At 47.1% G+C, this 124,696-nt stretch overlaps 1 protein-coding gene across 2 annotated transcripts; it reads right to left on the reverse strand.

Moving 5' to 3' along the window:
* Nucleotides 1-15,608: 15,608 nt before the first annotated feature.
* Nucleotides 15,609-120,573, reverse strand: LOC130869791 (lisH domain-containing protein ARMC9). Of its 2 annotated transcripts, XM_057762227.1 has the most exons (21): nt 120,510-120,573; nt 116,954-117,041; nt 113,559-113,687; nt 111,131-111,301; nt 109,017-109,172; nt 101,493-101,585; nt 99,633-99,657; nt 95,583-95,740; nt 91,017-91,115; nt 80,385-80,419; nt 78,996-79,107; nt 76,781-76,873; nt 73,989-74,079; nt 72,267-72,390; nt 69,408-69,547; nt 67,751-67,827; nt 64,943-65,017; nt 59,575-59,665; nt 54,550-54,605; nt 23,922-24,026; nt 15,609-15,802 (listed from the first exon to the last, which is right to left on the reverse strand). In XM_057762227.1, the coding sequence occupies exons 2-21, from the start codon at nt 117,002-117,004 to the stop codon at nt 15,683-15,685; spliced, it is 2,001 nt and encodes a 666-aa protein (XP_057618210.1). In that variant the 5' UTR covers nt 117,005-117,041; nt 120,510-120,573; the 3' UTR covers nt 15,609-15,682. The 2 variants fall into 2 exon arrangements, with proteins under 2 accessions (XP_057618210.1, XP_057618211.1); XM_057762228.1 differs by lacking the exons at nt 15,609-15,802; nt 54,550-54,605 and having other exon boundaries at nt 23,959-24,026.
* Nucleotides 120,574-124,696: the final 4,123 nt, after the last annotated feature.

A 124,696-nucleotide genomic window follows, 5' to 3' on the forward strand; every position in this document is an offset into this window, starting at 1 on the left:
GCCGTCTCTGAAGATGGTGGGATTCAGATGGCCATTGGACAGCACCCTTAGCGCCTTGAGTGTGGGAGAGGGCTGTGGCTGCCCGGAGCCTGTGGTCAGGGGTGTGACCTGTCTTTGTGGTCAGGTAGGAGGGAAGGGTGCCTGGCTGAGATCCACAAGGGGACTGAGCTGAGGTCAGCCCAGCAAACAAGAGGTTGGGAGCCGGCAAACAGTATTCCCTGCATGGTCAGGGTGAGGGGTGGGGGTGGGGCAGTGTGTCCACTTCCCTCTTTCCACCTTATTCTTCCTCATGTGGAACCCCTACACTTCGAAAGAGCTCAATTCTGTGACTGACACCAAGATGAAGGCACCTAAGGGTTCAGCTCTGAGGGGCACCTGGGTCCAGCTGGGTGTAGTGGGGGTGTTCCTAGGAGAGCTTTCTGGAGGTGCTCTGCCACTGTGAGAATGGCTATTTTTAGGGAAAGTGGTGAGCTTCGGAAATGAGCTCAGCACTTACAGGAAGAAAGAGGCCCCAGCGCAGGAAGGGCAGACTTGGCAGCACTCAAGAGCGGGAGAGGCCCCTGTGGTGGGGGGCAAGCAGGCCAAGTGAGGAGGCTGTGGCTGACTTTGATCCTTACCCTCACTGTAGGAATCCCAGGGCCAAGGACCCCGAGTGGGTAGACAAGCTCCCCTCCAAGAAAGGCGAGGAGGGCCACGGCAGACTGGTTAGTGAGGTGGAGCTATGCACACCACAGGGAAGGGACTTCTGTTGACTCTGGATGCCACTGAGGTGTGTGTGTGTGTGTGTGTGTGTGTGAGAGAGAGAGTGCGTGCGTGTGTGCGTGCGCACGCACGTGTGTGTAGGTGCATGTGAGTGTGTGTGTGAGTGCGTGCGCATGTGTGCGTGTCGTGCGTGTGTGCATGTATGTGTGTGAGTGCGTGCGTGTGTGCGTGCGTGTGTGTGTGTGTGTGTGTGTGTGTGTGTAGGGGTTTCTGCAGGTACTACTGGGGGTGTGCTCACTGAAGATGCAGATGGCAGCACCTCCCAGTCTATTAAGTCTAAGAAGGCTGGTCACGGAAGGCCCGTGAGGCCACTGCCTCGTTCCTCCCATGTAGAGTCCAAGAGTGCTCGCCCCTTTTAGCACCCTCGAGTTCCATTTCAGTGCTAGAGACTGGATCCTCCCTCTTGAGGTTGCTCTGCCTGCAGGGCGGGGCTGACCAGAGGGTTGGAGGGCCCAGAGAGGACAAGGAGGCCCCTCCCTGAGGGAGGTTTCTGCAAGTCTGCTGAGACCCTCAGACAGGTGCTTTTAGACATGAAAGACAGCAATCCACTGAGGACCCATCTGTACTCATCTGGGGTATAGAAAGGAAGAAACATCTGTCTTGTTCCAGGGACCTCCGCCCGAGCACTTCCTGCCACTCTCCATCTGTCTCCCTCCATGCCACCTTCTGTGAAAGCAAAGAGCCTGCTGCCCGCATCACTCCTCCTAAGCACTCCCAGCGGGTTTCCTTCCCTCCTTCCCTCATTCCCCCCTCCATCTTTCCATTCCTCCTTCCCTCCCTCCCTCCCTCCCTCCCTCCTTCCCTCCCCTCCCCTCCCCTTTTTTTGTGATAAAGTCTTCCCATGCAGCCCAGGCTGGCTTCAAACTCCCGATTGCCCTGCTTTAGCTTCCGAAGTGCTAGGATCAAGGGTGTCCACCATTAGGTTTGGCTTCTTGGCAGTTCTTCAAACCATGCCCTTAGAGGCTGGTGGATCTGAGTTTGAGTGGGTCTGAGTGATATCTAGGCCAGCCAAGGCTACACAGTGAAGCCCTGTCTCAAAAGCAAACCAAGGGGCTGGAGATACGGCTCAGCAGTTAAGAGCACTGGCTGCTCTTCCAGAGGTCTTGGGTTCGTTCCCAGCACCCACATGGTGGCACAGAATCACCTGTTGTGAGACCTGATGCCCTTTCTGTCATGCAGGTAAACATGCAGAACACTTATATATAAAATATAAATAAATTTAAAAACCCAAAACCAACAGAGTAAACATAGGACCTCATGTTGACAACAGCGGCTCTCAGGCAGCGTGTCCCTACCATCTCTCGGCTCTGACACACTCATGGGCCACAGGTACTCCCACTAGGCATATTCACCATGTTTCGGGGCCCAGAGAAGCCTCTTTCACTTTTCTTGGGACACAGGAGTCCTCTAAAACACTATATATCAGCCAGGCAGAGGTGGCACATATTTTTAATCCCAGCACTTGGGAGGCAGAAGCAGGTGGATCTCTTGGGTTCAAGGCCAGCCTGGTTGAGTAGCAGGATAGCCAGGGCTACATAGGGATGCCCTGCCTCAGAAAGGATTCTGTCTATCTAGCCTGTGGGGCTGATCCCGGGCGCCTGATGTCTAAGTGGGATACGAGGACTCACAACATCCAACAGCCTACCTGGTGGTATGTCCGCTGTCTGGGTCCTGGACCATGTCCTTTGGCCAGCTGTGGGAATCAACCGAGGCTCCTCTTGATGTACAGCTGGTAACCAAACTCTTGGCTTGGGATCCATAACTGCTGGAGAGAAGACAGGGCCCAGTACACACCTGCCCTGGAGTCCCCTAGGAGAGGACAGGGCCCAGTACACACCTGCCCTAGAGTCCCCTAGGAGAGGACAGGGCCCAGTACACACCTGCCCTGGAAACCCCTAGGAGAGGACAGGGCCCAATACACACCTGCCCTGGAGCCCCCAGGAGAGGATAGGGCCCAATACACACCTGCCCTGGAGCCCCTAGGAGAGGACAGGGCCCAGTACACACCTGCCCTGGAGCCCCTAGGAGAGGACAGGGCCCAGTACACACCTGCCCTGGAGCCCCCAGGAGAGGATAGGGCCCAATACACACCTGCCCTGGAGCCCCCAGGAGAGGATAGGGCCCAGTACACACCTGCCCTGGAGCCCCCAGGAAAGGATAGGGCCCAGTACACACCTGCCCTGGAGCCCCCAGGAAAGGATAGGGCCCAGTACATACCTGTCCTGGAGCCCCCTAGGATGTTCTTTCCTGGGCTGGGCTACACAACCATGGAAGACCCGACCCCAGGCCGACATGTGCTGGCTCCCAGGCCCTGATCTTCACAGACCTGGGCTAATTAGCCCCGCAGTTTGGGATCTCATGGGCAAGGGGCACAGTATGGGAGGTGCTGTCCCTTCCTGTGCAGCCTCCAGTCTCCTCTCTGCCTCTGGGGAAGCCAGCCAATAGTCATGGGACTGTCTCCCTGGCCTGTGCACACCTCCACACAAAGCTGAGAGGCATGGTTTTTGTTTGTTTTGTTTTTTGAGACAGGGTTTCTCTGTGTAACAACCCTAACTGTCCTGGAAATAGATCTTGTAGACCAGGCTGGCCTCTAACAGAGATCTGCCTGCCTCTGCTTCCCGAGTGCTGGGATTAAAAGGAGTGCGCCACCACTGTCCAGCAGCATGTTTGTTTATTACAAACAAATATAACCAAGTCTCCTGTCCTTGGAATCGCTAAATCTGGCAGCTTTGTATTTAAGATAGAAATGGAGCTGGCACTCAGTTGTCTGAGGTTGGACCCTCAGCGTGCTCACAGGAGGGCAAGCAAGTGGTCACTGGCAGGGTCAGGCTGCCAGGACACCTGGACATTATGCTGAGCTTCTGTGGAGGCTTGGAGACAGGCCCATGTTGTCTCCATTTCAGTCCTATGCCCATCTTCTGCCCAGTCACTGTTAGGGTGGTACTATGAAAGGGTCCGGGCTCTTGCCACTCCCTTGATCCAAGCTTCTTTCTCATTTCCACCTCTGTCCCCTTTGAGGTGTGACTATTCAATCTTTCTTTTCTCTCTCTCTCTCTCTTTCTCCCTCTCCTTCTCTCTCTCTCTCTCTCTCTCTCTCTCTCTCTCTCTCTCTCTCTCTCTCTCTCTCTCTTTCTCCCTCTCCTTCTCTCTCTCTCTCCTTTTGAAACAGAGTTTCTCTGTGTAGCCCTGGCTGTCTTAGAACTCACTCTGTAGACCAGGCTGGTCTCAAACTCACAGATCCACCTGCCTTTGCCTCCCAGTGCTGGGATTAAAGGTGTGCGCCACCACCTAGTCAGTCTTTTTCATTTTCTCTTCTTAGTTCTACACTAAGTATAAAGGAACCTATCCTGCATTTCCTTTCAAATCCAGACCGAAAAGTATTGACCCAAACAAGAAATCCATTTCCAATATGGAACCTAAAGGGTAGTTTTGTTGCCAGTCTGTCTGGGCCTAGAACTTTTGGCTTCTGACTCTCTTCTCTGAGGGGCCAGGGCAGGGCTTGTCTGGAGTTGCTGAGCAGTGTGCTGGAACTAGGACCAGGGGACAAAGGCTCAGCCTACTGTATAAATCTGAGCAGACGCACACCCAGGCACTGGCTCTACACGGGGAAAACCTCACAGCTTTCCAGGGTTACCACCAGGGCAGGAAAGACCTCTAGGCCCTGGATTTCCTGAGGTTGGGGTCCAGGGACAGCACAGTAACAGCAGGAGAGAGGAACAATGGTGAGCTCCCTGGAGCCCCTGCTGAGGCTTTTGTTCCATCCTTCCTGTGATGGTTAATCTTTGTTGTTGTCGTTTATTCTTTTATGGGTGTATGTGTGCGCCTGAGTGTATGCGTGTGCACCATGTGAACGCAGGAGCCTTCAGAGGTCAGAAAGAGGCATCCAGACCCCTGGGACTGGAGTTTACAGGGGGTTATGAACCGTCATGTGGATGCTGGGAATCCAAGCCATCTAAGCCAGTCCAGTTTTTTTTTTTTTGGTTTTTTTTTTTTTTGAGACTGGTTCTCCCAGGCCTGGAACTCACTATGTAGACCTGGCTAACAGTGACCTGCCTCTGCCTCTCTAGGGCTGATATTAAAGATGTGTCCACTGCATCAAGCTGATGGTTAGTTTCTTCTTTTATTTATTTTCATAAGATTTATTTATTTTTACTTTATGTGTATGAGTGTTTGCCTACATTTATGCATGTTTACCACACATGCACCTGGTCCCCAAGGCCAGAGGAAGGTGTTGGACACCTTAGGACTGGAGCTACAGACAACTGTGAGCCAAACCCAGGTCCTCTGCAAGAGAAGCAAGTGCTCTTAACCACTGAGGGATCTTTCCAGCCCCCTTATATTTTAGTTGCCAAAAGTCTCTTATTGAATGGATAGTTATAGAGGCTATAAAATTTAAAATGCTTTCCCCATTTTTGACAACCAATGGCTCTCAGAATATAGTTCTATAGGCACATGAGTTTTGTGTTTTTGTAATCTCATAAAGCCATGATGCCTGGCATTTTGGTTCACATTTCAAGGGCCCGCTCACAAGCAGAAGGTCCCATGTGGAGTCACCCATGGCTAACTGTAGGTCTGCTCATGAAGTTCACAGACTGACCTCCCACAAGCTGCAAAGCAGAGTGTATGGGCTTGAGATCCAACCTGTTCCTGTCTCGGTGCACAAAGTGGATGCTGTTACCCGGACCTAAAATGAAGGTTCTGCCTTGCGGGGCGGGGTCTCTTTGGAGATCAAAAAGTGGGCCAGCTACTGCCCACCACAGGCTCTGACGGCTTCCCAAAAGCATGTTGAATTTTATGTGGGAGCTCTGTCCTGAGGAGGAAATTTCTTCACCTCTTTTCATTCCCAATCTTTGATAAATTTCTCTCTCAGGATCAATACAGAGACAAAGTCTCTCTGTGTAGCCCTGGCTGTCCTGGAACTGGCTCCACAGACCAGGCTGGTCTCGAACTCAAGAGATATGCCTGCCTCTGCCTCCCGAGTGCTGGATCACCACTGCCTAGCTCTGGTGGTGAGTTTTATTACCAACCTGACAAGAGTCTAGAATCCCATGGGAAGGGAGTCCCAATGTGGGCGGTGTCTAGATCAGGTGGGCCTGTGGGCGGGGACCCTTGATTAATAGGAAGACTGTGGGTGGAACCATTCCCTGGGCAGGCTATCCTGGATGGTATAAGGATGCAGAAAAAAGTGAACACTGGCATCCATGCATACTGACTGCCCTCTGCTCTTGTACGTGGGTGTGATATGACTGGTTGCTTCCAGCTCCTGTTGCCTTGACTTCCCCACAACGATGGTTTGTAATCAGAAACTGTGAGCCAAATAGGCCCTTTTCCCTTAAGTTGCTTTTGCCCAGGTATTTTATTGTGGCAGCCAAGGCTGCCCACTTCTCTTGTCCTTCTCCCAGCACAGGGTACACTATAGATTCTGGGGCCCCACCTAAGAAAAATGGGCCCATGGACGGAGCCAGGATCTGGAGGAAAGGGCACTACCAGCACACACAAGCAGCTACCGGGGAGACACACTGGACAGGGGTACCCTGTCCACAGTGAGTCTATTTCAGACAGTGTTGGGCACCTGAACCCCGCATCTGCTCATTCTGTGTCATTTTTTTTTTTTCAAAGGTGAGATCTCAGGACGCAGCCCCAGCTGGACCTGAAACCCACTTTCTCTGTAGGCCAGTCTGGCCTTGAACTTGCTGCAACCCTCCTACCTCTGCTTCTGAGTACTGGGAATACAGGGCCTAACTGGTGTGCGGTTGAAACACAAGTTATGTGCTGGTGACTGGGGAAGAACTTTCCTCAGGCCGACTGACTAGTATCCAACGGGAAGAAATAAAACAGTGGACAAGATGGGGCAGGGAGAGTTCAAACCATCATTCCCTCAGGCCAGGGCTGATGAGAGCTAGATTCTCCTTAGACCCCCATAAGAAGGGGCGGCAGTCAGTGGATTAATTGACGTTAGTGTATCCAGGGGCCGGGTGGCTGTGGATGGGCCAGGATGAAAAAGAACGGTAGAGGAGAGGTGAAGTCTACACCAGGCATAGAACAAACGCAAACCAAATGCCTCACTATCAGAGGCCTGGCTAGCAGATGGTGACGGAGACAGGCTGAGGCTCAGAGTAATGAGACGGACGCGGAAGTGGGAGGCAGCAGAGAGCCGGGGACCCAGACTGGCTAAGTAATCAGGTGTGTTATGGAGCTGACACTTGGAAGACCGTCCCAGCACTTGGAGCGGGCTAGCAGGGTGTGCTCATCCGGGAGAAATGGTTGCCCCAGGGTCTGGGGTGAGCTGCTGCCATACTAGGCGGAGGCCCTGGGAACTTCTCCCGACTACCAAGGCGGAGTGCTCCATGGAACTCATGGAAGAAACTGGAATCTGTTAGGGCTGAAACGAATTCACATTTACTTGCGTTCTTTCTCCAGCTGTCTCTGTCCCCCTCTCTCTCCTCCCTGTCCCTCTCCTGCTGCCTCACCTTCCTGGAAGGATCTGTGTAGTCCTCCTGCCTTCGCCTGTGGAGTGTCCTGGGATGACACGGGTGCCACTACACCCTCAGTCAATATCAATATTGATTGTGGCAGCTGCCACCGGTGCCACCTCGTCATTTCTACGCACAAGCTCAAGTACCCTGAGCCCTAACAGCACCATAACTCTATCTGAAAGACAGGAAGGGGTGCTGGTGGTGTGGCTCAGTGGTAAGGCACCTTCCTGGCATGATCCTCCACATCAGCAGGACCAGCAGACGCCCTGGATGGCCCAGCCCCTCCCTCACGGTGACGTCACACAATGAGATTTACGACTAACTGCAAACGCAGGCCAAATAAACCAGATAACCACTGGCCAGTGACTTGGCAAAACCCCTGAAGCTGCCCTTAACCAAAAAGGACCCTTGAGTGTCCCTCTCACTGCGAGCCATAGGGACCTCCCTTGGGCTCAGTCACTAGCGGGTTCCTCAGTGTCTGGGCACGGGAACCTTGGACAGATCAGGTCCTCCTGAGATCGCATTTGCTATTCTGTGGCTTTCCCTACTGGAATGGAGGTTAGAGTTTCATCTGGCAATCACAATCCTTGCAATTTCCTTCTGAAAATTAAAAAAAGAAATACTCTGTATACTTCTGATCCAAATGCTTTTTTCTCCCCTCTGGCATCTAAAATACACTTTCAAGCCTCACCAGTTTCTGTTTAACTCCACTGACTGGGTCCTTTAAACTACATCCTGGCCCCAGGGCTGTTTGTGTGTCTAGCTGTACATTCTGATGCCATGGAGCCTGCAGACACATGGCTATACCCTCAGCATGAGACTGGGGGCTGCTGGAACCTGGTCATGCTGTATTGGGATGGTTTATGCTGTATTGGGATGGTTTAGATAGGTTTGGGAATGTTCCCTGAGGTTCATTTGGCTAGGGCATGGCGATTAGGTCATGGCTGTCTCACCTCCTAGGGGAGGGTGCTGAGGCAATCATGCTGGGAATCTCATTGGTCCCCTCAAAAATGATTGCCATGAAAACAAAAGAGCCAGCCTGGCCCCCTTGGATGCTGGCTTCTTGTCTGGAAGACCCATATGCTCTGGGTCTTTTTTTTCTTTTGGATTTTTCGAGACAGGGTTTCTCTGTAGCTTTTGGTTCCTGTCCTAGAACTAGCTCTTATAGACCAGGCTGGACTCGAACTCACAGAGATCCGTCTGTCTCTGCCTCCCGAGTGCTGGGATTAAAGGCGTGCGCCACCACCGCCCGGCCTGTTTTTTGTTTTTTTTTTTTTTTTTTTTTTTTTTGGATTTTTCGGCTCTGGGTCTTTTGTATGCACGCCCATCACAGTGCCTTGACCATGCTGTGACAACCAAGGAGGCCCTCGTGAGAGAGGCTGAAGCAATGGGGACACCGGGTCTTAAATCTCCAGTTTCCTAAACTGTGAAATAAGTTAGCTTATCTTAAAGTACCCAGCCCCAGGGGCTGCAGAAAGAGTCAGTTGGTAAAGCATTTGTTCTGAAAACATGAAGACTGAGTTCAGTGCCCAGCACCCACAGACACACCAGGGCACGGTAGTGTGCACATGTGATCCCAGTACCGGAGATCAAAAAACAAGGTAGAGAGAGACAGAGAAAGACACCCAATGTTGACCCCTGGCGCACATAAAACGAAACACCCAGTCGTAGGCATTTTGTTATAGCCATGGAAAGCGGACTAAGCCAGATAGCAAACTGAGCTGGCTACGCCGAAATCTCCCATTAAACCAATTTCCAGGAGCTGCTAGATGTGAGCGGTAGACACACCGCTTCAGCGGGATCTGGGAGACAAGCCCAGCACCCCTCTGTAAGTGTGGACTTCTGTGATCCAGAACCGTGGCTGAGGCCAGATGGCTTCCTAGGAGCGGACATGCACCAGCTGTTACTTCACTTGGATTCCTGAACCCAGGAGCTCAGGCCCAGCTCTGCACCCACAGGGTTCTTACATGAAGAAGGTGTGCCACGCCCAGCAGCTCCAGGTTTGCGCTCTTTGCGGATGTCTGGCTGAGTGGCTGGTAGGGTCTGCAGGCAGCTATGTCGGGTTTGTTGGGCATTCTGGGGAGAAACGAGATGGTCGCCCAGCCTGCAGAAAAACATGAAACAAAACAATAAATACTGATAGCAGGGAGGTAGCCGAGGCAGGGTCTCTCACTGGTCCGGAGCCCACTGATTCAGCCAGACTGGCTGGCGTGGTGGCATCAAAAAGAGATGCAGAAGGTGGCTGTGCCTGGGATTCTTTTGGGAAACGGACATTTTAAAACATACTTTTGTTAGTTTTGCCTTTTGAAGTTAAACAATTGTTACATTTATTTAGTGTGTGCCTGTCCTGTGTGCCCATCCCACGGCACACGCACGGAGGTCAGAAGGTTGCTTGGAGCAGTTGATTCTCTGCATCATCTGAGAACCTGCTGACGGAACTCAGATCATCAGGCTTGGTGGTGAGCGAGAACCTTTACTCGCTGGACCAGCTTACCCGCCAGCTTTTTTTTTTTTTTTCTTTTCTTTTAAAGATAGGTTCTCAAGTAGCCCAGGCTGGCCTTGAACTCATCACTTGGCTGAGAACTGCCTTGAACTTCTGACCTTCCTACCTCCCTCCCCTAAGTGCTGGGGTGAGAAGCAGAGCCACCGCCTGGATAAACCACCTTGTTTGCTTGTTTTGTTTTGTTTTTGAAACAAGGCTTCTCTGTGTAGCTCTGGCTGTTCTGGAGCTCACTCTGTAGACCATGGTGGCCTCAAACTCACTGAGATCCTCCTGCCTCTGCCTCCTGAGTGCTGGGATTAAAACCTGTGCCACCACTGCCTGGCTCTGCAGGACCTGTAAGGTGGCAGCTGGACTTCATGCCTGCTAATCCCCTGTGACTTCACAGCACTGCAAGGGTTAGCACGTGTCGAACACACCAGTCCATCTCAAGAGCTGCGGGTTGCTCAAGGCCCCTCGTGTTTCCACCAAACAAGGCATAGAGCACTTCTCCTAGGATAAGGCTAACTGTGACATCCTGTCACGTCAGCCCTGAAGAGAGGCAGGCAAGCTCACAGCTGAGACAAGCGATGCCTGTTGCTGTACTGGCCCCATGTTGAGGAGAGGATGGCAATTTCTGGTCCAGCCGACCCTGAGAGACAGGCAAGCACTGTGGGGGTTCTGTGCGTCAGCCTGGACAGACAGGTCTCTAGCTGTGTGTGTGACACTGGTCCAGCCGACCCTGAGAGACAGGCAAGTACTCTGGGGGCTCTGTGCGTCAGCCTGGACAGACACTCTAGCTGTGTGTGTGTGTGACAGAGCACTCACTCAGCAAGCAGACACGGGCCATGAACTCAGCAGGGGATTAGTGAGTCACAGCTCGATGACAACTGCGCCTGCCTAGGGTCACATAAGGGAAAATGACTGCCGATCAGTATCAGCTCCTCCGGTTCAACAGAGACAAGGAGACGTGGAACCATGCTGGAGGGACTTCTCAACATGGTGCTGGGCCTGCAGTGAGTTAGAAGTGGGCCACTCAGCTTCTAGCTCGGAGTTGGAGTTTTCTTGGGAGGCAGGGAAGGAAAGAAGGGGGCAAGGTAAAGAGGAACAAGAAAGATGTTTAGATTTGAATGCTGAGGGAGACGAGAAGCCAAATAAAAAACAAAAAAAAATGACATTCTGTGTTAGAAGGATTCCTCTATAGTGATCTTTATTTATGTTTTAATAAATAAAGCTTGCCTGAAGATCAGAGGGTAAAACTAAGCCACTAGAGGCCAGGCAGTGGTGTCACGCATCTTCAATCCCAGGATTTGTGGGGACAAAGTCAGATGGGTCTCTGTGGGTTCCAGGTCACCTTGGGCTACACAAGATCAGTGCAGAAACAGATCCAGGTGGTGGTGGCTCACACCTTTAATCCCAGTACTAGGGAGTCATGCCTTTAATCCCAGCACTAAAGGGAATATAAGACAGGAGGAGACAGGGACTCTGGGTTCAGTCTGCAGCCGCCCAGCCTTGGTAAAGATAAGACTTCTCTAGTGGCTTGGCTGTTTTGCTTTTCTGATCTTCAGCCTGAACCCCAATATCTGTCTCTGGGTTTGTATTCTTCGTGCTACAGGCCCTCTGTGGTCCTGGTGGGTATGGGATAGCAGGAGAGAAGGGTGGGAGGTCAGGAGGGAAAGGTGAAGGCCCAGAGGGCAGAGGGCAGAGGCAAGAGTGAAGGGTGAGTTCTGGCTGGGCTGTTGCAGGGGTCCATGTCAGTCCCTGAGGTACCGGCTAAGGCTGTTATGCTGCCCCTGCAGACACTGGCTGGGGTGCTCTGAGGCACATCTATCTGTAAGTCCAAGTTGGGCTGGGGTGCTATCAGTGAGCAGGAGGGGGTGAAGACCCCAGACTGGGGCTCTAGACCCTATCCAGAACCCAGCACACAGGAGGAAGCTGGGTTATGGCAGAAGGCCAGCCTACTGTGTCGGGGACAGGGGTGGGACAGTCACTGGGAGGGAGCTGGGTTAGTAACTGTGCAGAGGGCCCTGAGGGTGCCAAGAGTTGGGAACTGTAAAGTCACCTGTGATCCTTGACGTCACTGAACATTCAGGAGGAAGTCCAGACTGGCGCAAGTAACCAGAGAGCACCTAAGTGTAAGCGAGACTAAAGGAAGGAGAAGCTGGGGAGGGACAGAAAGGGGCAGTAAGTGTCGAGATGGAACAGAGGGTCTCTAGAATCCAGGAAGGTTCAGTGGGCCCACGTGGAGAGGAGCCATCTCTGCGAGGCACAGCCAAGACAAGGCTGGGAGAGGGTGGAGTCGTGTGCCTGTGTTTACCTCAGTCTTTCCGTTCTTGATAAAACTTGATAGTGCTTATCAAGAAGAAAATTAGGTAATACAAAGGATGTGTAGAACAGCCCCTATCACAATATCCACAGTGACCACTTCACGGTTAAATCGGTGTTTAAAAAACTGGCTGGAAACGCGGCTCAGTTGGTACGCAGCCTGCCTGGCAGACAGGAGGCCCTAGGAGCCATCCCCAGCACTGCGTTAACTGCCGGCACAGGCCTCTGACCTGGCACTTGGGAGGGGGAGGCAAGAGAACAGACACATGACGGTCGTCCTCAGTTAAACACAAGCTACCTGAGACCCTGTCTCACTGTGGTGGAAGTCTTTAAGTCCAGTCCTAGGGAAGCAGAGACAGGTGGATCTCTGCGAATTCGAGGCCAGCGTAGTCTACACAGTAAGTTCCAAGCCAGTCAGAGCCGTAGAGTGAACCTGTTTAAAAAAACGGGGCAGGCACCACAACACCTGTTTTGTCTGTTTTTTTTTTTTTTCTCCAGGGGAGGAAAAACAAAAGGCAAATATATATTTCAAAGAACCTGGACCAAGGGGTCAGTCTGGCTCTTTACAGCTGGCCCGTCATCCCACTTTACAGTTTGCTTTTGTATTCAACACCATATTATCACATTGTGAGGAGCTACACGTCATCAACTACTCTTAATGCTCCTACGTATTTCCAATACTGCTCATGACCATAGCTTGGTAGCCAGCCTTCTCTACTGGGCATGTCGATATTTCATCATAATCACTACGGTAACAAGTACCCTGTGCGGGTCTGGAAATTACAGGGTAGAGCCAGTGACCCAGAAAGCCCCAGCCTCTTGAATCTGTGAAACACACATTAACTAAGTGTCCCCAGGAGGCCTAAGATTCTGGATTTATCTGGAAGCAATGCGAGGTTACCAAGGGGTCGTGGCTGTGAGCAGAGTCAGATTCCTTGAGTGTGAATTCAAGAAGCAGAGGCAGGAAGTCTAACGACCTCCCTTATGGCCCTCAGGGGGCTGCAGGTTTTCTGAACACTGTCACAGCCTAGGTCACACCGAGCAGATCTCTCCATGTCTTTTCTTGTTACAGGATTTGTTCTGAGTGTTTCTGAGGGTAGGCGTCACAGCTCACTTATTTTTGGGTCCCTAGGACTGAGTTTACACCCCATCAGTCATAGAAATGAAAACAACCTTGAACTTGGAGGTGGTGGGGTGGCACACACCTGTATTCCCAACACTCAAGGGTTTGAGGCAGTGGATAGTGAGTTTGAGGCCGGCCTGGGCTATAAGTGAGACCCTGACTCACTTCATTCTGTCAGAGGGACTTGGGGGTAGCCACTGCTTCGTGGAGGGGGGGACGGCAGATCCAGGGGTGCTGGAAAAGCATGCCCAAGGACAGGTCACCTGGCCCAAGAAGAACAGTGCCCCCTGGTCAGTGTTAAATTTGTTAGATCCACGGTCACCTCTGGCTGAAATGTCCTTACAGCATGGTTGCCTTGCTGGGAAGCAAGGGTTTTCGTTATTTTTTAAAAGTTGAAGATTGTTTTCTTTCCCATGCCCAACAGGCATTTCATCAGTTCCTCTTGCTCTTCTGTCCCAAGGGACCATGCTGACCAGTAACTCATCTCTCGCTATATTCCAGACCAAGACAGAAACCCCTCAACTGTGAGTGACGCACCGGAGGACAAGGAAGGCATGGCGACACAGTTCACACTACTGTAAGCTTGGAGGTGTGGTCAAGTGGTTGTTCCTACCTAGTCATCACAGCGTGTGCACATCGTATGGGTACAGTGTGACATTTCATACACAGACGATACACCATCACACCAGGGCAACCAGCACATCTAAGAGGGTGTTCTTATTATTAGGAGGTTTATGCTGAGGGTCTGGAACCTTCTTTTAAACAGTTCAGTAAGAAAAAAAAAAGACAAAACAAAAATGAAGAAACAAAAAGCTGTATTAGCCAGGTACGGTGGTACGGACTGTGAGGCTGTCCCTCGGCCACACAGCAAGTTCAAGGCCAGCCTGGACCACGTGATACAAAAGGAAGGCCAGGCTTGGTGGAGCACACCTTCGATCCCAGCCCTAGAGAGGCAGAAGCAGATGAATCTCTGGATAGCCTGCTTTACGTAATAAGTTCTGGGTCAGTCAGTGATTCTTAGTGAGACCTTGTCTCAACAAACAAAATATAAAACAAGGGTCTGGAAGGCCGTTTGTAGTGACACAAGCCTTTAACCCCAGCACCCTGTGAGTCTGAGGCCAACCAGGGCATCTGGAGCTACACAGTGAGACCCTGTCTTGAATAAACAAACAAGGGTCGGGCAAGATGGCTCAGTAGTTAGTGCTCACTGCTCTATCAGAGGATCGGATTAGCGCCCATGTCGGGTGGTCGCAATCCCTCGAAACCCCAAAAACCAGAGGATCCACTGCTCTTTTCTAGTCTCCGCGAGCACCCCCACCTACACATAAGGAGTGAATCTCTTAAAAACAGGACAAGGGTGTTTGTAAAGGCTGTGCCGGACACACAGAAAGCAAGAGAGCGAGAGAAGAGGCGACGTGAACGCCCGAATCCCTTTAGTGGGGTGTTCTCTCAGCTCTACTGCAGGCGGTGTGCGAGAGAGAAAAGGACACAATACACTGACCTGTGTATCAAAAATTAAAAACTGAGAAACAGAAGCACAAGGGAGCTAGCCAAGCGGACCTCAGAGCGCTGACCTATGGCATGGGAAGTGTCACCCAGCAAATTCCAGACGTGCAATAAAGCTGGGCAAGAGCAGGTGTGGACACTGGGTTCAGGAGCTGTGGCGCGGAGCTCACACGGACAGGTATCTCCACCCTCTTGGATGCTCAGTGCCTTCTGGTTTATCATAAGGTTGTCACACAGAACAACTGGAAATGTCAAACTGCCCAGCGACAGGGGCTAAGGAAAACACGGTGTGGCTATTAGGAGAAGGCCACTACTGGCCGCGTGGGGAACTGGAGGCTCCCAGCCAGCGCTCGAGGACTGTTCCTGCACACCTGGTTATAGTTTTCCCGGTCCAGGAAAAGACAGGGCAGGCAGGGACTGGCAGCTCAGCCCCAAGCCTTTCAGGAGGCCCAGAGGCCCAGGTGACCTGACTGAAGTTTTATTTTTCTGTCAAGAGGCAGAGACCAGGCTACAGAGAATGCAGTGCCTGGCAGCTAGAACACACATGGCTGCTTTCCCTATCTGTTTTTCCTGTGCTGGGGGGTAGAACCCAGGGTTCACGCATGCCACAGGCCACACAGCTGCTCTCGTCTAAAGCAGAGCTGCGACACTCCAGTCCCAGCACTGGGCCTGGTGCTGAATGAACACCAGAGGAATGAATGCCAGGGCAGGAGTTCAAACCGGCGGAACCCGCCATGGCTCAGTAGCTTCCTTCTGAAATGACCTTGGCCAGCAGTGATCTTTGGAGGTGGCCCTAGGGTTTTATAAAGTCACATACTTCTCCTGGAAGAAGCCTAAGTGTGTACGGGGATATAGGACCTCACTTGATTTTTCTCCAAAACTCCTCAAGAGATAAACAAGGAGAAAGGCTTTCCAGAAAGAACACTTTATTGCGTACTTTAATATATATTACACAGCAGTTAACCAAAGCAGAGCGTAAGAAAATAGACTCCCGTTTCCTGTATCCTGAACTTACACTGGGCACCCCGTCCTGTGGCCGCCAGGAGTGACGGGCCGTTGCAGGGGCTCATCCCCACTCCACTGCACGCTGGCCAGGCCTTTCCGCCGTGCCTTCCCAGTGTTGGTCATGATCTGGTGGAAGTAAGAAACAGGTTTGAAACAGTGTGTCCCAGCTACCCAGAAGCTGAGCAGACGAAAGGGGAGAGGTCTCCAGGGACATGAACTTCCAGGCCCAAGGGCACCTGTATTCCTAGCACTTAGGAGGCAGAAGATCAGAATTCAGTTACGTAGCAAGTTTGAGGCTAGCCTGGGCTACATGAAATTCTGTCTTAAAAATAAATGGGGATGGGGTGGGGGAGATGGTGTAAGATCAGAGTTCAGATCCCAGCACCTACATAAAGGCTGGGCAGACACAGTGTCTAGCTTGAAGTCCTAGCTGAGAAATACAGACCAGGGATGCCGGGGTAAACAGGCTAAGGAGAGTAGCCAGATCCCAGAGCTCTGGGTTTGGTGAGAGATCCTGCCTCAGTTTCCTCTCTCAATAGGTGGAGAGTAAAAAAGGAAGACATGTGATATGTAGTGTCAACTTGGGACCTCCACATACACACACACTATATGAGCACACATGCATGCACACACACCATGTGCCAAAAAAGAAAAAGGAAAACCTAGAAACAATAATGAAAACCAAATAAGAGCCAAGCGGTGGTGGCGCACGCCTTTAATCCCAGCACTCGGGAGGCAGAGGCAGGCGGATCTCTGTGAGTTCGAGACCAGCCTGGTCTACAAGAGCTAGTTCTAGGACAGGCTCCAAAACCACAGAGAAACCCTGTCTCGAAAAACGAAAAGAAAAAAAAAAAAAAGGAAACCAAATAAACAAAAGGGGCTACATGAGAGGATCTGCGCTACAGGCTCTGTGGGCGCACACACGTTATGAGGGAAGAGGAGCCTTTCTAGCTATGCATACAATCACATGTAGCAGCATAAAACTTAAAAAGGCACAGGAAGAAAAAAACAGGCAAGAACAGTAGTTACTGTAGGCTTTGAAGAGAACTGAATTTTTAAAGGTGAGAAGGGGAGGAAAACCAGGCAGATTCGATTTAAGGAAAAAAAATCAACATTTTAACCAGGTGTAGTGGTATAAACCTGTATAAAGCCAGCACCCGGGAGGGAGGCAGAGACAGTGTATCTCTGTAGGCTAAGGGACAGCCTGATCTACATCCTCTCTGCTATGTTAGCTAGAATTTGGGCCATCCCAAGGAGCTGAGAAACATATCCAGTTTAAGGTTAGCCTGGACTACTTAGTGAGACTGAAACAAAACCAGGAGTTAAGCTACTAGATAAGGGGCCAGTGCCACAAAGACTTCTTCCAGCTGAGTCTGAGGCTCCTGCTGGCTCGCTGTTTCGTGGGAGCCCACCCCTCCCAGGACCTCCCATGGGGTCAGATAATAAATCACTTATTTGTTTTTTGGATGCTTGAAAACAGGACCAGGCAATGCATCTAGGTCATCCCTCCTGTGTGCTGGGCCCACACAAGGACACCCAGGGACTTCTCAGTGGCCCTGCCTGCGCTGCATCTGTGGATGAGGACGCACTCTTCAAGCTGGATTCTAAGGAAATGCCTGAGAAGCTTCAGAAATTGGCAAAGGGTGTGGCTGTACCTCTAGACCAAGAACAGCTCCATCTTGATTACAGATGGAGGCTCTGCCTGAAGGAAGGTTCTCCCAGGGCAAAATGTGTTTTTTACCATGATAAAAAGCAATGTAGCATATGACTTACACAGTCTACCCAGTGGTAAAGGTTGGCCAGGCCAGGTGTGCTGGGAGGCCAAGGCTAGGGCATCTCAAGTGCCAGGCTAGACTGGGGTGTATAGTAAGAGCCTGCCTCAAAAAATTAACAACAACAAAACAAAACAAAAAAACTGAACAAGCTGGGCAGTGATGGTGCACATCTTTAATCCTAGCACTCAGGAGGCAGAGACAGGTGGATCTTTGTGAGTTCAAGGCCAGCCTGGTCTACAAAGAGAGTTATAGGATGGCCAGAGCTGTTACACAGAGAAACCCTATCTCAAACACACACACACACACACACACACACACACACACACACACACACACACGACAAACAAAAAAAGAGAAATTACAGAATCTGTCTGTCTGTCTGTGGTGGTTTGAAAGAAAATGCCCCCATAGGCTCACAGGAGAGGCACTATTAGGAGGTGTGGCCTTGATGGAGGAGGTCTGTCACAGGGGTGGGCTTTGAGGTCTCAGATGCTCAAGCCTGGCCAATGTGTGTCAGTCTCTCTTCTGCTTCCTGTGGATTAAGACACTGAACTCTAAACTCCCCTCCAGCACTGTGTCTGATTGCATGCCGCCATACTTTCTGCCATGCTGATAATGGGCTAAACCTCTGAAAAGCAAGTCACCTCTAACAAAATGTTTTCCTTTATAAGACTTGCAATGGTCATGGTGTCTCTTCACAGCACTAGAAACCCTAAGACTGACTATCTCTATCAATCCATCTATCATCTCTCTCTACATCTATCTGTCTGTCTATCTATCTATCTATCTATCTATCTATCTATCTATCTATCTATCATGTATGCATGTATGTACATATCTATCTATCTATCTATCTATCTATCTATCTATCTATCTATCTATCATGTATGTACGTATGTATGTACGTATGTATGTACGTATCTATCTATCTATCTATCTATCTATCTATCTATCTATCTATCTATCTATCTATCTCAGCACACATAAAAACAACCTAGAACAGCAGACTCTTAGCTGACTACTATCCACTCCCTCACTTATTACTGATGACACAGTACCATGTCTAGTTAAAAAGAATTCATCTTCTCAGACTCTCTTGCAGCTTGGGGTCCCCTTCTTGACTTTACAGTTTATGACAGTAGCTGTCAGCTATCTCATGAACAAGAGACAACCAACATGTAATTGACAACACTGAGACAGAGGCACAGAGCCGATGAGACCCAACCTTCCTAGTGATGTGTGCATATGGTCTTTTTTTTTAGATCAGCAAGAGTAGAAACATTTGACAACAATCAGTTACTGCTGCTACCTGTCTATTTGTCTATTTTGGACCCCTTGTCTCCTCCCCTTATGTCATTTGATGCTGGAATGACCAAGTAATTTTTCAGTTTGCGAAAGACACACTGGGCTGAGCAGAGGTTGCATTTAATTAATTTGAGCTTAGTAGGAAAATTTTATGATTCACGGTCACACAAGGCCAAACACTTAGCTCTTCTAGTGTAGGGATTTACTATGTTTCCAGAGTACTCTCAAGCTTCAGTGTGCAAAGAAACATGGAATGTCTGTCTCTCGGGTGAAGGGTGGTGGCAGACAGGTTACTACGATCTAAAGACACTGGAAACAGCAGACACAAGCAAGGTCTCTGACTTCCCTGCTATTCTCCATAGAAATAAGAGATAACTTTATGTGAGAGCTGACTCTCCCGTGTCAGGAGAAGACACATTCCTGGTCGGGATGTCAAGGGCTAAGAGAATTCTGTCTAAACACACCGTGTAAAAATATTTCTCACGCCTTTAATTCCAGCACTTGGGAGGCAGAGGCAGGAGGATCTCTGTGAGTTCGAGACCAGCCTGGTCTACAAGAGCTAGTTCCAGGACAGGCTCCAAACCACAGAGAAACCCTGTCTTGAAAAACTAAAAAAAAAAAAAAAAATTCTTGTCAGCTTTTATCTCTCAGTAGAAAACATTACAAACACACCCTAATGCATATTTTAAAAATTACATTTTGTGAATATAAAATAACAACTCTGCTGTAAAGGGAATAATTTATTCTGTGCCAAATATTAATATCCATGGCTCAGGAGCACAAATCCAAGCCAGCCTGAAAGGGGGAACATGAGCTTTCACACCAACAGAGATTAAAGCCATGATTCAAGGGAGAGAGAGGAAGGGAGGGAGGGAGAGGGAGAGGGAGAGGGAGAGGGAGAGAGAGAGAGAGAGAGAGAGAGAGAGAGAGAGAGAGAGAGAGAGAGAGAGAGCGCCTACCAACAGGTAGGGAGGAAGGCGTGGCAGGAAGGGCTTTTCTATTGGCTTCAGACACTGTCTTTATCATGGATGAGATCTTTCCTATGGGAATCAGATACCATCTCTACCGCATTCTTGGTTTTAGGGTCCCTTCCTGGAGACTAGAGAGCTGTGCTAAGCCACACACTCCAAGTTCCACTGCATAGTCAAGAGGATGTCAGCTGAGATACAGAGGTTGGTGGTAAGTAGCTGTTCAGAGAAAGTAAAGGTCACTAGAGGGGGGCTTTGAGGTTTCAAAAACCCACCCTAGGCCTGCCCCCCTCCTCCCTCCGTCTCCTGTATTCAGGTCAGGATGTAGCTCTCAGCTACTGCCCCAGCACCATGCCTGCCTGTCACAGGAATCATGGACTAACCTGATACCATAAGCAAGCTTTCTTTTGTAAGTATCTTTGGCCACAGTGTCTCTTTATAGCAACAGAACAATAACTAAGACACAAGGTATGTTTGTACAGAATTCTTTTGCTTAACCAGAATGGGCAAACACCATGCTGGATGTGACCATTGCCATTCTCTTGTAAGCTTGAAGACTAACTCACTCTCCTACCCAGCATTTGGCATGGACTGGTTCTTTGGTGTAGAGGCTGTGAGCTCTGACACACAGCTCTCTGGAGCTAGAGGCAGCATCACGGCTCAGCAGAGCAGGTACCTGGAGACACCTCCCTTCCAGGTCTGGGCATCTTGGCAAGGTGTCCCAGTTGTACCTTGTCTTTCCCCTGCCCTAAGTACCTGTGCTGGTTTTAAAAATCATTAGTAGTTCTGGACGTGCCGGAGACTTCGGACAGGTCTCAGGGAATTCTGTGCTCTGCAGCTTCTGTGTGGATGTCTATCAGGAGCAGTTCTAGCTGCTCGGTGTCTTCTTTTGTAAATTCCATGAAGGCCTTGACCTTCATTGCCATTCTGCTAGGTCAGGGAAATGGTCTTCAAGACTAAGACTATAAATCTAGTTTTCTGGGGTAGTGTTCAAAACCAAACATCTTCAGACTTAGCCTGAGACCTCTGCTGGGTCCTGCTGAAAGCCCCAAGCCATGACTTCCAGACACAAACCCTCCAGAGAAATGCCTGTGACCCTTGGTCAGTGAGATGTCCCCACAGCTTCATGGTTCCCAGCTGGCTGACGCAGACTGGCCAGAACAGGCCTTGAAGCTGGGTTCTGCTTCTAGTCTAGCCCTCTGCTTCCTGAGCAACAGCAGGAACAAGCCATGTCACAAGTTCCTGCTGCCGTGGACCAAGCCGCAGCGGCTACCAGACGTTCCCCCTCATGCCAAGATGGACCGTATCCCCTGAACTGTGAGCCAAAACAAACCTCCACTCCCTTGAGCTGCTCTGTCAGCTGCTTGGTCACCGTAAAAGTCACTTTTAGTTTCCCTCATTTGGTACCTGCAGTTATGAGATGTGACATCCTTTTATGCACCATGAGTGCAAAGGGCAAGACAAGGCCTCGCTTTTAAGACTCCTCGCCCAGAATGCACAGGCTGCAGGCTAGCAGCTTCAGGTAACGGGTCTGGGTGAAGAAGAGCAGCTTAGGATGATTTTATGAATGATGGAAGCATGAGGAATGTGCATGCACCCTTGGTGACTGTGGCTCTGCCCCAAACTGAGCTGTGAATATATTTAAATAAAGATGTTTCCATGATGAACTCCTGAGCTGGCCTGGGGTTAGGGGCTCAAAAGGCCTCGAAAAAATACATGCCTGCTCTGACCCTAGTACCTGTGAACATGACTTTATTTGCAAAAAGAATCTTTGCAGATACAATTAAGGATCTCTGAAATCATGAAGGCCATTGAAGATGGAGGCAGAGACCAGATTGATGTGGCCACAAGCCGAGGATCACCTGGGGCCACCTTGTGCTGGAAGAATCAAGCAAGGTTTCTCCTTCAGAGCTTCGGGGGTAGGCCAGCCCTGCCAACACCTACAGTTTGGACGTCTGCCCTCCAAAACCATGACAAAAAACATTTCCGCTTTAAGGCAGTCAGTTGTGGTCCTTTGTTCCCACAGCCATGGGAAAAGGATGCCCCTTGGTCTTCACCTCCATAGAAGCAGTTCTTTCTGTCCTCACTCTGACTGCTCACTGCTCCACACATGGTAATGGACACCAGTGAGATAAGAGAGTGTTTAGAACTTTCCTGTGGGATCCAAAACCATTCCCTCCATAGTTAAAGGGACAGCCATGCATTGAGAAGGCTCTGAGTGTGGACTGTGACTGCTAATTGAAAGCTGCCTTCCGCACTCCACCAGTACGTTCAACCAAACTGGCAGTCCTGGATGTTCTGCTCAGGTTTTGTTTAAAACTGTCAGTATATCTTCATAAGATCTCACGCACAGCAGTATACTATGTAGAGGGGCCAACAAAATTAACTGAGGTTGTTTCAGCTTATGTCTGACAAAATTACAATTCATCCCTTTGCTGGCATTTGGGCACTGTGGAGTTGGAGGCACAGACATAGGTGTTATGCCCTGTCCTGCAGAGGAGTCCCACACACTGGCCTCTTCTGGTCACCGGCTTCTGAAGTATAGGGTCTTCTGAAGTAGAGACTCTGAAGAATCATGTCTTTTCTCGGAGAAGCCAGCATGCTCCCCAAGGGAAACAAAAGTCTAGTGACAGTTCAGGACTGCTGCCAGCAACTTGGGGCCCCAGGCTGGTCCCCTCCTGACCTCTGTGAGCATCACTGTATTGATCAAACAGGACCCGAGCGAGTCTCCACAGCCAGCGGGGCTCCTCTGGTCCATGATACATTCTGAGAACAGAGGGTACTGTCCAGCAGACCTTTTCCTAACTGGGTGGCAGTAGCTTCCTCCAGTTTTCTTCAACCACTTCTTTCTCTTCTTTCATTCTTGCCCCCCAGTTCATTTTTCACAAAATAGCCAAGAGTGTGAGTCTAAGCTGATATGATTGATTGATTGATTGGTTGATTTATATTTTAGTAAAATATTTTTGAGATAGCATCTCACATATCCTAAGCAGGCCTCAAACTCACATGCAATTGAAGATGACTTTGAATTTCTTGCCTCTACCTCCTTTGTGCTGGGATTACAAGTATGCGGTGTTTAGAATGGAACCCAAGGCTTCATGCATGCTAGGGAGGCACTCTACCAAATGAGAACACCCCCAGACTCTGTTGAGACATAAATCAACTGAGTCCTGCCTCTGCTCTCACTCCTGTCTTAGTGGTGTGGGAAGTCCTTCTGTCTATGTGTTGCTTTATTGGTTAATGAATAAAGCTGTTTTGGCCAGTGGCTTAGCAGAATAGAAATAGGTGGAAAAACTAAACTGAATGCTGGGAGAAAGAAGACTGAGTCAAAGAGAAGCCATGTAGCCACCGCTGGAGACAGACGCCTCCCCTGGAGCCCACTGGACCTTGCCAGTAGGTCACAAGCCTCATGGTAAAATATAAAATAATAGAAATGGGTCAATTTAAGGATGTAAGAGCTAGCCAAGAAGAAGCTAGAGCAAATTGGCCAAGCAGTGATTTAATTAATACAGTTTCTGTGTGGTTATTTTGAGTCTGGGTGGCCGGGAACAAATGAGTGGCCTTTGACTACATCTTAGTTAGGGTTTCTATCGCTATGAAGAGACACCATAACCATGGCAACTCTTATAATGGAAAACATTTAACTGTGGTGGCTCACTTTCAGTTTTAATTCAGTTCATTATCATCATGGTGGGAAGAATGGCAGTGTGCAGGCAGACATGGTGCTGGAGAAGGAGCTGAGAGTCCTATATCTTGCAGGCAACAGGAAGTTGGCTGAGACACTGGGGGGTAGCCTGAGCATAGGAAACATTCCTCCAATATGTCCATACCCCCTCCAACAAAGCCACACCTCCTAATACTGCCACTCCCTATGGGCGCATGGGGGCCAATTACATTCAAACTACCAGACCATGGAAATGAAAAGACTTAGCTGGGATGGCCATCACTGTGGGTGACACTGCAGACATGGTGAAGACTTCCGGCAGGCCCTTTCATTCCTACTTCTCCCCATCTCCATACACCAGCAGGTCTATCTCTGACAGATCTCCAAGAAACTTCAGGCCCACTGAGAGCAACCGGCTAACATGGACCTTTTCATAACCCAGGCCCCACTGAACCCTGTGCTACTAAAGGCATTAAATTATGCCTGTCCTTCTGCCCCTCCTGTTCCAGAAAACCTCTGGCATGTGCACTTACGCCCAGGTACTCTGTGGTTAGAAGCTTCTCGCCTGAGAGTTCTCCAAGCTGGGGCTGGATCAGTTCATCTTTGTCTAGGTCAGCTTCCATGATGTCATGATCCTCCTGTTTCAAAGGAGACAGGGGTGAGAGTTCTGGACAGTCACCCAGCCACAGCACCCCCAGAGTGTGCAGATAGCTGCTGGGAAATGGGGACACAGAAGCTATCTGTCCCTTGCTCACCATCCCTCCATAAAGAATAGGGGCAAAGCTGACAACCCCTGAGGAAGTTGGGCTCCCAGGAAATACTTCCGTGGCTGTGGACATGAAGAGGTCTAAAGGGCCCCTTGGCAGGCCTCACAGCAAGGATAGGTCTATCTCTGAGAGGTCAATGGATCAAATGAAAGGGCAAACATAGATTGGATCACAGACAACTGGGAAACATTTCCACGCATACGTGCCTTACGGGTGGTACACAACACCCGCTTGCTCTCTAGTGTCCGCAGGGCATATGAAGACTATGCACTTTGGTCTCAGTCACTAAAATAAGACAGTGGGCCTGAAGAGACTGCCCAATGGTCAAGTGCTTGCTGTGTAAGCACGAGGAGCTGTGTTCAAACCTTAGCACATACGTACCAAGCTGGGTATAGTTCTGCATATGCTATAACCCAGTGTTGTAGGAAGGAAGAGAGCAGAGACAGAGTTGCTAGGGCTTGCTGGCTACTTAGAGCCGAGACAAAGAAAGGAGAGCTCCAGGTTTAGGGACAGACTCTGCCTCAAAGGAATGAAGGTAAGAGTGAAAAAGACATCCATTGCCCTCCTCTGGCCTCTGTACATGCACATGGGCATATGTGCTCACACATGTATGCTCCAGCAGACACACACATACAGAGCGAGATAACAGAACTCACATAACTGTTTGGAAAATGTTGCAGTAGAATGTACACACACCACGGTGGTTCTGAAGTCTACCACTCTCACGAGTCAACCAGTGGCAAAGGAGATTTCCCTGCCAAGTGCAAGAGAAGCTGTCACTGGAGTGCAGGAAGATGAGACGTCAATAGGACTGGCCAAACAATGCATGGCTGATTCAGGCTTCGATTCAGCGAAGGAACTCCTAACTCCAGGGAGTAGTCAATGCAGCATCCAGTTGACAACGAGAATTTCAATGATTAGACACACAGCAGACAGACAACAATGCAACTCAGCAAATAGAGAAGGTGGCTTTGCTTCTGGGAAAAGGTGGTGGACATACCTCCCTTTGTCCTGTTATCAAGAAAACCCTGGATGCTACATATACAACAAACACACAAGACCCTGGAAGGTGCAGACTAGCTAGGAGTGACATCTGTCAGACTTGGTGCCCAAGAAGCCAGCAACCAGAATGCCAATGGGGAAGACATGTTCCTCTGAAGCTACATTAAAGGAGAACACTAAGAGTTTAGACATGCTTTAGAAAATAACGACCTTAATAAAACATTGTGACCAATGTCCAACCTTGCCAGCAAAGGCCTCTGACTCCTGGGCTTCTGCTCTCCAAGACTGATGAAGCCTCTACATCTCCAGCTGGTGAGCCAGAGAAAGCCAAGCAGAGGGGCATTTCATCTGTGCTGGGCAGTGCAGAATCCCCCACTGCCCAGTAAGTAGATCCAGATGGAACAAAGGCTGCCACTCCCATGTGATAGCAAATTGGTGTCTCCCTGCTGGCATAGTGTTGAGGCCAGTGGCAAATAATAATGAGGCAATCCTATCCTTTCTTGTCAAGGGTATTAGTGGAAGCCTAGGAGGGAATCTGGACCATCTACCTATGGCTGCAGAAATAATGGGGGTCATCCATCTGGAACTCAGTGAGGTCCAAAGGTTGGCCACCCTTGCTGCAAGGCTCAAGGTTTGGTGTTGAGTCTGTCCTCAAGTGGTACTGAAATCATTTGCTTTATATCTGGTCCCTGTAAATCAAACAGGGTGAGGATGGAGGGGCAGGGCCTTGCGACAAAGCTACCTCAGAGATACATAAGTCCCACAGAGGCGTTTCTGTCAGCCTTTTCCCATCCTGGGCCACTGATCATGGAGTTGTCTTCCATTCAGGCAGGTTCTTATTTGTTTGCTTCAGCCAAACCATCAGGTAGGAGAAAGCAGATGGTGTAGCTCACCCCAGGCAGACCGAGATTCTGGCAAGTTCTGGTCAATAGCACCTGTGAGCCTTGGACTTCCTAGTCAAGTTTGCTTGGTTGTTTGTGTCTCATGATGACTTTAAAATAAATGCCCAGCAGGAAGGTAGGTGGTTCCTTCATGAGTTCAAGGCCAGCCTGGGCTAATAGTGAGCCCCCCCCCCCCCGTCACACAACAACACACAAACAGACAAAAAAATTCAGTCATTATTTAACTCTTTGTCAGGTGCGGGGCACATATCTTACGTGCCAGCAAATGAGAGGGCTGAGGAAGCACAACAGGCTAAGACAGTCTAAAAGGAGGCTAGCAGAGGGGGAGGACCCCAATTGTCAGAGCCACTATGCAGCCAGAGTAATCCAGACTGTGTGCTTCTGGCAGAGCGACAGGCAGATTTAACAAAAACTGAAGAGGACTCAGAAACAGACCTATACAAATGTTCCTAGCTGGCTTCTTCCCTCTCTCTCTCTCTCCCTCTCTCTCCCTCTCTCCCTCTCTCTCCCTCTCTCTCCCTCTCTCTCTCTCTCCCTCCCTCCCTCCCTCCCCCCCTTTCTTTCTTTCTTTTTTTCTTTCTTTGGAGTCTGGAATCTTCCCATGTTGCCCAGCAGTCTTGAACTCTTGGGTTCAAGTGATCCTACTGAGACTACAAGTCTACGTCATTGTACCTGACTAGCGTCCAACCAATTTTGACAAAAGAACACTGTAAGACTTGGTAAATAGTAACCACACTGTCTGGGGACAAGGAAAGAAAATGTCCTTATGTATTCAGTACAAACGCAAATTTCCCCATGAGTACCTTTGACCTCTGATTGGCTGAATCCTCTGGTGCAGAATCTGTGGACACCAAGGGCTGACTGATGACATCACTAGGCTGTGTATGAACAGGGGAGGTGACACAGTCATCTCTGATGAGAATTACAGCTACCTGACAAAGATCCAGCAAACTGAGCCACATGATGGCTGCCAAGACACCCATGGTTTTCATCTCCACTTCTTACAAACTTGGGGGACTTTTACTATTTGTACAATTTGGGAATACTGGATTGATGGAAAAGTTCTCATCAATCATTTGTGCCTTTCCCCAGGAATGCTGCTTCTAAGCTTCCCCAGGAAAGTCCTGAACATACTACCCCTCCCGATTTTAGGGAGATAGCCTTATCTACCTTAAGGTCTTCCTTATGCCTTGGAGGTTGTGACACACATAAAGAAGAAGCCAGAGGTCTCTTTATGAGGCTATGAAATAGTCTTGAAACATCTGTCCCTGTACTTTCTTAGGAACAAGATAATCAAAACAAAGCAAACTTAAAAAGGTCAACAAGATTCAGTGGGCTGGAAGAATTGGCCATAGGCCAGATTTCAAGCCTCTTCCCACTGTGCACTCAGACAATTACGTGGCATAGACAGCAACAAAGTTAGGTTAGCTGAAGTTACCTCTGCCCTATGCAGAGACTTTAACTGTTGGGTAAGGAATAATGTAGGGAGATGATAAATAAATGAGATGTCAGGACACAGAGCCACCATGGTGTCCTATGACACAGGAACAACAGAATGCCAGGATTAGACATAAACCAATTCTATAAAGATAAAATGTAAACATTGTATTACGCCAGAATTTAAATAATAACTGCTTGAGGATTTTTCTTGGGCACTCTGACCATTAAGAGCTAACTACACTGCTGGGGACACGGCCATCTGCCCAGGCCGCCTTGGAGACTTGGTTTTGGTCCTAATGTCCTTGTAGTCACAAGAGTTACCAGCCTAAGAACAGGCCGTCATATGCCTCTAGATTCATAAAAACTGGGTTATGGGATTAATGAATAAAATGATAACTGTTTATTAATGATGTCAAAATTTGGGGGGAAATGATAATTCTGTTCTGTCATAGTTTATTAATGATGAATAAAAGATGAGCAAGAGGAAGTGAAACACAGGTCCAAAGCCAAAAATGCTATGATCTATGTTTTAGAACAACATGGAATCTATCCCTGCTTACTAAATTCTGTATAAATAAAGAAGCGCTCTGGCTACCAGTCAGTCAGACTGCAAGGTTCTCCTGACCATGATGCCTGGCTCACTCCATTCCTCGCCGATTCCTTCCATCCCTTCTGGACCTGTCAACCTAGGGCTGGCTCCTGGCGGGGAAGTATGTGGACACCAAGGGCTGACTGAAGGTATCACTAGGCTGTGCAGGGGAATTCTGTGGTACCTTCCATGTCAGATTGTCCTCTGTAGGTTAAGTCACAAAGAGCAGTATGAAGTGGCCTTGGACCTGCAGTGACTGGGGCATCAGCTGCAGACGGAGGGAGCTGGTTGGTGCTGAGAACGAGCAAGGCATGGTGGTGACCAAGTGTGGCACAGTCTTCGAGGGGAGCCCCAAGCTACCTCAAAACAAAGTCTCCAAGTCAGCCTGGGCAGATTGCCACATCCCAGGCAGTGTACGGTTAACTTCCAATGGTCAGAGTGCCCAAGAAATGGCCTCAGGCCACCTGGCACCTGCGTCCCTGGTGACAATGCTCCCTAAGATAGGCCACCCGACCTGCCACTGATTCCTTGGACACCCAACAGCATAATGGCTGGATTTAGTTCCCTTCGGTTTCCCAACAGGAAGAGGAAGCACTGTTCTGAAAATGTGGGTACCCTGTGCTTCCTTGAAGTCATTTTTTGGTTGTTGTTGGTGTTATGGTTTAAATACGAAATGTCCCCCATAGGCTCATGCACTGGGGGCTCGAACCTTACACTGAAGATGCTATTTGGAGAGGTTCTGGGAACTTTAGAAAGTGAGGCCTAGCCGGGCGGTGGTGGTGCACGCCTTTAATCCCAGCACTCGGGAGGCAGAGGCAGGCGGATCTCTGTGAGTTCGAGGCCAGCCTGGTCTACAAGAGCTAATTCCAGGACAGGAACCAAAAGCCACGGAGAAACCCTGTCTCGAAAAAAAAAAAAAAAAGTGAGGCCTAGTTGGAGGGAGGCGGTCATTGGAATGTGCTCTGGGGGTGATGCCATGCTCTGGCCTTCCTCGCTGTTTTCTGAAGCCACGAGGAAAGCAGCCGCTGCCACGCATTCCCATTTTGATAATACTCTGTGGCACCTCAGCCCAGAGCAATGGAAAACTCTGAAACCACGAGCCAAAGCAAATCCCCACCTTCTTTCAAATGGTCTCTCTCTGTTACTGACTGACTGGTCTTTGTGGATCAGATTACAGGTAAATAATCAGCTCCTAAAGCAGCTAAGGGTCATATGTGGGCCTGGGGCTGGGCTGGAGCCTGAGGACCCCGCAGTGAGGTCGCCTGACTTGAACTGTCTGTGCTACACAGCAGGTGCTGTCTGCCTGGTACTGCTAGAGATGTCAGCCAGGGAGGAGCTAACTGAAGAGCAGGAGATTTTGCTTTCCCAGGCAGTCTCTAAGGGCAGGTCAGAGGCATGGCCGAGGCAGGTGGACACAACCCCATCAGCTTCCATCTGACCGTACTGAGTGGATGCTCACTTATTCGAGACCCTCACCTCAGACGTCCTTAGCACTTTATTCCTGAGTGGGGCGCCCTCTGATCTACCCCTCTGATTGGGAAACTCAGGTCTGGAGAGCAAAGAGCACAGAGTGACAGTCTAGCCTTGAGTGTGGCCTGCAGCTTGGGCAGGCCCTTTCTGTCTAGGTTTTTCTAACTCAGGCCATAGTGCTCTGTGGGGAAAGCCTGTTTCTGAGGATGCACAGTGGGAACTGCCCAGGTCCCTTTACGCACCAGGTCCCTGGTGTCTGGCTGTAACTGCTCCACAGGGCACAGCGAGGAAAGGGAGGGAGGGAGGGCCAAGTCTATAGTCTGGACTCCACAGGTTCATTCTTCTCTTTTTCTTGCTTTTGTCTAACAACAGGTTGAGGATCCATTTGTCTAGCCCAGAAAGCAGGCTCTCGTCACTGCTGTGAGCTTTGTCCGGGCCCAGTCTTTACAGTGAGGGCAGCTACATGCACCAGAGGAGTCGTCATCCTGAAATTTCCCTTGGAGTTCCCCAAAGGTAATGCTATCTACAAACTCCGAGCCTGGGGTCACCTCTGGGAGGGGGGAATTTATGGTGCTTGGCTCGGAGTTGAGTTTACAAAAATAGCAACACCTTAGGGATCAAATAGCACGTGTATATTATGTGATTATTTCAGGAAAGTGACTGCTCCTTGGGAACCAAGGCAGCGGGCTCTGCGGTCTGCTGAGTGGCAGGCATGCGGGCCAGGTAGTATTTCACCTCCTCTCCAGGGAGCACGCCGTGGAGGCCTCAGCTGGAAATGGGCATGTGAATCACAGTTTCATGAGGTATTGGTGACACACTACTTCCCTGCCAAGAGGGAAAATGAAACACTCAGGAACAACAAAAGTCCACATTCCGTGTCAAAGACAAAGAAACCCAATGGCTGACCTCAGCCAATACCTGCAGAAGTATTGCTTTACCCGGGACAAGAAGAACATATGTAAGACCCATTCATCTGCAAATCGACCTATATGTACCCACACTTGCCAGCGGCACCCCTTAACTGCAATGACCTCAAAGTGAGCTAGTAAGAGAGGCACTTAAATATTCGGCCAATTTTGGTTTTTAAAACTAACAAGTTAAAAGCTTTTTTAAAAATTGGAAGTATTTTAAAAACTTTATGTGTGTGCATTCATGCACATGCATGTGCATGTGAGTGTGGGTGCCTGTGCAGCCTCCTTGAGCTGGAATCTCATGTGGGTGTGAATCACCCTGCCTCGTGTGAGCGCTGGGCACCCAGTTTGGTCCTCTGTTAAGAGCGATACGCATTCTCACTGAGCCATCTCTCCAGTTTCCCCTTCCCCCTTTAAGGACAGGGTTCAACTAGCATAGTTGGCCTTGATCCTTCCGCTTCCATATCTTAGGTACTGGGATTATAGGCATGGACCACCATACCTGGGGTACATGGTGCTGGGGTTTGAACTCATGGCTTTGTGCTCACTACATAAACATTCTACTAACTGAAACACTTCCTCAACCATGTTCACTGCTGCTCTATTCATAATAGCCAGAGATGGGAAACGATCTAGATGCCTGACAATGGGTGGATAAATAAAGAAAATGTGGTACAGTTATATAATGGAACATGACTCAGCCAAAGAAAAATGAAATTTGAAGGTAAATGGATGGAACTAGAAAGAAAATCATCCTGAGTGAGGTAACTCTCACACCCAGAAGGATAAATTATGATCCATGCCTTGCTCAGACATCATCAGAGAAGTTTCCTCATGTAGCAGTTGGGAACAAATACACAGACCTACAGCCAGAAAACATAGAGAAAGACCTTGAACACTGAGCACAAAAAGAGATGTATGTCTCCATCCAAAGTTCTCGCTCAGGACTCAGGGAGCCCGGCCAGAAGAGGAAGTGGAAAGTACAAGAGCCAGCGGGGAGGGAGGACCCCAAAGAAACAAGGCCTTGTGGACACGCAGGGCAGGTGCATACACGAACTCACTGAGACTGAGGCAGGGCACGGGGTCTGCCCAGGTCCGCACCAGATGGAGTCCTAGAACTGAATGAGAAGTGGACAGATGGCCCAATCCCTAACCCAGAAGCTATTTCTAATGGAGAGCCACTTGTAAATGAAAATTTAGTATTCTCCAAGGGAACCTCACCGGAGAAACTCTTAAGGGTAGGCCCCATGTCCAGTGATGGTCAACACAGAATGAACTCAGTGGCTTCTTTTTCCTTTAATGTTATGTCAGGGCTTTTTTTTAAAGCCTTATAGGCCCTTTGCACATACAGTATGGCTTCCGGTTCATGTTGTTATGGTATCCCTGTGTGTGTAAACGTGTGTCTGCATCTACATGCATTTCTTGTGCTCTTTCTTTGGCTTTTTCTTGTTTAGTTGTTTTGTCCTATTTTGCTCTTTTTGTTTTGTTTTAATTTATTATTATTCCTTAGATGTCTATTTGTTTTTCAAGGAAAGGAAGAAAGGCTGTGGATCTGGATGGGCAGGAACGGGGAGAGTAGAGGGAGGGGAAACCATAATCAGGATATATTGTATGAAAAAAATTTATTTTCCATTAACAAACAAAACCCATAGCTGACTGCGGTTCCAGCCACGCTCTAAAGTTAGTGCTGGTGGAGAAGTCAGAGGCTGCGGGCTGCAGAGGAACCCATCACGTGCTGGGAAAGACAGGAGAAACATAGGGAAGCCTCTACAAGACACAGTGCCTGTGACAGCAAGCGACATGGGCTCCATTTTTTGAGTGACAAACGGCTGAAACTAGCTGGAGCATGCAGTATGGTGGTGAGAGCCGGGCATTCAGCAAGGATGGCGGCTCAGGTGTGTGAGCACGGGCGGGGCACTGCCTCTCACAGGTGCAGTTCAAAAGGGAAGAGCAGTGGCCCCACGTGAGTGCTGGCCACTTTAGTGCCCAGTGGACACAAAGCATACCCCCCCCCCCAGGGCTAGGTTTACTCTTGAGGTAAGAGGAAGGGCACAGGAAACCATGCGCCCCATGCTACAACATGGGTATGAAGTTTTCACAGTTGGAGAACAAAGCAAAGCCGTAATCAAGGCGCTTTCCAAACCCACTGGTGGGAATATTAGCAGGTGGGTTACAGCAACTCGGGGACGCCCCTGCCATGGGTCTCAGATGCCATCTGCTGACATTCTTAGCTTGGGGGTGGTGGGAGCTGTGGGAGCCCTGGGAGCTGGAGCGCCAGCAGGATTCACCTGTTAGTCATGGCGTTCCGTCAGACACAAAGACGGGCAACGAAGGAGGCTGAAGACAGCAGCAGATCATTTTGCTTTGGATCTGCAACATTCCAATCCCTCACAACCACAAAGTTCTAGTCAGTTAATCAGCTTGTGAAACCTTTAACACAGCTGTGGCTGCGTTCTGGAACTTGAGTTCACAGCCAGATGCACCCCTGAGCTGGTTACCTGGTGGGTTTCTGAGTGGCTCATGAATGCCCACGGAAGAGTGTTTAAAAAATCCACGTTGGGAAGGAAGGGACCAGTGAACAAGGAAATGCTTGGAGAATAAATGCCTCTTTAGGGTGGGTCTTAAATACCATTGTTGGAGGAATTTTACTAAAATTACTGCCTTTATGTTCTGAGGCAGAATGTACCAGGTTACTGGAGTGCAGTGGTAACAATTACTCCAAGAATTAAGAATGCCTTAGGAAAAAAAAAAGGCCCCTGAGCTGAGATGAATTGATGCTCTGAAACGAGGCTTCCCCATGGAGTCCGTGATCTTATGACACGACAAGATTCTTAACTGGGGCTTTAGATACATAATACTCCAGACAAACCAGATTCTAAGCAGCTGGCCTGAAAACAGAACTAGGGTTGACCACTAAATGCATTTGAAAACTCAGATTCCTCCAGATAGAGTGCAGGCAGGAGAATGGACTCGAGTGGTTTCCCTAAGACAAGTGAGAGTCTCCAGCATGAATTGAAAGAATTACAGACTTTGACGAGCGTCTGAACTTGAGACAGCTTCTCAGCAGGCTGAGCTATAAGCCTCGCTCTTTGTAAACACACAGGAAAGCCCTCCCCACATGGGACAGCCTGCGAGGGTGGACCAAGGTGACCAGGCTCGGTATTGTGTGCAGAGGGCCCTTCTCCATCTGTAGGAGCTTTCCTCCCGAGCCTGTGCCAAGGCCTGGGCTGTGAGCGGGCTCTGAATCCTAAAGGACTCTCCCTGTGGTGCCCAGCTGCTGTAACATCAATTTCTTCATCTACGAAATGCTTCCAGCCTCATGATGGCCAGTGTGACAAACGGACCAGCTCAATAAGCAGATATGGTTTCTACAATGACAAGGGGAAACCAGGAGACTAGCATCCACTTTCTGACATCAAGACTACTGCTTCAGCTACTCAGTTTGCTCAATAATCTCCTGAATTCTAACCAAAAAAGGGCAAGAAATAGAAGGTGGTGTTAATAATGCCATGGGAGAACAATGTATTTAATATAGAGAGTCCGAGGTGACGTGGAGGCTTGACAGGACCGGAAGTGACTACAGCATAAGCTTCCATGAGGTCAGAAAACAAGGAACTTGCTTTGGAGCAGCTCTGCAGAAACACCCATGCTGTAGACGAGAGGCAAGGGGCAGCATAACTCTTGCTCCTCATATAGGGAGACAATTCCCTGGGGTCACTGGGCAGGTGTGCACTGTGGAAATCCCACGTTCACCAGAGAGTCCTGCCAGTCTTATTGAAGTACCCATGACCCATGTTTTCCTGTGAGGAAGCAAGGACTTTGGGGAACGGGCAGCATGACTCCTGGCTGACTATTAAATTCTCCCTTGGTGTGGGATCAGAGACCGGTGAGACGGTACTTCGCCAGCACCTGCTGTCTGGACCACTCCTCAGACATCCTGAGAAACTACAAGACGACTGCGGTGAACTACCCAGGCCTGAAAGCAGAGCACAGCCAGGGCTGTTCCAGACAGTTGTGCTAGATCAGGGGTTCTCAACCTGCTTAGCGCCACCACCTTTAATAGAGTTCCTCATGCTGTGGTGACCTCAACTATAAAATTATTTTCGTTGCTACTTAACAACTGTAATTTGCGATTGTTATGAGTCACGATGCAAATACCTGGTACGTGGCCCCTGTGAGAGGGCTGTGGACCCCTAAGGGGTCGCAACCCACATGCTGAGAACCATGGCATGAGCCTTTCTGCTATCACAGACCTCAGGGCTTCCAGACCCCCCTGCAGCGATTCCCACCTAGTCCCTGCGGCCTAGCACAAGGACCTCGGGCTCACTTGGTTAACTAGAACACACACCTGTGCCACCTCTGCTGGCGTTGCAACCTTAGGCTCAATACGAAGGAAAACCTCAGACACAGCGGAGCCCACCGGCAGCTGAGGGTCGGCAGGCTGAGCTGTGACGGCAGCCAGGCAGAGCACTGGAAGCTCCTCCTTGCCTGACCACAATTCCTTTCCTTCCTTACCCCATATGAGTCCTGAGATAACGCAGGCCATAAGCCTTGGCAGCAAGTACCTTCACCCACCAAGCCATCTTGCCAGTCCATTAAAAACTTATTTATTTTAAAGACAATTTCCAGCTGAGCAGAGCAGAAGAAGCCCCAGCAGCTGACTGGAACAGGCTGGCATAGAGGGACTGAAGGAACAAATGCCCCAGAGATCAAGTTGGGGGTCCCCACTCCCCAACCTGGAGGAGGGGAAGGTGGGAAAACTGTCACCTTAGAATCGAAATGCTTCTCACGTGGGAAGCATGTCCTTTTATATCAGCACAAATGTCATAAAGAAAGAACTATGATATACTGTGAGTTCTAAAATAATATTCAGATGAACTTCAAAATTTTCACAGAAAAAAAAAATAAAGAAAAGAAAAAACTCTTCCTGGCTGACCAGTACATAAATCAGTCTTACCTTGAGACAGCCAGGCTCCAAACACAACTCCTTCCTTATTTAACCCCCTTCTGACTCTCCCTCCTCCCTCTCCCCCTCGGGTGAACGTTGAGTGTAGCATGCATGTGTCTGCATGTTTGTGCATGCATGTGTGTGTCTTTTTTGATCACGTTGCACTTCCTGAACCTGAGCTCACCGACTCTGCGAAGCTACGCAGCCGGTTTGTCCCTGGTGCCACCTTCACCTCGCAGCACTGTGGTTACAGGCAGGCGGTCACACCTGCCTGGCTTTAGTGTGGGTTCTTGGGATCTGAATTCTGATCCTCAGGCTTGTGGAGCAAGCACTTTCTCTGCTGAGCCATAATCCCTGTCCTTGTCCTGTCTTTCACCCATGAAGGAGGCAAAAACATCTCATCTGGCTGCTTCCTTTACCTGGCTCCATCCCCGTCTCCCATGACCCTGGTTCTCTCCGACTAAGAATGAGTAGACCACAGTTAGCATCCACACATGGACCCCAGGCTGGTGCTTTACATGGGGTGTGGCGTTCTTTGAAGATCAAGGGTCCTCAGAGGCTAATTTATTGAATGCTTGGTCCCTAGCTAGTGGCATTATTTGGGGAGAGGGGCTTCTGGAAATGGTGAGGGTGGGAGCGAGTTGAAAGAAGCACACGGGGTGTGTTTCTAAAGGCAATGTCTGGGTCCTAGTCTCTTCACAGCTTTCTGTCTGCCATGAGGTGACAGGCTCACATTCCCACCACGCTAACCACGAGCAAAAATGAATCCTCTAAGCTCTGGCAGGAGGCGTTTTGTGACAGTGACACAGTAACCAGGCACCGTTTCTCGGTGCTTGCACAGACGCTGGAAGAAAAGGGACGTCACAGACAGGAAGACTGAGCCGAGTGAGGTGAGCCCACTTGTTCAAGGTCCTCACGGGGACAAATGGTGGCAGAACTCGGGCCTGAGATGAGATGTCTTTCTTAGTACTTAGATTTGCTACCCACTGCCTTGACTTTCAGGGCATTAACTATGTGCCTGTCCATTTCTAGGGTCTCAGGGGATACACAGGGCTCTCATGCTTGGCCCACGTGTTCCCTGCTGCCCTGGGCTTGAGAAAAGGACAAAGACAGAAAGTTGATCAAATGACACAAGACAAGAATTTGACCCAAGACCCCAGTTAACCTGAAGCCATAAGCTGACCTGTTAGTAACATGTCCATCAGAGATCCAAACAGTAGCTGTAGCTTCAACCCCACCCCAGGGTGTTCAGCCTTCTGGACTAGAGTTCTGCGCAGCACCAGAAGGAGGAGTGGACACCATAATGTATAGGAAAGATGGGAGGGAGCAAGCACTTGTGCACACCATAGGCTACAGCCTGACTCACTGTCTAAAAACAGATCACTCTATCCCCATCTTACAATGGGAAAGCAAACCTAATAATGTGTGTGGAAGTGGAAGGTAGACGAGGGTCTTACTGGGTGTGTTCTGACCACAAGTGGACATCTTACTGGGTGAGTTACAGAACACAGCATGTTTACAGAGGGATTGTATCAAAGGGTCCAGCATCTTCAGAGAGCAATCTGGCAGGAACCAGTGAGGTTGAAACCATCATAGCACTTGAGTCAGTGACCTGAGGTCTGGAAAGCCCCCCGCCCTCCACTGCACACATGCGCAAAGGAAGCTTTGGGCGATACTGAGCAAAACCCAGAAACAGAAAGGGAAACTGGTGTGAGTCTGCATGGGTTCAGGTGTGCTGGTGTGCAGACATGCATGGAAGCTTCAGGTAAACTTCAGGTGTCCTTCCTCAGGCACTGTCTGTCTCGGGTTTGGAGATGGGGCTACCCTCTCCTTGGCCTGCAGCTGGCCACATAGTCTAGGACGCTCCACCTTAAAAAAAATTATTTTTTATTATTCTTACTTATGTGTATAGGCATAAGCACATTAGTGCAGGTACCTGTAGAGAAGTGGAGTTCCAGTGATGTGTGATGTGAGCTGCCTGTTGTGAGTGCTGGGGATCAAACCCAGGCCCTCTGGAAGAGCGGGACATGCTCTTAAATGCTGAGCCATCACTCCAGCTCCTGAATAACATTCTAAACTTTCCAGAATGTAGAGCGGCTGGAGAGATGGCTCTGTGGTTAAGACCACTGGCTGCTCTTTCAGAGGACCTGGATCCAATACTTAGCCCCAACATGGTGGGTCACAACCATCTGAAACTCTAGTTCCAGGGGATATGATGCCCTCTTCTGACCTCCATGTGCATTGTACATACACGGTACATAGATATACAGGGTAAGTCCTTCTGTTTATGTGTTGCTTTTATTGGTTAATGAATAAAGAAACTGCTTTGGGTCTATAGCAGGACAAACTAGAGCTAGGCAGGGAAAACTAAACTGAATGCTGGGAGGGTCGCAGAGATGCCATGGAGCCACCAGAGGGAAAAGATGCAAGTTGCCAGATAAAACCTTGCTGGTAGGCCACGCACATTGTGGTAAAATACAAAATAATAATAATGGGTTAACCAAAGACATAAGAGCTAACTAGCAATACGCCTAAGTGATTGGTCAAGCAGTGATTTCAATAATATAGTTTCTGAGTGGTTATTTTGAATCTGGGCAGCCGGGAAAGAACAAGTGGCCTCCTTCTACACACATGAAGACAAAATAGCTATATACATAAAAACCAATACAAATTATTTAAAATTTAAAAAAATAGAATGTTCTGCATTTAAAAGGTAAGTGATCAATCCCCGTGTGGCCCATTCCCTGCTCTCAGAAGATGGTCTGTGGTCCACATGCATGGCAGACTAGGAAGGCAGGTGGACAGGAATCAAGAGTGAAGACAGGCTTAGGCCAGGATGTGGACAGAAGAGGAAATGAAAGGGAAGCTGCAAGTGCTTTCAGACAGATGAATCACAGCTCTCGTCTTGTCTGGAGGACGGTGACAATAAGGAGAGAAAAGACTCGGGCTCTTCAGCAGTTAGAGGAGCACAGAACAAGGAAAGGGACTCACCGAGCCCACAGCTCCACATGTCACTCGGCAGACGCTGCATGCCAGGGTTAGACAGTGGGATGAGCATAGCCCTAGTTTGTAGCAGTCAATAGTTGGTCCACTGAGAGAAACTGACCCATGCAAGGTGGTCAGCATGCAGGTGAGACTGTAGTGGAGGATGCCTGTCTTTACCTAAAGGCTTCCTCCATCTAGAAGTGAAGGAAGGCCACAAAGTTGCCTGGTCTCACTGCTCTGAGGCTCAGCTCAAACCCATGGAAAGTCCAGTAAATGAGTTTCTAAAACACCAGGAAGTTTTAACTTTCTTTGTAAATCAGAGAAGTTACTTCTCAGCTTCCTTCCTCTTTCAGAACAAATGCTGACTGCTGGGGCTTAAGAGATGACAGCTCACCAGTTAAGAACATTTGTTGTAGCCAGGTAGTGGTGGCTCACATCTTTAATCCCAGCACTCGGGAGGCAGAGGCAGGCGGATCTCTGTTTGCTGTTCTTGAAGAGGAACCTAGTTGGTTTCCAGCACCCCACACAACGGCTCACAACTGTCTGTAGCTCTTGTCCCAGTACATAACAATCTCTTCTAGTCCTCCGGGGCAGCAGGCATGCATGCGGTGCACATATATGCAGGCAGACAAGACACCCATCCACACAAAATAAAAATAAGTCTTAAAAAAAAAGAAGGAAAGAAAAACAGCCCAGCTAAGACAGGCATTAGTGGCACAAGCCTTTAGTCCAGCACTCAGGAAATAGAGACAGGTAGATATCCGAGTTCGATACCAGTGTGAGCTGAGCTCCATGACAGCCAGGGCTACACAGAGAAACCGTCTCAGAACAAACAGACAACAAAAAAAGTCCAAACATGATGTTCTTCCCAAGTCCCTAGGTGACCTGGTTCCACGTCCCACTCTTTCCCCGCTTCTTACTGTTCTGAAACACACCTGTATCCCACCGCTTCATTAGTCTGCCAGTCCATGCTTTCCCGTCCAGCCCTCCCTCTGCCTACAGCAAGGCCCCTATGTCCTTCCTGCTCTTTAACTCCTCACTGCCCCACTCCTCCCGACTCTACATCACTACGTGTGTGTCTGCCTGAGGTCTGCCTTCCCACTGTCTGCTTTGGTCGTCAGTTCTCACTAGGGCTCCGCAGTTTCTAATAAAACACTGGATACTCAACTCCCCTCTACAGAAACTGGGGACAAAAACATGACAAGACACTGGAAAACGAGGCTGGAGGGATGGGTCAGTGGTTAAGAGCACAGGCTGCCTTTCCAGGGACCCAGGTTTTGGTTTCCAGCACTGACACGGAGGTTCACAACCATGTGTAATTACGGTCCCAGGGGATAGGACATCCTCTTCTGGTCTCCACACTCACTGCATGAATGTGGTACACATAAGTCGGTGAAGGTAAAGCTTCACATAAATAAAATACATAAACAAATAAATAACAAGTTTGAAAATAGGTACCCTGCATGGGTGGGCAATGTTTCCCCCTTCAAAGATATGGTTTATTAAATGAAAATCTTAGGGTTGACAGGATACCTTCTTATGAGTTCCTGATCAAAGAGGCCCTAGGGTCCCTCAAACAACACACGATATTGCCATTGCTTTTGGCTGCTTACCAGTATCAGATGGTATTATATGGCTGAAATCACAACACCCTTTGGCTACAGGACATAGAGAAATCAAGCTAGAACTGACCAGAAAACTTCCTCCTGCTTGTTTGCTTCCATAGTGCCAGAAGGGGCTATGCAAGCTGCTAGAGGAGAGCCATCAACAGTATTGCCCAGTGGAGAACCCTGGCAAGACGCGCTCACTGACGCCATAGTGGGATTACAGCGACGAGGGCAACCAAGCCGGTACTTTTGTTCTAAGGCCTGTTGCACAGGAGGGAGTCAAGCCTGGTACTGTAAACCTGGTCAAAATCCCACGGTTCAGGAAGTCACAGGCCCTAGGGCAGCAGTGGGGAGTGGGGAAGGGATGGGAACCTATTATTGTTGTCTTGTCAAATTGACATGTTGCCAAATTGTCTTCTGTATTTCTGTTCATACACCAAGGTAAGTCCTGTCCCTGTCCTCAACCAGAGATGCTTCCCTGTGCCCTAGTCAGCAGCTGATGCAGACTCAACAAGTCAAAGTGACAGCAGTAAGTGACCACTAAACCCAAATGGGATGTCTGAGCATCCTCCACCCCAATCAGGAACATCCTGGAAGAGGGGCAGGAGAGACTGTACGAGGCAGGGATGGGGAGGAATGCTTGAACTGTCTTCTGACATGACACCGCCATGGCACTCGCGTCACCTCAGCCATGGGGATCTGCATACGGTCATGAGATCGAGCCAACCACAGCCATGGGGATCTATCTGCATACGGTCATGAGACCGAGCCAGCACGGACAGTCAACAGTCCAGCAGGCATCTCTAATAGGACACACACAGACAGTGAGAAAGAGAAAGTGGAAAAGAAAGGAGGCACATTAGGTGCCTGGGGGAAACTGGAGGTAGGTATATAATGATACGTTGTTTACATGTGTAGAATTGTCAAAGAACAAATAAATGTCATTTTACTTTAAAATGATAATGTAATTCACACATTGACTATACTGTTATCCCAAAATACCTGTGCCAATAGGAAAACCCATATACTACTTTAAAAAATTATATTAGGAGAGGAAAAAAACCATTTATTGTAAAGCATTGATTGGCCTTTCTTGGTTTCCATGGGAACGATATCGGGCAAATATGGTTTGTCTATGCCTAGGAACCATGAGGTGTCTTTGAGCCCTCACCTTGTTTTGAGCCAGCTGCTGTCTATTTCCATAGAAACCAGAGTGGAAACAAGGGCAGCAGCCATGAGTCAGCGTGCTGGGCGCTTCATCCCAGCCATGGTCTGGGAGCCCAGGGGCTGTGCTGCAGAAATACATGAACTCAGAAATGGAAAGGGTACCAGAAAAATGTAGAAGTCTTAATTGGGAAACTCTGGCTTCTTTATTGACTTGCCTGAATAATGGAAAAGCCTTGCAAGGAAAATAGACACAGGCGTTTCTCTGCTAATTGAGTACCGGGGAGCTGGAAGCGTGGGCTACCCCGTGCCAAGCAAGCTGGCCAAAACAGGTGACCCTCAGCAGAGGTGATTCATGGAGAAAGTCTACTGTGGACACATGTCCTGAAGAAACTTCAGGTGAGAGAACAATCTTGCAGGTTGGGGGTGAAAGCGTTGGAGCAGAACTGGAACTCTGAGTTCTAATGCAAGACCCTGAGAGGGAACTGGCCTTAATTTCCTATTCTAGCCAGACTGGACAGTGTGCTTCCCATTTAAAATTATTACATCCACATACATACAAGCAAAACACCCAAAGTTTACCAGGCTGGGGTTCTTAATGACAGCTCTCTTAGTTCCCAGTTCCTCCTAGTCCCACTTCCAGGTGCACTTCCTCCTTTGGCCAGGCTCTGAACTACCCCTTACTCAAGAATGCAGCACAAGGTAAGGCTGGGTACACATATCTGCAAGATTCAGTTTAATTTCATCTCTACTAATTACCACCCTGGACCCCTGACTAAGTTTCTGTGCCTCTCAAAGCTCTGGGTTTTTTTTTTTTTTCATCTAGAAAATGGGCTAAAATTAGCCCTGCTTAGAGCCAGGTGTGATGATGTAAGCCTATAATACCAGCATCAGGGAGACTAAGGCAGAAGAGTTTGAGGCCAGCATTGACTGACTATATATTAAGACCCTGTCTCATAAAACCCAAATCCAAACCAACAACAGGAAGTAAGTGAAGCTTCAGGGCCAGGCAGTTGTGGGGCACGCAGATCTCCATGAGTTCGAGGTCTGCCTTGTCTACACAGTAAATTCCGGGACAGACAGGGCTGATACAAAGAAAAACCCTGTCTCAAAAAGCCAAAGAGCCAAGCTCCACTCGGCAGAGGGGCTTGAGGAATAAGAGGGGAGAGAAGCTGGTGAAGCTCCTGAGCCCTGGCCTGCACACAATCAGCACACGGCTAACACTGGCTGTTTGCACACACTGAGCTTGACCTCTGATGCCACCTTAGTCTTTTCAAAAGGCATAGCTCCTCTCTGCTCCCTCCCTCCCCTTCTGACATGAGATCCTAATGGGTCTCCACTTTCTGTACGCTTGCTGTGATTGGCCCTTCCAGTGTGCTCTCAGCTGCCGTACTACACCATCACCACCACCACCCCCAGCTGGGAACCTGTATTCCCTGCCATTTAAATCAGGACAGATGCTCCAGTCCTGTCTCAGAAAATGCTAAGTTCTTCCTTTAGCTTTTGATTAAAGTTCTTTTTGAAAGATATAGGTGGCTGGGTATGGTGGAGCACGCTTTTAATCCAGGCACTCAGGAAGCAGAGGCAGGCAGATCTCTGAGTTTGAGGCCAGCCTGGTCTACAGAGTGAGTTCCAGGATAGTCAGGGGGAAAAAGAGAAAAAGACGCAGGTGTATGTAAGGGAGATGAATATGAGCTGTGACCAGATGCCACGGTGACAATCATCCCAGCTCTGCCGGCTATGGTGGATGAAGCAGGAGAAGCAGGGTGGGATCTGGGAGGCGGGCAGGAAGGTGAAGACGGAGCGGAGTGTTCACTGGAGCAGGCTGTGAGTCAGAGAGAAACCATGCCTATATTGTCTCAACTAAAAGTTTTCATGTCTGGGACATTGCAAGCCTTGCCCCTCCCTGCTAGCCAGTGCATAAACTGGCTGGAATTAGACAACACAGAGCACACCTCAGCTCTTTTCTTCATTCCTGGCTACACCATTTGACACAAATCTAGATGTATTAAGAAAACACCTTGCCAGGTGGTGGTGGTGCACACCTTTAATCCCAGCACAGAAGCTGATGGATCTCTGTGAGTCTGAGGCCAGTCTGGTCTACAAAGTGAGTTCCAGGACAGCCAGGACTGTTACGCAGAGAAACCCTGTCTTGAAAAAAACAAAAGAAAAAGAAAGAAAGGAAGAAAGGAAAAGAGAGAGAAAAATACCTCCCTAGGTTGGCTTGTAGGCAAGTCTTTAGGGCATTTTGTTGATTGATGATTGATGTGGAGGTGCCCAGCTTTTACTGTGGGTGGGGTCACTCCTGGGCAGGTGGTCCTGAAGAAAGCAGGCAGAGCAAGCCCTGGGGGAACAAGCCAACCAGCAGTGTTCCCCATGGCCTCTGCATCAGCTCCTGCCTTGAGTTCCTGTCCTGACTTTGCTGCTGATGAACTACATACAAGCCGTAAGCAAAATAAACCCTTTCCTCCTTAAGCTGCTTCTGGTTGTGATGTTTTATCACAGCAACTGAAACCCTAACTAAGACATGAAGGAAGAGGAGTCAAGCAGGTACACCCTAGCACTCCCTAGACTGAGCCAAAGTTGGGAATCCTGTTTCCCCTACCTTGCTCATGAAACCACAATTAGGGCTCATTCCCACGTTCCCCTATTCTTCCTTTGCCTCTAGCCCCCTCCTGCATGGTTCCCTGTGTCATGGCATGCCTCTACTTTTCTTTTTCCTCTCTGTCTCTCTCTTTCTCTTTAAAGATGCAGTTCCGTGTGGCTGAGGCTGACACTGAACTCGCTATGTGCTGGGATTGTAGGTGTGGGCTCCAGTACTGACTTAAGCGGTGCATACCTGAAAGCACTCAACCAACCGTGCTGCATCCTCAGTCTACAGAACCACCGTCCAGTAGTGTGTCTCCAGACCGGTAGCCTTACAGAACCTCACAGTTTTCTATTAATATGTGGAGTGTTAAAATCTTGAAGGCCACATCCTTACCAAAGCTTTTCTGTATGTAGTTTCCTCCAAAGCCAGGAGAAGACAGGTGGCAGGAACACCATACCACATGTGGCTACTGCACAGCCCAGCATGATGGTTAGACATGATAATGGTGGTAATGGGGATAATGATTAACAAATACCAAGAGCTTAAGACACCCAGGTGTAGATGGATTTTTCTTTGGGCTGCCAGCTCACAAAAAATGACATGGGGACCGGAGAGATGGCTCAGAGGTTAAGAGCACTGGCCGCTCTTCCAGAGGTCCTGAGTTCAATTCCCAGCAACCACATGGTGGCTCACAACCATCTGTAATGAGATCTGATGCTCTCTTCTGGTGTGCAGGCAGATCACTGCATACATAATAAATAAATAAATCTTTTAAAAAATACATGGAGACTTATTATTAATTATAAAAGCTCTCTCTATAGGTTAGGCTTGTCTCACTAGCTCTTATAACTTAAATTGACCTATTTCTTTTGCTCTGTGCTCTTTTATGTGGCTAAGTTATCTTTACTCTGTACTGCCCATCCTGCTTCCTCTCCATCTGACTGGTGACTCTGCCTTTCTTCTTCCCAGAGCTCTGTCCAGAAGTACCTGCTATACCTCCTGCCTAGCTATTGGCCATTTAGCTTTTTATTAAACCAATCACAATGACACATCTTCACATAGTGTAAAGGAATATTACATAACACCCAGGCACCACTCTGCATGCTTGCCACCCCCCCACCCCTGTAATCTATTACTGAAGCCTGAACATACAGGAAGATTATAAAAACCACCCCAGTCTGGCCTTGCTTTGGATGCTACCTATGGGCTGGTGTGTTTGTGAAATATAGCTAAAGAGGATAATGTAAGTTTTTTAATGATTTCAGGAGGGTCAGCCTTCCTCCCTGCCTCAGTACAGCCACTTTTCTTCAGGAGAATGTGCTCACCATGGACCAGGAGGAGAGCAGGGATGGGGAGACAAAGAGAGAGACATGAATTTGCTGGTTTCCCCACAAAAGGCAACGTTGGAGGTAGTGAGTGCCTGCTCTCTAGAAGCTAGACTTTGTAAATGGTGAGAACAAAACTTTGAGTATTGTTGACTTAACAAAGCCTAAAATTTTTATTAGAATCCCATCCCTGGTGTCTCCATATCTGACAAGGTAAGCCAGAGCAGGGACATCTTCAAGACTGATGTAGGGCTCTATATTCCCTAAGAGAAGAAAGAAACACAGCATGGCTCATCATTAGGTTTGCAAGAAAGAGCAGGATGGAGCTGGTCCCCAAGCAAAACCTGGTGGAGTGAGAACAGAATGCTAAGGCAGGAGATATGGAGACCAAGAGTATCTTCAGAGGTACCACTAAAGAGTTGACGTTGGCTGGGAAAGGAAGGAGGGGTTCTGCCCTGTCTGAAGCTGCACTATCGCTATCCCGTTGTCCAGCACTCACTGCACAGACCCATATGGCATCTGTCCCTTGACATTTTTTTTACTGGCTCCTCGCCCGAGATCTTCATCCTTAATGAAGATCTTATCACTTATTTCCCCAAGAGAATTTGATTTTTTTCCCCTCTGTGTAACCCTGGGTGTCCTAGCACTAGCTCTGTAAACTAGGCTGGCTTTGAACTCAGAGATCCACCTGCCTCTGCCTCCTAGTGCCGGGATTAAAGGCGTGCACCACCACTGCCTGGCTTTATTTAATTCTGATTTAATCTCACTGGGTAAGTTGTGTGAGGCTCCACTACAACCAAACAGTAATATAATTAATTTAGCCATTATACTTATATGAAGCATATCTGAATTTACTCATGTTTGAATTAATCTTTCTCCAAAGCTTTTGAAATATGAGAGAAGGTGACACAAGTCACATGACCTGGGTATTTAAAGACTGGAACATGAAGACAGTATACAATGGCGATAAACTGTGTGCATGGGATGCGACATTCCAGGGGAAGACATACCCCAGATCTAATATTGCTAAGTTCCTTTAGGAGTAAGTGTGGGTGTGGGCAGGGGGTGCTGATTTATGGGAGGTGGGATTTATCTAAAAAGGTGAAGCTGCAAAATAAAGTTGGAAAATCTGGAGCTGGAGAGAGACAGCTTAGCAGTTAAGAGCACTTGTTGCTCTCGCGGAGGACAGGGGTTTGGTTCCTAGTATTTCATCCACAGGATGGCTAACAACCACCCAGAACTCAAGTTCCAGGGGATCTGACACCCTTTTCTGAACTCCCTGGGCATCAGGTATGCATGTGGGACACACACACATGTGCAGGCAAAACATTCATGCACATAAAAGATAAAATCTAAAAATAATCTTTAATGGAAATATGGCCAGGAGAGACAGCCTGGTGTGTTGAGTGCCTACTGCACACGTGTGAGGACCCAAGATTGAGCCCTAGAACACACGAGAACAGTCAGGTGTGGTGGAACATGCTTGCAATCCTTCACTGGGGTCGTGGAGACGGGGATCCCATAGGGTCCAGAGGGCATCAGTCTAGCCTAGTCAAGTGAGCCCCAGCTTTCAAGGAGAGGCCTACATGTTCGAGTGTACACACACACACACACACACAACACAAAACAAAGGAAATTGAAAAAAAAATCACTGAAAATATGATGAAAGCCACCTTTCCCTGGTTTTATTTTATTTATTATTTGTTTATTTATTTATTTTGAAACAGAATTTCACTGTGTATCTCTGGCTGTCCTGGAACTCACTGTGGAGGCCAGGCTGATCTCAAATTCACAAAGATCTGCTTGCCTCTGTCTTCTAGGTGCTGGAATTAAAGGTGTGCACCACCATGAGCCTGGCTTCTTTCCCAGATTTATATTATATGAAATGTCAATAACTTACCTTATTGTAACTTTAGGCAACAGAAAATATTTGAACAGTATTATAGTATCAGTAATAAATTTGTGTATAATTTGAAAAAAATTATTCAGAATTCAACAACTAAAGATTTGAAACATCTAAACAAAATGTTCTAAACTCTTTAAAAGTAAAAAATTTCAGCCTGGCGGTGGTGGCACACACCTTTGATCTCAGTACTCAGGAGGCAGAGAGGCAGGAGTTTGAGGCCAGCCTGGTCTATAGAACATGTTCCATGATAGCCAGGGCTGTTACACAGAGAAACCCTGTCTCCAAAAAAAAAAACAAACCTCAAAACAAAAATGAAAAATTCAAAATGAATTTTTATAACTTTTGGAAACTAAACTAGAAATGCATAAGCCCCTGAGCTGTCTGATGGACGTAAGGATCTCTGTACTATTTTTCCTGTGAATCTAAAATTCTTGAAGCTAGCAAAATCTTTAAAAACCCAGGCACTGAAGAATAAACACAAGGGAGAGATACCCAGAGGACCCTGGCAACAGAAACACAAGCATCTTTCATGATCAGAGACCATGACAATAGCCTGCGAAGGTGCAAACACCAGCGCTGAATCAACAATCTATAGAACGGTGTCTGAACTGGTTATTCTGAAGAGTATTCAGGATCAACATCGACCAATTATCAGTGATCTTTAAACACTTGGCAACCACACTCAGGTGAAGTATTTAAAGTCCGCACTTGTTGACGCTCACACGGCGGATCCTGGAACAACCGGACTTCTGACATTTGCACAGAGGGGCAGCCGCAGCCTAGGCGACACCACTGACAGCACGAAGGGAAGCAGAAGACACACAGGTGTGTCAGGACACTTCTGTCACTGGGACAAACACCCGAGGGAGACTAAAGGAGGCAAGCTTTATTCTGGCTCTGAGGTTTCAATCCCTGCTAGGGTGGCTCCTTTGCTTTGGACCTGGGGGGGGCCAAACATCACAGCAGGGGGTGCAAATGGCACAGGAGGCTCAGGGCACAGAGAGAAGGAAGAGGGCACCACACCCCTAGACAGCAGGTCCCCAGGAGCGAGTACCCTGCATTAGAGTCACTTCTTAGGAGGGACTTTATAAAATACATTCTTAAATAATCAATGGGCCAAAAAGGAATCACAAAGAAAACTAGAAAACTCTCAGAGACAAACACACCAAACACACGCAGAAGCAGGGCTGGAGGGAACACAGCTATAACTAGCCAGCTAAATGACCTCAAGCCAATAGCTTCACTTCAAACTGTAGGGAGCAGGAAAAAAGTATGAGCAAAGTAATGCTGACAGAAGGAAGGAAATAATAAAGATCAGAAAGAGATGGAAAAAATGGAAGAACAGAGAAAACCAACAAAACAAAACAAAGCAGAAAACCTGGCTGTGAGAACAGATGAATAAAACTGTCAAAGCCTTTAGCTAGACACAGCCAGAAAAGAGAAGCTTCATATTAGTAAATGGATATCATTAAACCTACAGAATCAAAAGGGTCATAAGGCAATGACAGGAGCAAAACCACCTCAACCAAATAGATCACTTAAGAAATGAAAAATAGGGCTGGAGAGATGGCTCAGTGGTTAAGAGCATTGCCTGCTCTTACAAAGGTCCTCAGTTCAATTCCCAGCAACCACATGGTGGCTCACAACCATCTGTAATGAGGTCTGGTGCTCTCTTCTGGCCTGCGGGCATACATACACACAGGCAGAATATTGTATACATAAGAAATAAATAAATATTTAAAAAAAGAAATGAAAAATATTTTAAAACCACAAATTACCGAGCTGTTTTATGAAGAAACATAAAAGTCCAAATAAATTCTTTTTTTAAAAAGGAAATAAATTTGCACAAAACCAAAACATAAAGGGGCTCAATGGCACACCCCAGCAAAATCTATACCTAGGAGGCAGAAGCAAAAGAATGAAAATTCAAGGTCATCCTCAGGTAAATACAAAGTTCAAGGCCAGTCTGGGCTACAGAAAATTCTGTCTATAAGTAAAAACAAACAAAAAGCTGCTGGTGCCTGCCTTTAATCCTAGCACTTGGGAGGTAGAGGCAGGTAGATCTCTGTGAGTTCAAGGCCAGCCTGGTCTACAGAACTAGTTCCAGGATAGCTAGGGCTGTTACACAGAGAAACTCTACCTAGAAAACAAAACAAACAAAACCAACAACAGCAGCAAAGCACGCACGTGCGCACACACACACACACACACACACACACACACACACACACACACAATCAATCTGGTGAAATCTATTGTAATTAAAAAACATATACCTGACCTAGCAAGCAGGAGCCCACATAAATGAACGTTCCGGCAAATGACATATTTGTTTTCTCTAGTACTGCTTAGAGTAGCAAGATGTGGACAACCGAACACCCAGCACACCGAGAAACATCAGTTTGCTGCACTGCCAGCTCAGAAGGATTTCCAAGGAACATTAACAAAAGGAAAAGGCCACATTGTGCATATGTACATGTCTGCATATTTATATTAGATCTCTATCTACAAAACAAATGATCACCAGAACATACAGACAGGAGCATATGCATGCATATGTCTATGTGCATCTCTCAAAATGCCCACATACACCTGGGTAATGAGCATGCTTTCTTGGGTCGGGGCTGAGGCAGAGAATCAGGCACATGCTTGCGTGGACTCCAGTCCCTGCTGTGTGCCTTCCTGAATTCAGCCCACTGCACTTCCTCTCTACCCTAGGCTGTCTTGACCCAGCTTCTGCCTTCCAGTATTTTAGGATGCACCCCCACCACACACACATAACTGTTGCATTTCCCATTTCCTTCCCTTTATGGATCTATAACTGCTTGTCTGTCTTCTATCTGCTGTCCTGGTGTCTCCCACTGACTAGAGGCCCCAGAGTTGGAGCGCAGGGCTTGCTTTGCTGCCCCGCATCACATGGGTGTGAGTCCCAGCTCCACTGCTCACTGACTAGCCTCACGCACGGGGCACGTGACCTTTCCCGTGTGTCTGCTCGTCGGTGCGGATGGAACAGTAGCACCCACAGGGTAAATGCAGGTGGGAACACGGGTGAACTGCTGGAGCAGAAGCTGCCATGTGGTGACACCGACAGGACCGTCCCCAGCTCCTACATGGAGGCATTGTAAACCACAGAGAGCCTCACGGAATCTTTTTTTTTTTTTTTTTTTTTTTTTAAATCCCTTCTGTATTTCCTAGAACACGGTTACTTCAAGGTCCTTAAATATTTGTTCAATACATAATGAAGGACAGATAGGACGGAAGGAAACGTGGGTCTTACATGAATCCTATGAGCAAATGTTTATAGCTGACTGCTCCTGGTACTAAACCTATTTTGGTAAAAGGGAAAAAAAATTTGTCTTAAAATCAATCTTCTCAAATAGTATAGGAAGGCATTTTTCCTTCACTTGAAGCCATGTGTAAGCTGACACACAAGCCTCATCTGAGCAGGTACCGAGGAAACCTCCTTGGGGATGAGGACACGAGAACCATGCTGCTGGTCTTAGGGTTTGTTGCCAGCCCGTGAGTAACACTGTGCTCATGTTAATCATAAAATGAAGCCCATGAGATAACACGGCTCTTCAAAGCACTAGATGGGAGCATCTGAACCCTTGCCGCATTGTGAATCCTCTCGAGTGCATTTCCAGTTTATCTAATCTGCTTTTATTTCCCTGGAGATTTAAATGGGCCTGGAGCCTTCTGGAGCAAAAGGATCTAAGAAGCAAGTTATTTATTACTCCCCCATCTTTCTTTTTTATTTGAGACACAGTCTCGTGTACCGTAGTGATGTGGATGCTCCTCTGTAAGCTGTGAATATGTCCAGCCTGGTCTGGGTAATAAACAAACCCTGTCTCAAAGACAATGAGAACACTGTCCTTTGAGGTCCTCCTCTCCCTACCTTGACTGTTCAGCGTTGTGTCTGTCAACAGCCATGGGTGGATATGCTTAGTTTTTTCCCAATCTTAAACCAGACCAAAAGGGCCCTTCACTCCCCCCTTTCCCTGTATGTGTTCACACTGTGTGAAGAGTGGAAAGCACTGTCACTGCCATTTCCTTGTGCTCTGCTTGCTCTCTAGTTGACTACAGTGTGACTTTGGCCCGTTAATCCCACACCCCAAACCGTGCAAATGACTTCACCCTACCACATCCACTATCCTGTTTCAACTTCTCCCCTTGCTGGCCAGTCTGCAGTCTGGAGCGCTGTTGATCACGGCCTCTCAGCCTCCCACCCACACTTCCTCATTCCTCTTCCCCCTAATGTCAATAAAAAGGGTGTAGCTTTGCACACCTTTCTGCTGCATGGGCACATAAGTGTATCTATAACTCACAGGCGGGTAGATTTATATGTTTGCTTTGTTTTAAGCACTGTTCACATTAACTTTATGGTTCTTTTTTGAGACAAGGTATTGACATGTTGGCTTTGAACTCAACATCCTCCTGCCTCAGCTTCCTTCCTGAGGACTAGTACCACCACACCCTGCTATGTTTGCCCTCATCGCAATGTTCCCAAATGGTCTGTAAGTCAGAGGACATATTGCTAGCTATGTAACTTTTCATTTTTAGTTATAAATGGGCATACAGTCAACATAACTGAGTTCTCTACACATTCGACAAACAGTTGCATTCTTAGACATTAGGAAGAAAAACTAGATTTTGTATCTGAGTCCCCTCAAGGGCTTGCAGCGAGGCAGAATGCTGCAAATGGGGTCTCAGCATAATTCCCACGGTGCCTGGGTCACTCTGCAGAGCCACATCACTGTGCAGCTGCCTAAAAACAGTTCAAGGACTTCAGCCTTTGTACTGGGTCCAAATATCAAATTAAAAAAGCCTCTTGCACTGATGAGAGACTCGACTCCCATGCACTGATAATAATAATGTCTTCTTCAGGTTGTCACTGTGAAAGGTGACAACATCAGGGCCTCTCATGTCGTTCTTGGCATCTTCCTCTAACTTAAGCATCTGCCACTCTTTTTGTTCTCTGTCAATTTTAATTAATAGTTATGAAAGTAATGCCTGACCTTGGTGAAAGCAGACGCAGCAGACTGTCTGCAGGTGGCCCCTGCTAACACGCAGCAGTTCACTGCAAGGGTCACTGAGGAGGGAAGCCCAGGACCTGCTGGCTCTAGTCATCAGCGTCACTTTGGATCAACCGTGTCCTTTCATTGTTCTTACAAAACCTCTTTTAGGAAACTTCTCAGAAGTCTGGTTACTGTAACAAATGTTTTCAAATGCCAACCTCAGCCCTGGTTGGTTTCTGTCAACTTGGCACAAACTAGAGTTACCGTAAAAGAGGAACCTCAGCTGACATCAGCTGACAAGATGTGTTCATCAGATTGGCCTGTGGTGAGTCTGCAGCACATTTTTCTGATTGATGAATGATGCGGAAGGGTCCAATCCACGTGGGTGCTGTTGTCTCTGGGCAGGTGGTCCCAGAGTGCATAAAAAACAGAGCAAGCGAGTAAGCAGCCCTCCTCCACGGCTTCTGCCTCAGCTCCTGCCCCCAGGATCCTGCTTAGAGTTCCTACCCTGACACCCTTCATCACACACTGTGATGTGGAAGCATAAACTAGGTGAGCCCTCTCCTCTGCAGGCTGCGTTTGACTGTGGTTTGTCAAGGCAGCAGAAGGCCTAAGACAGTGCTGTGGAGAAGCAGCAAATCCAGAGACCTTGGTCCATGTGTGTTCTGTAGCTGACTGCCGCACTACCAGAGGGAAGTGTGCAGAAGCTGAATCCCCATGATTAACCAGCATACTTTTGGGCCAAATGAATTTCTATTATAATATAAAACTAAAGGCTTAATGGCAAAACAATTGAACAAGTCAGGCATGATGACCATTCTAGCACTTGGGAAGCCAAGGCAAGAGGAGACACCACCATGCCAGCCTTAGCTACAGCACAAGACCCTGGTCTCCAAACAATATGTCATTGAGAAAACAGAGGAACCCCAAAGTTCCCAAAGACAACACAGGAAGGGAAAGGACAGAACTTGAGAGGAACCCTTTTTGGATATGACAAAAAGTTCATGGAATGAAATGATTAACTCAGAACTATTAAAGTGTCAAGCACAAAGGGAGCGTCTTGCTTCAGAGATGCACAGTGGCTGTGCCAGTAGCTGGGCTCTACCCTAGGGGTGGCAGCAACAGCCTTGAATGCAGGTGCCTGTGTTTGTTTAGTGTCGAGAGAACACATTTTACGCTTTTAAATACTTGGAAAAAATTAAATGACATTAAAATTATATAGTCTTCTAACTTTTAGTGCCCACAAATAGTTTTCGGGGAATACAGACAGGTTTCCCAACAGCCACTGTGCTAAAGGGCAGAATTGAGTGGCTCAAACTAAGACCATGTGGCCCTCCCAGACTGACACATTGTCAACTTTCCCCTTACAGAGTCTGCTGACTTGACTGAGCCAAGTCTTACCAGACAGCTTTTCTTGGGCACAGGGCTGGTCTTCGTCCCCTGTGGAGAGGTCAGTGGCTGGATCTGGGGTTCCCTTGCCCCACCAGGCAGTAAGAGATGTGAGAGTGTCCACTGGTGCCACCTGCAGCCCAGAAAAGGAACGGCAGGCAGGGAACTGGGTTGTAGGGGAAGACCCTAAATAACTATGGGCTCACTGATGCCTCTACGGAACACAGACTTGGCTTTCACCAAACACTCTTTAAACTGACAGAGCAGAACATTCACGTATGGGGCGGATGCTCCCCAAAGAGAAGGTGCTCCCAGTATTTCCATCTGTACTAACTGCTCCCCACGCACAGAACGAAGGAAAGCATGTTGTCACCACGAGAATGATAATGTGTCTGCCCTTTCTATGTTTGAAGGGAAAGCCACACAGAAGCTTATCATCTTAGCTGCCTCCTGCAGCCTGCAAGTTACTGGCCTTGCTAGCACTTTGCCAAGACGCCACAGGTTAACTAACTTCTGAGGACCAGGGGGCAGATTTGTCAGTCGGCAAACCTACACCAAAAGAATGAACACAGGACAGTAGAGTAGTTGGTTCTGCCAGCTCCAAACCAAACCAGGACCCCTTGTCTAGAGCGTCTCATCATGAGCCTATGTAGCCTCATTCCTTTCACCAGGAGACAGACAAGAGCTCACAGCCTTTCAGAGAAAAGAACTCACAGAGAAGAACTCTTCTTTTTGACCCTTCCCCTAGAAGCAAGTGGAGGTGTGAGGCTGCACCTATGAAGTGTGTCCACGCCCCAGTCTGGACTGGACTTATGTGTGTGGAGTCGAATGCCGCAGGAGGACTTCCCTGAAACTTTGGAGCACAGAGAGGATGGGAAACTGTTAATCCTTCCATCTGGGAGCCCAGCTTCTGACCCATAAGAAGTCCACGCTGGAGCACTGGAAGACACCAGCCACCTGGAGGGGTTGTGGAGGATGAGGGCGGCACTTGAGACCTCAGTGTGAGGGCCACAGAACCACCGCACACCGAGTCTCCATTAACCCCACAACTGTAAGGAAGACACCACGGCTGCCTAAGTGCTCGGGACATAAAAGGGACATAGAGGAGCATGGCAGAGCTTTCTGTGTTGTCTCAAGAGCCTTCAACTTACTTCATCATCTTCATCTTCATCATCATCGGATTCAAGAACACCATCCAGTAAATCTTCTATAAAGAAAAAATTCATCAGAAAAACCACAAGGCTTGGCCTTCGGTCCCTGAATGTCAGCCAGTGCGCTCACGTGAGCATCATACAGAGTCATGCTCCTGACCACAAGCCCTGACAGCTTCAGAGCAGGACACTTCCACAGCCCTAAGAGCTCTTGGTCACCACCCTTCCACCCCCCTGATCCCTCACTATTACTCCCATTTACTCCCTTGGCCATCCCTAATTACAGCTGTTTCAGCCACACTTTGCTATCATTCTTAGCAGCCTCAAACACACTCTGCTCTTATCAGAACACATTTGTTCTTATTCTTATGAAGGCAGAACTGGAGAGAACTGCAGGGCAGAAAATGACCTAGTGTTTACTCTAGGGAGCCCACTAGTTCTGCAGAGGTGCAAATTCATTCGATCCTCACGAGGGCTCTGTTGATCGTCAGTCCTCAAGCACAGGCAACAGTGGAGGCGCAGAGGGACCACTTCCTAAGCCCCTTTGCTCTAAGCCGAAAAGGTAGCTTTGCAAAGGAGCTGACAAGAGGCTACCCTTCAGATGGGCATTATGGGGGCTGGGAGGTGGGAGAGAGAGACAGACAGACAGACTGACCACAAAGGACCATGATCAGGCCTTGAAGAAGAAGATTAGGAGAGAGAGCACTTATACTAGAGATGCCATGATGGGATCTTGAAGGGAGGAGTCATCCTTTCAAGCTTGGGAGGAACTGCATTAGGAGAGACTGCTATCTTTCACAGCAGAACTGGGCCTGAAGGGAAGAACTTCTAAAATCCCCTGAACAATGAGAGTTTCTGATTCAGACCTTCTTGGGTGGGGTGGGGTGATTGAGGGGGTGACAGGAAGTTCCACACCATGTGACTTGTGGCCTAGCCTACAAGCAAAGGGGAACAGAGAAGGCATTAGCACTAGGCAGAAGCACAAATTTATCATGCAGCTACAAGGGAGTAGGACTGGGCTTGCCTTCTCCTCAAAGCTGTGTGCTTAAATAGTCAGAGCAGAGGTCTGGCAGTTCTTTGTTGGGGACAAAACCTGATTTCTTCCAAGTTGCCTCATCTGGTCTCTTAGAGTAGACAAGCCTAAAGTGGCAGGTCTATGATAGAACATCATGACTTTCCCAGAGAACAGGGGCAGGGGTGCTGGCAGCGCTGGCGGCACCTAGGCTCTCAAAGGCCAAGGCTCATCATTAGATTGTTAGTTTACACAGAAGCACAAGTCCACAGTACTTGCTACCAGAGAATGAGCCATTTCCTCACCTGGCAAATGGGGCAAATACTGCTTACTCCCTCAGATTCTGGGAAAGGAGGGGAGAGAATAGCCAGGAGGGTTTTATAGCACACTGGAACTAAGGGACCTGGTCCAGGTACATAGCAGACAACACCCAATACGTTACTTTCTCCTCCGAGTGGCCTTCAACAGGCCATCCTCTCTCCCTCAGCATGGCATCTAGACTCCCAGCAGCACTCTCTCTTATGGAAGAGCCCAATTCCTAGTGGATGAATGGCTACTGACTTGCCAGGAAGCCCCGTGAGAGTTAACTGTCAACCCGACTGAAGTAAGAGATTACTTTACTTATGAGATTAGTAAAGTTCACTTCTGATGCGGCTCTGAAGGCTGATGGTTAATCTTGACTGTCATCTTGACGACACTGTGGAAACAAACCTCTAGGCAGGTCTGGGAGGGAGTTCCTAGACTGGGATAACTGGTATGAAGATGTACTTTAAATGTGGGCTGAATTTCTGAATGAAAAGAGAAAGTGACCCAGATGTGTGGTGCGCACTTTTAATCCCAGCACTTGGGAAGCAGAGGCAGGTGGATCTCTCTGTCGGATCTCTGTGCGTTCAAGGCCAGCTTGGCCTACAAAGTGGACAGCTAGAGCCCTTACACAGAGAAACCCTGTCTCGAAAAGCAAACAAAAAAAGAAAGGAAGGAAGAAAAAGAGAAAGTGGGCCGAGCACCCACATTCTTCTCTCTAGTCTCTCTAATCTCAGCATTCCTGACTGCAGACACAATGGGGTGAGCCCCCCAAGCTCATGGTGCCATGATGGACTGTTCCTTCAAACTGTGAGTTAAAAGAGACCCTCCCTCCTTATGTGTTTTCCTCAGCTATCTCATCACAGCCACAAAAAGGAACAAAGGACACTGAGATGATTGGCAGGTGAGTGGGAGGGCCTGCCCGGAACATGGTGGCCCCATACAGTAGGCTGGGGACCCAGGCAGGGTAAGAAGGGGCGAAAGTGCAAGTTCCATTCTTTCGGAGCAAAGGTGTCTATGGCTGCTCTAGCTTCTTCAGCCTTTCCATGTGAACTCAGCACTGATTGCAGGAAGTTTCCAGGCCTTTAGCCTTGGATTAGGGTCTCTCTTGTTCTGAGGAGTCTAGATTCTTGGACTGAGCAACTTCCAGGTTCTCTGTCTCTGTAGCAGGTAGACAATCACTGTAGGACAACCTAGCCTCCAATTGTGCAAGCCAAGCTAATAAATCTTTTGTAACACACTCACCCCCCCACACACACACACCACACACTCAAACACACATTTTCTATTGGTTCTGGTCCGTGAGAGAACCCTAAGAGATCTTTCCCCACCCACTGTTCTGGGTCCTAAGTCCCTGAAGGCAGAAGACCTAACTAACTTCTTCCTGCTGCATTTTCCTCATTAGATTTTATCCCTTGAAGAAGACATGAAGGTCAAGAAAAGCTGAGAGAAGGAGACAGGAGAGAGAGGGAACTAAAGACCATACTTGAAGAGACTTCCTAGCTTACCGAGAAAGGGGTCAGGCAAGTAGAAACTATGAGATGCAAGCATTCATGTTGACACAGCCTCAGAAGGGAGCGTCCATACTGATTTCCTGGGCCCGAGCCAGCGGGACACAGAAGCCTGTCCTTCACTGGTGCTTGCACAGTTGCACACCCTCCTGACCTGCACCATGGTCTCAGAAGGCTGGCTGTCCAGACGGTGCTGTGCACTCTGCATTCGCCTGCATTTTAATCATCTAATTCCTCTCTGCCCACACACAGGCAGTCCTCCAGTACACCACGAGGAAATGCCTTCTAAAATGCAAAATAGCACTATCATTATGTCACCAATTACATACTCCCTATGGTCACATATGTTAAGGCCCCTCAGTAAGGCGTGCTTTACTTTGACCCCCCCCCCAGCCCAGTTCTCAATCCCCAATCCTATAATCTCTTAACTTATTGGCTCAGACATCCTTACTACCCAGAACCCTCCAGACCTATGAACTAACGTCCCTTACAGGCCTCAGTTCCTCCTCCAGGGACAATTGTTTCCTCACTCCTCCTGAGTTGGTGCATGCCTTACAAGGGCACTCCCTTGGTAACTAGCACAGCCTGAAGTTGGGATTCTGCTTGGCCTTGCTTCTGCTGGATATACAGGCTGGCATCTCTAACCTTTCTCTGTGATGAGCTAGATCCGCTGGCTACCCTCAAGGATGACTCGAGTCATGGCCTGGGCCCAAGTCAGGGGACAAACCTCCCACTGTTGTTGGCTACATATTCTGCATGTTTCTGCACCAGGCTGAAATTTTCCTTTAGGTTCCACCTTGCTGGAAGAACCTGAGAATTTCAAAGCTCCCCTGCTCCCAGGACTGATTCCATTAGTATGACATGGCCCAGACTGGGAACCATGAGTGGACGATGGCTACCAGTGGGCACTTCCCTGGTGTGCTGGGTTCTTTGGAGAGATGGGGACATTCTTCCTTTTCTTGTGTACCGAATGGAACTGTGTACTTGGATTGCTGGTGCCAGGAAAGGCATGGGGAGAGACAGGTGATAACCTTGGTCCCCAGATGCTGGCAGCATCAGGGTCCCCTGTGTCAAGAGTCCACAGAAAGCATAAGGGGCCTCCCTATCCCTCACACAAAGCTTCTCTGTTCTCTTGTCAGATGCGTATCATGGCAATGAAGGGGCTGGAAAGAGGACATGCTGCCTCCCTCCTGCTGCCATGTTTTTCTGAAATGGTGACATGGTGACATTTTCTACATGGTTCTAGAAAGACTGGTATCTGTTCCATTAACTGGCCACAGGACCTGGGAAAACTGCCCTTATCAGTGGGACAAGATTTAAGAGGGGACAGGAGGGGCTCGTAAAGAGGTCTTACAAGGGAAGAGAAGGCCTTAGAAATTGTTCTGACCTCCTTTTTGTTGACCACAAAAAGTGTGATAGTGTGATAAGAGATCTCTACTGTGATAAGAGATGTTAATATGGACAATGTGGCCTTGACTACCTTGCTAAACATGTGAGGGGAAAGTGTGCGTGCACACGTATGTACATGTACACGTGTGAATGTGGAGGCCAGGAGTCAACCTGCACGCCATTCCAGAGGAGCTGCATCTCTTGTCTGTTGGGACAGTGTCTCTCTGGGATTTAGGCTAGGCTGACTGGCCAGTGAGCATCAGGGATCTGCCTGTTTCCAACTCACCATGCCTGGCTTTTCTTACATGGATGTTGCTGTTCAAACTCAGGTCCTTATACTTGCACGGCAAGCACTTCAGGGGTAGAGCCAACTCCCTGACTCTCATATCGCCATTGTGGGGTGTGTGTGTGTGTCAGAGAGAGAGAAAGAGAGAAACACTAGATATGGAACCCAGGGCCTTATGTAGGTCAAGCAGACGCTGTCCTACTGAGTTACACTCTAGCCCTTGGCTGAACTTTCTTGTGTTGAACTTGCCCCCACTACTTTCTTCAAACACTTCTTTTTTTGCTTGTTTTTATTTTTTGGGGTGGAGTCTTTCTATGTAGTCTAGGATAGCCTTAAACTCTTAATGTAGCCCAGGCTGACCTTGAACTCATTATGATCCTCCTGCCTCAGCTTCTCTAGTGCTGGGATCACAGGTCTGCACCACCATATCTGACTCAAAAGTTCCTGAATGACATCAGGCATCACAACCCTCCGTGAGGAAGCCTGTGCACCTTTCTGACACATGGGTCTCCCGTGACACTGACCGGCATTCAGCTGCTTGATGATGAACTCTATCTGGCGGATCATTTCAGCATTGCCCTCTTTGATGAAGCATCGCAGGATATCCTCCATTCCCTAGGAGCAGAGCAGAGACAACAAACATTTCAGGGTTGCGATGGGAAGGACCGCTTTTCTTTTCTTCCTTTGGGGAAAGGCTATTTAAAATAAAAATCATCTGCTTGGTATTAAACATTTCTTTTGAAATTCACAGTGAAATTGTTTTCTTCTTGGTTGACAATCTCAATTTAATTACGACATTATAATATACTTAGGAGAAGCTGAAAAGACCATGAGCTTGCACTGTATGCCTCTATCCCAGTGCCTGTGGTTCATGTACACCACTGCCTTTAGTTTGGGAAACGTGGTTTGGGGAGGTGATCCCTTTCCCGTGTTCTCCCTAAGTTTATACACATTCTCTTAATTTTAGGATCATTTGTGATCTTTGAAAAGCTGAACCACATGTTTTAAACAGAGGCTTTTCCAAACAATCGTAATTCCTATTCTATCAAAAGAATGATAGGCCAGGGAGATGGCCTGGCCGGTAAAAACACAGGCTGCACAAGCCTGGTGACCTGAGTACAACCCCTGGAACCCATGTAAAAAGGCAGATGCAGCAGTGCACAGCTGCAATCCAGCACTCCTACGAGAGATCACAGGTGGAAACGGGAAAGACAGGCTACAGCACTCAGGGCAGAGGCAGAGACGAGACAGACAAGCAGAAAGAACCAATGCATGAAAATCGTCCACGGACATTTCCATGTACTCAGGCCACCCCACCTTTCAAATAAATTAATTAATGAGATTCTTATTTTTGGTTTTTAGAGACAGAATCTTACAATGTAGCCCTGGCTAGCCTGAAACTCACTATGTAGACCAGGTTAGCCTTAAACTTAAAAGAGATATGCCTGCCTCTGTCTCCCAAGTGCTAGAATTAAGGGCACGAGCCACCATGTCTGGCTTTATTAAAATTTTCAAGAAAGAACAACAGAGATGGACAGATAGCTAGACAGTTAGGAGCACTTACTGATCCCACAGAGGACCTAGATTTGACTGCCAGCACCCACATGGCAGCTCACAACTGTCTATAAACTCTAGTTCTAGGGGATCTGACACCTTCTAACTTCCTTGGGCACCAGACATGCAAGTACATGCTCATACATGCAGGTAAAACATTCACATCCAAAAGACTAGAAGAAAAGCCACACAAAATTATAGAGTTACTATACTGTGCCACTATAACACAATGACACTCTAGCTAAGAGAACTTAAGCAAATTTGGAGATAAGATACTAACTTAGGCAAAGTACCATTCCTCTTCTTCCTCCTCCCCTGAAGCACTGGGATGTGCGCATGTGCTCTGCTGGACCAAAAAGATGTTTTCTAGGCACCAAGAAGGGAAGTATAACTAAGAATGAACCCAAGACAGAGCGACTGCTGTCCAGAGAGGCTGGCTCACTGGCAGGCAGGCAAACACCTGTCAGACTGCCTAACACTTGCCTTTGAATTCGTGGTGACATGAGCCAATATGGTTTGTATTTTATTGTTTTCAATTTAATTAGTTGATTAATCTACCTATCATCTATCTACCTCTCTCCCCCTCCCTCCCTCCCTCCCTCCCTCCCTCCCTCCCTCCCTCCCTCTCTCCCTTCCTCCCTCCCTCCCTCTCTCTCTCTGTTTTAAAGACAAGGTCTCACTATGTAGTCCTGGCTGTCCTGATCTCACTATATAGATAGACCAGACTAGTCTCAATCTCGCAAGGGTCCTCCCGGACTAGTGCTTCTAGACTATCCTAATTAAAAGGAGAACATAGCAAGCATGATGGCTTGCCCTAACAGAATCAAGGATATTCCATACAGCTTTGATCATGTGGGATTTGGAATCAACTCCGAGTCAGGTCCCATTGCTACCTTACTTGACTCACTCAACTTCACCCAGAGACAAGATATATCATTGGTACTACTTCTGTAGATGTCTGTGTCTCTCAAAAGGTAATGCCTGTATGTAACTGTCCATAAGACCTGAGCGCTTCACTTGTGCAAATTATACGCAACAAATGCTGTCTAGTCCAATGGATGGCACAAAGGGGGTGCTTAGTGTGTGGTGAAACGGCACCTGCTGGGTCTGGAGGGACCTGTGGCTCAGGTGAGAGAGTGTAGCTGAAGCCCTGGTGTAATGAGGTGTCCCAGAGGGCACAGTGAGATCTGAGGGCTGGGCCAGAACCTTAGAGGACAATGGCACTGCACGCCTAGAGACAGTAGACCATGAAGGAACAGTCTGCAAGAGAGGATCAACTTATGGGTGCCCACGCAGCAAGGGCAGTGTTTCAAAGAGGACTGAGAGACTGTGCCAACTCTTGTGGGTCAGTCCTCTATCTGAGCTTGTCCTATAGCCACCTACCACGGTCTGCCTTAGTTCTTGGCTGCCAGAAACAGAGGACTCTTCCCCACTTCCATCCCCACAAGGGTGAGTTAGGGGGTTATTAATAGAAGACAGTCATATATGTGTTCAACCTCAACATGCCGATAACCACAATGGTTTCTGAGCAGTTTAGGAATAGCCAGAGACAAAGAATTCATTCAGACTCTTCTCCTAGAGGCACCTTCTGTGAGGACTACTTGTCCATCCCTTTATAGGTCATTTTAGTCTAACTGGTTCTCATTCTCACGTCTCCAGCTTAGTTAGCACGTGGAAAACAAACAGCTCGCCATCTGTAGTTAGGAGGACTGTTCAAACACTTTCTTCATAGCAAACAATCCAGTGAAAAGCTTCACATATTTTTTTAAAACCACATATAGTAAGTAATGTTTAATCTAAATTATAGAAATGAGTAGACATAAAAAGTAACAGTATTCTGCTGGGCGTGGTGGCACACGCCTGTAATCTAGTGTTTGGCAGGCAAAGGCAGAAGGATCAAGGCTCCAGTCCTCCCTGGGCTAGAGTAAGACCCTGCCTGTAAAAATAAACAACAAACCTGGTATTTCATCCGGAAAGCAACAGCCTGGCACTTCAGATAACCTGCATAAACAAGGCAGGAAGGGTAGCAGGGACTGTCACTAGCCACTTGGATGTCTCAGAACACACAGTGCCAAGCAGAAAGAACTAAGGAACACGGCTCTCATTAAAGAAAACAGTGAGAGCGCAGGCTGAGTTCTACCTTGGTGGAAATGCCTGGATCAGAGAAGTTTGGATTTCTTAGATTTTCGGGACATCTGCATATACATAATAAGATAGATATCCTAAGGATGAAGACCCGGTATAATGAGAATTCATTTATGTTCCACAGTTTCACATACCTTCTGTATGGAGGCTCGGGATAATTTTACATAGTATACCTATATTACATAGTATATAATCACATGTACACATACGCACATAATAATAACACAAGCTGTTGTTATTTTTGAGACCGTCTCACTGTATAACCCACACTGGCCCCAACCAAGCTCATGACCCTCCTACTTCTGTCTGCTGAATGCTAGTGCTGTGCACTAGCCAACACGGCTCTACAACATTTTAACAGTTTTGTGAATGAAACAGCTTCATGGCAAGAATTTTCCATCTTTGGTTTCATGTCTGTGCTTAAAATTTCTATTTTGAGCATTTTAGATGGTCTTTTTTAATTAGTTTACTTTGTTATTGAATATGCTCATTACTGATTCTCACATGTATGTATACATTTAAGATAACACATATGTTTAAAGATTTTTTTTTTATGTGTGTGTATGTGAATGCGTGCATGTGTTCATGCCAGCCACATGTGCGCCCTCAGAGGCCAGAAGAGGACACTGGAGTTACAGGTGGGAATGAGCTGCCCTATGTGTGTGATGGGAACTGAGTCTGGAGCCTCAAGAAGAGTGCCAGCTGCTCCTAACTGCTGAGTCATTTCTCTGACCTCTGTAGTCTGGATTTTTGCATGAGGACTACTCAGCTTGTCCCAGCAGAGGTGACAGTACAGGAGAGAAAACAACCTAATATGGCCAGATTGGACGAAATTTCTCATTGGATTAAAGACTGAATTAGTGCTAGGATGGGACTTAGTGGCCGGGTGCTTTCTTAGCCACTAAAAGCCACCTCAGTTTCACCCTTGGTACTTACTTTGGGGAAAGGGAGCGGGGGAGAGAGAGGAAAAGATGGGAAGAGGGAGAGAGGTTTAATTTCTGGTGTGATACTGCAGCACAGGTGTGGAAAGCTCTGGAAGGAAAACACAGGTGCCCCTGGCTGTGTGACTCTAGGCAGGAAGGAAACGGACACAGCACAGTCAGTTCTTCAGGGACTGCTGAGAGGGTTAAGTAGGAGAAGGCACCTGTCTGTGGGAAAGAGCAGTGAGCACACCTACTGTGTGTGCACGCGCATGTACCACAGTGTGCACGTGGAAGTCAGAGGATTAACTCCCGGGAATTAATTCTCTCCTACCATTCGGGTTCTGAGGTGGAACTCAGGTTGTCAGTTCCATTGTGGGGTGTATCCACATGACAGTTCTTAAATGAATCATATCTTGTTCAACTGTGACATGATTTTCGATAACCAACTAGAAGATTTAGTAATTCTCTTCAAAACAAAACCAGTGTCTGGAATGTTCTTGTGGTCTCCTGTGTTCTGAGTATGGACACACATCTAATCCCTTCACCACAGAATTTTCTGTGTACAAGGTTACTCAGGTTTTATACAGCATCAGGAAAAAGGCCAGAGCTTTAGTGGTTTTGCTGGCTAGCTTTAAAAACAACCGTCCTCTCAAATAAGACACTAATCACCCGCCATTGTTGTTGTACTTCAAATATGAGCACAAACGCAAACAAAGTAAGTAAAACTCTATGTACCAGCACCCGAGATGCAGACCAGCTTATAAACAGCCAAGAAACACCTCCAACATTGCAAAAGCAAGCTTGCTAGAATTTTCCCAACATTGTAATTAACAATTACAATGCAGGGATCCTTGTGAGATTCTGATAAAACAACAGATTCTCCCTTGAGAAAACCACAAATCTATCTTTCACATACAGTTTTAGGGAATCTGTAAGCTATGTAAGCTGGCCCTGAAGGAAGGAAGTAGCAGGAGCCTCTTCCCCACAGCTCTGACTTAAGGTGCTGAGAGGAGCTTTTGAACTGCTCAGGGCTTTGTGTGTGTGTGTGTGTGTGTGTGTGTGTGTGTGTGTGAGAGAGAGGGGGGGGGGGAGGGCGGGGGGGAGGGCGGGGGGGGACAGTCTCACAAGAAAGTCTCATGTGAGACAGACTGGCCTCAAACTCACTATGTAGCTCAGGCTGGTCTCAAACTTGCAGCGATCTTTCTGCCTCACCTCCCAAATACTGAGGTTACATGTGAACTGCTATGCCCTGCTCAGCACATCCTCTTACCATGGCTCTGGCCTCCTCACGAATGGATGGGATAGAAAGAATGCTGTACAGGGCTCCGTTCACATACGGCTGTATCTTTAAGAGGAGAAAAAAAGACCAGTCATTTTTTGCATGTTTTCAAATACTAACAACTCAATTGCCAGATGCCAGACTCGGGACCAGTCAGGCTTGGGGGAGAGCTGGTGTCCCTGTCTCCAGAACCCAGAATGAACATTTCACATGAGACACCCCATGTGTTTGTGAGGGCTGCAACTGAGTCCAAATTCAAATCCACCACTCCCTCTCCACCTTCTTCTTGCTTAACTAATGTCAATTCTAGCATTCTGGGCACCCAGATTAGAAATTTGGGAGTCGTCATGGATTCTATTTATTCCCAATATCTCCTCTCTGAGCCATTATTGGTAAGAGCCCTTGTTCCCCACATCTGCGGCTACTGTCCGTGCTGAGATGTCCTGTCATGACTGGGGATATCTTCTCTCTAAACTAGATCCCACTTTTGAAGCTTTCCCTGTGAGCCAGTTACCATGCAGCTGAGCCTTCCTGGCTTTTCAATGTGATAAAAGCCTTTCTCCACACCCCAAAAATACTAATGTGCAGACAGATATGAGCATCGTTCTCCTGATGACTCTGGGTCTCATCAAGCCCAGAGCTATGTAACACCAGACACACGGGGCTCCCTCTATCTGCCGCAGCCCCCACTCTCCCAGCTTCTGAAATACACATATGTATTTGTGTAGCTTTTCTTTCTTGAGACAGACTTGCTTCGACTTGTCACGGAGCTGATGATGACCCTGAATGTCTGACTCTCCTGTCTCTACCTCCAAAGTCCTAGGGTTAGGAGCATGAGACACCACGTCTGGTTTATGTGCACGGGGAGTAAAGACAGGGCTTTCGCATGCTAGACAAGGGTTCTATTGCTCTTAAGCAAATGCACTGGCAATAGCCGATGACAAGAACTAACTCCTCTGGTCTAATCCATTTGCATTCCACTAAGTCACAGGAAGAATGGGATCCCTGCAGCACTCACCTGCCTGAGTTAAACACAATGAAGAAGAGTCCTGGGCAGCAATTAGGACAGGACTGAAGTAGTGAAAACCTCCCTGACTTTGAAATATAAAAGGCCCACATGAACTGAACAGCCACCTAACATCTACCTGCTGAAGACGCCTGTGTCAGTGAGGTGATGCAGCTGTGGAGAATGTAGCTGCACATGAGATGAACTAGACCAGAGCTACCTGTTTGGAATGGGAACAGATGTGTGGCAACCTAGTGCTCCTTTTGACCCAAGGGTCCTGCCAGTCATGCCTGCTGAAAGATGCCCTCTGTCAAAATACGTCTAATTTTGGATGAGGCTTCAGCTGCAGGTGAAAAGTCTTGCCATCATCCCAATATTCTGGAAGTTGAGACAAGAGAATCACCAGTTTGAGGCTGGCAGGGACTACATAGAGTTATGGCCAGGCTGGGCTTCTTTGAGATGCCGTTATTTCTGGAAAAACCAAGTTTTTACAAAACATTTGTAAAAACCAAGTGAGAGATGAATCATCCGGAATTTTTTGTTTGTTTTTTGAGACAGGGTTTCTCTATAGCTTTGGAACCTGTCCTGGAATTCACTCACTGGCTCTTGTAGACCAGGATGGTCTCGAACTCCCAGAGATTCACCTGCCTTTGTCTCCTGAGTGCTGGGATTAAAGGCATGCGCCACCACCATCCAGCTTTGTTATCATATTTAAAAATGGCTAGAAAACTTAGAAAATAACACCAGCTGTGTGGTAATGGGGTCATTTTGGAGGGCAATCTGAGCCCGGCATATGCTGTGAACTGGCAGCCTTGAGGGCCACATACCCCATGGAAGCTCAGTGTGGGGTCCCATGGGACAAGAGTGGAGCTGTCACAGAGAACAACAGTAGCAGCAGAGCTGGAAGCCATCAAAGGCCTGCCCATGAGGAATACAATATGCACCAGGACATGGTGAAAGCCAAGGGGTACTGAAGTAGTGAGGCTTAGAACAGGAGACCCAGGAAGCACATAGAAAGTTCCCCAGGGAACAGCCATCACCTGATGAGCTCTAGGCTGAAATATGTAATATGTAAATTAAGTTCACACAAACATAGCACCAGAGGTACTTTAAGGGCACAAGTGTCCACAGGCAACAGTAGAGGAGATAAGGGGTGGGGGGTGTAAATGTCAGGGGAAGAAACCAGAAAGTGAGAGTGAGGTGGGACAAGGAGCTGGCCACATCAGTGAAATATTTCAAATTATACAAGATGTAAAGTTGCTTACAAAAATGGCCAGAGGATGGGTTGCAGAGTCTTATCAGTGCATAAGACGCTTGCTATACAGGCAGAATGACCTGAGTTCAGATCCCTAGTACCCATGTAAAATCTGGGCAGGTATGGTGGTATCAATAATCCCAGCACTTGGGAGCTTGCTCAGTAGATCCCCAGTCTCTGGCTCCCAAGTGCTAGCAGATGGAAGATCTCAGGGTTCCATGCTCTCATGGATCTTGCCTTAGTAAAGAAAGTGGAGGACAATCAAGGAAGATACCCAACATCAAATTCAGGCCTTCATGGACACCCACACACACCTGCAATGTCACACACTTAAACATACACACACACACACACACACACATACACACTCATGTGCGCGCACGCACACACAAACAAGAGGACCCTCAAATACACGGAAGAATATACATTAAATACAGCACCTGCCCAAAGCCAACCCCTTGCCTGAGAGGTCACAAGCACCCAGGTCACCATTACAGTCCCCCAATCCACCCCAAGGCAAGCAGCACTGCCTGAGTACCTCATGGTTTTCATGGCCAAGGAGATCTGAAAGGACTTTCAGCACGAGCCCTGCCACTTTAGCACACATGCTCTTTCCTGTGGGAAGCAAGGCAGAGGAAAACACACATCAGACAGGAGAGAGCTGTGTGACAAGCTAGTCACTCAGTCACTCTGAGCCTCAGTCTTCTCCCTTTAAAAACAATTATGATGCTGGTGGGTTTGGTGACACATGCTTATAACCCAGGGAGGCAGAGGGAGGAGGGTCTCTGAGAGCAGGACTACATAGAGAGACCCCATCTCAAACAAACAAACAAACAAATAAAAATAGATTATTAGCACCTGCTCCAAAGGGAGGTACAAAATTAAGTAAGCCCACAACTTACTTAAGGGAACTTGGAGCTGGCGGCGGCCATGACAAGAGTTCTAGTACAATATGCTATATGGGCATACCGTATCACCAAACACATGGCCAAACTGTAAGCACGCTGATGCCAGGAAAGGTGGCTGGGATCTGAGAAGCGTGTGCGAGCTGGGGCTCCCACACAGGCTATGCCCCGAGCAGAAGACTGCGCAGTCACCTACCCGTCAACAGCACACGCATGGCCTGGGCAGAGCAGGCGAGCCGCTGAGCCAGCAGACTTCTCACCTACCTTCCCGCAGACCCTGGAGGATGGAGGCAGCCCAGCGAGTGTGTACAGAAACTAAAACTCCCATCTCCGTTGAGTAGGTAAACATTTTTTGGTTTATTTTGAGGGTTCTGCTTTTGCTTTTGAGACAGGGTCAGCCTAAGCCAGCCACCAATTTGCAGTATAACCAAGGATGACCTTGAGCCTCGATCTTCCTGTCTCTACCTTCTGAGTGCTGGGATTACAGGCATGCACCCCCATGCCTACTTTATGACCCTAAGGCTAGTGCATGCCAGTCAACTGAGCTCCAGTCCCATAGGTGAGAAGCAGCTTTTGGTGCCCTTATGAACCTCCAGCTCCAGGACATGGAAAACACTGAGCAGGCAGCATGAATTAATATCACTACTCCTGCCACCAACTTAATCCCAGAGGATGCTGGGAGCACACCTCTCTGTCTCCGGTGGCAGGGATCATAACTCTTAACTTCCTATCTTTGAAAAGTTCAAGAAAAAGCCGGGCAGTGGTGGCGCACACCTTTAATCCCAGCACTCGGGAGGCAGAGGCAGGAAGATCTCTGGGAGTTTTAAGGCCAGCCTGTTCTACAAAGCAAGTTCCAGGACAGGCTTCAAAGCTACAGAGAAAGCCTATCGAGAGAAAAAGAAAGAAAAAGGAAGGAAGGAAGGAAGGAAGGAAGGAAGGAAGGAAGGAAGGAAGGAAGGAAGGAAGGAAGGAAGGAAGGAGAAAAGTGCAACAAAGATGAAAGAAATGTCACTGGATTTACTCTCCTCTTCAGAAGGGCACTTTACAAACACAAAACTGCTGTAGATTCTTCCAAGGGTAACATGGTACTTTGGCTTGAAGTGCTTGCTAGCTTCATACCTAGGTAGAAATGCTTCACTGTACTAAGTTTTCCATAAGGGAAACAAAAAGCAAGCCCTGCTGAGCTCCCTGGGAATGCAGATTTGTAGGCAGGTCTCTCCAGCCATCCTCCATACCAGGACATGTGTATCTGGGTGTGTGCGTGTGGGGAGGACTGAGGGGCTGTGACACCTGCACTGCGGAGGCAGAGGTTCATGAGCAACGCCACAGAGTATTCCAGAGTGTAGTCAGACAGGCAGTCGGGGTCCTTCAGAAGGTCGATCAGCCAGAAGATGAGGCCATCTCTGATCATTGCCGTCTGTAGCGGGCGCCTAAGAGGAAACAACCTTCCTTATTAGATGAATTAACTGGCAAGGGACTTTCCATGGAAGAATGTTCCATGGTGCACATGGGGATCAAAGGGAGTTACGAAAGACAGACTCTGGGGAACACCCTTAAGACCGTTCAACTGGGACAATAAAAATGCTTGACCTTTTAAGGACATGATATTTTATAGAATGATTGAGCAGTAAGAAGCGCCTCCCCACTTTGAAAGTCTCCTTTGCAATATCTAAAGCGAGCAGACTTCTACTTCAGATACATTATGTCATTAATAGCTTTGGCTTACTTGACCCGGGCAATCAGCCACAGAAATACTACTTTGAAAAAAAACCAACTTGGAGGGGCTCATCTTCCACGATTCCATGTGCTAGACATGCATAAGGCAGGGTGACAGGAGAGATAAGGGAGGCTGGCTAGGGCTGCGGATGGAATGGAGAGTGACGACAATGCATGAGAGACAGAAATGCTCTAAATTAGGACTGGTAAAATGGCTCTGTGGGTGAGTTTGATCCCTGGACCCACATGGTGAAAGGAGAGAACCGATCCCTACAAATCATCCTCTGAACTCCACAGTACACACATATAAATAAATAAATGGAAAATAGGTTCTACAATCAGGTTGTGATGGTTGCTGAACTCTGCAAATCCGTGAAAACCAGACTTGTCCATTTATGATGGTGACTTTGGGAGCTAGAAAGATGGCTCAGCAGTTAAAAGCATTGTTGCTTTTGCAGAGGATCTAGGCTCATTTTTCCGCACCCATATCATTGTGCAGAACTGTATGTGTAACCCCTGTTCCAGGGGATCAGAGCTCTCTTCTGACTGCTAAAACATGTGTTTCACCAGGCACACACGTTACACATATATATATACACAGGCAAAATGCTCATATGTATAAAATAAAACAATTTTTTTATGGAAACAAAATTCCACTATGTAGCCTTGGCTGGCTGGGACTCACTATGTAGACTAGGCTGGGCTCGAACTCATTAGAGCTCTGCCTCCCAATTGCTGAGATTAAAGACATGCACTACCGTGCCCAGTTAAGTTGTTGTTTGTAAAAGGGTTCTAAGAAGACACTAGATCTGGTTCAAAAAGAACACGAAGGGCTGGGCAGATGGCTCAGTGGTTAAGAAAACCTGCTGCTGTTTCAGAGAACTCTGGTTCAGTCAGGCAGTTTACAATCATCTGTAACTGCAGTTCCAGGGATACAATACCCTCTCTGCCCTCTGGGGGCACCAGACATGCACACGGTGCACATACATACAGGCAAAACACTCACATACATAACATAAATTTTAAAAGAAATACTTAAAAAGCAGAACAGAACATGACTTTAAAGTTATAATGTAGCACTTCCAGGTCCTGCTAAGTCCAGGCCCAGACTCAGGGTGGGCTTCTGGGATGTGCCAAGGAGTGAAGCCCCCAGAGGACTAACGGGGAACAACCTGGCTGTGTGTGTTTACCCTTACACCAAACACCGGGTTGGCAGTAATGACCCAAGACTAGCTAGGGAAGGCAACTGTGCACTCACTGTAACGTCTTTCTCCAGCCCAGCAGACCTTAGATTAGAGGGGAGTTTCTAGCTCTATCATGAAAGGTCATTTACCCTTTCTTACGTGTTAACAGAAAGATAACATTTGCATTCTAGGACGTTATGAGAATTAAGTAAGAAGTAAGTGGTGCATCAGACAAAGGTCTGATCTCCAAAATATACAAAGAACTCAAGAAATTGAACACCAAAGGATCACATAATTCAATAAAAAAAAAAAAATGGAGTACAGACCTAACAGAGATCTCTCAACAGAGGAATCTAAAATGGCTGAAAGACACTTAAGGAAATGCTCAACATCCTTAGCCATCAGTAAAATGCAAATCAAAACAACTCTGAGATTCCATCTAACACCTGTAAGAATGGCCAAGATCAAAAACACTGATGACAACTTATGCTGGAGAGGATGTAGGGTAAAGAAAACACTCCTGCATTGTTGGTGGGAATGCCAGCTGGTACACCCCTTTGGATGTCGGTGTGGTGATTTCTCAGAAAATTAGGAAACAACCTTCCTCAAGACCCAGTAATACCACTTTGGGTATATATCCAAAGGATGCTCAATAGTGTCACAAGATATGTGCTCAACTATGTTCATAGCAGCTTTGTCTGTCATAGCCAGAATCTGGAAACAACCTAAATGCCCCTTGATCAAAGAATGGATAAGAAAGATGTGGTACATTTACACAATGGAGTACCACACTGCAGAAAAAAATAACGATAGCTTGAATTTTGCAGGAAAATTGATGGAGCTAAAAAAACATTATTTTGAGTGAGGTAATCCAGACCCAGAAAGACAATTATCACATGTACTCACTCATAGGTGGTTTTTAAACATAAAGCAAAGAAAGCCAGCCTACAAACCACAATCCCAGAGAACTTAGACAACAATGAGGACACTAAGAGAGACTTACATAGATCTAATCTACATGGGAAGTAGAAAGCAGAAAAAGACAAGATCTCCTGAGTAAATTGGGAGCATGGGGAAGGGATGGGGTAGAGGTGAGGCAGGGAGGGGAGCAGAGAAAAATGTAGAGCTCAATAAATATCAATAAAAAATTTTAAAAAAAAGAAGTAAGTGGTGGTTCAAACACACACACAAACATGGTGCATGCCACTCTGAGCTCATGGCAGAGACTGACCAATGGCATGGTCCTCACCTGAGGCTGAACTTCTGCAAGGCCCCAAGGACATTCTCACGAGTGATGACATCCTTGTCTTCTTCCTTCAGTCTTCCCTCCAGCATGCGCAGCACCTTTGTGTTCTGGGCTAGGTAGAGTCGACCTAAAGAGTAAAAATGGGCCAGAGAAGAAAATGGGGAAGATGTAAAGAATTAATCTGGGGAATATTTGCACAGGATACACTAGAAAGTTCTAGAAGAAATTATTTAAGTGTATTTTTTTCTGAGCCAGGTATGGTGGTACATGCCTGCAATCTCAGTACTAGGGGAGCCACAGCAGGAGAACTACAAGTCCATGGCCATGCTAGTACCTGCATAGGGGGTCCTGTCTCAGAACAGAAGCTTACTCAAGCAATGATCTAACCAATAGAAAGCCTTTCTTCCTGGAAGTTAACATCAGCCATCACCATCTGTGACATCCTGAAACTGAGGGACCTACAGGGAAAAAGAGGAATGGAGCTATGCTGTACGTCCCCGGACCTTCACAAGAACTGCTTCCGCCACACTCTCCTGTTCCCTTTGGACACGCTCAGGGCCCGATAGAGGTGGGGCCCTGCCTAGGACACGCAGGTAAGTGGTAAGTGCAGACTCACCACTGACCTTTCATAGATTTCTGCATTGACAGATACCAATTTTAAATAGGATTGTTAGATGAAGAGTTCTCAGGTATACACTGGCTTACAATAAGTGTTTGCCAAACAAATGGGATAATGAATTAAATAAACATGTTGAATATCATGTATTCATAACCTGAAAACTTTGTTTATTCACATTAAAAAAAAAACACCTCAAATGAGGCTGGGGGTATGGCACACAATTCCAGCACTCGGGAGGCAGAGGCAGGTGGATTACTGTGAGGTCAAGGCCAGCTTGGTCTACATAGAGAAATGCAGTTCAACAATAATTAAAAAACAAAACAACAACAAAATCTCAAACAAATAAGAATGTAAGGCAATCATCCTGGGTGTGTACAATGTGTGTGAAATGCACATCTGTGAATGTGGGAGTGTGGGTGCCAGGTGCACACATGTTGATCACAGACATTTTCAGAAGTCAGTTCTTTCCTTCCTCCTTAGTTTGAAGCAGGGTCTTTTTTGCTGTTCTGCCAATGCTGTGTTCTCCAGGCTGGCTGTCCCACAAACAATTCTGTCTCCCCTCCCATCTCACCCTAGGAATGCTGGGATCCACATCTGACCTGCTAGTGGGTTCTGGGGATCAAACTCAGGTCATCAGGCATACGCAAGAGCTTTTATTAGCTGAGCTGATTCGCCTGCCCAGACAATGGCCCTGTGTAAAACTGACTTTTAATTCAGCTACAGCATCTTAATACTTCTGAAATTTTCAAATCCTTTAGAGACTGTAGGAAATTCTAGTGCTTGCTAGAATATGCTTTACTTGTTTCAACAAACTTATTATGGCAAGTAGGAATTATAGAAAATTATCTACTATGCAGTTAAAAACAATTTAACTAAGAGTTATAAAAATCTTAGGTATTGTAAAATAAACTCCAAAGGCATGAAAACTTGCTCTGACAGAAACTTAGGCAATTATCTTAAGAACTAATTTCCCGAGAGACGTTAGAAGAACAGAAATAAAATGAGAGACCTGGGCTACTTTAAGCAACACTGGGAAACACTAATTTCACAGGCATGCCATGTGGCTTTGCCAGGGATATTCTGCTTGGAGGGAAATGTCACCTCACCTTCAGCCAGGGATGCCAGGGCGTTGATGAGCCTGGCCATGTACTGCCGCACAGCTTCGCTCTTGGAATGCAGTAGCTGCAGCACGCTCCTCTGCAGGGGACAACATTGAGAGCCAGCAGTGAGGGGAGGCAGAGAAGGGACCATGGCCCCAGGCCTGCCTGACTCGAGGGCAATAGGCTACAGCCACACACTTCCCCTGCAACTCCTGATTTCCAAACGGTACTTGATGAGACTTGGCAAAAGGAAGTTGCCCAAATTTCTAAGTTTCATAAAGTATGCCAAGCACCTAGAACAACAGGGCACATGTGGTCGCTACTGCTGCTGGCTTTCCAGATGACAGACAAACACATCTAATTCAGCCCCCTCCAAACATGACAGGACTACAAGCAAATGGCTTTAAAAAAAAAAAAAAAAAAAAAAAGACAAATTCTGAACAACTGACAACTGACTCAATACCATGAGAAATGTTCTGGAACAACAATGCAGACCCCGAGGTTATTCACAAGACAGTACTGAGCAAGGGCAAATGCTGAGTTCCTCCAAAAGGCTGAAGAGCTAGGGACAAAGTGTGGGACAATACAAACACAAGACAGAAACAAAGTGGCTAGATTTCACTATGCTGCTCCTGTGATCTGCCAGCACAGCAACAGGTAGGAGGTGTTATCATGGGAGGCTAACACAGAATGTCTCAGCCTTGGGGCACACCAGATTCACATGAGCAGGGAGTTACCAAAATGCAGACAGGAAGCCATCATGATGGTGCATGCTTGTCACCCAGTACTTGGGAAACAGAGGCAGGACAATCTCCAATTTGAGGTCAGTCCAAATTGCAAATACAGCAAGATATTTTCAAAAACCAGTGGCTATAGGGCTGAAGAAGACGGCTCAGCAGTTAAGAGCACTTGCTGCTCCTGCAGAGGACCTGGGTTGGGTTCCTAGCAAATGGCCCCCAAATGGACTGGTACTATTAGGAGGTGTGGCCTTGCTGGAGTGGGTGTGGCTTTGTTGGAGGAAGTGTGTCACTGTGGGGGTGGGCTTTGAGGTCTTTTTTGCTCAAGCAATGCTCAGTGTGGTACTCAGTTCACTTCCTGTAGTCTGTGGATCAAGACGCAGAACCCTCAGCTTCTTCTCTAGCACCGTGTCTGTCTACATGTTACCATGCCCCCCATGATGACAACAGACTAAACCCCTGAAACTGTAAGCCACCCCCTTTTAATGTTTTCCTTTGTGAGAGCTGTTGTGGTCATGTGTCTCTTCACAGCACTAGAAACCCTAACACAGGATATTATAATTTTTAAAAGTTGGGATGTAATTTTTAAAATTTGGCTCTTTCTCTCTTTTCTTTCCTTCTTTTCTTTTCTTTTAGACAGGGTCTATGTAGCCCTAACTATCCTGGACTACCATGTAGACTTTTGCCTCCTTCGCTCTGAGATTGGTTTTGTGGCTACTTCTTTATAAAGAAAAGGGGTTGTCTAGAAGTTCCCAAAATGCTAGAAGTTTCTATTTCTTATGTTTTTGGTTGTGAGTCTGGCTTTTAATGGCTGAGCCATCTCTCTGGCCTAAGTTTCTATTTCTTAAACTAGGTAATGGAATAATAACTTCAAAATTTTCAAATATTTTCGACATTAACTTCTGTGAGTAGGAAGTGGAACTATGGATTCGGAGAGACAATAGTCCTCGGATTAAGGAAGCAGGCTCTTGAGATGCACACATAATGCTGCAGAGCTAGAACTGTCAGATGTTCACAATGACAGAAGTTCCTCCAGGTTGATGATGCTATGCTACACACTGAACTCTGAGGACCACTAAGGGAGAAATAGCTAGCCAACCAGTTCAGTTTCCCGCCCAAACAGCTCGATCCATTTTGGAGTCATAGTGGCCTAGCATCTGCATTACCAAGGAGTCTTCTGACCCGGCAAGTTGTCTTTAGAGAACTTTAAGTCATTCCTTCTTAGAAACAAAACAGGGGTGGAGATGAGCTCTGTTGGTAGAGTGCTTGTACAGTATGCATGGAGCCCTCAGTTTGATCCCCAGCACCATGGAAACCAGCCATGGGTACAAGTCTATAATCCCAGGGTCCAAGAGATTGTAGAGGCACGAAGTTCAGAAGTTTAAGGTCAGCTTCAACCCACACAGAAAATATGAAGACAGCCTGAACTATGTAAGATCCTAATACAAAGGGTTGGAGAGATGGCTCAGCAGTTAAGAGCACTGACTGGCTGTTTTTCCAGAGCATAGGATATAATTCTTAGCACCCACTGCGGGTTCACAACTGTGATTCCAGTTCCAGGAGATCTGACACTTCCTTCTGGCCTCCACAGGCAGTGCATACATGTGGTATGCATACATGCAGGTGCAAAATACCCATACACACAAGATTTTTTAAAAAAAAATCTTAAAAAGACCCTAATACAAACAACAACAACACCTGAACAAAACAAACAACAAAACAAGTAACATGTGCTTGAAGGAACTACAGTATTCAATGGCTGCAGAGATTGTAGCACTTAGACAAAAAAACACTAATGCAACACATTGACTTTGAACTCTGAAAATGGGAGGACGGAAGGGGGCAAGGGAAGATGAACAGAAGAGCTGCAGAGCCCATCAAGGCACCTGGCTTGTTTGGGAATCTCCAGAACTGAAGAGGAAGTCAAGAGGTGAACACAGACCTCAAGCAACTGATAAGCTCATACTCAAAGGTCAGCACACTGACAATCAAGAGAAACCAAAGCCTCAAGTCTGCTAAGTGTTTCCCTACTGCAGAAGGCCCTGGCCCCCTCTTACCGACCTGGTTGTGGCTGTGACAATCCAAGAGGTCATTGCTGATATAGGCTTGCAGGACCGTCTCCCTCTGCTCTCCAGGATGGGACGTGGTCAAGCGCTGCAAAGAAAAACCAAATTACAAACTTCTACAGAGGCAAGAGCTAGGCCCTGAAGGGTGAGCAGATGGTCAACCAGCAGGGAGGAGGGCGAGTGTGTGAAGGGGGTGGGGTGGGTGTGGCCTAGCTCACAAAGTAGGGCCCAGGCTACCTGTAGAAGGCTCTCAATGAGCCTATCCTACAGGGCCTGATGAGCAATGGCTGGGAGGGGGCAGATGGGAGAAAGGCTGGCGAGCTGGTTGGAATTTAGGGAGCCATTAAATCTGTTATGCTGCCATATGTATTTGTGTGATATCCACATGGGAAGAAAAAAAGCTTGGGTGGGAAGGTGTGTGACATGCAGGTGCACAAGGCAGTGTATAGCTAGGACAGGAGAAAGCTGCGTCCCTGACAAATGGGCAAATATGCTTGCTTTTCCAGGAAAAGCTTAAACACCCCGAGGCTCAGAATTTGTCCCTGTCTGAGGACAAGCATGGTGTGCTCGGAATACCCTAGTTTGCAGCGCAGACAAAGGCCAGAGCCAACAGACACAACATACAGGAGGAAGGAGAGGCCTTTAGGGGAGGAAGATGCTGCTGGCTGATCTGGTCACCACTGAAGAGGGACTGCTGAAGGACTGTGCCAAGAATGTCACATGGGGAATTCCTGAGGAGCCAAGAGGCTGCATGGGGCCCTGGAGAAGAAAACAGGCACAGCCACTGAACACCCGCATGCCTTCCTGATTATCTTGTTAAGATGCCTGCTTTCTCCCAGCAAGAGGCCCAGGGAGTGGGCCGACTCAGCCAGTGCTGGGTGGCAAACTCAGGCAACCAGGTGAGTGTGGTAACACGAACAGACACAAGCAAACCAGGGTTGGGGCAGCTCTTGATGATCACTCAGGCTGCCCGCCCACCCTGGTCAGCAAGCCCCTACAAACAGAGCAGGTACCAAGGTGTTCTCCCCTTGGGCTCCTCATAGTTCCCAATCAGGCAGAGTCCAGGAAGCACCACCAGATTTTAAGTACCAGTGAGGACTGTTTCCACTCAAAGGTAGGGAAGCTGCTCAAAGAATTCTGGTACCAGTGGATCCTGAAATACAGGGCCCACAAAGGAGCTTGACACTATGCTATCGTGAGTTAGAATACGCTCTTTGGTGAAAGGTTTTGGTCAGTAATTCTCAAAATGAAGTTCAGAAAGCTCTGGGCATCCCCCCCAACTCTTGGAACTGGAGGGAACATGACTATTTTCACAGTGACTACACTAAGATGCGTTCTGCCATGTTCCTGACCACTTTCTCAGACTGTGTAGATGGAACACTAGGAAGCCTAACAAAAAAGCAGGGTCTGAGAACCCAGAACTCTCCTCGGGGCACACAATGAAGACAGTTACAGAGATGAACAATGCCACTCTGCACACATTTGGTTTGTTGTTTAGAAACCAGTTATTGCTATTTACAGGAAATGATAAATTCCTAATTTTTCTATTCTAATTTTCTAATCGTATAAATATTGTTAAGAAAAAATCCACATAAACAAAACTCTTTGGGGGCATCAAAACTTTTTGAGGGTGTAGGGGAGATCTATAACACTTGAAAACCAACTGGTCAACCTAAGGACTGAAGAATGGGAATTCAGATGAGGCCTACCCAATGGGGTTAACCCACCAGTCTTGTACCCAGCGGTCTCAGGAGTTGTGACTGGGCTCTAACAAACATTAAGGCTCCAAGCTGATTTTAGCACCTGACCGGGTAGGGGCTGAATAGCAGTGGCACCCACAGTCCACATGCAGGCAATGGTAACTGACACCAGTATAGAGTGCTTTAGAAAAAGGCCACGGACTACTCAGGAGCTGTGGGTGGGGGTGGAGCCTCACTATATAGCCCTGGGCTAGGCTGGACCTGGTGTGTAGACCAGGCTGGCCCTGAATTTCAGAACTGTACCTACCTCTACCTTCTGCCAGCTGGAAATAAAGGCATGTGCTCCCATACCTGGCTAGAGCAGCTTTTAACCCCAGGTCTTGGTGGCAGGCAGCAGGACGGGATCTTTAACAGAGGGGTTACGAGATACCAGCCAAGTTACCAGGTAGCAAGCCAAGAAAAGCAGTGCGGAGTTTTCCCTGTTTCTAAATTCGAGGGGACGGTACCTACCCAGCGCAGAGCCTGCAACAAGAAGGCTTTCAAGCGGTCACTGCCCCAAATCAAATCCTTCTTCAGTTTCTCATAATCCAGGGAGGGCAGTAATGGGACATCCTTCAACTTCCTACTCAGCATCACAAGTTCAAAGAGAAGAAAAAGGGCAAAGGGACATGTCATTCCATCTCCCGAACTCAGATATTGATGTAGACTCAAGAAACTATCAGTGGCTCAAATGCCACCACAATTTGTGGGCTCCCAAAATAGACAGAGCCTTCTTCCACCGGGAGCTTAGTGTCCAGGCCCCCACCCAGCTCAGCTAGCTCAGCCCTGCATGACGGATTTTATGTAGTCTAAATTTATTTCTTCTTAGATTTCAATGGCATACAAATTTTCTATAATAAGACAAAATGCATACTAGGTTTTGTTTTGTTTTAGTGTTCCAACAGGGTCTCATTGTGTGGCCGAGGCTGACCCTCCCACTTCAGCTTCCCAGTGCAGTGATTACAGGCTGTGTCACTCGAGTCCAACACCCACACCCATGCTGACCTTCTGCCTTTGCTAACTGCACAGGGCTTGTGGAAAATGTTAACACTGGGAAGTCTTGGGGGGCTGGAGAGATGGCTCAACAGTTAAGTGCACTGGCTGCTCTTTCAGAGGACCCAGGTTCTATTCTCAGTACCAACATGGCAGCTCACAACCATCTGTAACTCCAATTTCTTTTGGCCTCTGAAAGTACTGTGTGCATGTGGTATACATATAGGTAAGCTGGAACACACACACATGAACATATTTTCAAAAGAGAATTTTTAAAAAGAATTTTTGTAATCATCTATTTACATCTCAAAATTACTATAACAAACTGGGTACGTGGCTAATACTTAAAATTTCAGAACCTGGAGGCTGAGGTTTCAGAACCTGGAGGCTGAGGCAGGAGGACAGAATTTATTTCTAGAGAATATCAGAGGAATAAGCCAACAGTTTTTTTGCTATTTCATGCTACCTTATAAGAGTCAATATTAAAAGATAAATCTAGTTTAGCATTATTTATAATCATTGGTATTTCCTTCCATATACACATGTAGTTGAATGTTTAGTTAAATTATCTTGAATTCCAGTTTCACATATAGATAGGAATACGGAGCTGGAGAGATGGCTCTTTGGTTAAGAGCACTGGCTGCTCTTCCAGAAGACCTGCATTTGGTTCCCAGCATCCACATGGTGGTCACAGTCATGTGTAAATCCAGTTCTAGGGTATCCAATGCCATCTTCCGGCCTCAGCAGGCACCAGGCAGACAGGAGATGTATAGACATACACACAGGCAAAGCACCCATACACATAAAATAAAAGTAAGTCAAATTTGAGAACACAATTAATGAAAACTTCTAAGCATGATTACTTACTCAGGAACCAAGGAGGCTCGCAACATGGTTGAGGCCTGAGGGGAGGACAGAGCAAACAGACCGTGTTAAACCCCGACGGCAGGTCATCAGCCCTCGCCCCATTAACAGCACAGAAGCAGCCATTTGCAAAGTGTCTGCTGCAGAGTGTCCTCGAAGGCCAGCCTGGTCTACAGAGGGATTCCAGCCCAGTCAAGGCTACACTGAGAAACCTGCCTTGGGGGAAAAAAGAAATGGGGGGGGGGAGTGGGCGGGGCTGGAGTGATGGCTTAGTGGTGAAGAACACTGTCTGCTCTCCCGGAGGACTCAGGTTCAATTCCCAGCACCCACATGGCAGCTCATAACTGTCTCTAACTCCAATTCCGGGGGATCAGACACTCACACAGATATACCTGCAGGTAAAACATCGAATCGATACACATAAATAAAGGAAATATTTACAATTCCCTTTTACCTCGCCCCTTCATCCTGTGTGCAGGCCAGTTTGCCACCTCCTTTATTGACAGTCCCAGTCCCATCTAGCTTATGTGCACTGTGCAAGTACACATCATCTTCACCACGGGCATTGCCAGATTAAATAGGAGGAATATAGAGGGATAAAGAAATGTTGCATGAGGTATGTGTAGGACAACACAAACCAAATGTAAAAGAAACTCTAGACATTAAGGAATTTGAGTATAGGCTGGCCGTGTGGTGGCACACACCTTTAATCCCAGCACTCAGGAGGTAGAGGTAGGTGCATCTCTGTGAGTTTAAGGCCAGCCTGGTCTACAAAGTGAGTTCCAGGACAGTTTCCAAAGATACACAGAGAAACCTTGTCTTGAAAAAACAAAGCAAAACAAACAAAAAAACAAAAAAGAAATTTGAATATAGGTTGAACTGGTGTAGAGGGTTCTTGTTGATTCTATTTGTTTTTGGGTTATATTTATTTCTTTTCTTTTTTTCTTATTTTTTAATGGTGTTTTGCCTGTATGTATGTGTAATTTGCCTGTATGTGTGTTGTTTTGCCTATGTATATGAGGGTGTTGGGTTCTGGAGTTACAGACAGTTGTGAGCTACCATATGGGTGCTTGGAATTGAACTAGGGTATTCTGGAAGAATAATCTACTCTCTTAACCAATGAGCCATCTCTCCAGCCTCCTAGATTTCTTAAATCTCTCTGTTAGATGTGGGTATTTTATTTATTGGTGAGACAGTGTTTGGAACTGGCTTCAAAGGACTTGGAGAGAAGAGGATAGGCATAGCCGAAGGGCAGTGTTTGCCTAGTACCCACACTCTGCAAAGAAAAAGAGGAGGGCGGAATGAAGAAGACCTGAGAAAAACTAAGCAGAGGAAAGAAAGCAACTCAAGGTATGGGAACTTCAAAGAAACTCTACTTCTTTCCGTCCTATAGGTTTTGAGACAGGACCTCAGGTAGCCCAGGCTGCCTTCAAAGTCACTAGTTAACTGAGAATGACCTTGAACTTCCGGTCCTCCTGACTACTGTGACTGCAGATTTGAGCCACTACTCCTGGTTTGTGCGGTGCTGGAGATTAAACCCAAGGCTTCACTCACACGAGGCATTCTACAGGCTGGGCCATATCCCAGCCCAGAAGTGTTGGTCATCACACACAAACACCAAGAGGCTTTCTGAACTTCTGCTGAGCAACCCTGGGCAGGCAGTGGATCTCTAAGGTATCCGCTGCAGGCTCTCGAGCCAGTTAAGAGCACTGCTATTGCTATCCGTATTTGCGTCACTGCTCCATGGCTGTAGGCACAGCAGTGTGTACAGAACATGCAGAGCCCAACAGCTGGCAGGTGACAGCCCCAGCAGGAGAAAATCCCTCTCAGTCAGAACTAATCCCTCTGCTGAGGCAAGTGGATTTTTTGTTTGTTTTTACATTTTTTTGAGGGAGGATTCTCGGTAGCCCTGGCTGTCCCATAACTTACTAGTAGACCAGGCTGGCCTTTAACGCTCAGAGATCTACCTTCCACTGCCTCCCAAGTGCTGGGACTAAAGGTGTGCACCGCTACTGCCTGACCCAACAGTGGACTCTGAATGCTGAAGGAGCAAGCCCAGAAAGGACGCCCTTGTTATGGAGGCCTGAGTTGGTCTGAGAGGGTGCTATTTGACTGCCAGGACAGCTGCAGGGTGAGACACAGATGGCAGATACTGTTCCCAGCCTCCCTGAAAGGTTAGCGGTGGAGTCCACCTGAGGAAGCGCTGAAGAAAGGCTGGGAAGCTTCTTCAGGACACAGACAGAGGACACAGCAGAACAAGCCATAAACCAAGGAATAGGGTCAGTGAAAGCTTCAGGGATTCTTAGCTGTGGAGACAAAGGTGAACACTTCACCTCTTTCCAGGCACTGGAAGCCCAGGGGCCCGCCTTCTCAGCAGGGTGGCCTGAGGACCGGTGTAATGGAGGTGAGGACCAGCTGCAGGCTTGGGACAGCTGCTGGGAACCACCTGAGGACTTGCGCCATCAGGCTGGGAAGGTTATCGGTGGAGAGCTGGAGAGCTCCATGCAGGTGTGACATCAAGGAAAGTACTCCTAGGGGCAGTTCAGGAGGGAGAGAGGCCTTCTACCAAGGCGCCTTGCACAGCAGTGAGCCAGGAATCTCACCAGGCAGCACGCTTCCTAAATCAAAGTTAGTGTATTCTGTCCAGGTTTAGTCTGCAAACACAGTTTTGAAAACTGTGAGCACAAGAAAGGCTGAATGGCCAGGCTGCAGTGGCGCATGCCTGGAATCCCTGCACTTGGGAAGCAGAGGTGGATGGATTTCTGTGAGTTTGAGACCAGCCTGGTCTATAGAGTGAGTTTCAGGACAGCCAGAACTATGCAGGAAAACCCTGTCTCCGAAACAAAACAAACCAAAGCTAGAAGGAAGAAGTGCTTGGCCTATCTAGGAGCAGAAAAGGGGTAGCAGCTTGACACCCTCAGCACCATGCGGCTATTCAGGCACACGTCCGCCATGCTATGCTAATGTGCACATCAACAAGGACTGTGGACACTCCTGAGAAAACTCCAGAGACCACAGTGGGACACACAAGGCCTCAGCCTGCAACTGGGGGATCGTCCCTGAGGGACTGTGTAGCCAGAAGAGGTGTGTACAGAAGGAGAGCCACTTTCCCCTGAAGCAAAGGGTCATCTAGCAAAGGAGTGATGTGATTGTTACCACTAAGATACCTGACTCCTTCCTGGGGTACAAAATATAAACCAAACAGATGCACCCAGAAAGCTGAGTGACCAGCAAGACACAGAGAAGGTCCTAGCTCAAAGCAGGCGCAAACTGGGGACAGTCCCAGCCACACTGAGCAACTAACAGCAGAAATGAGCCTCTTTGCCAGGTCCCCATGACCAGTGCACACGGGTGACTTCCAGGTGCTTCACGGAGTGTCATTTCCACAACAGGAAACAGGGCAGAGTGGATGGTGGGCACGTAAAATGTTTGTGGAAAGAGGCTGGAAGACAATGTCTGGAGCCAGGGAAAGGTCAGGGCTAACGGTCGGCAATGGTACCAGGTGATTAAAGTAGAAAGGTATGCACTGTCTCACAGACACAGCAAGGGACAGGATCTCTGCACGTGACTGGCTCACCACACTGAGCCTCAAGTGGAGCCATGTGGCCAGCTGCAAGTACCCTTTGAAGACCTAGGGAAGTCACCAGGAGGGGAGGAGGGTACAGACGCTGAGCTTCAGCCAGAGCAAGGACTACACAACAGGAAGAAGAGCCATGTGTGGCTCCGACCCTCAATGACCATACTGGCCACTCTGAGAGAGGGGCACCACAACTCGTGTGGCCCCACTCAATGGCCACATAGGCAATCCCTATAGCATTTTACCCAAACAAAGGACAGCGCGGATGCAGGTCCCCTCCATGGTTCCCATTTCCTATGCCTTTTTGGATTTACTGCTATCATGGAGGTATTTTAACTCACTTCCAATACACCCTCACCTGGAGATGTGGGAAAGGGAGGACTAGTTCCCAGCTGCACTATTTGTCCAAATAAGGATTCATTTCAATGAAAATATCTCATGAACTCAGCCCTGGAGGCTACCACTAGGCCTTGGGACTCACCTAGGGGGATATGGCTTGTATTTCAACTGGAGAGTTGGCCTGGGCTTTTTCTCAGGGTCAGTCACCCTCTTGGCAAACCCTTGGCATGGGGTGGAAAGAACTGTGCCTCACCTGTCCTCGAGGACTTCTATGCTCATGTGTATCTGGAGAACAGTGGCAGAGTGGTGGGGGGGAGGGGGACACGTGCTTTCATAGCCACAGCAGCAGCGCACACTGATGTAGCTGCAGCTCCGAGACAGCCACAGGCCGGATGGTCATCTCTATGCCAGAGACCACACAGTCCTCCATTAAAACCACAAAGTGCCGCCTGGCGGTGGTGGCGCACGCCTTTAATCCCAGCACTAGGGAGGCAGAGGCAGGCGAACCTCTGTGAGTTCAAGGCCACCCTGGTCTACTAGTAAATTCCAGAACAGCAGCAGGACTACACAGAGAAACCCAGTCTCAAAAAATGAACCAACCAACCAACCAACCAATCAATCAACTGAACAACACCTCCACAAGGTAAGGGCACTAAAAAGCACGCTAACAAGGACAAAGAATGCTCTAAAAAATGTAGTTAAGTAGCCTGGCAGAGGTGGTACTTGTCTTTAATCCCAGCACTCAGGAGGCAGAGGCAGGCAGATCTCTGTGAGTTAGAGGCCAGCCTGGTCTACAGTGCAAGTTCTAGAACAGCCAAGATTACATAGAGAAACCCTATCTTGAAAACACACACACACACACACACACACACACACACACACACACGTAGTCAGGCCGGACAAGGTAGTGTTCGCATGGAAACCCAGCACTGGAAAGAGCTGAAACAGGATTGAGTTCCAGGCGAGCCTGGGACCTGTCTCAAAACAATAAAACACAAGCACAGTCCTATTGAGCTAAAGGCTGAGGAGCAGAAGAGCACGCGCATCCATTCTGTAAAGGTCTGGAGGAGGTGTATTTAACACATGCTGTGTGAGGCAGCAGGTAAGCCATGGGAGAAGGGGAAGGTCTGTGGCCGCCATATTTATTCTTAAATTGCTGTTTTCAAGTCAAATGTTCAAATAGCCCTAGCCAGAGTGGTTGAGCTGACTCTTCGGCAGGTCACAGAGGGATGAGCTAGCATCCCGCTCCCTCTGACTGCATGTGACCCGTGTGACCTAAGCACTAGGTGTGCATTCCGTCACAGGGGACACAGGGACTGCGGAGATACTCAGAGTTTAGGATCATTTGCCACTCTGGTGGAGGATCTGAGTTCAGTTCCCAGCACTGATATCGGGCAGCTTACAACCTCCTGGAATTCCAGTTCTTGGGGATGGGTACCGCCACATTCACATACACATAATTATTAAGATAGTAATACAATCATTTTTTAAAACAACGGGGATACAGTCTAGAAAATGCAGATCAAAGGTTTTGTCATTGTACAGCAATGTACAGGTAGGTGGCCTACACCTGTAACCTCAGTAGCAGGAGGCAGAGGCAGGCTACACAGGGTCATGTGATCACCAGAGTGCTCAGGGCTGCTGCTGGTTGGTGTGAAAATGTCACTGCAGCATGGATGTCCTTCCAGAATCCTAGAAAGCCGTCTCATCTCCTGTGCCCAGGGGAGAACTCAGACTTCTTTTACTAGGTGGCTGAGAACATGACGTGATTTCTATCTACCCCAGTTCTGGCCCTCATAAGGCAAAGATGAGGGAAACTCGGGTTAGGTCAGCTACGCAGGGACAAAGTGACATGCAGGATTCAGTGCTACAGGACATCTAGGAGACTTCTCTACCTCAGAAGAGCAGAATCTCACCAGGGCCAATCCTTCTGGGAGCAACTAGATCCGTCAGCCAGCTCAGACAGGCAGCTTTGGACCCAGCGGTCTGGGAAGGAGGACACAAGGCACAAGAGCCCCCCCTCCTCTCCTGGAGTGTGTGAAGCCTTCTGCCAGTGTGGTCCTTTTTTCTGGGAAGAGGTTTGTGGAACAGGGCACTCCTGACTCACCCTCCCAGCCATTCCTGCCGATTGCAGAGTCTGCTAGAGGAACTAAGCCGGCTCTTGCTGTCTATGCTGCCCCCGTGTGGCGGCTTTGTGGTAAGGCAGCTCCTGCTCATCTATGCTGCCCCCATGTGGTTTCTCTGTGGTGAGGGCAGTGGTCCAGGTTTGGTAGGCTATTCAGACTGATACAATTCCTGAACTCTCCACAAATGAAGCCCACGCTCTCCAACAGGAGCTCTGTCAGTGTTGATGGTGATCTTTACAAACCCTGATTAGTTCTTCTGTCCTAGTTTCTGGTTCGGAAGAGGATATGTGAAGAAGTCCAGATTGGAAACCAGTGCAGTGAATTTTACAACCACTAGCAGGTGATTGTAATTGCCTGACTTGAAGTCCTTTATCCTGTAGGCCTCCCAGGAGGGTATATTCTTTAAACCTGGATGGCCAACACTTTTTTATATCTTTAAAACAGTCCTAGCTGGGTGGTGGTGGTGCACACCTTTAATCCCAGCACTTGGGAGGCAGAGGCAGGTGGATCTCTGTGAGTTCGAGGCCAGACTGGTCTACAAGAGCTAGTTCTAGGACTGGCTCCAAAGCTACAGAGAAACCCTGTCTCAAACAAACAAACAAACAACAAAAAAACCTCCAGCAAGTCCTAAGATTTCTACATACTAAATCTCCCATGGTCACATCTTAAGGCACAGACTGCACAGCCCAGTCTCCTCTGTCCCTATGTAAGGATTGCCCAACATGGCCAGCAGCTCTGGGGACAGCTCCTTGGTACTTGAATAAACATGTCAGCATAAGTGATCTGCAAATAGGACACATCCCTCCTATAGAGAACATACGAGCAACCGCCTTATGCCTCAGTACTGGGCTAATTGCTGGCAGCAGTGTTTGACAATCGTGATTTTTTTTTTTTTTATAACAAATAGGAGCTGGAGAGATGGCTCAGCAGTTAAGAAGTACTAGCTGCTTTTCCAGAAGACCTGGATTTGATTTCCAGGCAGCTTATAACTGTCTGTAACTCCACTCCCAAGGGATCTCTCACCCTTAACTAGCCTCAGTGGGTACTACATCCATGTGCTGTACAGAAAGCGTATAGGCAAAATGATCATACACAGAAAATTAAAATTTTAAAAATAAATATTAATTTTAGCTGGCCATAGTGGTGTACACCTTTAATTCCAGCACTCTGGAGGCAGAGGCAGGTGGCTCTCTGTGAGTTCCAGGGCAATCCAGGGTTATAAAAAGAGACTTTATCTCACCAGGCGGTGGTGGCGCACGCCTTTAATTCCAGCACTCGGGAGGCAGAGGCAGGTGGATCTCTGTGAGTTCGAGGCCAGCCTGGTCTACAAGAGCTAGTTCCAGGACAGGCTCCAAAGCTACAGAGAAACCCTGTCTCGAAAAGAAAAAAAAAGAGAGAGAGACCCTATCTCAACCCACCCAAATTAATTAATAATAAATAAAAGTAAAAATGTATTTAACATACTCATAAAATCTTTTTTTAAAAAACAAACTTAACTTGCTTTTAAATTATAAAGTATGAACACTTGAAAATTTCATTACTTGGGCTGGAGAGATGGCTCAGCAGTTAAGAGCATTGCCTGCTCTTCCAAAGGTCCTGAGTTCAATTTCCAGCAACCACATGGTGGCTCACAACCATCTGTAATGAGGTCTGTTGCCCTCTTCTGGATTGCAGGCATACATGTACACAGAATATTATATACATAATAAATAAATAAATATTAAAAAAAGAAAAAGAAAATTTCATTACTTTTTTATTTTAATTTTCAAGGGCATACAGAGAACTTATAAGCACCTAAGAGTTTACTTCAGGGATGTGTGGGGGTGCACGGGAGTCAGTTTTGGGTGTACTTCCTGGCCATGTGGGTAGCATGCACCATGGTGCTTTGGACACACAGAATATTACCTAATAAAATTTCCTACCCTCACATTATAGCGGCACAGCGAGTCATGAAGCTGCAGTCTCCTTTGTCAGGGCTGCTGGGGAGCTCGGGGCCAGCCTGGGGCCAGCAGTTCGGAGGTGCAGCGACTGCGACAGGCACTGCTCAACCATCCTTCACCCTGGCTCAGCTTACTCTTTGTTTCCTTTCATCCATAATCTATTTTTCATCTATATTTTTTCATTTTTCGTATTTATCTTTCAATAAGCCGCTTTAAATCTACTTGAGAGTGAGGGAAGCTGTAATTTTGTTTTTAATAGTAAAGACAACCTCTGTTTATGAAGATTTTTTTTTAAGATTTATTCATCTATTGTATACAGTGTTCTGCCTGCATGTATCCCTGCAGGCCAGAAGAGGGCGCCAGATCTCACTACAGATAGTTGTGAGCCACCATGTGGGTGCTAGGAATTGAACTCAGAACCTCTGGAAGAAGTCAGTGCTCTTAACCTCTGAGCTATCTCTCCAGCCCTGTTTATGAAGATTCTAATGTGAGTGTGTAAATCCTATTTAAAGTTGAGCTGGCCCACAGGGTACTGCGGGTCATCAGGGCCTCTGACCAGGCAGCAGGCAGGCCGGAGCTCTAGGATGAAGGTGGCTCCTGAACTCTGAGGATGTCCTTGGGACACTGGTGCCACCCAGGGTTAGGGTTAGGAGGCCCTGACTCGACACCGTGCACTTCCAGGTGTGCTGTCCTAGAAGAGGTGCCATTCGCCCGGAACACTCAGCACGGGATGCAAGACCTGAACCCAATCACAAAGCAATACCAAAACACAAGGAGGGTAGTCTGCTTTGCTTTCTTTGTGGGGGAGTGGGGGCTTTGAAACAGGGTTTCTCTGGGTAGCCCTGGTTGTCCTAGAACTTACTTTGTAGACCAGGCTGGCCTCAAACTCACAAGAGATCCACCCACCTCTGTCTCCTGCAAGCTGGGATTAAAGGCTTGCACCACCATGCCCAGTCAAGCTGTAGTCTGGGGACTAGAGTTTCCTCTCGTGTCAACACAATGAAAGTCAAAGAGAAGAGCAGGAAAATGGTCCAGATCGAAGGAGCTACAGAGTCAAGATGACTCACACAACACGGACCCCTGCCTACTGAGGGGTGGCTATGAAGGGCAGTACTGGTTCCACAGAGGAAAGGAAATGGACAGATTAGATAAAATGACTATAGGTAGACAGAGAAGACAGATAGACAGACAGACAGACAGACAGACAGACAGACAGATGTTAAATTTACTGGAGCTGATAATTATGTGGTCGGGTAAGAGACTAGCAATTCTCATCTTTACCACTGTTGGTTTGGTTTCTGAGACAGTCTCCTACAGCCCACGAGTCTCTTTGATTTGTGTAATCAAAGCTGATCTCAAATTTGCTATAATTCCTCCTGCTTCAGTCTCTTTAGTCCTGGGGTCACAAAGAGACCAACACAGTCAAGTCTGAAAGACACACACCGAGGACTGGAGCTGGCCAGCAGGTGAGCACTTGCTGCTTTTCCAGAACTCAAGTTCAGTTCCCAGCGCTGAAGAGCTCTGGGCATCCAATGCCAATGGCCTGTATGCATTCACATGCACAGAGCCACATGGAGACATGCTGCACATAATTAAAAGTCGCCAAAACAAATCTCTAAAAGTAAACGAAAAGAAATACACACTGTAGTCAGGTGTGGTATCCCATGCCTGTAATCCCAGCACTTGGGAGTTAGAGACAGGAGGAGCAGAATTTAAGGATCAGCAAGATCAGCAAGACAGCAAGTTCAATGCCAGCCTGGTCTACATGAGATCTTGTCTCAACAAAACAAGGCAAAGCAAAAATAAATATATACCCACCTGACAAATATGTACAAATGCTTTCTAAAACCTATCGTGTTAGTGTATGTTCATGTGTGTATGGAGACACAGCAGAGGGCAGAAATACACACACTGAAACTCACAGATGCACACACCTTTGCAAACAGACGCTGGTCAAGGAAGACTCCAGCATTCCCTGCTATTTTTATGACTTCTCTGTAAGCCTGTTTATTCTGGATAAAAAGTTAAAAAGAAAACCACCTTGTCTTAAGCCATCCAATCTTTCACCTTCAGCTCTCTTACACGTATGTGCGCATGGACACTGAAGGACAGACAGACTTGGCGTAATCATTAGACACTATCGACCTTACTTTGAGACAGGGCCTCTCACTGTCCTGAAGCTCACCAGGTAGGCTAGACGGGCTCAGCAGTGACCCTCAGGGACCTGCCTACCTCTCTGCCTTCCCAGCAACAGGAAGTCAGCAGTGTCCCAGCTTCAGGGATTAGATTCAGGTCCTCACGCTTACACGCCAAGCACTTTACTGACGAAGCCATTGTCCCAGCCCTAAGAGTTCTTCCAAAAGACAAAGCAGGGTTTCTATTTGATCCTCCCGACTCCCAGGCCTCAGTGCCCAGGAGCAGCTGCCCTGGGAGACCAAAACAGCATCTTTCCTTGCTCACCCCAACGGCTGACCCTCAGCTGCACCCTCCTCAAAAACAGTTTTGTTTTCCTTCTGGGATTTTCCAGACTGCCAAAGACAACTGCATCTGAGTCTCCTGGATGTCACTTTCTCATACACTTTCACTCTCTTTAGTGAGTTCACTTTAAGTCTGGGGGGACCAATCCAGGACACCCCCTCTCATGGCACCTCACCGTCCCAGGCCTTGTGAAGTCCACACTGTGTGCCAGGCTTTGCCGCATCTGGTTACTGAAGAGGCGGACACAGACGCTCTGCAAGTATTCGGGAGTGATCTGCAAGAAGGACAAGGCCATCAGGTGAAAGGATGCTACCTCAGCACTTCCTATAGGTGAGCTGATGAAACACCCACATTAGAAGAGCATCTTACGCTTTATCCTCTGTCCGAGTTTTCTGCTGCCATGACAAAATTACCTTACTCTGGTATTTGACTGTAACTGTCCTCCATAATCTCATAGGGAGTGGCACTATTAGGAGGTGTGGCTTTGTTGGAGTGGATATGGCCTTGTTGAAGGGAGAGCATCACTGTTGGGGAGGGCTCTGAGGTTTCCTACACTCAGGATACTGCCCAATATCTCAGTTGATTTCCTGTTTCCTGCAAGATGTAGGACTCTCAGCTATTCCTCCAGCACCACATTGGCCTGCACACCTCCATGTTCCCGGTCATGATGATAATGAACCGAACCTCTGAAACTGTGAGCCACCCCAATTAAATGTTTTCTTTATAATAGTTGCCATGGTCATGGTGTCTCTTCACAGTAATAAAACCTTAACTAAAACACAAAAAGTAACATAGGGAAAAATGGGTTTACTTTAGCTCACTAATCCAGGGTATAGCCAGTCACATGCCGTCAAGGGCGGAGAGAACGCATGCTGCATGCTTTCTATTTAACTTGATTTCTCTATTCTTACATGGTTCAGAATCCAGATCTAGGGAATGGTGCTGTCCGCAGTGGGCTGGGTCTTCCCAATCAATTAGCTTAAATCAAGACATTCTTCCAGAGACATGCCTTTTGGCCAACCTGATCCAGACAATCCCTTGCTGAGATCTCCTCCCAGGTCGATGTAGATTGTATCAGGTGGATAATTAAAAGTAACCATCACAACCTCAGAGCTCTGGAGAGGAATTAACACACTGACCTAAGAGATAAAAGTAATTGACTACAGAGGTAGGAGAGATGGCTCAGCAGTTAAGAGCTCTGGCTGCTCTTCCACAGGACCACGGTTAAATTCCCAGCACCTACATGATGGTTCACAACTGTCTGCAATCCAGTTCGAGGGGATCTAACACCCTCACAAAAACATGCAGGCAAAATACCAATGCACATACAATTAAGAAAATAATTTTTACAAAGTGCTGGAGCTGGTGGTGGTGCACACCTTTAATCCCAGCACTCAGGAGACAGAAGCAGGTGGATCTTTATGAGTTCAAGGTCAGCCTGGTCTATAGAGCAAGTTCCAGGACATCTGGGGCGGTTACACAGAGAACCCTTGTGTCAGAAAGAAAGAAAAAGGTAACTGAATACAGGTAAAATCACAGTTGCCCTACTTTGAAGGGTGCCATTCCACTCAGTGCATTTCAATTTCATGGAAAATAAATGGTTTCTCAGCTGATCCTGTAAATTCAAGGCACAAAGTAGGTGGCCAGCCATATGCAGTGGCAAGAATGGCACTTCAAATCTGAAGATCTGGGGTCTAGTTTTTGATTGTTGATGAAATAATCAGCTGCATTCCTGAGCCATAGGTGAGATAAAAGATGCCTACCTATTTGGTTCATACTGAGGAGCGATGAGGCCAAATATGTCTGGTATTAAGGAAGTGCTAGCTAAGTAGATAACAGCCTTTATTAATACACTGTCAAGTGCATGACAACATGATGCTGACTTCCCGCCATGATGGCTCAGGACGGCTTGCTGGAATTACAGGTGTGCACAACCACACCCAACTATAAAGTTTAACCACGGATGGTGTTTACCGAAGTGTGTAGAGAACCACGTTCTGATATAACCCTGGAGCACAGCAACAAGGTCTCAATGTTCATCACTGGAGAGCTGCTAATGGGTCATCCTTAAGAAGAATCCTGCACAAGCATTTGCAGAATGAGGTGGGGGGGACTCAGTGATTCCATTTCTTTACTAATGTGCTAAAGAAAAGATGGAGGGCAAAGACCATCAACACACTGTGACAAATGGGAAACAAGTAGCAAGTTTCAGAGGGGCAATGGGTCATAAGACCGCAACTAAATCTAAGCATGTGTCTGCACTTGCAAGCCTGTATGTATGCACACAAATGTACTGAAATCACATGCAAGAACACGTTGATATCTATGTCAAAATGGGGTGAAAGCATGGTGGGGTCCTCAGCATTGTTTCAATTTTTTGTCATAAGCACATCTTTCTAGACGAGCTATGGAGCTCAGAGATGGCTCGATGGTTGAGAGCACTTGCTGCTCTCTCCCAGATCTGAGTTCAGTACCCAGCATCCACATTAGTGAACTCACATGCACTTATAATTCCAACTCCACAGGATCTGATGCTCCTCTTCTGGACATCGTGGGCACCACGTATACACATAATGAATAAACACACATGCAGGCAAAACACCTATACACATACGATCTAGATGAAAATAAAAAAGAATGAATCCTTTATGTTTTGCCCATCTTTTTTTTCAAGATTTCTGTATCTTTATGTGTTTTGTCTACATGTAAGGGCACTGCATATGTGCCTGGTTCCCCAAGGAGACCAAAAGAGGGCGCCAGAACACTTCCAGAAGCCCCTATGTCAGTTCAGGGAGTCCTGTCCAATGCAAGAGCAAGTATTTTTCCTCAGGGTTTCTCTGTGCAACCCTGGCTATTCTGGAACTCACTCTGTAGACCAGGCTAGCCTTACAGACCAGATTATAGTAACACACACCTCTAATCTCAGTAGCCATAAAGACACACACCTTTAATCCCAGTAGCCAAAGTGACATCCATCTTTAATCTCAGTAGCCACACTAGTTGCCATAGAAACTGGGCGGTGCATGCCTTTAATGACGGTGGTGCACCTTTATTCCCAGCTCTAGAGAAGAATATAAGGCGGGGGAAGACAGCTCTTAGGTGCAGTCTCATTCTGAGATTCCGGGAGGAAACATCACCATTTCAGACTGAGGTCAAGGCCAATGGCTGACTGTTTTGCTCTTTGGAACTTCAGGTTGAACCCCAATTTCTGACTCTGAGTTTTTATTAACCGTGCTTCACCTGGCATCTCTGCCTTGATGTCTGCAAATCTCAGCTTGGGAAGTCAGTAGCAGGAGCTCAGAGCTCATCTTTGATCTTCAAGCCACACCAAGTATCACATCCTCCTGGCTGCTAGAGGCACACCCAGAAGGGGGCACTATTTTGTAATAGGAGAGAAGACAAAAGGGAGGTGTGTGCTTTTCTTTGCAGACTTTCTGTGTGAGTTGAGTTTCTACATGCCTATTCGAGGCTGAACAGTTTCTCTCCTCCAAAAATCACGTTAAGAGTCAAACTTGGGTCCTTACCCTTTGAGCCATCTCTCCAGTCCCCCCTACCTTATTCTTTACACTAGCCATTTATCACAAGTTATCTAGTAACAACAACAACAACAACAAAATTATGTGTTACACAGAGCTGGGGTCAGTTCCCTGCCAGGGACAGTAAAGCAATGGCTCTTCCTGTGCTGGCCGGGTATCCAGACACTTCCCTCAACTCTGTGCATCTCCTTGGTTTCGTTTTTTTGTTTTGTTTTGTTTTGTTCCCCGCCCCCCCCCTCTCTCAAGACAAGGTCCTATTATGTAGGCCTGGCTAAACTGGAACCTGCTATGTAGACCAGGCTGGTCTAGAACTCACAGAGATCTGCCTGCCTCTGCCTCCTGAGTGCTGGGAGTAAAGTGTATGCTACTACAATGGGCCCATAAATAAAATTTTGTTTTGTTGTTGTTGTTGTTTTGTATTTTGTTTTGTTTTTTGAGATAGGGTTATCTTTGTAACAACCCTAGCTTGTAGCGAGCTGCGTGGAGTCACACCTGATGGCTATGTGTAGAGAGCTGCGTGGAGTCGCACCTGATGGTGCTGGCTCCCGCCCTCCGCGATCCCGAAAGCGAGTGCTCTCTGTTATAATCAACTCCTAATATCAACGGCCTGACTTATGCTATTATCACGCAATGATTGTCAGCTGCTTGCGTATGCGTGGACCTATGGGAAGTGCCTACCTGGCAATCCGGGGTTGGCGGCCCATGCCTACTTAAGGGCTGGGAGAAGTTTGCCCGGGGAGAGAGAGAGGGAGAGAAAGAGAAGGGAAAAGATTGCTGTGAATAAAGTCCTGAAATAAACTGCTTAGCAAGAAGAGCTCCGGTGTTGCGCGTCTTCCTTGCTGGACGAGGGGGCCGTGACACTGGTTGTCCTGGAACTAGCTCTTGTAGACCAGGTTGGCCTCGAACTCACAGAGATCCGCCTGCCTCTGCCTCCTGAGTGCTGGGATTAAAGGTGTATGTCACTATCACCTGGCCATAAATAACATTTTAAAAGAAAAAAAAAGAGTAAGGCAGAAACTGACATCAATGAAGAGCACGTGTTGTGTTCAGAACTAGGTAAAACACTGCAAGTGTCAGCACGGCTGCTGTACATTGGCCTTTTGAAATACAGGGCAGGCTCCATCAGTGAGGGCCAGGAGTCCAACAGCAATGCAGCCCAGGCTCCACGCACTTTCTCTGAAATACACAAAGAGGATGTTCCTTACCATCTTGCCACTGACTGTGGCCTCTAGAGAATCCACCAGCTCGGCTGTGACTCCAATGAGGTTGTGGTAGTCGGCCTGGATCTTATTGTACCGCTTGAGGTAGGTCATGGCCCGGCGCTCGGCCTCCACCAGCTGCTGATGGAGCTGCTGCAGCATTTCTAGGAAGACAGTCGACGTTGAAGGCAAACACAAGGACAGCAGAGGCAGCAAACCCAGAATCAAGTAGCCATGCTCTTCTCTGGGGCTGCCAAGCCTTCTGCCTCAACCCTTCACAGCACTGCTCAAGAGGTGATAACAGTGAAAGACAGCCAGCAGCAGACGCTGGCGGGGACGTGGGGAAGAGCGCTCCTTCACTGACGGTTGGACAGTGAGCGCAGGTGCCAAATATGGAAAGCAGGATGGAGGTTCCCTGCAAAGGTCGTAGGGCCATGCTATACCACTCCTGGACGTGCACGCCAAGGACTCTTTGTCCCACCACAAGAATAGCTGCTTATCGGCTCTACTGCTGCCGCATTCACAATAACAAACACACGGAATGAGCCTAGATGCCCAATGGTACATAGGCAGCTAATAAAATGGGACCCCGCACACAATGGCAGCAGTGTAACTGTGCGCAGAAGGTGCACTTGCAGGAGCAGCAGGGCAAGTGCCAACGACGCAATCGTGTTTAAGGATATCAACTGCTGCTGGGTATGGTAGTGCCACACACCTTTAATCCTAGCGTGGGGAGGAAGAGACAGGGAAATCTGAGTTTGAGGACAGCCTGGTCTATAGAATGAGTTCCAGGACAGCCAAGGGTAAACAGAAAAATCCTGTCTTGAAAGGCAAAACCAACCAAACAAACAAACAAGCCAAGGGCTAGCCCTGACTCATCTGACAAGATGAGAATTCCCTGCCACCCCTTATAGTGGGCAGAGAAACCTCAGGTGCTGCAGTGCTCCTAGGCTGTGTGCCAGCCGTGCAGCAGCCTGGTAGTGGCTGCCACGCATTCTAGCTTGGCCCTGCTCCTCCACGGAAGTCCAAGAAGACCTGCCCACTCTGAGCCTTGAGTGTGGACTATAGCAGGCAGAACCAGTCACACATCTGGAACCACTGGGCTTGGGATCTGCGAGAGAAACTGGCACTAAGATGCAGGGCTGCTGACTACACTGCACCTGGTGATGTGGGGGGGGTGCATGGAAGGGGCTCGAGGAATCCTCAATGCTATTAGCAGAGTTGGAGTTTACCACGTTTAATGGGTGAGACAGGTAGGGCTTCCATGCAAAACCAATCTCAGACTAAAAGACCCATGTTGTATATTTCCAGAAGGAAAAGAGAATTCTCTTGGGACTGGACAAAAGGCCATCTTCCTTATATCACGTCTGAGAGCCAGCCTGAAAGGTGGCTTACTTGGCAGAGACTTCATGGTCACAAGGCACTCAGGCTACGGCATGGGTGCTGGCTGCTATTCTTAATCAAATCTGCAGTGAGAATCAAGAGCAAAACACCTAGCCAGGAAAAGGAGCAATGACATATGGCCAAGACTTACCTTAGTTGGTAAAGAAATTAGCTCTAATAAAGAGAAGCCTAAACTCATGTATAAGTGAATCAAGGCCTTTCTACTGAGACAACAGGGAACGGGCCTAGAGGACACTGCAGAAACTGACAAGGCCACCAGACTCAGAAACACAAAAGTATAAATTGGTTTCAAGGACTTTCCAGAAAGAGCAACGGGAGCCCAGACTCTGCTATGTTCAAGACTCTGCCAAAACCAAACCTATGATGCCCTATTCGCTCAAGATGGCCTTGGGATTTGGGATTTCTGAGGTTAGCCAGCAAGGAATTCAGATGACTGAAACTCAACTTCTAATGAGTCAGAGATGTTTTATACTGACAGCAGAATCCAGGGTCACCCACAGGAATTCCATGAGGCTAAGCAGTGTGCTGGGATTGAGTCCCTGCAAGCAACTCCCAGTGAGGCAATACATTATAAGGCTCCAGCAGTGATATGAAGCCACAAGAGAAGGGGCCAGCAATGTGCAATGCCCACTTAGGAAAGCTGCAGGCAGGATGCAGAGCCAGCCTGAGAGTGGCCATGTGGGCTGCCACCAGAAAAAGCAACAGATGGAGGCAAAGGTGGGGATTCCTTAGTTCATATCCCACCATACTGCCCCAAGTGCTGAATTTATGCGTTGTAGGGTTTCACGTTTGCCTTAGTGGGCTTTGGATTTTTTGTTTTGTTTTGGTTTTTGAAGACAGAGTTTCTCTGTGTAGCTTTGGAACCTGTCCTGGAACTTGCTCTATAGACCGGGCTGGCCTCGACCTCAGAGATCCACCTGCTTCTGCCTCCTGTGTGCTGGGATTAAAGGTGTGCACTACCACTGCCTGGCCTGGGCGTGGCTCTGGCTTCAGGTGCTTCACTACATCTTATTTTCCCCTTCTTTCCTTTTGGATTAGGAACCTGCATCCTGCCCACATTCTGATTTTTTCAGAGCGCAGAGCTCCTGCATCTTAGATGAATCTCTGGTATGGGACTTCTGAGCAATGCTAGAACAAGCAAGCTTTGGGGGCTCTCAGAATGGAATAAATGCTTTCACTGTGAGAAGGTCATCAGCTTCTGGGGCCAGTGGTACAATCCAACAGTCAGAGTGAGTGTCTCCCATATATTCATGTGTTAGTGGCTTAATCCCCAGGGAGTTGCTACTGGGAGGGCACCAAAACTTCAGGAAGGACCCAGACCGTCTTCTCCTTGCTTCCTGGTTCAGGATGTAAGTAGCACGCTCTACCACATCACTCACTATTAACATCAGGTGCCCGCACCAGAGACCCAAGCAACCAGCTGCCTCATGTGGAGCTGCAGCCCCGGAACTGAGAACGGAATCAACACTTTTGCTTTGTAAGTTAACTGCCTCCATTGTTTATGTCATTGTGATGATGGGAAGATGGCTAACACACAAGGACACCGAGGACAAAAGCAAACACTCAGAACCTCCTTGTCTCATGCTGCCAGACTCTCCGTATGTGTCAGAGCTAAATCATCACTCATTTGCCAACTTTCTGGTAAGCTGAATTTAAAAATTTACTAATACTTCCTTTCTTAAAAAGAAAATGCTGGTGTGGGAGACAGGGTTCAGAGGGTGGGACTGGCTGCTCATCCAGATGACCCAAGTCTGACTCCCAGCACCCACACTGCCACTCACAACTGCCTGTAACCCCAATTCCAGAGGATCTGATACCTGAGGGAAACCGGCACATGTGCAGTTCACAGACTTACATGGACACAAAATACCTACACATATAAATAAAAGTAATCTTTTTAAAAAGTTTAATTCTCTTAAGTAAAGCACAGAAAAAAACAGGTAGGAAGTTCTCAAACCCTCTGGCACCGCTCTCCTTGGAAAAGAGCAACATTGCTGTTTCATGGACCAAATTTTCACGTAGGAAAACTCCGTCTGCTGGGAGCTGAGGACCCTGCCTTCCTAAATACTTGTGTGTGAAGCTCATCACAAACACTTCCCAACAACTGAAGGGATTTCCAAAACAGAGTATCTAAGACAAGACCACGGCAGAGCACTAAAGCCACTGAGGCATATTAACTAGTTTTTCTCACCTTACTGAAAGATGAAATGCTCCAGTAAGAGCTATTGTCCATGGAAAAATATCATTTTATGTAAACACTCAAGACTGAAACTACTCTGCATGTTTAAAAAGATGGAAATGCTGGCTAAAATTGGAACTGCATCTGACAAACTGGAGGTAAAAGCTGAGCTATTAAAGTAATTTCTCTGCCCCATGCTGGCTGTGTGCTTCCTGCCAGCCTGTGACTTGGCTGTTTCCCTTTTCTCCATTTCTTATCTAATATGCTGGACATGGTGGCCCACCAGCCGTCCTGAAAGAGTGGGCCTCCAGGAACTGCACAGAGCAGGATCACAGGGCACTCTGTAAATATTTAGACTTTAAAAGCCCTCATTTGCCAAGTCCACAAATTCTCTCCGTCTCTGTTTCTTCTCACAGCTTACAAGTTGAGCTGGCAAAGCTGTTCTCATGAAAGCTGTAATCAAGATGATTTACCTTTGCTATTCTGTCCATTCTCCTTCTGGGACGAGAAAGCGGCTCAGGAAAACAGCCCGGGGCATCTGGTGTGTGAGGCTGGTGGAGAAAGGGCCAGAGGCTGATAGGAGAGACTGACCCAGCAGAGACCAGAGCGCCAAAGGTTGCTGAAAACAACCAGAGAGCAGTTTCTCATGCTGCTTGGTCATTGCCACCCCTTCATGCCACCACAGTGAGCTCCACAAGAACCATGCACTGCAGTATTTCCACAGCCTCCACACTGGCCTGCTTGCCCCTAACAGAGGTCTCTGCACTGCTGGCAAAACCTTCCCAGTATGCTTCTCTGAACCCGTAACAATAAAACTGTCACTGCAGCTCTAAAGCTTCATCCCGAGGGCACACACTGGGGGAGGACAGTGGCTAAGGCTGCACCACCACGTCTGTACAATGAGCAGAGTCACGCCTTTCATTTCTCCTACGGATTTTTTCCTTCTCTGCTAACATCCATGCACACATGCTGTGCGGTCCTATTCAGTGTGCATTTCAGTGACTTTCTGCACAGCGAGAGCGGGACATCCAGCACTGCAGTCCCCTCTGTTCTTTTCTTCCAGGGTAAGGGAGCAAACCCAGGCCTGTGCAGAAGATACATGTGGACAGATGCTTGTCCAATAAGAAAAGACTCATGTTCTTGAAGACTAACAACCACTGGGGATAAGTCAGTCTCCAATGCGAGGGGTGACAGAACATTCTGTTATTCTTGGAACAGGCTCTGTACTCTCAAAAATGTCCCCAGTGCATTGAATTAGGATAATGGTTGTACAACTATGTCCAGTTGCTAAAAATCAATGACTTTGACAGTTATGATGGGTAAACTTTATAGTATATACAGTTATGCAACATGGTTGCTTAGAAAGAAGTCTTGATTTGAGAGGCAAATCCAAACGCCATGACCTCGAGGCCTCCCAAATGACTCAAGGGCCTTTGCAAAGGAACACTTTTTTGAACATAGAGTTTTTTCTTTTTTTCCTACTGAGGCAGTTTCTTGGCTGATGATACCAATATAAGACCAGAGGGATGGAAACATGGCTCAATGGCTACACTTGTTTCTTTCCCACAGGGCCTGAGTTCAGTTCCCAGCACCCACATCAGGGAACACACCCTCCTGAAACTCCAGCTCCTGGTTATCTGATGCTTTCTTTTGGCCTCTGTAGACACCTGACCTAACACACATGATGGAGGAAGGTCATTGGCTAATAAAGAAACTGCCTTGGCCCATTTGATTGGCCAGCCTTTAGGTGGGTGGAGTAAACAGAATAGAATGCTGGGAGGAAGAGGAAGTGAGCTCAGATGCAGGGCAGCTCCTCTCAGAGCCAGAAGTGATGAAGCAAGCCGCCAGGTCAGACATGCGGAGGAAGAGGAAGTGAGCTCAGATGCAGGGCAGCTCCTCTCAGAGCCAGAAGTGATGAAGCAAGCCGCCAGGTCAGACATGCTGAATCTTTCCTGGTAAGACTGATGCTACACAGATTATTAGAGATGGGTTGATCGGGATATGAGAATTAGCCAGTAAGGGCTAGAGCTAATGGGCCAAGCAGTGTTTAAAAGAATACAGTTTGTGTGTCATTATTTTGGGGCATAAGCTAGCCAGGCAGCCATGAGCCGGGCTGTGGGAAGAGGCCCACAGCTCACCACTACACACACTACCATTGCCAAGTCTCAGAAACCCACGAAAGCCAGCCCTTTCCAGTTTATGGCAAAGCCTCCACGGATGCTTAATTCACCTCATATACAAATGCAGCAGATCCTCGACAGTTTGCTGGTCTGAGATACCCAAAGCCAGTGTTGTTGCTATAACCCCAAGGGGTCCCCACTTCAAAAGGATACATAGATGGTTAAAAGTTTTGGCGTGTTACTGGCTTTAAAAATTAAAGCTAAAAACTTTTCCAGCTTCAGCTTCAATTCTGGAGTCCAAGAATCCTGAAGAAAAACAAAACAAAACAAAACATGAGCTCACTAAATAGCCATGGTACCAGCAAAGCTGTGGATGTGGGATTAAATAGCCCTGTGAGTTACAGAAACCAAATGTGAAGTGGCCTGCCAGGGTTGGAAGAGCATGGAAAACAGGTTTCCTGATGTGTGACTGATTCATTCATAAATAATTCAAGGATCCACAGCACAGACAAATAACTTGCACATGACTGGAAAATTTCATGTGATTTAAATAAGCATTATAGGTAATCTTATTAGGCTGAATACCAAATGTAATTCAGCATAGTCTAGGCATGCATGCCATGGTAAAAAAAGGGAGTCACTTCTAGACCTCGTCTACACAATGTGAAAGAAGTGGTACCCGCCACACTACCTCATGTCATGGTGAGCACTGTAATATAATTTTAGTCCAATCTGCCCTTGAAAATAAATTACTGCCAGTTGTAGTGGTGCACGCTTTTAATCCCAGCACTTGTGAGGCAGAGGTAGACAGATCTCTGTGAGTTCAAGGACAGCCTGATCTACAGAGGGAGTTCCAGGACAGCCAAAGATACACAGAGAACCTGTCTCAAAAAGCCAAAAATTTAAAAATAAAAATAAAAGAAATAGAGGTTAAAATAAAGTCACATAAAGATGGAAAACACACAGAGAATCTGGATAACTGTATGTTATTATATTCTCTTTAAATTGTTTGAATGCTGAGGAAGGAGCAACAGCTACTAAAAGATATTTGTTTATAAATGTTGCTGAATTAATCCAAGATCGGTATTTTGAAAATACCTTGACTTCAAAATTGAAGTCAAAAGATATGCTACTGGGCCTGGAGAGATGGAAGAGCTCTTCCAGAAGTCCTGAGTTCAATTCCCAGCAACCACATGGTGGCTCACAACCATCTATAATGAGATCTGGTGCCCTCTTCTGGCGTGCGGGCATATATGGAGGCAGAATGTTGTATACATAATAAATAAATAAATAAATCTTTTTTTAAAAAAAGATATGTTACTTTGGAGAAGAAGTTTTGCTTTTGTTTCCACAGAAAATGAGAGGCTATGGATTTATTGTGAGTTAAGAAAAATCAGGTTTGATCAAGACCACCTGAGAAATCTCTGGTAGGAACAGATGGCCCAGATGTCTGAGTTCTACATCTAGAACAGATTCAAGATGCTGTCTGGGGTGATCAAGCCTCACAGGATACTCTGGTCAGGACTTGATCATAAATCTAAATTTTCTTTAGGTCCCCATAAGATTATCGGCACCCCCAACAAGCAGGAAGTAGCCAGGAAAACTACGCCCACATTCCCCCAAAATGGACTATGGATATTTTTCTTTGTTTAGAATGTTGGTTACAAGTTATTATGGCTAATGGTCAGGAGAAAAGCTAAACAAAGGATATTAGATTTAGAGTTCTTGTTATTTAAAAAAAAAAGAGGGGGAAGTGATGTGGGACAATTGTCTGTATTCTGTCAATTATATTTTAAATAAACGCTGATTGGCCAGTAGCCAGGCAGGAAGTATAGGCAGGACAACCAGACAGGAAGTAGAGGCGGGTCAATGAGAACAGGAGAATTCTGGGAAGAGGAAAGCTTATTCTGCAGTTCTGACCTGACCACAGAAGAAGATGTGACTGCCTCTCTGAATAAGATACTGAGCCATGTGGCTAGCATAGACAAGAATAATGGGCTAATATAAGTTATAAGAGTTAATAAGAAGCCTGAGTTAATGGGCCAATCAGTTTATAACTAAAAAAAAAATTCCACAAAAAAGCAGCTATTCCACTCAAATCATACCCACTCCCTTCTCAGATCATCCCCACATCTTCCTCTCTCTAGGCCAGCACCCTTCCTTCAGCACCCTTCCCACATCCTTGCCATCAACCAATCTACTCCTTATGCCATCTGATGTTTGGATACAATACTTATAGATAAGAAAAAATTCCCTTGTTTTCAAAATTTTTAAAATTCTCTGATGCAAGATTCAAAAAAAAATGTTATGTATGCTATTATGGGTTTTTACTGTTCACCAAAAGTCATGTTGAAATCCTTGTCCCTGGTACCTTGGGATATAAAGCTGTTGGGGATGGGGCCATAGTAAACATCAGATGTATGCATACTGAATAGTGTGGACCATTAATTCATTGCCACTAAGTCTGAACAAAAAGGGAGCTCACACACAGAGGGAAGATGTCTAGATGGTGTATACACAAGCCAAGAACCATCAGGTTCATCACAAGCTGGAGGGAAAAGGAAGGCTGCTCCTTTCTAGAGCTTAGAGCATGAGTACAGCAGCCCAGACGTGGTCTCAGGCCTCTGGATCCCTAGACACATTGTTGGTGGTCCAGCTTTGCCCTAGGAAAGCAACAGTGCTTCACCTTAGGGCTCTGTCCAATCCACCATCTGAGGAGTCTCAAGACAAGGGAGATGAAGTGGCCAATGTAAATCAAGACATTTGAGTTATCATTGTTTATATGTAATACATGCTAGTGTGGGTACATACATGCTACAGTGTATGAATGGAGGTCAGAGGACAACTTATTTTGTGTAACAGTCCTGGAACTGACTTTGTAGACCAGGCTGGCCTCGAACTCACAGAGTGCTGTCTGCCTCTGTCTCCTGAGTGCTGGAATTAAAGACATGCCCTACCACTGCCCAGCCAGAGGACAACTCTTCAGGGTCAGTTCTCTCCTTCCACCTTGTTGAAGCAGAATCTCTCCTGTTTTTGAAGCTCTGTGTATTCCAGTCTGGCTGACGTGAGAGCTTCTGAGCAATTCTCCTGCCACCACTCTTTTCTCACTGTAGGAATACTGACATCAGATGGTAGCAACCCATTTGGTTTTATTTTGTGGGTCCCAGGGATCAAAACCAAGTTGTCACATTGTGCAACAAGCACTTTTTTACCTGCAGAGACATCTCACAAGTCCAGTAAAAACATTAAATTTTTAATTTAGATTTATCCATTTTATTTTATGTATGAGGATTTTGCCTGCATGTATGTATTGCACCATGTGCTTGCCTTGTGTTTGTGGAGATCAGAAGAGGGTATCGCATACCCTGGAACTGGAGTAATGGATGGTTGTAAATCACCATGTGGGTTCTGAGAATCGAACCCAAGAGTCCTTTGCAAAACCAATAAAATGATCTTAACTACTGAGCCATTTCTCCAATTCCCAAATCAATAAAAAAAAAAAATCAAAACAGGGGCTGAGAATGTAGTTTTGGGGGAGGAGTACTTGTCTAGCATACTAAATACTAGCATGGTAAAACACTAAATTCGATTCTTAATACTAAATAAAACTGAGCATTGTGGTACAGGCCTGGAATCCCAGCACTGAGAAGTTAGAGGCAGGAAGATCAGAAGTTCAAGGTCATCTCAGTGATTTGCTGAGTTCAAAGCCAGTCAGACAAGACCTTATCTCAAAAAACCAAAAAAAACAAACAAAAAAACCAAGTATTTAACTCCTCCCCCCAGTCAAGTTGTTCTGGTTTTGATTACTATCTTATATAACCAATAAACAGGACTTTTCCACTCAATCACTTCTCTGACAATGTTTTTGCAACCAACACAGACAGACTAGAATACAAACTCTCTATGCACGAATCCTTTATTTTTTTTCCTTGACTGTTCTTATTTCTATTGTTTTCAGCTTTGAGAAGGACATTTTCTGAGTCTGATGAGCACTTGATCCCACACTTTCAAAGAGAAGTGTGAAAGGCAGGAAAAACTGGGCCTCTCAGATGAAGTCTGGGAAAGGCCACTCATCCTCGCTCTGTTTCTTCCTGGGCAGAACACAGGCTTTCAAGTGCACTCATGGTTGCTGAGCTGTATTCCAGAACCGAACGCTCTGATCCTTCAGAATCTTCGGTGGAACCCTAATACAGCAGAACTGCTAAGGATGTGGGGGCTGGGTGGGCCCAGGTCTCACCTCCATGGACCCCCCAACACTGGCCTCCTGCCCTCTCTCCTTTGCAGAACCTGCAAACTTCGATTCTCCCCAGCCCCCCAGTGACTGAACCTAGGGTGCTCCCCATGCTCAGCAAGGGCTCCACCCTGAGTTACAGCCCCAGCTTCTTTTTCTCTTCATTTTGAGATAATAGAATTTCCTTAAATTCCTGCCTCAGTCTCCCTACTAGCTAGGATTACAGGTCTGTACCAGCAGGCTTGACCCTTCCATCTCTTTAAATCTCTACTAACTAGTTTAAGTCACTCCCTAGCACAAGCAAGCGCTTGCTCAGAAATTCTCCCTAAAGAATCAGAGACATCCTAAGTGTCTCCACAGAGGGTGTTCACTGACAGTGTGCATCTCTGAGCACTGCACAGAAACTGACCAGCTGGGCTGGTGAAGCGCACTCCAAATATTTTATTATTGATTTGTGAATGTATGAGTGGCTATGTGTGTTCCCAAGAAGGTAAGTGATGTGTTAACTCCCTGAAGGCAGAGTTCCAGGCAGGTGTGAGCTCTCTGATATGGGTGCTGGGCCTCAAACGCAGGTCCTCTGCTCTTACCCACTGAGCCATTTCTCCAGCCCATGATGTATACTTTTAACCTCAGCACTAGCAAGACAGGGCTCTCTGTGAGGTCAAGGCCCACCTATTCTACTACACAATGAGTTTTAAGGGACCAGGACAACATGACACAGTGAGAGTCTGTCTCAGATCAAAAAAAAAAAAAGGAGCTGGACATGGTGGTACATTCCTTTAATCCCAGGACTCAAGAGGCAGAGACTAGGAGATCTCTGAGTTCTACAAGTTCCAGGGCAATCAGGGCTACTTAGAGAGACCCTATCCTGTCCCGTCTCAAAAAAAAAAAAAAAAAAACCGAACAAAACACAGAGAAATTTCTTTTTTTTTCTTGACACTGCAACACATATAATATGAAAAAAACAATGAAAAACCTTGATAAAATGAGGTCCATTAAAAAAAAAACAAACCTGAGTGACAAGAAAGGAACTGCAGAGTCCCCAGTGAAGTGAAAGTAAGAATCCTAAGAGTAAACTTGAGATCCAGAGGGCTCCACCGCTCTTCACTCAGAGGCTAAGGGAAGGAACTGCAGCTGCTCTAAGCCTAACACAGACGAAGGGCAGAAAACCTCACTCCAGGCCAAAATGGTAAATTTTATCCCATATGTTCTTTATCATAATTTTTAAAATGGAAAATAAATGGAGATAATGAGAAGAATCAGGGACACTTGACCAGCTACCCGGAGGAAACAATGAAGAGAATGGAAGAGAGGTAAGAGATGAAGAAATATAAACTGGGATTTTTTTCAGAACTCTTTCAACATACAAGGAGGCTCAATAATGAAATTAGAAATTTGACCCAGGAAACACTGAAGTGAATTTATACAATCTCAAATCCAGAGAGAAAAGATAGATCACTCTCACAGAGAGACAGGCAACTCCAAGGCAGCAGCAAGGGCGGCAGGAGAGATGCAGTTTAGCTAGGTTTGAATAAAAGTGGATCATCTCTTCAAGACCTATGAAGTATCAACAGCACGACCAAAGGGCTAACATATGTTTTAAACATTGGTTTACGTTAATAAGCTGTAGTGCTGATGACAACAACAAAATATCCTATTTTATGACAAAAGGAAAGTCTATTAAAACAATCTGAACACTGTTCTAAAATACAATGTAATGCAGATATCTTCTTCCCTGCTCCTATATCCGCCCTTCTCCATCTCCACCCTCCCACTCCCCCAAGCTCTCCCCAGTCTTTCCCTTCTCCCTTCTCTCTCCCCCTCTCCCTTTTCCCCACCCCCACTCCTACCCCTACCCCCACGCTCATGCTCCCAACTTTTGCCCAGCGATCTTGTTTGCTTCCAATTTCCAGGAGGATCTATATATGCTTTTCTTTGGGTTCACCTTGTTATTTGGCTTCTCTAGGCTTGTGAACTATAGGCCCAATGTCCTTCATTTATGGCTAGAGTCCACTAATGAGTGAGCACATACCATATTCATCTTTTTGGGTCTGGGTTATCTCACTCAGAATAGTGTTTTCTATTTCCATCCATTTGCATGCAAAATTCAAGATGTCATTGTTTTTTACTCTAATGTGTACATATTCCACACTTTCTTTATCCATTCTTCCATTGAGGGGCATCTACATTGTTTCCAGGGGAGCCATTTTAGGGTTGGCAAGAGACTTGGCTCTAGATGGGATCCCAGGTTTCCACGGGGATGTCCCCAGCTAGGTCCTTGGGCAGCAGAGGAGAGTGTGCCTGAACTGTCTTTGCCCTACTATCACACTGATGATTATCTCGAATATCACCATAGAATCTTCGTCTGGCGAGGGATAGAGATAGAGACAGAGACCCTCATCAGAGCAACGGACTGAGCTCCCAAGGTCCAGTTGAAGAGCAGAAGGAGGAAGAAGACGAGAAAGGAAGTTAGGACCTCGAGGGGTTGGTCCACCCACTAAGGCAGTGTGCCTGTTCTAATGGGAGCTCACCAAATCCAGCTGGACCGGGACTGACCGAGCATGTGATCAAACCGGATTATCTGAATGTAGCTGACAATGGGGGCTGACTGAGAAGCCATTGATAAAGGCACTGGGACTTGTCTCTACTGCATGTACTGGCTTTTTAGGATCCTACACTATTTGGATGCACAGCTTCCTAAGCTTGGATGTAGGGGGGGAGGGCCTTGGACTTCCCACAGGGCAGGGAACCCTGCCCTCTCTTAAGGAGGGAGGGGAAGGGAGGAGGTTGAGTGGGGGAATGGGAGGGGAGGAAGTGTAAATTTTTGAATGGAAAAATAAATAAAATAAAATACAATGAAAGTGGTTGCCTGGCAGAGAGGTGGGGTAGACGCATTTGCAAAGGCAGTTCTTAGGAGTGACTGATGAAAATTCTGTACCTCGATGGTGGTGGCAGTAGTTATACCTAGGAACATGTTAAAATCCACAGAACTGTAGCTGTCCAAAATCAATTTTACTATATGATGTTTTAAAAACTGATCTGATGTGTGTACACGGGTGTGTGTGTGGATAAAACCTACGTTTGTTTGCTTTGCCAACTGCAAAGGATCATATGATGAGTCTTCTCTGGTGTCTTATGTGGCTAATGAAGACTATGTCAGCATGTGGTTCCGCTTGTGCAGAGTACACATCATTAGTACTTTTGAGACTACAACCCAATTCCCTTCTACATGTCACTACTGACATCTAACTGGGCTTCTTCAAGGTCTTTTTATGTCCCTTACAGATTTACATATATGTGCAGGAACATACAACCACAGCTAGCACAGGATGGTTAAAAGTAAGTCAAACAGTACCCAACCATTTAATAGAATAATTATATAAATAAGGTCTATAATAAAATAATAATTATGAGGATAAAACTTAGGTCTTTCAAAGCATTGTTCAGAAACCACCAATTCAACAGTATGGTTCAAGTTCTGACAGGTTCCCCAGGCAGCTGCTTACCTGGAAGAGTTCTTTGAATGAGGGGTGGACCATAGGATTAGGCACAAAAGGGAGGGCATAGAATGGAAGAAACTCCGTAGTCTGGCTCAAGGCGGCCCCTTTGGTTTCCAGGTAGGTTTTGAAATATGAAATCTTCTCATCTAGCTCCTGCTTGTCCTAGAAGAAGGAGGACATGTGTTCAGGGTCTTTGGCTCAGTACTCAATCCTCCTGTTCACCCTGTCCACTCCATGAGGCCCCCTAGGTTCCCGCCATGCCACTAGCACTTCCCTGTCTGGCCTGACAAGGCACACTGCTCCAGGGTCTGACATCACTTTAGACAGGAATGCCAGAAGACCAATGTGTAGTTCACATGTTCCTTTACATCATAGCAACATCTTCTCACATCCTCAAAAAGCTTTATGAACATCCTTTTCAATGTCAGAACTAATCTCACCTCGTCTATCATAATCTATTTGACTAATTCTCCCATTGTGAGATGTAGCCACCATTGCTTCCACTTTCCAGACATAGAAACATTTGTACGCATTCCCATGTTGCCCTCAGAGAGGTTTCTAAAGGGGAATGACACATCTTTGTAGTTTCCTGAAACAGAAGGGCTCTCCTTCCCTTCATGAAGCTAAGGATTGACTGTGCCCACATCACTGTTCCATACAACCCAACTCAAGAACCCCTCCATCACTGATCCACACACAACCCAACTCAAGGGGCCCCTCCATCACTGATCCACACACAACCCAACTCAAGGGGCCCCTCCATCACTGATCCACACACAACCCAACTCAAGGGGCCCCTCCATCACTGTTCCACACACAACCCAACTCAAGGACTCACTGCTCTCTGGCTTCAATGTGGACACTGAAGCTTTAGAACTAGTACTTTTCTCCTCTACCACACAGACCTCACCTTCATATTCCTGTAACAAACCTCACTCAACCTAGGCCATGAGGCCCTCTTCTGAGCACTGGATTTAAAAAACAGATAACGGTGCTGGGGAGATGGCTCAGTGGTTAAGAGCTTTGCCTGTTCTTCCAAAGGTCCTGAGTTCAATTCCCGGCAACCACATGGTGGCTCACAACCATCTGTAATGGGGTCTGGTGCCCTCTTCTGACCTGCAGTCATACACACAGCCAGAATATTGTATACATAGCAAATAAATAAATATTTAAAAAAAAATAAAAAAATAAATAAATAAAAAACAGATAACATTGACTTCCATATTACATCAAAACAGAAAAATTTATAGACAGAAATAAGGTGGACCGAAACAGAACAAAACAAAACAATAACAAACACCAAAGAGGGTCTGCTCCTCCCCACAAGAGTCATACTCAAAGGAACTACTTCATGGTAAGTGGAGCCACTGCCTCACCACTGAGCCCTCCACTGGTGTCCCTGACATTCCAATGAGTTCCCACAGGAACTCAGGTCAGTGTTACTACGAGTGATCAAATGTCAGCTCTGTGTTCTTTGCTGTTTCAAACATAACTGAAAGCTCATCTACCACAGTGGCTTGACAGGCCAGCCCTCTGCCTCCCTTTCTGCATCTCCAGCCCATCTAGGAAAAGGCAGCAGAAAGCTAAATTCAAGCTACCCATGCACCTTCAATACTACTTCTCCATTACTTGCATATAAATGTACGGTCTATGTCTTTTCTTAGATAAACCAAGTTACTAAATAAAGCAAACTTGTTTTGATGAATCTCTTGATAACCTGAGGTGTTTAGGAAAAAAATTGAACTGACCACATAAATTACCCAAATCTGCACATAAATTAGAAAATAAACTTCTGAGAATGTAGCCAAAGATTGTTTATCAGGGGGCTGGAGAGATGGCTCACAGGTTAAGAGCACTGGCTGCTTTTCCAGAGGTCCTGAGTTCAATTCCCAATACCCACATGGTGGCTCACAACCATCTGTAATGAGATCTGGTGCTTTCTTCTGGTGTGCAGACATACATGCAGACAGACCATTGTATACATAATAAATAAAAAAAAAGATTGTTTATCAGGGCATAAGATGCACCATGATAAAATGGTCACAAAACTGAATCAATGCTTCCTTGAAATCCATGACAGCCTGTTAGCTAACTCAGACTGAAACCCCAAATCAGCTTACCGGCCTGCCTCCAGAATACTTCAGAGGATAGATGGCGAAATGGATGTGAAGGTAGAACTCCAGCTTCTGGGCCAGAGAGTCAGTATCTCTGATGGAGCTGGGAACATGTCCCTCCCACAAATCGAAGAATAACTTCTGGTCTCCATTGTCAAACGCTGCCACCAGATCCTTCTGCGGAAAAGACAAGACAAGAATCCTAGATGATGCTCATTCTTCCAACACCCCAAACCTCACCACCTACCTACTACGAGATACCTACATACTCCTTCCCAGAGGCTCCTTTGGCTGCAGCCTCTGTGACCACTCCAAGCTTTTCAGCCATTGCAATACCCAGGGGAACTCTATGAAACACAAAAGCCTTGAAAACAGTTCTGAGGCCGGAGGATTCACAGGCATGAGTGCGCTGAAGGCTCCCTGGGAGGACTACAGAAACTCCAAGATGGAGAACAACAGTTCTCAGAGTGCTGCCTTACCCTGAGCTACTACCACCCATTCTAGTCAACCCACAACTTGTTTGTTTGTTTGTTTGTTTTTTGAGACAGGGTTTCTCTGTGTAGCCCTGGCTGTCCTGGAACTCACTCTGTAGACTGGGCTGGTCTCAAACTCAGAAATCCGCCTGCCTCTGCCTGCAGAGTGCTGAGATTAAAGACGTGCACCACCACAGACCAGCTGAAACTCAGAACTTTTTAAAGCAAGCCCAATAAAGCATTTCTATCTCCTCCAAACAGGCAGAGCCTGCTAGCCACTGTGGATGTGGGCTGCCAGAACAAAGCACAGGTGGCCATGCACAGCCCCATTAGAGTGGGGACGTGGGCAGAGGCTCCTCACTCTCGTGAGAACCAAGACTATAATGGTGCAGTGACTCTGCCCACAGATGTGCTGCTGGGCTAGGCGCACCCCCATGATCCCCTCTTCTGAGTCCCCTGCATCCCTGCCAGCCACTCTGGAGGCTGAGAGCTCTCTGACTGTGGAAGAGGTATGCAGACTTCCCTGGTATTTTAAGACATAGAGTTATGAAGTTTTTTACAACATGTCTTGGCAGACTCTACATATCAAATTGTCTGTCTACAATTATTCTAGATCTGCATTTGCGAACCTGAAATTACAAACCTTTGCTACGTCATAACCATCACATCTGTACCTGGAAATGGTCCTTGCTTTAAGATAACCTTTACACACAAAAAATCCACTGTTATTATGGTCACAAATGACCTTCTGTTAGCCAGGGTCACCAAGATGGGAATGCATGCATACCACCAATTACACTGCTGCTGGGACTAGGCCTAAGAACATCAGCATAAGGCCACCAACCATCAGAAGATTTTGCTTAACCACTACTCCAGACAGTTTTATTGTTTGAGTTTCTAAAAAAATATTTTAATTACATCAATTTAGGGAGAGTGTATGCATGTATGTGTATATGTGTAATGTATGGGCGCACATGCCACAGTGTGTATGTGAAGGTCAAAAGACAACTGTTGGGAGCTGGCTCTCCGACCACATAGTCCTAGCAATAAAACTCAGGTCCTTAGGGTTGGGAGCAAGTGTGTTTATGCACTAAGCCATCTTTCTAGCCCAGTTTTTTGCTAGATTCCCTTATCTTGACTTCCTGCCTCAGCCTCCCAAGTGCTGGGAATAGGGCATGTGCAACTATACTCCTCTTTTGCTCCAAGGATTTTTGTTTGGTAATCAATCAGTGGGGCACTATGATAGAGTGGCATAAGTTGTAGTATAATAATATACAGTATTATCTACTAGTTACTGATTGGATAACCAAAAAATAAAGACAAATAAACATTAAACACACACTAGAAAAGAACAAGTATTAGCAAAGACAGATGAAGCAGGGGCCTCCTACATTGTTGGAGGGATGTAGATTTATTTTGTGTGTGGGTGCTTTGCCAACATGTATGTCTGTGCATCACATGCATGCCTGATACCTGCGGAAGCTGAAACAGGGTGTCAGATCCATTGAAACTGAAGTGACAGATGGTTGTGAGGCACCATGTGGGTGCTGGGAATTAAACCTGGGTCCTCTGGAAGAGCAGCCAGTGCTCTCAACTGCTGAGCCACCACTACAGTCCCTGCTGTTTATTTGTGTTTGTTTGTTTGTTTGTTTTTGATAGCAACCATCCTAATGTGTTTAACGTATGATGCCTTCATGTTCTTGGTGCATTCCTCTGATAGCTTTAGCTTACTTTTTTTTTTTTGGTTTTTCGAGACAGGGTTTCTCTGTAGCTTTGGAGCCTGTTCTGGAACTAGCTCTTGTAGACCAGGCTGGGCTCGAACTCACAGAGATCCGCCTGCCTCTGCCTCCCGAATGCTGGGATTAAAGACTTTAGCCTACTTTTACCTAGCTTTGAAGAACTTGCAATTTTCAGACCGTCACAAGCCTCTTCCCAGAGCTGAAGACAGAGCATGGTCTCACCTGGATTACCAGTGACTTGGAGTCCTTCTTTAGTGATCCACCTACAGTTTTAGATAATGGCTTCCCTTTTACTTTGCATTCTTTTGAAAATGTCTTCAAGGTGTCCTCAAATTCAGCAAAATCTAAATACTGGGACAGAGAACATAATTCAGGAACAACAACAACAAACAAAAACCCCAACAAATTCCAAATAATCCAATTAAATAGTCAAATGCCCTGAATATACATCACTCTAATGCAGACATATAAAAAGCCAACAGAAATATGCTCAAAACCACACCCACAAGAATGTCTACTATCAAAAAGACAAGACCTGGGAATGGCGCAGCACGTGATGCTCTTGCAGAGAACCCAAGCTTAATTCCCAGCACCCATATCAGGAGGCTCACAACTTCCTGTGTAACTCCAACTCCAGAAGATCCAATGCCCTCTCCAGGCTCAATGAGCACCTGCACTCAAATGTACATACATGTACACAAACACATAAATCATAAAATAAGTCTTCAAAAAGATATGAGCTAGCAGGAATTAGAGGGAGAGACCCTTCTATACTCTTACATACTATTAGTGGCAATGGAGACCAACACAGCTATAATGGAAAATAAATGGAGGTTCCTCGAAAGACTAAAACTAGGAAGGAAACATATTATGTACATATATGTATGCAATTGTTAAATAACAAATTACTCAACAAAAAGTCAGAACTACCCTATGATCCAGCAATCACATTTTTGGGTATAGATAGGAAGAAAATAAAATCCATTTCTTTTCTTTTCTTTTCCTTTCAAGACAGGGTTTCTCTGTAGCTTTGGAACCTGTCCTGGAACTCACTCTGTAGACCAGGCTGGCCTCGAACTCACAGAGACCCGCCTGCCTCTGCCTACCGAGTGCTGGGATTTAACGCATGCACCACCACCGCCCACCTAAAATCCATTTTTAAAAGTGCTATCTGCACATGTGTATTTCTACAACATTATTCAAGACTGCCAAGACATGGGATGAACCTAAATGTCCATTAACATGATAAGAAAATGTGGTGATACTAAAATAAAATATTACAGTCTAGGAAATCCTGTCACTGGTAACATGAATAACACTGGGGGGGATATACATTACATGGAATAGGCCAGGCACAAAAAGATAAATATTGAAATTATGTGCATGATCTAAACAGCCATGCTTACAGAAGCAGACAGCACAATGGCAGTTGCCAGGCACTGAGAAAATAGTTTGGTGAAGGGATAAATTTTAGTTGTGCAAAATGAGTAAAGCCTGTGAGCTGATATTCAACAAGGTGACCGCAAAGCACAAGCACATTTGAGATTTGCTTGCAGAGGTGATTTTAAGTGTTTTTCTTTTCTTTCTTTCTTTTCTTTTTTCTCTTTCCTTTTTTTTTGTACTTGTATGAGACAGGGTTTCTCTGTGTAGCTTTGGAACCTGTCCTGGAACTTCCTCTGTAGACCAGGTTGGCCTTGAACTTACAAAGATCTTCCTGTCTCTGCCTCCTGGGTGTTGGGATTAAAGGCATGTACCAGCACTGCCTGGCTGATGTTTGTGTCAAGTGCTCTTAACACAATCAGAGGAAGGAAAGAAGAAGAAAGGACGAATGTAAAGAAACACAAGATGGGGGTACTTAATTAGTTTAATCAGGTGATTACCTCAGTACATCAATCCATACAAATGTTGAAACATAAGGCCATAAACAAACATCTTTTTGTCAATTACTCTTACAGAAAACAGGTGCCCACAGATTCCAGATAAAATATCAGATTTCCTGGGGCTGGAACTACAGGTGGTTACAAGCCACCCTAGATGGGTTTTGGGAACTAAATCTGGGTCCTCTGCATGAGCAATACGTGCTCCTAATCACTGAGCCGTCTCTCCAGCCCCATCATTTTTATTATGAATAGAAATGAAAGTGATGCAGTCTGAAAAATGCAAGATGATTGGATGGTTTTTGGTTTGATAGGATCCATCTGGAATCGAATTAGAAATAATGCTAGCAGGAGAATAGAGCATTAAAATGGGAAATGTTAGCAGTGAGAACACGGCTCTAATACTGTTCTTCACACGTCCTTTCAGTCGGCATCAGTCACACCACGTTCCACCTTTCCTAAACTGTGGTTGGGTCTCCGGTGCTGTCCACGGTCCTTGCAGTGCCAGCTACAGCAGTTACGCACCATCACCACAATGAACCAAACTGCCTATCCAAAGTGGACACCCGTCTTCCTCCACTGCCCCAAGGCACAGCTCACAGTCCACTCACAATGAACAGCATCCACGTTTTCAACTCCAAACCTCAGAAGTCTGCCTGAACCCTACTCTACCCAAGCTTTCAGTGTAGCAAATCTACATGGCCCTAAGTCAAAGAAGGGTATCCCAGGCTTATGGCACAAGCCTGTGATCCCTGCACTGGGGAGGCAGAGGCAGGAGGATAAGGATTTCAAAGCCACCTTTGGCTACACGTCAAGTTCATGGCAATCCTAGGCTACGTGAGACCCAATCAAACACAACACACACTCAAGAATGAGTGAATGAAGTGGAAAACCATGTAATGATTGAAAGATAAAAGATTACAAAGTAGAAAGAATTTGCTTCAGCTTACTATTTATTTGTATATTCATTTACTCATTTGTTTTTATAACAGGGTCTCTGTATAAAGTCCAGACTGACCTGCTGAAGCCTCCCAAGCACCTGGATTACATGTGTAAGCCTGCTATATTTTAAGGATTTATTTATTTTTATAACATGCACAGGTAGCTTGTCTGCAAGTATATCTGAGCACCACATGCATGCAGCACCCACAAAGCCAGAAGATGGTAAAGCCTTTGAAACTGCAATTATAGATGGCTGTTAGCCATATGTGGGGGCCGGGAACCAAACCTGGGTCCTCTGGAAGAGCAGTCAATACTTTCAAGCACCAAGTCATTCTAGCTACATTTTAGCTTTGTTTTTAAAGATTTATTCATTTTTATGTGTATGGGTGTTGTAGTCTATAGGTATATCTGTGTACCATATCCATATCTGCTATCCACAGAAGCCAGAAGAGGGTGTTGGATTCCCTGAGGCTAGAATTACTAATAGTTATAAGTTATCATACAGGTGCTGAGAAGCAAGGTCTTCTGGAAAAGCAGCCAGTGATCTTAACCGTTGAGCCATCTCTCTGGTCCTACTGCATTCTAAAATACATGTTTTGGGGACTTGAGTTCCAACCCCAGTACCTACAAAGGGTAGCTCACAAATGCCTGCAACTCCAGCTTCAAGGGATCCAATGTCCCATCGTGGCCTCCATCAGCCGTCACACACACAATACAAACACTCATACAGACATAAACACACAAATAATCTCTTTTTAAGAAAAAAGCTTTTCTGTGACTTGTGTTTCATATAACTACCTCTTTCACCAGTCCAAGTAATTCAGATTCATGGGCCAGGATATCCCCCATAGTGAATTGTTACTAGCAATTCTCACGGCAGAAATCTCTATAAGACAAAAACGTAAGACAAAGGTTAATTTCAACCACCTGAGAAATCGCAAATGGGCAGCTGTGATGGGCAGAATACAGGGCCCCAAAGACAGGCACATAGTAATCCCCAGAACCTGTAACTACAGGACAACTGGAGGCCACATGACTAGGGAGATTTAAAGATGCAGGTGGCATTAAGATAACCAGCTGTCCTTCAATCAGAGATAAGCCTGGATTACCAGAGCACCCAAGAGATTCCAGAGGAAAGGGGGACAGGAAGGCCAGTGTGCTGTCCTTCAATCAGAGATAAGCCTGGATTACCAGAGCACCCAAGAGATTCCAGAGGAAAGAGGGCAAGAAGGCCAGGGTCAGAGGGACAAGATGCAGAAAGATGGACCTATCACTGCAGGCTTTGTAGACAGAAATATGATCATGTCAAGGAGGGAAGGAAGGCAGGAACTGGGAAGCAAGGTACACTGTCCTCTACCTTGTCCTGAAAGAAATAAGCCGCCAAGACCTGAATTCGGCACACACATCTGAGTCACCTTAGGAGCGGTCCAATCAAGGGCTTTGTGTGGCTATATAAAGGAAATGTTCATTGCAGGCTTCTGATCTCAGAACTTCAGGACACTAAGCCTGCACTACTTCAGGTCACCACGTTCATGGGGATTCCTCAGAGCAATGGTAGAAATCCTGAGAGCTGAGAGCTGTGGTTCTATTGGTAGAGTGTTTAACTAGAAGGCATAGAGCCCCGTCGCACCTCATAAACCGGGGTGGTGGCACATGTCTGTAATCCTAGCACTTGGGAAGGGAAGCATGTGGCACACACTCCTGTAATCCCAGCACGTGGCAGGTGTGTCTGGGATCCTCCAGATGAAGGCAGACTCCTTAGGCCCATCTCTCTAAGCATTTTGTAGCTTTTCACTGATCTGCTGACTTGAACCACTGGCTGTCAGTTTCAGCATATATGGAAACTCAATGATGCCCTCAGCACATCCTGCCCTCAAGGACCTGCATGGACACAATTCCATCTGTTTTGAGGCTCTTCCTGCAAACATCTACATCTTGCTTGGTCTTCTCTTAAAGGTGCCCACCCAGAAAGACCTGCCAAATCACCCATCTACGTAGCCCAGCACTCTCAAGTACTGCAGCTTCCCAGAGCAATTCCCACTGGCTGACTTCAAAACCCTGTCCTTGATGCAGCTGCATCGGAATCCCCTTCAATAACTCAAGGCAAGCATCGTGTGTGGCCCTAAGCCTTTGATGCCTGTTAGACAGTCAGGTCCTGACAGGTCTGGAGCTGAATGGAAAGAGACTCAGGGAAGAAAATGAAAACAAGAGCTGAGGTTACTGTCTCATTAGAAACAGGGCAACAGTTTGAAGATTAGGGAAGGTAGGAACCACACTGACTAAGGCAACGTGACAGGGTATCAAGAGTTCTGAGATCACTGAAGCTATATGGACTACTAAACCTAAGATAGCACCAGTCTGCGGTACCATTGCTTTCTCCAGGCACCTGTAACTGTCTGTGCTCAGTTACCAGATGAGGCCTTCCTAGAAGAAAGAAGAGAAACAATGATGGAACACAGAAGTTAAGTTAGGTTAGGGTCGGGGAGGCAAGGGCAGAAAGGATGCTGCACAGTGAGGTAACACTGTCAACAGGCTGCAAAAGCAGGCACAATCCAGCCAAGTGGTGGTGGTGTACACCTTTAATCCCAGCACTTGGGAGGCAGGGGCAGGGGCATCTCTGTGAGTTCAAGGCCAGCCTGGTTTACAAAGAGAGTTTCAGGACAGCCAGAGCTACACTGAGAAACCCTGTCTTGAAAAGCCAAAAATGGGGCGTGTGTGTGTGTGTGTGTGTGTGTGTGAGAGAGAGAGAGAGAGAGAGAGAGAGAGAGAGAGAGAGAGAGAGAGAGAGAGACATTCCAGTGATTTGGAAGGCAGGGGTCTGAGTGGGAGAGAAGGCGTTATTGCACTTTTAGGCATGACACGGTAACAAGATGCTTACTACCACTGAGCGCATGGGTGCGGAGGGTGGAGGAAAACATGCTGAAAATAGGAATAAGGAAAACAGGCAGGTCAAGATGTTGAAATTTCCGAGACAAGTACAGAGGTAAGGAGGGGAACTCCTATAGGCAAACAGGCTGTCAGGGGTTGGAGAACTGGCCGCTCCTCTGGAGGACCTGGGTTTAATTCCCAGCACCCACTGACAGGTCATAACTATCTAGAACTCCAGTTTCAAGGGAATCCATGACAACAGGCATGCACATGGTGCACATATATATGCATGCAGGCAAAAATACTACACAGAAAGTAAATAAACCTTTTTCTAAAAAAAAAAAAAGAAAGCAGGCAGACTGCTCTGTGTGGTGATAGAGACTCACCTTTAATCTCAGTACTAGGGAGGCAGAGGCCAGAGGCAAGTGGATCTCTGAATTTGAGGCCAGCCTGATCTACAGAGTAAGTGCCAGGACAGCCAGAGCTATACGGAAAAACCTTGTCTTGAAAAACCAAATAAATAAAATTAATTAAGTTAAAAGCGGACTGAGCAAGCCACAGGGAGCAAGACAACAAGCAGCACCCCTCTGCGGCCTCAGCATTGGCTCCTGCCTCCAGGTCATGCCCTGCTTGAGTTCCTACCCTGAATGATGAACAGTGGTGAGGAACTGTAAGCAAAGCAAACCCTTTCCTCCCCGTGTTGCTTTTGGCCATGCTGTTTCATCACAGCAATAGAGACTCTAGCTAGGACAGTGCCTCACCTCATGAGCAGATTCACCTCTGGAAGGCTGCAAAGCTAGAATTAAATCTAGGCTGATACTGCAAGGGAATACGCATCGGTTGGTTTGCTCCTTCCAACATGTGGGTCCTAGGGTTCCAACCCTGGTCATCGGGCTTGGTCAGCAAGTGCACACCTCTTGTGAGTTCAAGGTCACCCGTTTGAGAACCCTTTTTGTTGGATGGAGGTCCCGCCTCCTTAGCTCCTTAGCTTAGTTAATTTAGTCCAGACTACTTCTGGGCGAAGGATCTACTTTGTGGAGAAAGAAGGAGGCTATCCATCGTGTTTTGGTATGCGGGGATGACTTCTGCATTTCCTTCTGTGAGAGAGATTTAGGCCTACATCTGGCTGAATACGAAGATGAATTTGTATTGCAAGTACCATGCTTCCACTTAGATTCAGTAAAGTCAGAGAATGAACTGGGAAGAAAATCTACTCATGAAAACTATGGGGAGAGAGGGAACTAAACGCCCCAAGCCATGGGATCGCACTGCCAATGCTCAGCTAGACGACCTGGGGCCACTCCAAGTCCACCCCACCGCAGCAGAGCGAGGGGTTCCTGGGGGAGCAACGAATCTACGCTTGGGATGCGCAGGCGGCTGCCTCAGGCCCCGGCCATGTAGGAGCCAGGACTGACATGGCTAGCCACCCACGCGGGGTTCCCAGGCCTGTGCCACGGGGCCCAGCCGCTTCGAGGCCCGCACTTACCAGCTACAGGGTTGCGCTCTCTCTCCTCCGGACTGCCAGCTCTCCCGCCGTCACTCCGGCAACGGCCACCGCGAGGTCACGTGAGGCGAAGCGGCCAGTGGCGCAGGGCGAAGCCGACGCGGGGCATTCTGGGAGTGGGGGGGGGCGGCCGCGTAAGCGGTGTGCAGTGGAAGTGAGAGAGCTTTTAGTTGCGTGGCGTTCGGGGTTCTTTAGCTGATTCTGGATGTTTCATTAAGGTCGAAGCATTACACTTCCACCTACGACAAAATCTCCCAGAGGCTATTAGTGTCACTTTTGTCTTTTTGTGTGAATTTAAGTTTGTAAACAAACAAGCAAAAGACAGAGACTGGCGAGATGGTTTAGATGCTAAAGGCGCTTTCCTCCTAGCCCGACGACAGAAGCTCGACCCCCCCAGGAACTCTGGGGAGCCTGCGCGCGCATTAAACAGTACTCAAGGCTCTGCCCAGTCCACCCTCATTAGTGTATTCAGGTCTACTCTTCTTACTCTGGTCCAAACTCAGTGCTGAAGGCAAGAAAAAAAACCAACTTTCCCTTCTCTAGGAGTGCTGAGTCTCTGTATGGAAGTCTATATTTCCACTTCCCAGACCCTCAAAAAAGTGGGAGACTCCCAAAGGCTATTTATGGACTGTCCAGGAGACGTAAGTCCTAGGGTGGTCTGAGGCCCCGATCTCCTGAGCTCTCTGCCCTGTCGATACTTTTATAAGTTAGAATGTCTTTCAAGCAAGGCTAGATTTAGCAGGAAGAGAGTACTATGTCCTGTCCAGGTTATGTGACTTGAAAATAACTTTCCCTTGGTGTATTCTCAGTTAACGTTTATTGTCAGTGTATCTATGTACCAGGGGATACCAAGCAAAATATTAGGATAGCCAATTATCTCTAAATTTCAGATAACTTTAGCAGGAATGTATCCGGAATACTGCTATATTGTATTGTACATATATAGCTATATTTTGTATTTTTATTTGTTAAATATGTAACTGTATTTGTGCCCAGCATCATATAAGCAAGTCATATAGGTTCTTTGATGGGATGACATCTATGGGATGGATAATGGGCTCAGCGTGTTATAGGCGCACACTGTTGTGCTTTATTAAATTCGTTGCATCTGCAAAACAGCCACAGTTAGCACATTCCCCACCTTCTTGATTTCCAAAATCCCCCTTCTTGTGTTCGGGGAAGACTCGGATAAAACTGTCCCCTCTTCCTCATGAATCCCATGCAACTCAAATCCCAAACTTGCAGTTGACTGAGTCCCTGTCCACCCATGACACGGTCATCGCTGACCTTTCAGGTTCCCTTTATCTCCTAGCTGATTATCTGAAGGTGGAAACTAACCGCTCCCTGAAGCCAGTCAGAAATAAACATCTCTGGGTCTTCTGCTGAGGGCTAACGGTAAATCTAACCGAGAATCATCCATAAATCTAACCATAAAACATCCTAACCGTAAACCATCTCATCTCCCCAAGCAAGAGTTAGGTGGAGACCTTACTCTCCCTATTGCAATTACTTGAATAAAATCCATCTTCTTAACTGTCTAGTTTTGCTTTTGATAAAATGAGTTACATGAGATAGAGCCCCCGGGGACTTGACAGTTAAGAGCACTGGCTACTCGTCTAGAGGACCAGTTTGATTCCCAGCACCTACATGGCAGTTTACAACCATCCGTAACTCCAGTTCCAGGGTCTCTAATACTCTCTTCTGGCTTCCAAGGGCAATGCATGTACATGGTACATCAACATACATGTAAGTCAAATAAATATACATGTAAAAAATAAAACTTAGGGCTAGAGAGATGGCTCAGCCATTAAAAGCTTCTGGAAAACCCAAGTTTGTTCCTCATACCCACTTGGAGGCTCACAACCATCTGCAATTCCAGTTACTGGATGATTTTTTTTCTACACTCCCCAGGCACTGCACGTAGGGGGCGCACAAACAAGAAGACACATCAATAAAAATGAATAAAAATATAAATGAATACATTTTAAATTAAAAAGATATATTTAAAAAGGTATATGGGAGAGGATTCCTCAGAGCTCACAGAACTGGGGAAGAACAAACCTGACACAGGTGTTTATGCCTCTAAGCTCTGACCAACAATAAAAACACCTCCAGGGGGGCTGGAGAGATGGCTCAGAGGTTAAGAGCATTGCCTGCTCTTCCAAAGGTTCTGAGTTCAATTCCCAGCAACCACATGGTGGCTCACAACCATCTGTAATGGGGTCTGGTGCCTTCTTCTGGCCTGCAGGCATACACACAGACAGAATATTGTATACATAATAAATAAATATATATATAAAAAAAAACATCTCCAGGGAGTAGAAAGATGGCTCAGTCGGTAAACTACCTGCTGTAGAAGCATGAAGGTTTGAGTCCCAGAGCCCACTGAAGAGCTAGGTCTGCTGTCTGTAACCCCAGTCATTTGGAGGCAGAGACAAGTGGATCCCTGGAGTTAATTGGCCAGCCAACCTCCCCAAATTGATGAGTTCCAGGTTCAGTGAGAGACCCTGCCTCAAAAAAAAAAATAATAATAAAATGAAGAATGATCAAAGAAGGTATTTTTTAAGATTCTATTTAATCTATATATATAGTATTGGGCCTGCATGTATGCATGCACACCTGAAGAGGGCACCAGATCTTGGTTGTGAACTACCATGTGGTTGCTGGGAATTGAACTCAGGACTTCTGGAAGAGCAGCCAGTGCTCTTAACCTCTGAGCCATCTGTCTAGCTTGCTCAAAGAAGGTCTTTTTATGTTCACCTTTGGCCTCCACAGTCACTTGAAAGCACATGCACAGACCTGCACACGCATGTACATAGATCACACACATACACAAGCAGAAACAAATACATGGATCACGGAAATAGTTTTTTCACTTCTAGATGCATTTGTCTGACTCCTGGGATTATACTCATTGTATCGAGAATGCCTCTCCCGCTTGGTAACTATGAATTCAGTGTAATCTGACAACAACCATGTTGAGTTATAGCTGTCAGCGTCACCCTTGGGTAATCCTGGTTGTTTTCCCACAAATAGTTTCTCAGCATACCATAAATAGCCAAATCTATGAGAGCGGTATGAAGAACTGGACCCTGGTGCCAGGAATATGCCTGACTCTTTGATATTAGTCTGAGATAAACCAGGAACATTCCAACTTGAATGAAGTCACTTTTGCCCTCACTGCTGTAGAAAGCCCCAAGTTGTAAAGGTCGTCTGACCCAAATTGTAGAGATCTACCCGCAAGTCATGCTTCTGTTGGTAAATCTCCAGTAAGTTGAACTCTGTACAACCTTGGCTCAGTCTGCTGCGTACTCCTGTCACAGGGCACCGTGGGCCAGCTCTGAAACTCTGGGACTGAGTTGTTTCAGAACAATAACACACACAACTCATCCCCTCCCTGACCACAGAGATAATCAGATGGTCCAGACGTCTAAATTTACTCCATCTCTCTGGCCACAGATTGGTTCAGAGTATCATGTGACCTGTCTGAGCAAGTCTGAACAGAGCCAGGAACCGTCCTTTCCAGGGATTTTTCTCTGGAGTATGACACACCACTGTAAAATGGCACCCAGGGAAGCCTACAGTTATGTTCTTCACTGTGTGGAAAAGCCTGAGAAAATTAAATCATCACCGTTACCCAGAATGCTGCAGAGAAGTGCTGGGGCCTGAAGAACCAGCCTGCCTCCATCTTAGACTTAAAAGACCTCTTATAGTAAAGCCATACTAGGTTCATTCCTGTTTATGATTAAATCTCTGTTTCTCAAGGATTGGGGTACGCCCTACCTGTAACCTTAATTACAAATGGTTCTGTATTGCCTGTTCTAGGAATGACAATTGTGACTTTGTTTCAAAAAGTTATTTATAACCAACCCTACCTTTGTTTCAAAAGATTATGTGACCACTTATGACTTACCTTGTCATGACTACCTTGTTATGCCCACCTTGCAATCATGTCTTTGTTTCAGGAGGGACTAACTTGTTGTGCTTGTGTTCTGCTCATGGAACCCCACTGATTTTGCCTGATAAATCCCCCATTTGGAAATCCCTCACCCCTGAGCAGCTCTTCCAGCCAACCTGTGAGTCACACTCATTCTCCAGCATCCTCTAATCCACTGTGTTTTCTCCTTAAATGGGATCTATCGCGAACAAAGAGGCTTAGCTAGTAGAGG

The sequence above is a fragment of the Chionomys nivalis genome, chromosome 2 (assembly GCF_950005125.1).
Source record: "Chionomys nivalis chromosome 2, mChiNiv1.1, whole genome shotgun sequence".
Lineage (NCBI taxonomy): Eukaryota > Metazoa > Chordata > Mammalia > Rodentia > Cricetidae > Chionomys > Chionomys nivalis.

Excerpts from the sequence above, each read along its gene's own strand:
- LOC130869791 (XM_057762227.1), bottom strand. The coding sequence starts at position 117,004 with ATGGGGGATATCCTGGCCCATGAATCTGAATTACTTGGACTGGTGAAA. Across the intron at positions 69,548-72,266 it reads TTGCAGAAGTTCAGCCTCAG|GCGCCCGCTACAGACGGCAA; the intron begins GTGAGGACCATG and ends GTTTCCTCTTAG. Across the intron at positions 24,027-54,549 it reads ATGAAGATGAAGATGATGAA|GAGGATCATGACATCATGGA; the intron begins GTAAGTTGAAGG and ends CCTTTGAAACAG.